Source organism: Mauremys reevesii, linkage group 5 (assembly GCF_016161935.1).
Source record: "Mauremys reevesii isolate NIE-2019 linkage group 5, ASM1616193v1, whole genome shotgun sequence".
Lineage (NCBI taxonomy): Eukaryota > Metazoa > Chordata > Testudines > Geoemydidae > Mauremys > Mauremys reevesii.
This window is the reverse complement of record NC_052627.1, coordinates 100,756,642-100,900,820: the sequence shown is the minus strand read 5'-3', so window position 1 is coordinate 100,900,820 and position 144,179 is coordinate 100,756,642. Positions and strand designations below refer to the sequence as shown.

At 40.2% G+C, this 144,179-nt stretch overlaps 2 long non-coding RNA genes across 4 annotated transcripts; one reads left to right on the top strand and one right to left on the bottom strand.

The window, feature by feature from the left end:
• Positions 1–94,205: 94,205 nt before the first annotated feature.
• LOC120406551 lies at positions 94,206–101,002 on the bottom strand. Its single transcript, XR_005599347.1, has 2 exons — positions 100,947–101,002; positions 94,206–94,630 (listed from the first exon to the last, which is right to left on the bottom strand). It is a non-coding gene; the product is annotated as an uncharacterized LOC120406551 (long non-coding RNA).
• Positions 95,698–142,843, top strand: LOC120406548. 3 transcript variants are annotated; one of them, XR_005599343.1, is made up of 8 exons: positions 95,698–95,841; positions 99,178–99,234; positions 102,628–102,701; positions 109,075–109,238; positions 111,817–111,914; positions 139,448–139,487; positions 141,527–141,656; positions 142,559–142,843. It is a non-coding gene; the product is annotated as an uncharacterized LOC120406548 (long non-coding RNA). The 3 variants fall into 3 exon arrangements; XR_005599345.1 differs by lacking the exon at positions 109,075–109,238; XR_005599344.1 differs by lacking the exons at positions 139,448–139,487; positions 141,527–141,656; positions 142,559–142,843 and adding an exon at positions 112,539–112,804.
• The last annotated feature ends 1,336 nt before the right edge of the window (positions 142,844–144,179 follow it).

Genomic DNA, 144,179 nt, shown 5'->3' with positions numbered 1-144,179 from the left:
AATGTCGGATTATATTTTGCTCAGCCTTTCAAAAACACACAAACAAACAAAACATCAAATCTAGGCTGAGACCAAGAAGATGTTAGAATTAGTATAAGTTGTTTCTGAACTTTATGAACAGCTTAAAAAGATGTATTTTCATGAAAACTGGATCTCAAACCTTGGCCGACCCTGCATAACACTGACATAAATACAATATTTGTTACAAACCACTTTAATAGTAAACCAAACTTGAGAATAACAGATTTCAAATGTGCTCAGCACTCAGAAGCTCCCATTGGTCCATAGTTTCCAATTATAATGATACCTAACAATAAAAATGAAATGTAAAAACCCTTTTTTATCTTCTACAATAACTGATCCTTTCCATATTTCTCCCTTGTACTTGTCAAGACAGAATAATGCTGAAACCCTGTAACTCTGTATGACACATAAAAGTCTTTCAGAAATAAGATAAAATCACTCATGGCCAGCCCAGACCCCATGGAATTTTTCTAAAGCTGAAGGATGGAAATTGTGACCTTATATAAGTCCATGGGAGTTTTGGAATTGATATAAATGGAACCAGGATTTCACCCTACATATGCTAACCCTGATGTCCTGTCCAAATTCCAACTTAGCTCAGGTAATTATCTAATACTTATCTAGTTTCCTCCTGTAGATTGCAATTCATAGATTCTAGAACTGGAAGAGACCTTGAGAGGTCATTGAGTCCAGTCCCCTGCCCTCATGGCAGGACCAAATATTGTCTAGACCATCCCAGATAGACATTTATCTAACCTACTCTTAAATATCTCCAGAGATGTAGATACCACAACCTCCCTAGGCAATTTATTTCAGTGTTTAACCACCCTGACAGTTAGGAACTTTTTCCTAATGTCCAACCTAAATCTTCCTTGCTGCAGTTTAAGCCCATTGCTTCTTGTTCTATCCTGAGAGGCTAAGGTGAACAAGTTTTCTCCCTCCTCCTTATGACACCCTTTTAGATACCTGAAAACTGCTATCATGTCCCCTCTCAGTCTTCTCTTTTCCAAACTAAACCAAGCCAATTCTTTCAGCCTTCCTTCATAGGTCATGTTCTCTTCTTGTTGCTCTTCTCTGGACCCTCTCCAATTTCTCCACATCTTTCTTGAAATGCGGTGCCCGGAACTGGACACAATACTCCAGTTGAGGCATAACCAGCGCAGAGTAGAGCAGAAGAATGACTTCTCGTGTCTTGCTCACAACACACCTGTTAATGCATCCCAGAATCATGTTTGCTTTTTTTGCAACAGCATTACACTGTTGACTCATATTTAGCTTGTGGTCCACTATAACCCCTAGATCCCTTTCTGCCGTACTCCTTCCTAGAAAGTCTCTTCCCATTCTGTATGTGTGAAACTGATTGTTCCTTCCTAAGTGGAGCACTTTGCATTTGTCTTTGTTAAACTTCATCCTGTTTACCACAGACCATTTCTCCAATTTGTCCAGATCATTTTGATAAGCGCACTTTCTATGCCAATATCTATGTCGTTGATGAAGATATTGAACAGAACCGGTCCCAAAACAGACCCCTGAGGAACCCCACTTGTTATACCTTTCCAGCAGGATTGGGAACCATTAATAACTACTCTCTGAGTATGGTTATCCAGCCAGTTATGCACCCACCTTATAGTAGCCCCATCTAAGTTGTATTTGCCTACTTTATTGATAAGAATATCCTGTGAGACTGTATCAAATGCCTTACTAAAGTCTAGGTATACCACATCCACCGCTTCTCCCTTATGCACAAGACTCGTTATCCTATCAAAGAAAGCTATCAGATTGGTTTGACACGATTTGTTCTTTACAAATCCATGCTGGCTATTCCCTATCACCTTACCACCTTCCAAGAGTTGCAGATGATTTCCTTAATTACCTGCTCCATTATCTTCCCTGGCACAGAAGTTAAACTAACTGGTCTGTAGTTTCCTGGGTTGTTTTTATTTCCCTTTTTATAGATGGGCACCATATTTGCCCTTTTCCAGTCTTCTGGAATCTCTCCTGTCTCCCATGATTTTCCAAAGATAATAGCTAGATACCTCCTCTATTAGCTCCTTGAGTATTCTAGGATGCATTTCATCAGGCCCTCGTGACTTGCAGGCATCTAACTTTTCTAAGTGATTTTTATTCTTTTTTAATTTTATCTTCTAAACCTACCCCCTTCCCGTTAGCATTCACTATGTTAGGCATTCCTTCAGACTTCTCGGTGAAGACAAACAAAGAAGCCATTAAGCATCTCTGCCATTTCCAAGTTTCCTGTGACTGTTTCTCCCTCCTCACTGAGCAATGGGCCTACCCTGTCCTTGGTCTTCCTCTTGCTTCTAATGTATTGATAAAAAGTCTTCTTGTTTCCCTTTATCCCTGTAGCTAGTTTGAGCTCATTTTGTGCCTTTGCCTTTCTAATCTTGCCCCTGCATTCCTGTGTCGTTTGCCTATATTCATCCTTTGTAATCTGTCCTAGTTTCCATTTTTTATATGACTCCTTTTTATTTTTTAGTTAATGCAAGATCTCGTGGTTAAGCCAAGGTGGTCTTTTGCCACATTTTCTATCTTTTCTATCCAGCAGAATAGCTTGCTTTTGGGCCCTTAATAGTGTCCCTTTGAAAAACTGCCAACTCTCCTCAGTAGTTTTTCCCCTCAGTTTTGATTCCCATGGGACCTTACCTATCAGCTCTCTGAGCTTACCAAAATCCACCTTCCTGAAATCCATTGTCTCTATTTTGCTGTACTCCCTTCTACCCTTCCTTAGAATTGTGCACTCTATGATTTCATGATCACTTTCACCCAGGCTGCCTTCTACTTTCAAATTCTCAACGAGTTTCTCCCTATTTGTTAAAATCAAGTCTAGAACAGCTCTGCTCCAGGAGCTTTTTCAACCTTCTGAAATAAAAAGTTATCTGCAATGCAGTCCAAGAACTTATTTAATGGTCTGTGCCCTGCTGTGTTATTTTTCCAACATATATCTGGATAGTTGAAGTCCCTCATCATCACCAAATCTTGGGCTTTGGATGATGTTATTAGTTGTTTAAAGAAAGCCTCATCCACCTCTTCCTCATGGTTAGGTGGCCTGTAGTAGACACCTAGCATGACATCACCCTTGCTTTTACCCCTTTTAGCCTAACCCAGAGACTCTCATCTCTCCTATGTCCATCTCCACCTCAGTCCAAGTGGGTACATTTTTAATATTTAAGGCAACACCTCCTCCCTAGAATAGAAAAGCTATTCTTCACTACTGGTCTCAACCCACTGTGTAATATTGTAGATTGTGAAACATTTACCAGGTTTCAATACTTAGCTGGCTGCATTTCATTTGTGGATGAAATGGTCCCTGTGCGTAGTGCTGTTTATACAGTAGTTCTCAAAGCCCTCGGGACACTTTAGGATGAAAGTTGCTATGAAAAAAGCAAGATTGTTATTGTTCTCATTGCCTACTTAGGCCAATCAGTGAAACCTGATTGAAAAGAGCTTTGATAAATAGAAAAGGAAGAAAATCCCAGAATATGAGTTTATCAGTTTAGTTAAAGAAAGGGATATATGATAAAGCTAAGCAGATAATAGCTTTCCATTGTAAATCTTATGCCTGTTCTGTGATTCTGAACTAATGTCACATCCTTGTAATACTTGACGTTGACAAGCATACAAAGCCAGGTCTTCGCAGCATTACATTAAGCTCAGTTGCAGCCTTCTAATCTCTAATCAAAAGATGATTACATGGAAAACATATGGGCTGATACATATTTCAAGACCCAGTGTGCTATTTTCCCCTTAATACAAGGCTGAAATGCCTGTACATCAAGGGAAAAGCCGACCCTGACATGTACAATTAATATTTACAGTTTTTTGAATAGGTCCCCTGTGGAGCCTGTTAGGAAGTCTACCCTCCACATGGCAGCAAGTTTTCTTTTGAGAGGACACATGCTCGGGGCACTGATGAGCCTGCTCCCCACCTAGTGGAGGATTGGTTGAGCATGTTCAATTCTTCCTTCTCACAGGGAATGGTTCAAGTGACTGATGATAAGGGCCAGGTCTCTGAGAAGAAGTTGCAAGCTAAGCATCAGAAAGGAGACAGCCAACAATTAATCTATATTATCTGGAAAGTTCTGCCCACTACAGTGGGTTCTGGGTGGTCAAGAGGTGTTTCAGGCCTTGCACAGGGTGTGGTATATTCTACACTGGAAGTTCATGATGGCTGCAAATTTTTCAGGCAGTGAAAGCAGTCCTTGCTGTCTAGCATGTATTTTAGAGTCTCCATGGATGATTTTTCTGTGTTATACCAAGGGAAATCAGAAGTAGATCCACTGAGGTTAATGGAATTACACTGAAATCATTATTTCAGACTAATATGCATCAGCTAGTGTACAAAAAATCAGTGTGAAGTAAGACCACTGTGTAGACCAGCTCTAAGGGATAGTATAACTGGCTGTGACAGAGTACTGAGAACCAGCAACTGAACCAGCACTTTGGTCACTCTACATCCAATTAGTTCCCTAAGAGGGGGCCTGATTGAGGGAAGAAAAGGCTAATTACTAGATCCGCCTGCACTGGGGAGAGCTAAGGAACAAATTCACCTATTAACTGCAAGAAAATAGAAGTAGCTCATGAAGCAAGGGCAAGGGGTAGGACAGGAGTGTGTGTGTGTGTCAGTGAGTCAGTCAAGCAGAGCCAGGGTGCAGGGAGATCTCTGCAAAGAGAGATCTTTTCTGTCTCTTATAATTGTATGATACAGTTAATAGAATTACTGCACCAGACTGTAAGATGGTGGTGGTTGATAAAGACACAAATACAGTACACAGTAGTAGTTGCAAACTGGAGGTATCAGAGCCATTCATAAGAGAAGATGGGAACATTAACCTTTAAATAAACTCATAGTTAAAGCGTGGGCGATAATCCAATTTTTTATTGTTAGCCAATTAATCCAATTATGATTATAATTTATTTATCTTTGATTGTTTTGCCACAGAATTGCTATAATACAAATGAAGCAATTCTTAAATTTCAGTCTGTGAGCAAAATAAATTAGAGATTAGCCAAAGATACAACTATCAAAGATTACTAATCTGAAGTCTGAATTTTTCCCAATGGAGAGAAATGGGAATTTGAGAATCTGTTCTGGAAGAAAATATAATTATCAGTCATTTTATTGCTTGACTAAATAATATAAAAATATAGGAATATGGAAAGTGTCAGACTAGACCACAATGGACAATCTAACACTGTTTTCTCTTACTTAATTGTGCACTATATCCACACAAAAATATATGACACATGCACACACATTTATAGGCAGGGCTGGTAGTGCTGCCTATTAAATTTGTCTGACACTTCTGTTATGCGTAACATTGTGAAACTTTAACCATTTGGGCTGAATGTTTCTAAGTTGGGTATTTGCCTCCAGCTGTTTTATTATTTACTTATTTATTTCAGGCAAAATGGTTCAGCTGTTTCTATGAACAAGGCTAGGGGAAAATATGTTGTTTTAACCATATTGAAAAATAAATTCTGCAGACATTTTCTGTGAGAGGTTTGAGCCTGTTTTGGAGCCTGGACTTGATATTTAGCAGAGAATTCAGTCTTAGAGTTGTGCCTTTTGTCATCCCTGAGCAAAATCCATCAAAATTTGGCCAAGTTATAAGCCTTTAAAAATCAGTCTGCCCATTTTCAGTAGAGATTTCTTCGAGTGTAACACCTAAACTTTTTGAAGATTCTACGTGCACTGAGCATGCTTATGCTTCTTAAAGCTCCTGCCATGTGCCATCGCCATAGAGTGACTGAGCACGCTCCATCTACTCACAGTTTCCATTACTACCTACACTGCACTGGAATCCCCACAGAGTGATTCCAGCTCAAGGCTACAATGGCTCAGAACGACTTTCTCTGTGATGGTCGCACCCAGATGCTCTGAGGTGGGGTAGGGTTAGCAACAGAATTGAGAGCAACGAGCCTGTCTCATCTGTGCTCTCAGAATATGTCTACACAGCAATTAGACACCCACAACAGGCCCATGCCAGTTGACTCAAGCTCGGGGGGCTTGAGCTGTGAGGCACTTTCACTGCTGTGTAGACATCTGGGCTTGAGCTGGAGCGCAGGCTCTAGCACCCTGCAAAGTGGGAGGGTCACAGAACTGAGATGACAGGCTGAGCCCAGGTGACTACACAGCAATGAAACAGGCCTATGAGCCCAAGCCCCATGAGCCTGAGTTGGCTGGCATTGGCCAGTTGCCGGTTTTTCTTTGAGGTGTAGACATACCCTTAGTGATCCCCCTGCTGGCATCCGGGAAGCATGGAATAGGAAGCCATCTGATTCAGATGCAGAGGGACAAAAGCTGGACCATGGGAAGGAAAAGGAGTAGATTGGGAGAACGATTATTGTGATACTAGAACGGAGGCAGCTGGGGATCACAAGTGTAATTTGGGCTTGGCGGGGGAGACCGGGATTGGTTAAATGAGTAGGCTGGGACTTGGAGCCATGGGGAAACACTGTGACTAGCAGCGGGGTAAACACTGATATGAGATGAGGTGCAGGGGGTGATACAGGGACTGGCTAGATAAGAAGTTAGGAACTGGGATCTAGTTTGGGGAATGGGGTCAGAAAAAAGGGAGAGAAGGATCTGACTTGGAGCTGGGGAATGGGGGTTGGTGGGAGGAGAACTTGGACTGGGAAAAGGATCTAAGAAGAGGTGAGTGGGTAAGACTGAAATTGGATGAAGAGGCAGGGGAAGGAAACTGGAACTGGGAGCCAGTGAGTGGGATGGGGGGAGAAAGAGAGATCGGATGAGGAGCTGGGAAGAGAGAACTGAGACTGGCTAGACAAGGAGATGGGTGGGACGGGGAAAATAGGATTGTGATTTGGTGTGGGGAGGACAGAGACTGCAAGTTGATGGGGAAACTGAGATTCAACCAGTGAGTCCAGAAGGGAAAACTAGAATTGGCTGGGCTAAGAGAATGAGACTGGGATACAGAGCCATGGGTAGTGAAGAGACAGGATTGGGACAAGAACAGGATGGATGGCACAGCACAGAAAGGCTCAAGGTTGGAAGAAATGGACAGAAGAATCTGCTCACTAGAGTACTCTCCCCTCCAGATCCAGGAATGGAACCCAAAATTCCTGAGTCTCAACATTCTTCTACTGTCAACAAATAGTTGTGAAACCCACTGGCAAAGTGTGTATCATGCCCCTCCAGTGCTGGTCTACAGAACAGTAGAGTCCCACTGTGGGCTTGTTGGATGACACTGTTTTGAGTTGTGGTTTTCTGTTTCTGATTTATTTTGGACCATAGCAGGAGTGGGACTGAAGTGTGCCTTGGCCAGAAACCTCACAAGAATCAAAGGAAACTTTAGGGTGTGTGAGCTGTCCCCTTATTGGCCAGGTGGAGTTACTGCAGAGGCAACCTGGTCACACTAGGAAATTACACACAAAAATCTCAGTTAAAAGAACATTATTAACAATGCAAATTCAAGCACTCAAATGTTAGGAAATGCCAGAATTAATATTGCCTGTACAACCTTAATTTAGCCCTTTTGTGCATATGCACTATGGGACAGTTGATAAGACTCAGGATGCTCTTCATTCTACTGTGGGATGAACTGCCATCTGGTTAGCCTGAAGACTAGGGGAAGAGTGGAAAGCCACTGCCTGCCCTCAGCTGTGCAAAGTGCTGGTATGGTATAATTGATTTATTCTAATATATCAGTAATATCAAGTAAAGGAAACGGGTGAAGATATGCAGTATTAGCATTCACAGACATTAATTCATTTCAGGAACTGGCAAGCAGTAGGGTTACAATTAGACAGTAAGAGTGTCATGAGACTTGAGGCAATTTGTAGAAGTCATGATGATTCATATGGGGTTGTGGGTGCACTTTACCATCTCTCCAAAACAGCAGAAACTACAGAAAGAAATCCTTCTGTGCACTCAGCAAGCATACTTAAGTATAGTTTATTGTTTCTTTAAATAATAGATAGTCTGATAGAAAGAGGAAATAACATAACAAGTGTGTGCAATTCATCTGTGAACACAATCAGTTTAATAACAGTTGTAAGAATCAAGTACATCATCTGCAGTGCATTCTTTTTTTCAAATGTCTGGGTTAGCTACAATATTTACAACACTCTCTCCAGACAGGCATGGTTGCTAGGTGAGTTCCACTGGGGAACTTAATATTTCCTTTGCTCTTCACCTTTATATTGACATGTGTGAATAATGAAGACTGAAGTCAAATTAAGAGGTTTTTTTTTCCCTATTGGTGACAACAGAAAACCTCTTACCTTGTGTCTAATAAGTTTCATCATGTTTTTTTTTCTTCACATACAAACCACAGTATCCCAAGTTATCAGGCAGTGGAATACAATATCTAGTGGAATACTGCAGTTAAGATTCTGCTATTTTGGGTAGTTTGTTGAGGAGAAGATGACTATTGTAAGACTCCCTAGAGACCTGTGGAAGAGGGAGAAAGGTGCTGCTAATTATAAAAGGCCAAATTATCTAATAATTTAATTGGTGCAGCTTCAATGACTTCAGTGGAGCTTTGCCAGTTTCCCACAGAAGAGAATTTGACCTAAAACCGAAAAGCTGTACATAGGAGTAGAATTTAAATAAGCTATGCATAAGCAGGGCCACTTATGCCCTTTATGCATATATTTTGGTTTTGGAAAACTCGCCATATTCACTTTTCTTCAGTAAATAGAATCAGCAAAATCATAATGCATCCAGCTTGTTTTTTAAAGTAGAGAGTAAGACACTTGTTGGGTGGGATGCATTATCAAGAAGTATACACATATATATGAGATGTTTCATAAGCATTGTAATTTTATTTATATTTCCCTTTATTTTAGATGAAATTCACTCCTTTGCAGAGATCTAGCCAGGTTCCTCAAAACAGGATGCACATGGGACTTTGCTGTTATGTTGGCTTTCTGCTCAGGGATGGTAATATAAAAAACAGTATTTTTCTTTTATATAGCAGAGCACCTTTCACCTAAGGATCTCAGAACATCCATGAATTAACTCTGACACCCCTGGTCTAAGCCAGAGGTCTCAAACACAGCCCACGAAACCCTTCCCTGCGGCTCGCGAAACTTCCTGCACACCCTCCCCCAGTTACTTCCTCCAAACTCCCCTCAATCCCACCCCCCCCTCAAGTTATTTTATATGGCAGCTAAGCTCCCCGCGCGCTGCTCCCCAGTATTTGGGGCTGGGTCTCTCCCCCGGCCCCACCTGCCACCCCCATGTACCTCCCACGAGTGTCCCCTGGCCTCACTTGCTGCCCCCTCACCGCCCCAGAGCCTGCAGCTCACGCTGACTCCGCTCTGCTCTGCCGGCTTCTGGCATCACCTGCCCTTCCCCTGCCCTTCCGCCCTAGTCCTGAACCTCTCCAATGCCCCAAACCCCTCATCCCCAGCCCCACAGCCCTCACCCCTACAACCCCTCCTATCTCCAAACTCCGTCCCAGAGTCTGCATCCCCACCCCCTTCCCCACCCCGGTGCCTGCACCCAGCACCCAAACTTCATCCCAGAGTCTGCACCCCAGACCCCCTCCCCCACCCAAACTCCCTCCCAGAGCCTTAGGCAGGTGGGGGCAGAGTTTGGGGTGGAGGGGCAGGTTCTAGGCACCACCAAAATTTCTACAAACCTGCCACCTCTGGAAGAGGCAGTGCAGGAGTGGAGTGGTGGTGCAGCCCAGTGAAGTGTGTGTGTGGGGCTTTACTGAGGCCTGGTCTACACTGGGGGGGGGGTCGAACTAAGGTACGCAAGTTCAAACTTGAACTACCTTAGTTCGAACTACTCACCCGTCCAGACGCCGTGGGATCGAAGTCCGCAGCTCCCCCGTCAACTCCGCCACCGCTGTTTGCGGTGGTGGAGTTCCGGAGTCGACAGGAGCGCGTTCGGAGTTCGATATATCGCGTCTAGATGAGACGCGATATATCGAACTCTGAGAAGTCGAACGCTACCCGCCGACCCGGGTGGGTAGTATAGACGTAGCCTGAGTGTATATATTTTATTAAAACTGCTTGGAAATGACTTTGTTGAAAAAAGAACACTCATGGAAGAAAAGAGAGTTTTTGAAGATAAATGGGAGAATTTATATTTTTTTCACAGAGGTAAAAGATAAAATTCAATGCCGTATTTGTCAGCAAACAATTGCTATTCCCAAGGAGTATAATGTGCATCGGCACTACGACACGATGCACCATGAAAAATATGATGCATTCACTGGAAAAATCCGAGAGGAAAAAGTTCAGCAACTTAAAGCAGCATTTGCCAAGCAAAGAAATTTCTTTTTGGGGATTAACAAGTCTAGTGAAAATTCAGCAAGAGCAAGTTTTGTGATAAGCGAAATGATAGCTAAATCATCGCAACCTTTTACAGAAGGCTTATTTGTAAAAGAATGTCTTATGAAGGCCAGCAAAATTTTATGTCCAGTTGCCTGCAGGATAACGGATTTAGCTGATAATGTGCAAAAACAATTGATTCAAATGGCAAAAGACTTTGAAGCATTTTCAATTGCTCTTGATGAGAGTACAGATGTATCAGATACCACAGAGTGTGCAGTGTTCATTAGAGGTTTGGATTGTAATTTGAATATAACTGAAGAATTGCTAGACTTAATGCCACTGAAGGGTACCACAACGGGACATGACATATTTCAAGGACTGGAAGAGTGCATTGAAAAAGCTGCGCTGCCATGGAACAAACTCGTAACTTTGGCTACGGATGGTGTGCCATCAGTGTGCTCTGAAAACGTTGGTGTGGTTGGATTATTGAAGACCAAACTGAACAGCCTCAATATACCAGGAATTAGCTTCACCAGTATACATTTTATTTTTCACCAAGAAGCCCTGTGTAGTAAAAGTCTACAAATGAAAGAAGTTATGGATGTAGTTGTTAAAACTGTTAATTTTATACATGCACAAGGGCTGAATCACAGACAGTTCACTTCTTTTCTAGCAAGTATGGACAGCGAATATGGGGAACTTCTGTATCACACTCAAGTTAGATGGCTGAGTCGTGGAAAAGTTTTGAAGTGTTTTTTTGCACTTAGAGAGGAGATTGATTCCTTCATGAAAATGAAAAACAAGGAGGTTCCACAGCTTGCTGATTCCACTTTTATCTGCAACCTTGCTTTTCTAACAGATGTAACTGATCACCTGAATGCACTGAACTTGGAACTTCAGGGTAGAAAACAGGTGATAACACAGATGTATGACAGTGTTAAGTCATTCAAAGTCAAGCTTACTTTGTGGGGGAAACAGCTGGCTGCTGGCAATTTCATTCATTTCTCGACTCTGAATTCCTTAGGAAAAGTTGAACCCAAATCCTTGAAAGAATATGCAGAGATCATTTCTAACTTACACAAACAGTTTGATGTGCGGTTTAAAGATTTCAAGGCACTTGAACCACATTTTCAAATTTTTTCCACACCATTTGCTGTTGAAATTGACTATGTTGCAGAGGAAATGCAGACAGAGTTAGTGGAGCTTCAGTGTGACGCCATTTTGAAGCAGAAGTATATAGATGTTGGAATTCCAGAATTCTACAGGTTTCTTTCACAAGAAAGATTTCCCATGTTATTCTCTGCTTCCGCAAGGATAATGGCAATATTTGTAAGTACATATATATTTTAAAAGTTTTTCTCTTCCATGAAGTTTAACAAATCTGTGTTAAGGTCAAGGCTCTCTGATGAACATTTGAAAGCAACACTGAGATTGCTTTCATCTCAGGATATCAAACCTAATATTGATGCTCTGGTTGATGCAAAAGGCTGCCAGCTAAGTGGCCAAAAATGAAATGACTGTCAAAATTAGCACTGACTTTTCACATTACAGTTAAAGAAGTTAATAAAAAAGTTAATAAATTGACTTTTAATAGTATACTACATTTTAATACTATACTACGATATTACTCTTTTTTTTTCTGCCTACCTCCAGGCACTTCCCACCACCAAGCCGCCAAACAGCTGTTGGTGGTGCTTAGCACTTTCCAGGAGGAAGGGGGGAGGAGCGGGGAGCCGTGCTCTCAGGGGAGGAGGTGGAGAAAAGACAGTGTAGGGGTGGGGCCTCATGGAAGGGGTGGAGTGGGGGCAGGGCCAAGGGCAGTCCTCGGGCCAATGCACTAGTCCTCATGTGGCCCTTGTGGTCATTTTCATTTGAGACCCCTGGTCTAAGCAATAATCCACAATCCCTCTTACATATGTGATTTTTGCAGATTTTCTTCCAAGCCCTCTGAACAAGATTCTGATCTTAGTTACTCAGATTTAATACAAAAAGAGCTCTGTCGACAATTAAACAATTTTGTTAAAAGGTTGTCTTTGGGTTATTGATTTTGGATTGGATAAGAAGAATTGGATAAGAAACTGACATAGACACAATACTGCAGCACATGCTATGCATCTCCAGTACACAAAACTAAGTTAGTCATATTAATTTTTTTGGACAGAGGGGTTTGTTTTTACATCTGACAGTTACATTTCTATGCAGCTTAGATACAGTCACAGTCAAAATAGAAACAGAAAGAAAGCAAAAAAAGACTTCTTGAGCCCAACATGAATTAAGTCGATGTATGAACCCGTTGAAAGTCTCTGGATAAGGATAAAAGGGGTAAAAAACAGGGGTGATGTCATGCTAGGTGGAAAAAAGAGGTGGATGAGGCTTTTTTAAAAAAAAGAAAAACTAACAAAGTCATCCAAAGCGCAGGACATTGGTGGAGATGGGGGACTTCAACTACCCACATATCCATTGGAAAAATTATACAGCATGGCACAGATTATCCAACAAGTTCTTGGAATGCATTGGAGAAAGCAACTAGGGAGAGGCTAATTTAGATTTCATTTGAACAAACAAGGAGGAACTGGTTTAGAATTTGGAGGTGGAGGCAGCTTGAGTGAAATTGATTATGAAATTATAGAGTTCATGATTCAAAGGAAGTGTTGCAGGGAAAACAGCACAATAAAGACAAAGGGCTTCAGAAGGCAAATTTTAGCAAACTCAGAGAAGTGGCAGGTAAGAACTCGTGGGAAGCAAGTCTAAGCGAAAAAAGAGTTGAGGAGAGTTGGCAGTTTTTTAGAGACATTATTAAGGCCACAAGAGCAAACTATTCCAATGTGTAGGAAAGATAGAAATATGATAACAGATCACCCTGGCTTACCCAGGTGATATTCAGTGACCTAAAACTCAAAAAAAAAAATCATACAGAAAGTGGAAACTAGGTCAAATTACAAAGGACGAATATAACCCCCCCGCCCCAACAAAGCAAGTATGTAAGGACAAAATTAGAAAGGCCAAGGGAAAAATGAGATTAAACTAGCTAGAGACATAAAGGGTAACAAGAAATCATTTTACATATATATGAAAGCAAGAGGAAGACCAAATTGGGAATCTGATATATAGGGTACCAGTGTTTTAAGCTTTATGTCATATTACTCTGCAGTTTATAACAGGACTAATCAACATAATGCTTAAAACTACTTCATCAGCTAATGATCTCTTTACACTAGACCTCATGGGGTGAGATTTTGTAGTCTAACCAAGACACATCCTTCACACCCTCAGGCCTTGTCTATGCTACAGGGGAAATTAGATCTAAGCTACACAATTTGAGTTACATGAATAGCGTAACTCAAATTGACGTAGCTTAGATCTACTTACTGCAGGGTCCAAACTACACAATGTCAACAGGAGGCACTCTCCCATTGACTCCCCCTACTCTTCTCTATCCAGCGGAGTACAGTAGTCAATGGGAGAGCAATCTGCATTCAATTTAGCAGGTCTTCACCAGTCTCGCTAAATCAACAGCCGATGCATCAATCGTCGCTCATCAGTCCCCTGTTAAGTGTAGACAAGCCCTCAGTCTTGTTAATGGCATATCCTCCATGTCATGATATGTGAGAGGGGATACTTAGAAGGCAGCCTCACAGTGTCTGAGCTGGGGGTATTCACAACATGGGCTTTCAAGGTCCCTTTACACCAGTGTGTGCAACAGTCAGAAACATATGCAAAATGTCCTTAATGTAGGCAAGGAGTCATAGTTTAAGGCCGGAAGAGACCACCAGATTATCTAGTTCGGGGTCGGCAACCTCTGGCATGCGGCTTACCAGGGTAAGCACCCTGGCGGGCGGGCCAGTTTGTTTACCAGCCATGTTGGCAGGTTTGGCGGACCGCGGCTCCGGTTGTCCCAGGCCAATGGGGGTGGCAGGAAGTGGCACAGCTGAGGGATATGCTGGCCGTGGCTTCCCGCCATCCCATTGGCCTGGGACAGCAAATCACAGCCAGTGGGAGCCGTGATCGGCCGAACCTGCCGACGCAGCAAGTAAACAAACTGGCCCGGCGAGCCACATGCCAGAGGTTGCCGACCCCGATCTAGTTTGACCAACTCTATTTCAGAGGCCGCACCAAACCTCACTCAGTTACCTCTGCACTGAGTCCACTAACCTGGATTAGGTTAAAGTATTATAGGCCACTGGAGACTAAAATCTTGGTGCCACAGGCAGAGAAATGGAGGGGCCAAGCCTCTGGCCCCAGTAATGGCAGAAAAATGATTTGGTGACATATACTCAAATGAACTTTGCAAGCAACTAATGCCTCAAGCTATAGAGGAAGGCAAACATGAAAAACAAAAAAAAAATGGTCCCTGTCAATCTGACCTGGGAAAAAATTCCTTCCTGACTTTGAAAATGATGATCAGAAAACACTGTGAATATACTTGCTTTCTCTACTGTTGCTGTGTCCTTATTTGTTACATAAATCTCAAAGTATCATCATTATATGTGTGTGTCCACAGTAGAAATTTCACATTTATCCTTGCAAATGAAACATGAAATTTAGCAGAATTTTTTGTAAAAGTACTCAAAATGTAATATTCTAGATCAGTGGTATTATCAGTAACTGAATATCAGGACCTCACTCAATTGCTTCACATACTCATACACACATGGATTGTGCAACTCAGCGAATATCCCTGCAGCATGGAAAAACAGAAAGATCATTATTACTGTCACCTTGTTTGTTCTGATAGCACATGTTACTGGATCAATTAAGTTGCTGGCAGGACTCTGCATTACAGAAACTTGCATTGGAACTGCAGTGAATGATCAGAATAATTACTGTAACTGCTTAGGAATGGATGGGGAAAGCATTTTTAAAAGAATGTCTGAAGACAGAGTTATAGTTGCATCTAAAAATGAAAAGGAGAAAAAGGAAAGAAATGAACAAATGTGGGCAGAAAAAATGGATGGAAAAAATAGGGAAATAAAAAGAATGGAGACACCAATCGAGATGGGGAACCAACAGAAGCAAAGAAGAGAGCGCAAAGGCAAGAGAGATGGAAGGTGAGAGAAATGGCAAAAGAATGGGAAATGGAATAGAAAAGCCGAGGGAACCACAACAACAAAATCTAGTGGGATGGAACTTTAGGGCCTGCACAGTATTTTTTTTTTCTTATGTGTGTTATCCCACTTTTGGAACTAGCTTGTACCTGTATGATGTGCAAACAGGAAAGGGGCACCTCACACTCTTTGGACAGTTCTAAAGTTTCCTGATTCTACTGGTAGGTGCCTGGCTCCTCCTTCTGGTGTGCTAAAGAATAAAGATACTTGGAGGTGCCTCCAGTGAGACAAGGGGTAAGCCAAACTCAGGCAGTGGTTACCACGTTTGAGCTCACAAATAATTCAAACTCACACATGCAAACAAATCAAATACAATAACGATAATCATTATGTAATGATTTTATTAAATAAAAATAAACAATCAGGACACATATTAAATGATTAAAATTATTAGAGATATTAACAATGCTTTTTAATTACTAAACAGAGAATACTGCTAGGATATTAATGTACAATTTAGGTCTTGTTCTGTGCATTTTTGTTTGCTCATTTTTGTGAATTAATGAACAGATTTGCACCAAGATGTAATCTACAACTTAATCCAAAAATGAACCCAGGAGAAAACAGGTTGGTGACATTAGAGGAAGTGAGACTTGCAGTAACCAGTTACAAAATGATAAAGTACATGTTCATGACAATATTTCATCATTGTTAATGAGTAGAGGCCCAAATTTAATTCACTGGTTTCACAGAATTGTCTTACAAGTTTGGGAAACTAGCTACATTCCAAAAAGATTGGAAAAGGGACTACTACATCATCTCTTTTAAGAAAAGGAGTAAAATTAAAAGATGAATCTTTAGAGGATCTTCAGTATGTGGGTGATACTGCCTTATTTGGAGATATTACAGATCAGTTACAGCTAATTCTGGAAGAGCTCTGAAAAACTATCAGACTTAAGATCACTGGTGAATAAAACAAATCTATGAATGCTTCTTATACAATGGAAATGAATGACCTGCCAATGCTACATGTAGATGGCAATGACACTGAATGGGTGAATTTCATCTATCTGGGTAGTCAGTTGACTGCAGGAAGTTTTATATCTGAAAAAGTAACATGTCGTATTAGTCTTGCATCCATGGCATTTAGGCATCTTCAAGCCCTCTGTTTGGGAGGCAGGATTTTGACTTTTTATCAATTTTTTAAAATTTTGACTTTTTATCAACAACCCAAAATATCAAATGTTTTTGGCCAAAAGCCCCAAACTGAAAACTTTTCAGTTCTCAAATTTTTAGATTATCATCAAAAAGTTAAAATTTGAAAGAAAAGCAGAAACTTTCTGTGATAAGTTTTATTTGATCAAAAAACAAATTTTCTGTCAAAACTCTTTTGACAAAAAGGAAATTTCTATCACTTCTGGTCAAGGTGTCTGCTGATAGAATCAAATTATATGTGTGCCTAACTAGTTAATGCTGCTATGACCTTCATGAAGGTAACCCCATTTTTAGACAGACTTAATTCTGAGTAGACAAAACTGCTTAGAGCTGTTGTTTCTTCGCTCCTCCCTCATTTCTTGGCCTCTTCTCCTGTGTCAGTGAAGCTGTAGATGCAAGATGCCATATATGGAAGCATGAACACTCCATATTGTTGCCCTTTCTTTATGTTTTGCATTCTTGCCATGCCAGGTTTTCAATAGTATTTCTGTGCACCAAGTCATATAATGTATCCACCCAGACTCAGAAAGGTTACTTTAAGCAGATGTGTAACATTAAGCACATGAGTAGTTTCATATAGGTCATTGGCTCACTGGCTTTCTGAATTGGGACTACGGACCTTAATAATTTCTCTCTCAATCTTGAGGAAAAGGCTGACATGTTTTCTGCTTGTTTGGTTGGGGTTTATTGGTTCCTTATGATCTGTGGCTCTTTTCCTAGTGACATGTGGTGGTGGTTTGTAAAATCACACAACATAGTTCAAATCTGTTTTTCTGAAAATTCTTTCCCTGGAACTTTGTTAGCATTTATTGTTGCTGCGTGGAGCAGAAACACGGCCAAATTTATGTAAATTACAGCACATTAGCTAATAGTCACAGAAATTTGTCATAAATTTCAAACTGAATAATTTTTCTGGCCCTACAAATGATATTCTTGTGCCTTTAGTGTTCTGGTCTATATTAGGCTCCCATAAATCAGTTGTGTAAAAATGACTGAAGAACATAAAGAAGTTAACTGAACACTGAACCATGCCAAACATTCCTGCAAGAGTAAAAAAGTAAACACACCTTATTTAAAAAAAGAGAGAGCTCTCTACCTCTCTTTCATTTTGGTTGCTTTTCTGGGACTGTCTGGTATAATAACCCTGCTCAGCTACAACGTCTAGTGTGTATGCAATGCATAAAGTGCTTCCCAAGTGTCTCTAAGTGTCAGCCAGCCCAATGATTTTGAAATAGACATTCTTAATTTTTTCTGCTGAATGTGGCTATTCTTCCACAAGAACATGGACAAGTACAATTTGAGGTGATACATTTTAAAATATAAACTGTTCTGCTATTTACTTATTTTAGATTTTTAGTACAAGCATTTTTGTAAAGTATATGTTGTAGGTTTTTCTGAGGTCACTGGAAGGAGAGTGACAGCAATGTATAGGGCAATTTGAGCTGGGAAAGTTCTGAAATTCAGTCCCCCTACGAGGGTCAGTCAAAAATTAGAGCTACAGTAACTCCTCGCTTAACGTTGTAGTTATGTTCCTGAAAAATGTGACTTTAAGTGAAACGATGTTACGCGGATTCAATTTCCCCACAAGAATTAATGTAAATGGGGGGGGGTTAGGTTCCAAGATCGCTCTGCCTTTAATAAAGTCTACCTCAAAACACCTCTAGCTCCTCTCTAGGAACTGAAGATTCAAGACTTTGATGATTTTAACTGTTCTCTGCATATTCCTTTCATTAGAACGTTAATCTCTTTTCTCTAAGGATATACATCGTTAAAGAGAAAATTTTGATATTTTTTCCACATGTACTAAATCTTCCTTCCAAAACTATTTGAGTAAATATCTCTTCTTTAAAAAATCAAATATTTATATTCCTTTTACAATAAACGGCCAAATTCACCAGTATACTCAGGAGTAGCAGAGTGTGGCAGGGCCCCCATGACTTCTGCCTATGCTAGGCTCACAAAGACACTCTGAGACCCTGGGTTTTGTAACCACGGGTGCACTTTATTCTCAGCCTTGTTCCCACCACTGTTTCACCTTGTACAGGAAACCCTTCACTGTCTGCAGGCAGGAGGGAGGGAAGAGTTACCTTCCTTCTTCCATTCCCTGCCTTTTCCCTTTCCTCCTGCTCTCCCCTGGCTGCCTTCCCCTGAGGCTTTTACACTAATTAGAGAGCAGCTGTCTCCACCTCCCCAGTTACGGCCAGGTTACCTCCAGCCCACTCTAATTTGTTCCTCTAACGAGGAGCAGGCATGACAGAGGGCTGAATCTGCAACCCTTTGCCCAGCACCCTGTCACATCAGGTTTCAGACTACAGTGCAGCTATTTAAATCTGGCTATTTAAAATGCATCTATATCTGCTTTGCATCACTGGAGCAATGCAAGTGAGCCAAAGAATACTGTAACTTTTAGGCTCCTTGCCACCCAGTCAGATCTGCAGCCCTAACTTAGGTGCTCAGTCTCCTTATACCATGCATGGGGAGGATAAGCCCCTAAGAATAAGATCCACAAAAGCCAGCAAGTGGAGTGGGGAGCCAAATAAACAAGCCAGTAGTGAATGCTGCAGAGAGAGGTGTGGTCTAAGCTCCATCGCTCAAAGGGACCTAGCTGCCTAAGTCCAGCTCAGAGGGACGTGCCTATCTTCACAGCCATGTACCCACTCCTAAATTAGATGCCTAAGCCCTTTCTTACAAAAGTGAGGGGAGAAGATGGTAATGATGCCCCCCTTTATAACTTTCAATCCCATGATTAGGGCACTCAGCTGGAGTGTTGAGGACCTAGGTTCAGTCTCCCTCCCATGCCCAATATAGAGAAGAAATCTGAACTTGAGTCTCCTACATTGAAAGAGAATGCCTTTAACTCTGTATCCTGAGGGATTACTCTCTCAATTTCTCTTCCATATGTATGTTTATAAAAATAATTACAATGAAAGCACAAGAGAAGGAATAAAATGTTAGTGTTTGATATTGACATGTCTCTGTGACCCTCACAGAACAGGTGACAGTTCGTGCCAAGGTTTTCGGCCTCAGCCAAGCACTGACAAACGCATAGCTGGAAACCAGTCTGTTTAATCTCTGTGTTAGTATGATTCAGATGAGTATGGGACTTACAACAGTGTTTAGTATTTAGAACTCATGAAATGCTTGTAAATTGCTGCACCCATTAATCTCGCTTATAATTTCTTTATCACGTGCTATAAGGTAATATTTAAGTTCTTGCTTTGTAATTGTAAAAATGTTCACTCTGAAACTGTGAACCCAGTCAGGAGAGATCATCTGCCCACCAAGAAGGTCTATCAAAATTAAATGGGCCATGGTGGGACATCACAATACAAAGGCTTTAGTTGTCCCCTTACATCCATGAAGAGGATACAAACAAAAGGACTTGGTCCATCAGCTTGAATTCTCGAAAAAGGAAATAAATTTTGTCAGCTATTTTTTTAAATATTTTTTTGCTGTTTGGACTCTCACAAGGCCAGAGCTACAAAAACAGAAGCAGATATCCCCCAGGATCAAACTGCATTAGCCCTAAAAGACATTAAGAGCTGACAGATTGCTACAACTCTGTCACCTTTTGAAACGATAGATTGTAACTCATTTATGTATATTTATGTTTGCTGGCTTTAACCTTGTAATAACTCTCTCATTTCTTTTCTTAGTTAATAAATCGTTAGATAGTTTAATATAGGATTGGCTACCAGTATTGTGTTTGGTGTGAGATCTAAGGTACAAATTGACATGGGATAAGTGACTTGTCTCTTGGGACTGGGAGCAACCAGAATATTTTGTGATCTTTGGGGTATAGCAACCATCTATCACTGAGTCCAGTCTATCTGGGTGGTAATGTAGACTGGAATGCCCAAAGGGACTGTCTATAACTCCATGGTTAGACTGTTATAGTGCTTTAGGAGTTCATACTTCTTACTGGGTTAGTGAAATCTAATTATAAAACATACCACCAGTTTGGAGTTTCTGCCCTGGTCCTTGGCAGTCTGCCCTGAGGCTGGCATTCATGGTCATGAGCCACTCCAGTCCCTGAACAGGCTACCCCATGTGAGACCCTTCTCCAGTCCCCTGAGTGCAGCCCTTTCGAATTACAGGCCTGCTCTTCCATTTCAATTTGGGGTGGGATCCTGCAATCCAATCACTCTTCAACTGTATCTTCAGGCTACACCTCCCTGGCTACCATCCACCATTCTTGATACCTAGCAGATCCAACTGGGCTTTGGACCCTGACAGAATTCTCCTTCGGGGCCTGCGGTTAATAATAGTATGCAGTGACAGAGAAGCAGTTTCTTCAAAACAAAGTACAATTTATTTTGCCCAAATTGTACACAGAGCTCAGAGAAATAAATTTATAAATAACAAAGACCAAATGGGCATATTGTCTTACCTATGCTTGATATTTCCCTCAGGCCCTTAAATAGACACGACTCCAAATTACAGCTCACTTGCTGCAGACCCTGGCTCTCAGGTCACTCTGTATGTCAGCCTTCTACATGCTGACTTTGTGTCTCTGTCAGCTTCCAACTGATCTGCCCATTTCTCCACTCCCTTTCTGCTGGGGCACTTTTTTAACCCTCCAGGGTCTTTTGATATCAACCCTAGGCTTGGGAAAAGAAAAACATCCTATTTGAATGGTGCCAGCCATATAGGTTCATCCCCACAGGTGATGACCCAGCCACTGTTGTCTTAAGTCCCTTCAAGGGGGTAGCTGAGAGTCTGTCTAATCTGTGTCATTGTTTTACCCTTCCTGGTTACTCTAACAATCCCCCATTACAGCATCTTTTTTATTTAATGTTATGCATTCAGTCAGGCAGCAACATAAAATTGAACAGGAAAACCAAGATGCAAATCATGGTCTGAATGATCGAAACCATTAGGCAGATACAAAAAAATGCAGGAAAAACACCAAGATGTTCACAGTGTGAGGTAGCCTTGTAGGCTCCTAAACAATGCATGGGGCAGGGAGATAGGCACCTTACAAAGTGATGCTCAGAAAGAAAACCAGCTGTGGCTTGGTGTCAGATTCTCAAAGGTATATAGGTTTCTACAATTGATGTCAATGGATGTTAAGACTAAATACTCTCATGTGGGGATGGAGAGTGCTTGGCTCCTGCATGTGCAGTAGTGAGATCATTGTGTAGCACCTCACACAGGTACAGCAGTGTGTCTCGGTCCAGGCAATAGTGCTGCATACATGCCCACATGAAAGGCCCATGAAGTTGTGGCAGGGTCTGTAGGTTTCACTGGGACACGTGGCCAGCTGCCCTAGGGCTGGACATCAGGCTGGGGTGCCTCTGCCTTCATTTATTCTCTTGGTGCTGCTGGCAGAGAAGGTACTGCAGCACAAATAAGCTGTTGTTTATTGTTGGTGTATATTCCTGTTCTCCAGCCACCCCATCCCATGCGGTATTAGTTGGAGTATTAAGAACACAAAGAGTACCCTGCCCAGCAGCTGCTCCTTCTCCCCCACCTTCTTCCATCCACAATTGTCCCTCTCCACTGCCTAGCCTGGTCCTGATTCCTTCCCTGCCCTAGCTATCTGTGGTTCCCCTTTCCTGTCTGTGTACCCCAAACCTCTACTCTCTCACCCACTAGATGTCCTGCTAACTAATCCTTTGCTTCACTAAGCTGATCCCTACACTGATGTCTACATTCTGCTACCTAAACCTATGCTCACTTGCTCATGCTGGACACCACTCTCTCACTCTCCCTACACTTCTCTGTGACCCCCACATGGTTTGCATGCATGGACTATAGGGCCATTCACCAATCAGTGCTCTGCATTCTGGCCCCTGTGCTAGGAATGGGGGGGCATCTGATACTAAGCGAGGTCTGATCATACTACCTATAGACATGATAGATTTGTGCATTCCTATCCCCAGGGGCTTTGAGCATCATCCTGTGTCTGAGGCATGAGATAGGCATCTGCACACCTGGAGCGAGACAGCAGTACCCAGGCCCACACATGGAAGTTGAGGCACTGAGGTCACTTTACCACTGAAAACTTAGGCACTTAGGGAAATTTATCCATGAAAATTAGTTGCTCAGTGCCTTTAAGTGTCTACAGGGTTTGGCAGGAGGTATTGGGTGTCACTGTGGAGCCAAAAAGTAGCATTTGGGCACCTAAAATAAGGATTCTTAACAAATAATACAGACAAATTTCCAATTTGTCACAGACATCACAAATTCCCAATCAAGTCAGGTCCTTTTAGAAAGCAATTGTAGTATTCTTTTTAACTTGACCTCTAACCAGAACCAGGATTTTCAGTTTCTGGTGGTCACAGACAATCTGAAAAGTGCCAAGTACTTCTTCTAAGGACGACTTCTACTGAAGTCAAGGGAAGATGAGACGGCTTAATAGTACCTTGGAGAAGATGCACAACACCTCACAATGGTTCCCGTTCAGCCAAACATCCCTATTCAGCAAAACATTTAAGCTTTAAATACATGGCTAAATCCCATTGACTTCAATGGGACTTGTATATGTGCTTAGATACTCTGCTGAATCAGGAATAGTAACAGAATTTCTACCACATATTCAAACTGAATCTTTCCTTCATGTATTATAGACAGATATTTTTTTCATTTGTTCCATTATAATCAGTTAACTCCAAGCCCTTGTATGCATGGTTCTTTGCTATCATCTTCAGCTTTCTTCCTGGTCTCCATGAGAAGATCAAATGTCATGGAGCTAGCCCTCTCTCTGTCTGCTGAAGATTTCTTGCTATTTGATCTTACACACATCTTGTCCATCTCATGTGGTGTAAGTTGGAGTATTAAGTGCACAAAGAGCTATTAATTATGCTTCCCTGAACAACAACAACCCATTAACATTTTTATTTAACATTGATTTGAAGAATTTTTGTATCATGTTAACCCTTACTGGTAGCTGCATAGCATTTGTCCTAGACTATGAATGAAGCTCAAATAATTTTGCTGAACCCTTTTAGAGACTGCAAGGGCAGGAACTGTATCACAAAACATGTTCAGAAAAGTGTTGGGAAAGTGCAAGATAATTGCTGAAATAGTAATTACTCATGAAACATTAGCCTGGGAAATTTAAAATTAAAATGACCTTAATAAGAGGACAAATGTTCAGTCATATTTATAAGCCACAAGTATAATGTATTTGTGGATAACCTTATTTAGTGGTCCCCCCCCCTTACAGTATTCTATCTCAAATCAAAGTGAATAAAATTAAAAGAAAACTCCTGAAAAGAATGAAGCTATTATCAGGCATCGAGCTCATCTGAGTTCATTGGGGACAACAAATAATGCTATCTAATTAATTAGGATGACAGCAAACTGTGTGACACATTTCTTATGGCTGGCTGGTTTAACATTCTAAACCCTCTTGTTGATTAGAACTTGCATGTTTTAAATAGAAAAGGATGTTAGACATCCCATCTGTTGTGTAGCAGAGCTTCAGAAAAAAAAATACATTGAAGTCTTGATAAGTTCACATCACCTGAACAAGACAAATGCAGCATCTTATCTGAGATGCAGTGTAACAGTTCTAATTGTTTCCAAAATTCTATTGTTTTAATCAAGCTATATGCACAGAAACTAATATTAACATGATCCTATCAGAGTCTGGCCCTTGATGTCTGCCTGTAAAATGCCTCACTCACTTTCAAATATTCCTTCTTCATGTGTGTGTGTGTGTCTGTGTGTGCAAAATGTTGAAATAGTATTCACATTGAGATGGCACATCTTCTTTACAGTGTAGTGGTTGGCATATAATGATATAATATAGACTATTATACCGAGCTTTGACTCTAATTATGTGCATATTCTGAAATAAATTTGTTAGAAAGCAATACTCTTAAAAATGTATGATTCTATTTCATGCCTGAGAACACTTATGAAAAAGTGTTATATTTTAGTATACTTCAAGTAGATTTGACAAGTGTATGGAAGGATGTATATCTTTCATATATCATTTCATGTCCGTTAGAGCTAAGCTTTTATAGTTACTGTTTCATACTCTAGAGGTTGTGCGGTTTTGGGTAATTTCTATATAGTTGTATAATGCTTTACAAATATCAGTATGCAGTTATAATTCCCTTCCTTTTGACTGGGTCAAAAAGCAGAAGTGACTTATTTTCACACTCATGTCAGAAGTCAGTATTACTTTAGTTTGTGGTGTACATCTCAGATGTGCAGAAGAACTTTCCATTATAAATGCACTTAAGCAGAGATAAAAAATAAATATTTTCCTATGTTTATGGTCCTTACCAATTTGTCAGTTTTCTCAGTTCTTACTCAGGCAAAATCCCTTTAAAGTTTGAGGTTCAAGTGAATCTAAACATCTCACAGCCATGCTTAGTTGAAGTCAACCGATGCAATCCTGGCCTCATTGAAATTAATGGCAAATCTCCCATTGACTTCAATGGGACAAAATTTCACCCATGATGTGATGTTTGATATAACCCAACCATAATACCAAAATAATTTAGGACAACTAGTGTCAAACTGAGAAAACAAAAATCATTATGCATGCAAAATTTATTTGTTGAATAAAAAGTAAGATAAAAAAAGTACGTGACACACAAAACATATAACATATAAAACAGCAGCATACAATTAAAGACAGATGACACCAAAATTGTTGTATTCAAAGATACAAGATGAAGCATTAAGAGCTTAAAGTCATGTAGGCAAACAAAAAGGTAAACAGAGCATTCAATAGGATAAGTGTGTCTAATCTATTGCGTGAGTAACTGTTACACGTTTTTATACTAAAGCAGCCTTTATGGATTATTCTGCTGCTCTGGTGAAATTTGCCTCTGGACAGAGGACCAGGATAAGTAGGGTGACCATATTCCCTATGCTGAATACAGGACAACAGTTAAAATTACTCATATTCAAGCAAGTTCAATGGCAATCAATGAGAACTATGCAGTACAAACGTTCAAATTAACATCAAGTTGACTCAGCCTCTGTTAAAAAGAAATACTGCGTAGTTGGATTCTTTTTATTTACTTTCTTATCTTTAAGGCTTTAGGGTTTACATGGGGAGGGGTAACACACATACACTCCCGTACACCTATCTCACACAGGGAGGGTCACTGACCGATCTGACCCTCCCTGCTAGGCACTCTCCGCCCTCCATGCCTGACTGGGCCCCAGGGAAGGACCCGCCTCTCCTGGTACCTGGTGCTACGTCTTCCCGAAGCAAAATGGTGGGGGGGCACATAGGATCACATCCTCCCCCCTGCCCCAGCTTTCTGCCAGAGTGCACACTAGAATGTGGCCAGCAGCAGCCTTTCCTCACTGTGCAGGAGGGAAGGGATGGGAGCTGCTTCCAGCTGCAGGGAAGGAGTGGGGAAGGTATCACCTGGCCCATGTCTTTGCAGAGCTCATCTCTCCTCACCCATTTCCCCCGGTGGCCAGAAGCAGCTTGTCTCTTCTTGCCCGCACAGTGTCAAAAGGCAGCTAACACCTCCAGGCTGCTGCTGGACATAACCCAGCTGCCTCCTGTCCCTCAACTACAGCACGGGCAGGAAGGGATTAAGCCCTAAGGATGCATTGTGCACCAGGGCCCAGGGAACCTGACTGCAGATGCTTCAGCAAACCCAGCCAGAGAGGTGGCTCAGCAGTGGAGGGTGTCTAGGAGACGGAGCAGCCCCGCGCTCACTGGGGGCAGGACCCAGGGCATGGGAAGGGGGCAAGTGAAGAGGGTGCTAAGCCCCTACCTGGGGGCTGCTGTGGCGCCTGACAGGCCGGGGTGTGAACAGGCTGGAAATTGCTTCCTTACCACTCCAGAGCTTAGCTGAGGGGCAGAGAGGCTTCCCCGTGGCAGCAGTGTGTATGGCTTTGGCATATGCAGGGCTCAGTTCCTCCTGGCAAGTGCCTTGGGCTGGAGGGTCTTGGGCTTTCCTGGGGTTCCGGCCCAGCCAAAGGCAGTGGGGGAAGGAAAGAGCCTGCTGGCCATGCGATTGGTGAGCTGAGTGCTCTGACCATGGGCTGGTTCTCTGCACAGTGCTAGGAGCAGAACGTGCTTCACCAGGGAGGTATGGAGGAGCAGCGGAGCTGGCGGGGGGGGGAGGGTGAAGGGGCAAAGCAAGGTGAGAACAATGACAGAGGGAGCACATAAAGGGCCAGTGGGTGGGCAGCAGAGGCAACATGTAACTGGCCGCCGCCTGGCACCTGCCCACACTAGCCACCACAGCTCACAGTGTGCAGCCAGCACCTGCCGGAAATGGGACGGGGGGCAGGGATCTGATGGCCAAGAGCCAGTATGCAGTGGGATCTGCACTGATGGACCAGCCAGGGGAGCGGCTACCCCGTGTGCTACATCTTCATCCCATCCCCAGCCTTGCACCCCCCCTCACTTCTGATGGTGGCTGGCAAGCAGCTGGTGGGCGGTCGGCAAGCAGGGATCCAGCCAGCAGCAGGACCTGCCAGTACTGATTACCGGGAGACAGAAAATACGGGAAAATTTGACAGCTTTTAAGAAAAAAGTCAGACACCTGCAGGAGGGCTTAAATACGGACCATCCCATTAAAAACGGGACATCTGATCACCCTAAGGATAAGACTTATAGGACCATTTAAATTCCCCTGTACAATAACTCCTCACTTAAAGTCATCCTGGTTAACTTTGTTTTGTTTTGTTTTTATGTTGTTGATCAATTAGGGAACATGCTTGTTTAAAGTTGTGCAATGCTCCCTTCTAATGTTGTTTGGCATCCGCCTGCTTTGTCCACTGCTTGCAGGAAGAGCAGCCCATTGCAGCTAGCTGGTGGGGGCTTGGAACCAGGGTGGACCGACAGCCCCCTGTCAGCTCCCCCTATCAGCTCCCCACTCCGCTAAGTTCCCTGTGCTGCAGCCACCCAGCAGGCTATCAATTGGCAGTTCAGCTGTCCCTCCCCCCTGCCCTCTGCCTTGGAGCTGCTCCCGGAGACTCCTGCTTGTTATGCAGGAGGGGGGAAGAGGCGGGGCTAATCTCAGGGTGTCTCCCTCCCCCGTGCTCCTGCACTCTGCTTACCCCTTCTCCATATAGAGCAGGGAGGGGGACACTGATGGAGAGACAGAGACGGAGAGCCTGGGGCAGCAGCTGCTGCCCAGGAAGGGAGCAGGCAGTCTGTTCTAGGCATTTGAGAGGGGAAGGTCAGTCCCCAAGGGTGGAGACTAGCACTGCAGACAGCGCAGTGCTGGCCAGGCTTGGGAGCTCTAGCCCATAGCATGCCAGGCTGCAGGCCCTGAAGGGAAGGGCCTAGCGTGTGCAAGGGGCCGTAAGGGAAGCGGCCCAGGGAAACAGACAGAGGAGGGCAGAGAAGGAGGACAGTGAGGCTGCCGCCAGAAGGTGCCTGGGCCGGGACCCAGAGTAGAGGGCAGGCCTGGGTCCCCCCCTTCTCCCCTTGCAGTACACCCAGCCATAGGGAGTGGCCCATTATAGACTACGCCAGATCCCTGACAAGAGGGATTGGACTCAGAGGGTGTGGTTGGACATGGTGGCTGGGGTGTAGGACTGCCGATCACCGACCCCCAGAGGGGAGTGGCCTCAAAGAGGATTCTGCCGAGCAGGAAGCAATGTGGGTCCAGAGATGCCAACCGAAGGTGGAACGATGGATGGGACACCACCAAGAGGGGGCGCTCCACTGGACAGAGCTAATTCCCGGAGTCACCAGCAGGAGGCACCAGGTAGTGAGTCCCAACCTGTCACAATGCTCCTTTCTATTTACCTCACTAGGATTTGACTTCCACTTATTAAAATATGCCTTTTTTATCTCTCACTGCTTCTTTTACATGGTTGTTAAGCCATGGTGGCTCTTTTTTAGCTCTTTTACTGTGTTTTTTAATTTGGGGTATACATTTAAGTTGGATCTCTATTATGGTGTCTTTGAAATGGGTCCATGCAGCTTGCAGGGATTTCACTCTAGTCACTGTACCTTTTAATTTCTGTTGAACTAACCTCCTCATTTTTGCATAGTTCCCCTTTCTGAAATTAAAAGCCACAGTGTTGGGCTGTTGAGGTGTTCTTCCCACCACAGGAATGTTAAATGTTATGTTATGGTCACTATTTCCAAGCGCTCCTGTTATAGTTACCTCTTGGACCATATCCTGCGCTCCACTCAGGACTAAATCGAGAATTGCCTCTCCCCTTGGGGGTTCCTGTACCAGCTGCTCCAAGAAGCAGTCATTTAAAGTATCGAGAAATGTTGTCTTTGCATTTCAACCTGAGGTAACATGTACCCAGTCAATATGGGGATAATTGAAATCCCCCACTATTATTGAGTTCTTTATTTTGATAGCCTCTCTAATCTCCCTTGGCATTTCATCGTCACTATCACTGTCCTGATCAGGTGGTTGATAATAGATCCCTAATGTTATATTCTTATTAGAGCATGGAATTACTATCCATAGAGATTCTGTGGAACATGTGGATTAATTTAAGATTTGATTCTACATTTTCTTTCACATATAGTGCCGCTCTCCCCTCTCTCCCTCCCCCCACGACCTGTTCTTTCCTTCCAATATATTTTGTACCCAGAATGATTGTGTCCCATTGATTGTCTCCACGCCACCAGGTTTCTGTGATACCTATTATATCAATATCCCCCTTTAATTAGGCACTCTAGTTCACCCATCTTATTTAGAATTCTAGCATTTGTGTACAAACACTTCAAAAACTTGTTACTGTTTATTTGTCTGCCCTTTTCTGATGTGCCAGATTCTTTTTTATGTAAATATTTCTCATCTGGTCTGGCCCATAGTTTATCCTCTTCCATCCTCTCCTCCTGACTAAAACCTAGAGAATCTCTATAAATAGGGCAACTCCCACCTTTTCACATTCTCTGTATGTGTATATATATCTCCTTACTATATGTTCCATTCTATGCATCCGATGAAGTGGGCTGTAGCCCACAAAAGCTTATGCTCAAATAAATTTGTTAATCTCTAAGGTGCCACAAGTACTCCTTTTCTTTCTATAAATAGGCTCTCCTCTAAGAGAAGTCTCTGTCCGATCCATGTGCTCCTCTACAGCAATCGGCTTTCCCCCATCTCTTAGTTTAAAAACTGCTCTGCAACCTTTTTAATGTTAAGTGCTAGCAGTCTGGATCCACTTTGGTTTAGGTGGAGCCCATCCTTGTATAGGCTCCCTTATCCCAAAAGTTTTCCCAGTTCGTAATAAATCTAAATCCCTCCTCTCTACACCATCGTCTCATCCACACATTGAGACTCTGCAGCTCCTCCTGCCTACCTGGCCCTGAGCGTGGAACTGGAAGCATTTCTGAGAATGCTACCATAGAGGTCCTGGTTTTCAGTCTCTTTCCTAGCAGCCTAATTTTGCTGATATTCTTTCTTAGATACAGGATATTCTGATATTCTTAGATATTCTGTCATAGCTAATATTCTTTCTTAGATACAGGAATCTAACTCTCCTGCTTTCTTCTGGTGCTTTATGAAATGTACATTAATAAAGTAAGAATGGAAGAATTGGTGAACTACTGAAGTCCTCCATCTGCCCAAAACATATCTCTAGGAAACATAGAAGTGCTGCCTCAAAGAAAAGTGAATTCTTTCTCAAAATAATCGTGGATCAGCAAATAATTAGACAGATAAAATTTTACTTGTCAGTACAATGATTCGGCTGATCCACTGAAGGATGGAAAAAACACTTAACACATTCCTCTGCTTGTCACTTGGGAGCAGGACAGGGTAAAGAGAGAGGGCAAAGCTAGTGGCTTTGCCATGATACTGACCTCACCTGGCAAGAAATGAAGAGCCAGAAGGCTGCTGCTGCTCCATTGCCTAGAGGAAGGATTTCTTCAATTGCACATGCTCGCACACACACACACACACACGCACACACATATATACTTCTTGAAAACAAAAATTTGGACAAAATGTACATCATCAGATTTACAAGTCCCCCTATTTTGTGACTGACTGATTCCTCAAAAGAGGTATTTTGGCCACAAATTGGCAAAAGGAGTTTGAATAACATCTATCCAAAAACTCAAAAGGTAATAACAAAATGTTTAAGTACATCAGAAGCAGGAAGCCTGCTAAACAACCAGTGGGGCCCCTGGACGATCAAGATACAAAAGGAGCACTTAAAGATGAAGTCATTGTGGAGAAACTAAATGAATTCTTTGCTTCAATCTTCAGAGCTGAGGATGTTAGGGAGATTCCCAAACCTGAGCCATCCTTTGTCGGTGACAAATTTGAGGAATTGTCACAGATTGAAGTGTCACTAGAGGAGGTTTGGAATTAATTGATAAACTTAACAGTAACAAGTCACTGGGACCAGATATATTCACCCAAGAGTTCTGAAAGAACTCAAATGTGAAATTGCGGAACTATTAACTATGGTTTGTAACCTATCCTTTAAATCAGCTTCTGTACCCAATGACTGGAAGATAGCTAATGTAACGCCAATATTTATAAAGGGCTCTAGAGGTGATCCCGGCAGTTGCAGACTGGTAAGTCTAACGTCAGTACCGGGCAAATTAGTTGAAACAATAGTAAAGAATAAAATTGTCAGACACATAGAAGAACATAAATTGTTTGGCAAAACTCAAAATGGTTTCTGTAAAGGGAAATCATATCTTACTAATCTATTAGAGTTCTTTGAAGGGGTCAACAAACATGTGGACAAGGGGGATCCAGTGGACATAACGTACTTAGATTTCCAGAAAGCCTTTGACAAGGTCCCTCACCAAAGGCTCTTAGGTAAATTAAGTTGTCATGGAATAGGAGGGAAGATCCTTTCATGGATTAAGAAGTGGTTAAAGGACAGGGAACATAGGGTAGGAATAAATGGTAAATTTTCAGAATGGAGAGGGGTAACTAGTGGTGTTCCCCAAGGGTCAGTCCTAGGACCAATCCTAGTAAACTTCTTCATAAATGATCAGGAGAAAAGGGTAAACAGTGTGGTGGCAAAATTTGCAGATGATACTAAACTGCTCAAGATAGCTAAGACCAAAACAGACTGTGAAGAACTTCAAAAAGATCTCACAAAACTAAGTGATTGGGCAACAAAATGGCAAATGAAATTTAATGTGGATAAATGTAAAGTAATGCACATTGGAAAAAATAACCCCAACTATACATACAATATGATGGGGGCTAATTTAGCTATAACTAATCAGGAAAGAGATCTTGGAGTCATCGTGTATAGTTCTCTCATGACGCAGTGAGCAGCAACAGTCAAAAAAGCAAACAGGATGTTAGGAATCATTCAAAAATGATAGAGAATAAGATGGACAGTATTTTATTGTCTTTATATAAATCCATGGTAGACCCACATCTTGAATACTGCGTACAGATGTTGTCTTCTCATCTCAGAAAAAAGATATACTGGCATCAGAAAAGGTTCAGAAAAGGTTCAGAGAAGGGCAACTAAAATGATTAGGGGTTGGGAACAGGTCCCATATGAGGAGAAATTAAAGAGGCTAGGACTTTTCAGCTTGAAAAAGAGAAGACTAAGGGGGGATATGATAGAGATATATAAAATCATTAATGGTGTGAATAATCAAAGTGAATAAGGAAAAGTTATTTACTTGTTCCCATAACGTAAGAACTAGGGGCCACCAAATGAAATTAATGGGCACCAGGTTTAAAACAAATAAAAAGAAGTTCTTCTTCACACAGCGCACAGTCAACCTGTGGAACTCCTTGCCTGAGGAGGTTGTGAAGGCTAGGACAATAATAGGGTTTAAAAGAGAACTAGATAAATTCATGGAGTTAAGTCCATTAATGACTATTAGCCAGGATGGGTAAGGAATGGTGTTGCTAGCCTCTGTTTGTCATGGATGGATGGATGGCAGGAGAGAGATCACTTGATCATTACCTCTGGGACACCTGGCATTGGTCACTGTCAGTAGACAGGATACTGGGCTGGATGGACCTTTGATCTGACCCAGTATGGCCATTCTTATGTTCTTATGACATCTATAAATAAGAAAATATCCCAAAATAATTAAAACAATAAGGAATTTGTAATCCTTTTCTTTTCTTTCAACTTTTTCTAATTGCTACAGCAGTGAAGAAGAATGATTCTCTGATGGACCAATATTCTTCTGAACAGGGCAAAATGAGGAACATATTATGGGGAGCCACTGCATGAGATCACAGCACCCCCATGGAGCTGTGTTCTGTGAGGGATCTTTTCATCCCTGGATAGATTTGGGGAGGGATATACATACTAAGTACATGAGTATATGGATACAGTAGCAAATAGCTTCTATGCAGGGCAGTGAAGCCACAGCAGAGGGGCACCTTCATTTAAGGGAAAGTTCCTTCCTTCCTAATATCAGGTTTGACATAAAGGCCAGGTTTTAGACTGTAATCTGTCAGGTCTGATTTATCTATATGAGATTTGTATGGCTCTAGTTAGCACCATGCCTATTTCCTGCCTTTTTGTTCACTCTCCACGTACCTCTCCACTACAAGTAACAGGAATGTAGTTCACACTTTAGTCCAATGCTTGCAGCTGAGATGTTGAGAAGCCATGAAGAATCTTATTCCCACTTAATGCTCCTGAGCAGTAACATAGGGCCATGCCATAATCTGGCCCTTAGCTACTGAACAGTTTTTAGACTGCATTTTATGGCAGAGCAGAAGAAATCATTGTCAAATCTATTTACGTACTGAGTCAACTTGAGTATCTGTCTGTACAACTTATGAATTCTGGCTGATATTGTGAAAATGTATTATGAAATTGCTGTACTTCTGAATGCTTCTGAGAATATGAATTCCACCTCAGCTGGCATGGGTTGTATCAGGTCCTCCTAGCACTGATACAGCAGAGGGTGTTTAGGAATGAAGAACCCTATTCAGGAGCAAATACCAGGGAACAATGGGTGAGCTCATACTGTGGAAATCCAGTTTTAGTTTACCCCTCTGAAGTGGGGGTGGGGTGATAGAAGCAGTGGAAATGTACAGGCAAATGAAAGAAGCCAGATGACCAGGAGTGGTTTAAATAAGGAAACACAGGAATAGAGCGCTAAAGAGTAAGAAAAAGTGTGGTGCAGGAGAGAGAGGGGTTACAAAAGCTGTCAAAGGGACTCCGTGAGGGAGAGATCACCCATCATGTAAGACGCTGCATGAGATAAGGGACAACTTGCCAGCCTTCCTTCTTTCCTGGACACCAACAGTCCCCAAGGATTCCCCAGGGAAGGGTGAGGGAAATGTGTCTAGTGTTTATTGTTTTCCATATGATCTGTACTTCCTGTGCTTTATATGATAAAGTATAAAAAGAGCAAATGCCTTCAATGCCAGGCAAAGTGTGTGGGATGCTCTGGGTGCTTCCAGAAGAGATTAAATTCTAAACCAGAACTTTCATATTTTAGGGGGATTGTTCTGGGAGCGGGTATGTTTAAGCATAGAGAGTCTGAAGGGTCAGCCCTGTGCCCAGAGGGGATAGGCAACTAGGCATTGGGATATGGTTCTCAAGAGAGAATGTTAAACTGCAGGTCTATACTAAATGCTTAGGAACCCAAAGACCGGGACAATGGCTAGACTCTGTTCAGGCTCCATTGCTTAAAACAGCTTGGGGTCAAAGGTTTGGATTCCCCACACAGACACCCAGTGGATGACTGGAAAGGAGCTGCTGGATCTGTGACAACTTGTCCCACATCAGGTTGTCCCAATGAGAAGAAAGAAATACACCCTCTATACTGAAGCAATATCTTCAGTGCTCTTTGACCCCAAACAGCTGATCCTTTTGATGTCCCTTGCTGGAGTCAAGCAAATAGGGGTTTACCACAGCAAACATGTACATTTTTATTGAATTTCAGAATTTATAGAGGTTGCATAATGTTATCTGTATGATCAAATCTGTATCAAAGAATTTCCTTAGCACATGTTCTTATTGAGTCAAGTTAGGCAATTTTTGAATTATCGTGCTTTGTAAAAGAGACATGCAAATTTCCCTTTATATCTCTTTGGTGTCTTATCTTAAGTAGGATTTGTTGTAGGCCATAATTTTTCTGGTGAGTCAAGATTTTACTTTTTAGTAAAAGTAAAAATGCCATAACTGAGTCACTTGACTTGAACCCACGTCTCTGGAGGTTAAAGGCTAGTAAAAGTTCTAGCTCAATTTTTCAGATTCAAGAAGTTCTAAATTTTGTGTACATATGTGAACCAACTTCTGAACCTTTTGACATTTATCCATTGATATCATAGATCAGAATAGCTCATTAAGAGCCATTCCAGTCTTAAATAACATTATTTTAAAAAATTGTATAACAATGTATTTAACTGAACTGGGGTATTGGGATTTACAGGGGGATATATGTGAAATTTCAGATCATGCCAATCATGTTTTCCTATATAGTATACACCTGTTATATTATATTCTACTAAATAGGGTTTTTAAAACTAAATTAATTTCAAGCCTTCCCTATTTTATTAATATTAAAGTGTTCCATGTGATAAAAAGAATTGCTAGCTTACATGTTTTTAATATTTATAAGTTTCTGTCAGTGTTGCTTCTCTAGTCTCCCCCGCCATTTTAGTAGAATCAGTTTGTCTTTTGTTTGAATAATTTCATTATATTTGTTATTTGCTTAAACAAAATAAGGATAGAATGCTTAGGTAATTTAAAATGTTCTTGGTAGGTTTCAAAGAAGTGTGAAATATCAAGATCAAGAATTTCTGAAATTCAGTATTGATTATTTATGCTTTTTATGGTACCTTGTTAACTGATGTTTCCCAGGTATATTAAATATATATTTTTAATATTTTGATGGAATTTTGAATGCTGCTGTATAATGTTAAAAACCTGCTGAAACTTCCAGGGCAACCTGGAAAAGTATTGTCTTTAGAGACAATTCTGATTCTGCTTATAACAATATGGTGTATAATTTCTGAATTTCTCCCTCACCAGTGATATTTGCATGGGAAAAAGGAGCTTAATTTTTTTTCAAGAGTTTAGTCCTGGTTCCACAAGCTCATTGTACATCTGAAAATTTAAAACAATATATGCATTAGTGGAGCTGCCAGAAGCCCATGTGCTAAAATGTTGATCCACTTGTATTCTTATATCCCCCCAAAAGGAGTTTCTAACGGTCCCTGGCCCCAATGGCTGTTGGCCTACAGAAATTATATGCCTAATCTTACTCCATAGATTTCAACTCTTCTGGGATGAAGTGGTAATGCTGTAAGAAAAGATTATTGGAGTGGAAAGACTAGTACATATAATACAGAGCATCAGAGAGGCTGAGGAGTTCTTAGACAGCCAGATTCAAGATGCACCACCACCCAGTTTCAGGGGAGAAAGTAACAGGTCACAACAGAAACAGAGACAAAAGAAATCAGAGAGTAGATCTGGCAGTTCATAACTAGTAAAAGCAAAAGCATGAGGTGGCATTCTACACAGCTACAGCATGTGATTACCAGACAGAAGAGGATCATAAGGAATTCCACACAACTAGAAGTCTACAGTCGTTACCCACAGCTCCTCATGGAAACTACAGAAGAGCCAGAGGTGTATGAGACACACATATGGATGACTGTTCAGCCCAACCCACAAGAAAAATCAAAAGTGTCCAAAAAGAAATCAACAATTGCTGAAGGAAGACAGACAATCCTTGTTGGGGTTTTTATAGTAAAAATACTGGAAAGAACATTCTGAAAGGGAGAGGTAGGGAACAGGCTGGTATGCTGTCCTCTCAGACCCAAGACATAAGATGTGACTGACTCTAATATTGGGTAGACTTTTGAAGTCAGAGGGCAATAATACTGCATGTCAGCACTAACAAAACTGCCTTGTAGGATACCTCATACATTATAGATGACTTCAGAGAATTTGTAAGGGTGCTGAAGGAGAAGATTGTTCAAGTGATCTTCTTGGAGATACTTCCTGTCCTATGAGTGAAGGAACAGAGAAGATTTTGAAAGGAAACACTAACTAAGAAATTAATGAAAGGTAGATTGGTCCACCATTTATGGGTGAGAGGCAGCTGCATAGTTTGGATGGCCTCCGTCTCAGTAGAATCCGTTTTCTAGGGGACAGGCCAGCTAGAAAGTCAGGAGGGCATTAAAAAGGGAAGTGTGAGAAGAGGGAACAAATAAGCACTCTTTTAGCATAAAAACAAGATGCTGGAAACAAAATGAATCAAGACATCAAAGGATGTGAAGAGAGGAATTTCTTTAATTTCCTATACCTATGCTCCCAGCATTAGTGCAAGAAGCAAGAAGAATTGAAATTGCTCATATACAAGTATATGTTGTTGGTGTCACCGAAGAGAAGATTCAAATGACTGAAATGTTAAAGTCAATCATTATAATCTGTTGTGGAAAGAGCAAGTGGGCAAAAGGGAAGTAGTAGTGGCACTTTAGGTTATCTATGGCATTACCTGTTTGAGTCAGACAACTCAGAAGCAAGTGATCTTGAATGCTTGTGGATTAATATTCTACCAGATAAAGCAGAAGATGGTATATTAGTTAAGGTCTGCTACAAGCCACCACACTAGAGAACAGGATGACTAACATCTTTCTATAATGCGTAGAGGGAAAGAGCTGTGCTATAATGGGGCACCTCAGTCTCAGTGACATTTACTGAGTCTCATGCTGCCACTACTAAAACACCTTTGGAATTTCAAAAAATTATAGTTGGCAATTTTTTTAACTCAAAAAGTGTTGCATTCAGCTAGCAGGAATTCTACATAATATGATCTTGACTGAAAGAGATGTTGAAATGAGAATTAAAAGTCAGGGGTAGTTTAGGTACAATTGATCATGATGATTGGATTATATTTATGATGTGCAAACAGAAGAGTCTAAAGCAGTAATGTATACACTTTGCTTTAAAAGTGCCAGAGGCACATAGCTGAACACAGGTATGAAAAATTAATTTCGAGAAATAATTTAAACAGAAAAATGTGACTGATAATTAGGAGTTGTTTAAGAATATTTTACCAGATTCCCCCACAACTGAGAAAAGAGACCATACTGGTTAAACAACCAACCTGGTTTAGAAGAGTAGTAAAAGTAGCTATAGAAATAAATTAAAAAAATATATATATATAACAAGTGGAAGAAAGGGGAAGCTGATAGTCAATATAAATCAGAAGCTAGGAATTGTAGACTATTAATTGGAGAAGCAAAAGGACATGTGGAGAAACCTATGATCACCAGAATTCAGGACAATCCAACGGAGTTTTTCAAGGGTATTAGGAATAAAACAAATCCTAACAATGGAATTGTTGCATTACTAGAAGAAAATGGTTGAAATGTTGACAACGGAAAGGACAGCTATACAGTATCTGCAATTCAGACACCAGAGAGTGATCAAGTCAACAGACAAAGGGGGTGCATTGTAGTTTCCAATTGTGGTGTCTACATCCTCTATTTTTAGGTGATTATACCTTTGGTTAATAAAGGTAGTAGTGTTGATGTAATATACTTAGTCTTCTGTAAGGCACTTGAAATGGTACTGCACCATCTTTTTATTAAGAAACTAGAATACAAAATCTACACGGCACATATTAATGGATTAAAAATGGGCTGTTAGGTCTCAAAATGTAGTTGTAATTGGGGAATCAGCATGCTGGTATATTTCTAGAAGGGTCCCAGAGGGATTTGTCAATGACCTGCGAGAAAACAGAATAATTACTGATAAAGTTTGCAGATGACCCCTGCTTGTGATTCACAGCCAAGAACCCTGTCCTGGTGTCATGCACCTAAGCTGTTTCATGCAAAAAAATAAAAACAAAAATAACAACACCACATACCTGACTCAACACAACTCAACTAGTGAGGTGGGAGGAGAATGAGGATGCCTCCCTTGAAAACCATAAAATCATCACTGATAAACTTTTCAGACAACACAAAAATTAAGGAGGTGGTAGATAACAAAGAAGACAGAACACTGATGCAGAAAGATCTAGATCATTGGTAAACTAGGTGCAAGAGAACAATATGCATTTTAATACAGTTAAACATAAATATATGCATATAGGAACAAAGAATATAGAGCATACTTACTAGTTGAGTGACACAATCCTGGGGAGCAGTAACTCTGAAAAAGTTTTAGAAGTCATGTTTAGCTAATTATCCACCATGACCTCACAATGGGGTTCTGTGACTACAATGGATAGTGTGAACCTTGGATGTATAAACTGGGAATATTGAGTAGGAGTAAGGAGGTTATATGACCTCTGTACTTGGCACTGGTGCAACTGCTTCTGGAATCCTGTGTCTAGTTCTGATATCCAGTATTCAAGAAGGATGTTGATAAATTGGAGGGAGTTCTGAAAAGAGTCACAAAATGATTAAATGATTGGGAAACAGGCATTATAGTAATAGACTCAAATACCTCAATTTGTTTACCATAACATAGCTAAGGGGTGACTTGATTACACTCTATAAGTACATAAGTGGGCAATAAAAATTGGCTAGCAGAGGGCTCTTCAATCTAACAAATGTATTATAAGATCCAATGGCTGGAATTTGAAGCTAGACACATTCAGACTAGAAAAAAAGCATTTTTTAAAAAAAACACTGAGGGTAATTAACTATTTGATATCAAGTGTTGTAGTGGATCCTCCATCATTAGAAAAGTTAAAATTGAGATTGGATGATTTCTTTTTTTAAATTGACAAGGCCAGATTGTAGACAGCCAGACCTAGTGGTCAGAGTGAGAGTACACAGTCAGGAGTCGAGAGTCAGCTGAGTCAGGATATCAGAACCACAAGCTGGGAACCAGAATCAGGGTGGGTCAGGAAACCAAAGGGTTTAAGGCAGGAAACCAACCAGAGATCAGAACTACAAGTCAGAGGACAGGACACCAGAAAACCAATCTGCAGAAAAAGGTGGTGGATCCCAGTTATTCAGAGAGCTTCCTGTTGCTGTAGGCTGCTCTGGGACTCCACCAATGGAATGTCAGGGGAGGAGCCTCAAGCTGGGGCTGGGCTTCATGAGTCCTGGATCAGCCGCTGTCAGCAGTCTACCAAGTGGAGGCTCAAAGTGTGGCTGCTCCTTTAAACCTGGGTTTGAGGCCCATAGGTTGTGAAAATTATATATATATTCTAGTTCAAACAGAAATTAATTCAGGGAAGCCTAAGCTTTATAATTTAGGAATCTCTGTGTGCAAACTGAGCTACTCAGGTAATTATTACTTAATAATTATTATTATGATGGTAGCACCTAGAAACTTAAGTCAAGGATCAGGATCCCATTAAGATAGGCACTGCACAGAAAAGAAAGAAAGAAGACAGTCCCTGCTCAAGAAAGTTTGCCATCTAGGGTCACAATTTAGTGTCAATTGAAGTCAATGCAAGGGTGTTCATTAGAGTCATAGAAAGGTGCTCACTGATTTCAGATGGTATTGGATCAGGGGCTTCATGTTAGACAGGAAACAGCAGGTGGAGAAAACATACAAGTGAAAGTGGAAGAATGGGTAACAGTAAGACAAAGAAAATTTTGCACAAAAACAGAAGTTTCATCTTGCTCAGGTGGGAAAACTGCTTCTTAAGTAGTAGCTGAGGAATGCTGGAACACACATTCCCAGTCTGCAACCACTCCTTTAATCCAGTCACATACGTCAGACAGCCTGCTGGCTATATGGTAAAGTACCTTATGAAAATAATGTTAGGTCACTCGCAATAATATTAATAAGCATGTGGTGAGGAGTGACTCTTCCTTTTGGATTGGAACTTTTCTAGTTTTTTTGCCTTGCTTTACGTGATGTTACAAAAAATGGGTAGTCTGCATCAGAAGAGTATAGTATGTTTTTTTTTAAATGGCAACTTTTATTATTGATACTATTTTATTATAGGCATTATTGTATTATTTATATTATCATTAATGTTAACATTTAGAGATCCCTAGCATCCCCTGAGGCTGTAGCAGAATTGAATGGTATAGGATAGATTAGAATGTAAAAGGTGTTGCCATTATTCAGCTGTTGCTATTTTTCCTTCCTAAATGGGATGATATATCCATAGTTTACTTTGGAACTCGAACTCTCTAGTGTCATCCTCCGTTGAAGCTGTAACAGTGTTTGGACGGTTGCCTGGAATTTCAGAAATGGAACTGATGTTGCTCGCTCAGTTTCTTTGCACTACTATTGTATCCAAATCTGAGAGCTTGGACCTCTACTGAGACACTAACCAGATGCTAGATAGCAGGAAACAATGTTATGAGCAAAATCTCATACTGTGAATGCCAGGATCAAGTAGAAATATTTTAAGTGATTTGTTCATTGTTTCAGCTGTTGGGCATTAGCTACATAGTGTTTTCAGATCACTGTGACCTGTAACTTTACTTATGGTGGTAGGACATCATGCTTTAACATATTTAGTTTGATTAAAACATTGTTTTTTTCCCCTCTCTTTACATTAACAGCAAAATATATTTTGTGTAGGTTGTGTGCTGGAGAATATACATTTGCTACAGTGTTTTATTACGGTAAATTGCAGCAATTATAACAGATTGCTTCTGGTAGGCAAAAGTACCTTAGTTGACCAGACTGCATGATTCTGAACATGCAGTAGAATTCTGTTAGTAAATTAATAGATTTATATAAATTATTGCAGTCAGCTTTGATTAGGGTACAAAGAATATAACAAAGAATGAAAATGATTATTAGTGTTACTTTTTATTACTATTAATTTCATTCTGATACTGCCCACAATGTGCTAGATTCTGCACAAACATAGAGGAAGACAGGGTCTTTGCCCCAAATAGTCAAAACATACAGAGAAGCAGACAAAGGAAGGAGATATAAAGTTGTCAAGACAATGACTAGTTACCTATTAATCATACAATATTTTGATATATTATACATAATGCATACATACTAAATGTGGTTTATTTAATTAGAGATATTGACTATTCCAAATCATTCCTTAATCTCATCATTATTAGTCACTGTGTGTGTGTAGAAATAACAAATCACCTGCACTGTGTGACCACTAAGCTCTTTTGACCCACCAACCTGGGGTATCCCTCTGTGATGCTGTGACAAGCTAGAAACCTCCAGCAGGTACTGCACTTACACAGACATCCACAAGCAGGTACACACCCAACCGAGTTACATGAATGCTTCTCCCAGCCACTCATGAGCCAACAATAGAGAGACTCCAGCCAATTTCTCCCAGCTCCCCAGCCTTCTACCCCAGAGCCCTACCATATTGCACTGCTCAGAAGCCTGACACGTATAAGTTCATTACCCAGTCCACCCTTCCTTTGATGTGGAGAGGACATACACTAGCCTTTTTAAACTGAACTGAGATTTCCCAAGTACTTCAACCAAAACACACTGTTTTAGGTAAAATATAAAACAAATTTATTAACTACAGAAAGATAGATTTTAAGTGATTATAAGTAAGGCTATGTTTTAGTCACGGGTATTTTTTGTAAATGTAATGGGCAGGTCATGGACAATAAACAAAAAATCATGGCCTGTGAATGGTCCATGACTTGTACCCTTGACTAAATCTTGGAGGGGGTGGACCAGCGGCATTGTGGGTGCTGGGGAGCAGTGACTTCAGGCAGAGGCAGCACACAGAGCTGCCAGGCCATGCCTCTGCCCAGGAGCTAAGGGTTGTCACCACTTAAGGGGAGCACCCCCAGGGTAAGTGCCACCCACAGCCCTCACCCCCTCCTGCACCCCAACCTCCAGCCCTGAGTCCCCTCTCACACCCAAACTCCTGCTGCTGCCCAAGCTGTTCAGGCACCCCCCAGGCCAGTCATACTGACCACTACAGAAGTCACGGTGATCCTGGAAAGTCATGGAATCCATGACTTCCATGACCTCTGTGACAAACTCGCAGCCTTAATTATAAGTAGTTAGCATAGAGATCAAAGCTGGCTATTAAGGAAATTCACAGTCTGAATTCTATAAACTAAACAGGATTTGACTCAAGTAGTATCTCACCATGTTCACAAATCTCAAAATACAGAATGGAACTCTCCTCCAGCTCAGGTCTCTCTCCCCAGTTCAAAGTCTTTGTCCTCAAGACATGTTTCCAGGTGTTCAGTTGTGGGGGAGTGATGCCAAGTCATGATGTCACTTCCCTGTCTTTTAAAATTTCTTCCAGCTTGCTGGAAAGATCTATGCTTGTGACGTGGGGGGTTCACCCACATTGGTCAAGCATTCTCCACTATCTCGGTGCACTCTCTGAGAAGCCTTCGGGGATGGTCTTTAGGTTTGTGGATTCCCTTTAATTGCCATCAGTGCATCTAACTACTCCAATGTTGTACCTGAAAAGCTGGTTTGGAGTTTTCCCAACCTCACAACGTATTTCAGTAACACATATATAGCAAAACTTCATAACTTCACATATAATTATAGCACATACAACCCAACAGGATATGAATGTTCAACAGATGAAGACCTTCAAAATGACACTTCACAAGGCATACTTTGTACAAAACATATGATAATTATGTGATAGTGGTGAATATGGGGTTCCAGGATGTTGCTTTGAAGTACCAAGTGCCACAGTGTATTACTCAGGAGATCAGACTAGATGATCTCAATGGTCTCTTCTAGCCTTAAAATATATATATATGAAAGGTAGAAGTGAATCTTCGGGAAGGTGGAGGGGCCTGGGACAGTGTTCTTGTGGATCATCTCATAAAAGGGTGCTCCCTGTGTAAGGAAAGGAAGCACATTGAAATCTGTGGATGAAGTGACAAGCAATGCATTTTTGGTGGAATGTAAGTCATTGGTGGGGAGAGGCAACCCAAAACCAAACAAATGAAGATCAGAGCAAAGCAGGGCCTCAAAGGCAAGGACAAGGAGCTCCACCATTGTTAGGCAGAGGAGGAGGAACAGCCAGGTAAACAATGTCAACTTCAATGGGTCCAGAATTTCCCCCACGATATTTGCACTTGACCATAACACTACAAACAATAAACTCTGATACTGTCAGACCCAAACAAATTCCAGAGGTTAGGGTCTTATTCATATAAAGGTTTGCAAACAGCTGCGGTAAGCAAACTGGCCCGGCGCGCCAGGGTGCTTACCCTGGCGAGCCGCGTGCCAGAGGTTGTCGACCCCTGGTCTAGGGTTTCACAGCTCTCCTTCTAGGGACTGTCCTAGCTGAGTTTCAGCTTTCTTGATCCTCTTCAGGTGGGTCTACTAACCCCAAATATCTGTTTGTGCTGGCTGAAAGAAAGGGGAGTCATGTCCTACCCACTTTAAAAGCCTCTTGGGACCAGTGCCTTAAAGGAATAATAGTCTGGAATGACCCTCTTCCTTCCATCTCAGAGATGCTACCTGCTGCATTCTCCCACTGTACTTTATACACTTCCCTGGACTCCTGGGATGGGGTAACTGACCTTTTCTGACTTGCAATAACCATAGAGAAAGAGGAGGTACTTCCTGTGTCATGTTCTAAGGGCTAAATAGGTTTCTCCTTTTAAAAACACCTCAACACTGTCACACAGAGATGTGCGGTTCTGTCATGTGCTCATTGTTTTTGTAAAAGGGTAGCAGATCCTGGAAATGAATTCTGGCTATCTGAAAACAGTTATGTTTGCTAAGTTCTCTTAGTTTATATTAATACTAAAAATTACCCATACTATAAGCTGTATATAGTTTGGTTTGCAGATTTTTAATTAGCACATTTTGTATACGGTGAATAGTATTGTAACATCACACTTTCATTTCATGCCCATAGTTTCAGTAGTGAGTTTATTTAAGTATATGATCATACCTCCTCTTATTTTCAACTCAAATCACTGTCTTTGTGGCAACAGGAAAACAGTGATATGTTTATTTAATGTAGAGATAATTTTCTTTCAATGTGTGGCCACTCTAATGTGTGGCACATTAAAAAAAATGCATGTGTTTATTTAACTAGATCACATACATCTACAAGAACATCAGAATGTGTGATTTAGCGATCACACATTCAGATAAACACAACTCTGATTTTGTTCGTTCTCTTGTCTCTCTCCTTTCTTGTACTTTATAAAAGACCCCAAGGAAATATTTGTGTTCTTCAGTTGCTCTGTGTATGTTTTTTCAATCATTATGGTAACACTTGAAATATTGTTTTGCTATTGAAGCCATTATTTTATATTGTTAAGCACCCTGAGGTGTTCTGCCAGGGGCTGTATATGAAGAAACAAAGGAAAGCAAAATGGAAAAAAGAAGAAACAAAATGCAGTGCTGCCTTGGAAAATATCAGGTCAAAATTTATCTTACATCTTGATTTACTTGAAGATAGACATGCAAGATCAATAGTGTGCCATTAAAAATACAGCGGTGCTACGCTGAGTCATCTGAAAATAGCTTGGATTTCTTTGTTTTTTATCAAACGTACTTAATTGTAGACTATGGGTACATTCAGTGATCCGTGAAGGGTAATATCTATCCATAAAAGTGATCTGCTGGGTCTAACCTGTAGAGACATTCACAAGTTACCAGGAATGTTCCAAATTGGACTAAATTGTCTAATTCATTCCAAAAGTAATACTGTCAGCTTTTCTCTGCAGGTCAATGGATGGGTATTTAAGTGTGCTTAGAGGCTATTTTAGTTTTCTACTGAAGTCTTCCAGACAGAATCTTAACATTTGAAAATCTTTTAGGGCCAAATTCTTCCAAGCCATTTAGACATTTAAAGATGCAAATAAGCACCTGGTGGAATTTTCAAAAGAACATAGGTGCCCAACTCCTAAATGCCTTTGAAAATCTTTACCTTAATGTTTCAGTGATATTTTATTTCAAAAATAAGTAATTATTTTTCACATAATTATCAAGACAAGTAATCAAATGTCCATGGTCTGTGGATATACCTGCCCTAAAATTATTCAAATGTCCATGTTTGATTACATATCTGATTTGTGTCCTCATTGTCACCTGTAAAACACCATGCTTCTATGTAGCAACGAATCAGCAGGATTCGAGGTATCCAAAACATCCGTGCCACACATCCTATAATGTGATACAACCAGCTGATAAAGCTGATGTAATCTCCATTATGAACTCATTCAGGAGTATGATACTTTTTATAAGCCAACCTATGTCATTTAGGTACTCTGCCTTATAGGACACATTGTCTGAAATCTGGACCCCATTGAAGTTAATGATAAAACTCCAGTTGACTTCAGTGGATTTTGGATTTTACCACCCAGTATGCAAAGGGACTGTGTGGGTTGACTCATGCTTCAAGTTTTATGTCCCCATCTTCTCCCATCCCCATGTGGTGCAGTGTGTCACTATGGAGGAACACTGAGGGAACAGGCCTTGAGCTCTCTCTAGCACAGGACTTCAAATGCTCCTAGTCATTGAATGGAACAAGTAGGGAGGAGGATGAAATTAGCCCATAGTGCCGTCCTACACACCTGTATAAGTATGATTGACAATCTGGTCCTATGCTATGAGAAAAAAATTAAATGCATGGAAGTTCATCTGTTTAATTCTCTGCTGAGCTCCTGAATCCAGTAACCTGGGCACTGGACAAATGTTCAATGTGGGTGGAAAAATCCTTCACTAGGCTTCAGAGCCACTCCATGAGAACTACTCCAGCCTATGAGTGCAATAAACTCCACAGTCTCATGCAACCTCCTTTCTTCTGAAGGAGGAAAAGATGGTTGAGAGGAGAAAGAAAGGATCTACTCAATGAAGGATCCCTAATTCCACTGCCACCCTTCTCTTGGACTCCTCTGGCACATCCACATCCTTGGTGTAACTCCAGTGAAGTCAACTTGAGCTGAATTAGAATTCTGTATGCTCAATTAAATATAAGAGAACAAATAGTATCTAGAATTTTTCACTCATTTTGTTTTCATGTTGTTCCCATGTGCTATTTCTGGGATATATAAATAGGAATATCATTAGTGCCTCCCTCAGAAATCAAAGACATTTTTAGACATTTGTTTTACTCCTCATCTCTCAAGCTCCAACAAATGTGCATTCTACAATACACATTTTTTTTGTAAGTTAAAATCCTCATGGGAAAAGGACACTTTCTTTCATTGTCTGAATATTTACATTTTTATTTCTCTTCTAAGTACCTAGATATATTATTAAACTAAAAAAATAATGAAAAACCACATTCATCTAGGGATACTGTGCAATCTAAATATGCACTGAGAAATTAAAATAAATTGTGATGGATGGCAGTAGTCTTGGTCTAAATCACTCTGAAAACTAATTTAATTATACAAATGTTTATTTTATTACACCGTTGCATTGTACATTTTGGAACAGATGCAATAATCTGCCAATTACTTCAGTGAACAGTGAACACGGAGGAGAAAGTAGGACCAAATCTGGACTGCACTTTGAAAAACAGACCTCTGCCTTCAAGCTGAAAGCAAAATAGACAGTTTTGCCCCCATTCACCATTTTTTCAACTAATCACATGCTAATTGTATCAGTAAGGAATGTGCTGGCTGTCTAACTCATTTAGAGCAATCTCTCCAGAACTGTCTGTAAGACAATGGTCTTTCCAAGACAAACAAATGGTTGCTAAGTCAATAAGTCTGTTAAATATGGCCTTGTGGATGACATAAATGTGTCATTTTTTTTTCATTTTGCTCTTTACAGACACTTTTAAATGGCCATGAAATTGATTTTAAAAGTCTGAAGAATGGTGAATTAGTTTTCAGGAAGCAATTCTTATTTTTGGCACTGATTGTATTTGACTTTACAAAGAGCTGAAAACATTCAGTGAATTGATAATGAGGAAATGTTTTCTTATTCCAAACATGAGGTACAGAGTCAGTCTATGTTTTATTTGCAGCATACAACCCTTTCACTTTTCAGTTCCCCTATTAACTCCTCAGCTCCAAGTCACACAGAACTTTTCAGATGATAGAACTGATGGTGGCATAATTAGAAAACCCCTCTGATGTCTTTAATATCATATGAACACTCAGGAGCCAGGAAAAAAGAAATGGTGCTTTTATTAAAGGGATACCGTGTGCTGGAAATACTGGCAGCTTTTTAAAAAAAATAGTTAAATGCAGTTTCAGGTAATAAAACGCCCCTCAAGTCCCATCATTTTTTGTGGCTTTCCATGCACCTGTCCCAATTTTTGTCTCCTTCTGTGGATATGGAAAAGCTACACACAAACAGCAGGGGAAACTAAGTGTTTATGCATAGCGACAGGAAAGCTGACTACGCACAATGTTTTGTCAAATGCACAAAGTATGTGACAGATTCCCAACAGGGTGCCACCTGGAACTCTGGCCCACCAGCCTCAGCTCCCTCTCACACTGTGCTGCTGTGACAAGCTGTAGATTGCTCCCAGTCATACACTTCCACCAGCATTCACACTGGCAGGGACACACTCATCTGCGGTTACATGTAGGCTGACCAACCACTGCATGAACCAACAGTACAGAGGCTATAGCCAAGATATCCTCAGCTTCCCAGTCTAGGATCCCAGAGCAGTACTGCCCTGCCCTGGTTGAAATTCCGATCAGTATGAATTTATTACCCAGTTAGCCCCTCCCTCAACGTGGAGAGGAATATGCAACCAACTTGTGTTAACCAAGCTGAGATTTTTCCCCAGATGCTTCACTCAAAGGTACACTGGGTTAGATAAAGCAAAAACACGTTTATTAGCTATAAAAAGATAGATTTTAATTGAGTATAAGTGATAGCAAACAGATCAAAACAGATTACCTAGTAAATAAACAAAGCCACAAACTAAGCCTAAAATATTAGAAAGCTTGGATATGAATTAGCAATTTCTCACCCTGACTGAAGATACAAGTGGGCTTGCAGATTCTCAAGGGACAAGCTGCACTTGTTTTGCAGCTTGGATTCCCCACCCCCATTCCAAGTCTTTTTCTTTCAGAGCTTGTGGTGTTATTGACATGTAACTGTATAGATCATTGTTGTGCAACCAGTGTTAAATATTTGCAGTAAATATTGTACAAAGGTTGTCGAGTGAGGCGTCTATAAAAAGGTTATGATTTGCTGGTTATGATTATGCTATCTGTATGCACATATCATTTTTGTATTTGAAATTATAAATATTGGCTATGTACTTGTATCTCAGTGTGTTTGATTCTAAATGGCACCAGTGAAGCATTTGGTTATCTTATTGAGAAGGGACTCTTCAGATTAAGTGCCCAATCAAGAAACACTTAACTGACAATGGACTTTGAGAGACTCTAGTCCACATGAGAAGTCTTCCTGGGAATGTTCAAGGTAGCATGTGAACAATGGCTGCTCTCCCTGTAAAAAATAGAGTCATGCATGGACATGTGACTCCAAACTTCATCTTGCTGCTGTGATTTTCCACAGTAAGAACAAAGGAGTGCCCTCCAACATGGCAGAGGCTACAAAACCCCTCCATTTTGTCTTCAATCCTGCTTCTTACCTCTGGAGGAACCTTGCTACAAACTGAAGCTCTGAACAAAGGACTGAATGACCCATCCAAACTGTGGATGTACTCCAAAGACTTGATTTGAACCTGCAGTTTATTAGATCAGTGCTACAAGCCTGAACCAAGAACATTGCCATTACTGTATGTAATTGATTCCATTAAACCAATTCTAGCTCTCATCTATATTTCTTTCTTTATGAATAAACTTTTAGATTATAAAGGATTGGCAACAGCATGATTTATGAGTAAGATCTAACTTTTATCTTGACCTGGGTCCTTTGGGATCAGGAGAATCTTTTTTCTTGTACTGGGGTATTGGTTTTCATAACCATTCATAGAATATCAGTGTTGGAAGGGACCTCAGGAGATTATCTAGTCCAACCTCCTGCTCAAAGCAGGACAAATCCCCAGACAGTTTTTTTTTTGGGTTGGTTTTTTTTTATACCCCAGATTCCTAAATGGCCCCCTTAAGGATTGAACTCACAAGCCTGGGTTTAGCAAGCCAATGCTTGAACCACTGAGCTATCCCTCCCTGCATAAAAAGTGGCCCTGGTGGTGATACTGGGAAACTGGAGTGTCTGATGATGACTTCTGGTTAGCCAGGGGGGTAAAACCAAAGTCCTCTCTGGCTGGTTTGGCATGTCATAATAGTGAAGGAACTCCAGCTTTGGGCTGTAGCTGCCCTTCTCTAAGCATTTTTTCCTGAATTGATACTCTCAGTTCTGTCCCGCCAGAGGCAGCATTGTTACAGAGCTTCTCCCAGGTGTTGAGTTGTGGGGGAGTGAAGAGCAACTGATGATGTCATGTCACTCCCTGCCTTATATAGCTTTGGCATATGTCAGGATCCCTTTGTTTCAAACTTGGTTCTCAAAACAGTTTGTGGAAAAATATAGGTACCCAAAATGGAGTCCAGGGTTATGTGGTCTGGTCATCTGCCCTTGCAGAGTCGTGGCCACCATTACTTAAAGGCTGGCTGAAACATTTACAGGAAGGCTAAACTATTTCACAGCCCATTGTCCTTGTGATGAGTCACTAGCACAGTCTGGCTTCTTCATTGTTGTACCTGAAAGACTGGCTGTCGGTGTTTTCCAGAGTAAGCCCATTTGAAATAAAGATCCTTAGTCAATATTCATAACTTCAGATACAAAAAATGATACATGCATACAAATAGGAAAATCATATTCAGCAAATCATAACTTTTCCAATGACACCTTACTTGACCAATGTTACACAAATGAATAATAATTATGCCATAATCATACCATAATAATATTATCATGACAAATATGGGGTGTAGTGTCACAATATATATTGGAAAAAATGGGTGTTTTAATTTTCAGTGGTGCTGAGTATCTTCCTCTCCCATTGATTTCAGTAGGTTTTGTGATACAATAGTTAAAAATAAATTAATTAAAAATGTGATTTTGGAAGTTACTGGCATCCATTTAACTGCATGACCACTCATCCCACTCTGAATTTGCTCCTGTCTGGAAATAGCTAACAATGTACATACACAGAGGTTTAACATAGGTGTTAGCATGGTTGTAGATATACTGGTATTATATAATCTAATTTGTATAGTGATTCCCATACTATTAATTTGATATCCATCTTTAAAATTCCAGTGCTTAGCCCTGGACTCATTGAGTGATTAACCTTGAAGGATCATTTCATTTGATGCCCTGAGACCCAGACTTAATTAGGCTATAATTCCCAACCCATCTTATGATGCCAGGAATCTGTCAATCATATCAACAGCAGATGGACTTCTACTGTAACTTGCAGATTTTTTGGAAGAAGTTATTATAAGTAGAACCACCTTGTAAGTAAGTTAGGAGAAAGCATAATTTAAACAAAAACCAAAACTTTTATCTGGGAAACAGTGGTTAAAGCACTCACCTGGGCTGTGAGATACTCAGATCCAGTTCCATTCTGCCTGAGGGGAAAAAGGAATTGAACTAGCATCTTCCACTTTTCAGGAGTGTGTGCTAACCACTGACCTATAGAATATTCTGAGGAGGTGCTATCTGAGGACTTGTCTTCACTACAGGGAGATCGACGCTGCTGCAATCAATGCAGCAGGGGTTGATTTAGCGGGTCTAGTGAAGACACATTAAATTGATGGCAGAGCATTCTCCAGTCAACCCCAGTACTCCACCTCTCCGAGAAGAGTAAGGAAAGTCAACCAGAGAGCATCTCCCATTGACACAGTGCAGTGAAGACACTAGGATAAGACTACCTAAACTACGTTGACTCCAGCTATGTTATTCATGTAGCTGGAGTAGCATAACTTAGGTCGACTTACCCCCTTAGTGTAGACAAGACCTCAGTCTCTCCTGTTGAAGGTTGTGGCTAAATACTTAAATGTCAATGGGTCAACAAGAGGGAAAGTGAATATCCCAGTGGATAATTTCTACAACATAATTTGGCTACTCTATAATCCACATACATTATCTTCATCATTATGCATAAACAAAACAAATTAAATCTAACCAGGTCAGTCCCCACAGAAACACAGTGAGAAGTAACTCAAGTTCCCAAAAGCTTAGGTTACGTTTTACCTGAGTTACAGTCTTTGATCACCAAAATCTGTACAGTCTGCTGAGTCAAAAACACTGCAACAATATCTTCTCTACTTTTGCTTGTGGAAACCTCCACCTGGAATCCATGCAGACTCTTCCCACTCCTCTCCTGAAATCACTCAGTTAGCTAGTCAGCTAACTCAATAACTAACCATTCTGTTTAAGTACATACATTTAAAAAAAATCCACCCTGTTGCAAAATGCTTCAGAGTTAGGGAAAACAGCCTGTGCTGATCCTGTGGCTCAACTTCTCCCTTCCTACACAGGGCACCTGGGCTTGGTTAGGTGGCTACTCTGACTACTTGCCCTCATGAAGTGTGAGTCCAGCCACAGGGAGCCTATTGAGCATACCTAAAACTACCAGGCCCAATTTCAGAAACATTTGGGTGTGGAGTGCTAACTTCATCAGCCTAGCAATAATGAACCAGACACTACTAATTTCTACTCCCTGACTTCTTTGTAGATCTCTTAAAGTCATATCTCCCTATTTGGCACATGGGTTATACAATATCTAAGTGACATGGTCTGGTGGTATCAAATAACCTCCCTCCCCTTCATAATTTAATAATAATATTTTGTTATAGCATAACTTTGTTAGCTTAGTAGAAGGTATTCTACTAGAAGTATGTAAACAGTAGCACAATGACAGAGGGGCAGGGGGGCCATCTTCCCTCACCCACCTAAGTTTTTGACCAGACTATGGAGGGGCAGCTAGGCCAAATTTAAGTGAGTGGCATTGTGACCCTATGTGCCAGGTTGCAACACCACTTTCTCAAATTTGCTCACCCCGCATTCCAGTCATGATGGGCGACAAGTAATTCTTCCCCTCTATTCCGCATGGATAAGGCCTCAACTAGAGTATTATCTCCAGGTCTGGGTGCCACATTTCAGGAAAGATGTGAACAAATTGGGGAAAGTCCAGAGAAAAGCAACAAAAGTTATTTAAGATCTAGAAAACATGACCTATGAGGAAAGGCTGAAAAAAATGGGGTTGTTTAGTCTGGAGAAGAGTATACTGGGGAGGGGGAAGGACATGATAATAGTTTTCAAGTACATAAGAGGTTCTTACAAGGACAAAGGTGAAAAATTGTTCTCCTCTATCTCTGAGTATACAACAAGAAGCAATGGGCTGAAATTGCAGCAAGGGAGGTTTATGTTGGACATTAGGAAAAACTTCCTGATGTCAGGGTGTTTTAGCACTGGAACAAATTTCCTGAGGGAGGTTGTGCATTTTAAGTCATTGGAGGTTTTTAAGAACAGGTTGAACAAACATCAGGAATAGTCTAGTTATTGAGTAGTCCTGCCTTAAGTGCAGGGGACTGGATTAGATGACCTACTGAGGTCCCTTCCAGTCTTACACATCTGTGATTCCAGGCAAGCCAAACATGAGTGACACTGTGACCCCATGAGCCAGGTTGCAATGCTACTTACTTAAGTTTGGCCCCCTAGGACGGAGGGGCAGCCAGACTGAAGTTGAATGAGTGGTGTTGTGACCTGGTCAAAATACCACCCAATTCTGGGGCAGCCAGGCAGGTAACCTGTGCCCCTTCCTGAGCAAAATTCTGATTGTACCCCTGAATAAAAGTGCAGAAAGGATAGTGGCCTTATGGACCACGTGTAGAAGGAAGAATGAAAGACCACACAGATGCTTATTGGAGAAGGTAATACACAGATAGAGTTGGTTGATAACCAAAAACCATTTAACATTTTCAACTGGTTTTTGTTTTTGTTTTTTGTTTTTTTCATTTTGAAGCTTTCAGAATGGATGCATAGTTTTTGAAAATATTATCAAAATGGAATTGGTTGTTTACTAAAATCCAAGTTGTAGGTAAATACAATATTTCAGTAACCACATTAGCAATGTTTCCAATGCATTTAAAAAAACTTGAAAAAAGAATGTTTTTATGTGAAAAACCAAAAGATTTTGACAATGTCAACAATTTCAGAAAAAAATCATTTTGTAAAAAAACCAGTTTTCAATTAAATGTGCAAAAAAATATTGAACATCTCTACAGATGGGAAACTGAGACAGGAACCATTGGCACAGAACATGGGACTGGGGAAAAAATTGTAACAAATGATTCAATCCCCTCTATAAAGTATCTTTGCACAGTTTCAGTTTGCATTTGTTTATGGCACTGTATCAAAATTAACTTCTGGCCACAATCGACACCAGATTCCTTTGCATTCTTTTTAGAATGGGATTCCAAGTTTCACCCACCATATCTGGATTGATACTTCTGTAACTTTTACCTGCCTCTCAAACCCATCTAGCTTACCTATTACTTGGTATTAATTTAAAATTCCTTTTGTGTTATGCTTATTTTGCATTTCATATTAAACGTTTCCTCAAATTATTATCCTATTGTGTAATGATTAGTCATGATTTATAAATGGGTGGAGGGAGCAAGTAGAGTGCACAACAAAAGAGCTCAGGAAGTATTGGCATGGCCAAGAGAATCACATAATATGTCTCTTCAGCAATCTGAACTTCATGTTCTACAGCAATAACAATATTTCTGCTATGAAGTATACTGTCCTTTGGAGCATTCTTCTATATGATTTTTTGCCATACCACAATCAGCAAAAAAAAATAAATCTTTTTAAAATGGGAAGATGTGCAGAGTTGGGAGCATTCCTTTGTTTTCACTTGGTGAATGACAATGGTCAACTCCAAAATCTTGATAATTACTGTTTTATAAATAGCTTTCCTTCATTATTTACAGCATTCCTACATTTTGAATGTCCTTGGAATGTGGAATAATGTAGAATGCTGCAAATACCATGGTAATGATGTCCCAAACATTACAGTGATTGTCAGTTTTTAAATTGTGATCACCTGCATGCATGCTTAAATCAGAGATTGTCAAAGGAAAATGTTATACCAGTTGAAAAGGCAGCTCAGACGCCCCATCAGCAGAAATGTAATGACAAGACAAAGTCAGAGGTAACTTTTCAAGTCTCCAGTCCTCTGTTCTGTGACAATGGTTTTGATTTTTGAGTTGCTTATTTTAAAATGAGAATAATATAATTATTTCCTTTGGTCATCGTGATGAATTATATTATTATTGGTAAAAGTTGCAAAGAGTCCTGTGGCACCTTATAGACTAACAGACATATTGGAGCATGAGCTTTCGTGGGTGAATACCCACTTCGTCGGATGCATGAGTCGGATGCATTATTATTAGTTGCGCTTTCATAATAAGATCCACCAAATGATCTCAACTAGAGCTGGGTGACTAACTGAATTTTTTGGTTCCCTGGTAGTCTCAGGTATTAAAAAAAATGGTTCTGATCATTCTCATTGGAGCAGGGACATGAACGTCTCATATCCTAGGTGAGAGCCCTAATCATTGGTCATAGAGTGACTCTCACACCCACCCACTGTTTCAGTCACTATTCAAGTATTTTACACCCAGTGGAACAGCTTCAACAAGCAAGACTGAGACAGCCCCATAGCAGAAGAGCCCAAAGTCCAGTAATTAGGATATTTGTTGAGGAGCTGGGAGATCTGTGTTTAAGCCTTGCTGGAAGCTGGAGGGTATAAGAAGCCCTACTTATCACCTGCAAGTGTTATTGACATTGCCATTGGCTTTCTATTCCCTTTCCTGCTTAGATAATCAGGGAGTGGCCAGAAACTTGGGTCTGCCCATCAGGGCCGGCTCTACATATTCCGCCGCCCCGGGAGCAGCGGACCACCCGCGGGCTTGACTGGTGAGGGTCCGCTAGTCGCGCGGCTCAGCTGGACCTCCCGCAGCTGCGGGCGGTTCGCTGGTCCGGCGGCTGTGGTTGAGCTGCCGCAAGCATGCCTGCGGGAGGTCCAGCCGACCCGTGCGACCAGCGAACCGTCCGCAGTCACGCCTGTGGCAGGTCCGGTCGTCCCGGGGCTCCGGTGGACCTCCCGCAGGCGTGACTGCGGCAGGTCCGCCGGCCCAATCTGCCGCCCCTGCCGGCAAGTGCCGCCCCACGCGCGTGCTTGTCGCGCTGGGGTCTGGAGCCAGCCCTGCTGCCCATTGTGCCCCTCCCCCCTCCCTCAAGCACCCTGAGCAAGACATCTGAGCTGGCACAGAAAGGGATGTAGACTGTGTCAGCAAAGGGGGCAGTATTGATTGCCCCTTCCCTGAGAAAGGGGACAGCATGGATCAGATAGTAACAGACTGTAAAGTTATGTCAGCCCTTCATGAATAGGAATGAGAAATTGAATATGTAATTTTTTTCTCTTTTGCTTGTGTATGTGTGTTTTAAGCGTTGTGCTAAGTTTTGAATATCTGTTTTTTGTTTGGTTGGTTTTTGTTTGTTTGTTTGTTTGCTGTTGCCCCTAGCACATGGAAGATACTTTCAAGAAAATACATATTTCAGATTTTTCTTTAAATAGAATCCACAGTTTGTGGATTTTATTGTACTTATTTTTTTCCCCTAGAACCAGAGGCCTAAAGTCAGCACGGGAGACACCCTACTTCCTAGGCTAGCAGGAACAGGGATCAGTTCAGAACACACCATCCCTGGAGGAGTGATGCATTTTACTCTCCATGGCCCCTTCTATAGTGGAGCTAACATGTTCTGGGTCAGCTGTGTCCACTTCTCCCCTTTTGATGGAAAATTTGCTGTAATTTACTTCAGGATTTATGAAGGAGGAGAGAATACAATGGTATTGGTTGGCAGAATCCTCAGAATTTGAAATCCAATTTTTGACACTCTTCTAGGTACATGAGTTTTCATAATAAGTACGTAGCAAATATAAAGCTTCCAAACTAGAAGCAATTTAAGCAACCTGTGGAAGTAGAGAAATAACTGACAGGGATTTGTAGGGGATCTTAATGCATGACAGTCTTTGTTAGCTAGAGTTAGGCTAGCTGTAACCCTAATAACGCGAGATTTGTAGAAGCGAGGATTGTGTGAGGCGAGTGGAAAAGAACTGTGCGAGAAGTTGTTGCGACCTTGCACTGATAAAATATGTAGACTGGCGTCTTTTTAGAAGTGAGAAAAACAAGATATCAGGATGACCTATGTATAAACAAAATGCAGCTGTTGCTTATTATTGTCTGTAACAAAAGTATAAATGCTGGCTGTAATTGTTTACCTGTTGAGAGACCTGTCTAGGAAGGAGAGACCCTATGTCCTAGTGCACTCTCTCCCTGTTGTAGCTGCTAAACAGAATAAAGTATCTGACTCTGCTGCACCCAAACAAAAAAGCGAGAACTGAGTTTTTCTCTGACAAACCTAATATATGAAGGGGGAAAAAACGTACTGATCTCATTTACACATGCGCTATTCCAAACTGACCTATGTATATATTACACTGACAGCTACAGGGGACAATGTATATCAGCCACATACCTACTGGAATCTATGCAACTATTGTTTGTGATAAGGAAAATAATATAATTTTAAAATACCCTTAAAATAGAATTGGAAACTGCTATTAAACGTCATTCTACTTATGGGAACTGAATTCTGTTCATTAAATCGTTTATTTGTTCATGTAAAAAAAATAATCCTCTGCTGGTCACAGAGTACTTTGTTGTGCTGCATTTTACACCCCTGAGAAAAAAACTGTTTGGTTTTTTTTTCTCTTGCTTTTTCTCTTTCCTTAAACACACTGCATACTGCTCACATGGCTCTTAGAATTTAAACGTGAATTCCGCCGACTATGGAGTGTTGTGAAGTGTTAACACTTAAACCCACTGCTAATCCCTGAATAGTACAGTTTATTTATTCCTCTATATCTGTATACTATATTAGACACAAAGAACTGTAAAACTGAGCAAGTGGCTTGGAGGATATAAATATGAAGCATGCTAAGTCATTATAGGGATGCTACTCATGTCAATATAGTTAAGGTTGTTTCAGCTGTGGCACTTCTATTACAACCAGCATTTTCCTATAGCTGATGGTTTGACTGTAAACATTTTGCTTAGAGATGAAAATTGGCACATAAGGTCTGAGCCAGGAAGCTATTAATATTTATTAAAAAATACAACAAAAACAAATTGTCAAAACAGTTCATTTGTCCATTTTTGAAGGAAAGGGAATGAAAAGAGAGATTTACACTGGGGCACTTTCCCTCCAATCTCGCATCTTCCCATAACTCAAAAGCAGCTTCATTTTCAAAGAAATGCAATGAACAACAAATGGAAATTTGAAAGCTTTTACTGCATATTGTACATTAGGACTTCCTGTTATGATCTTCGTTTTTTTAAAGAACAAGTTCAAGTATCTACATTATTAAAATCTAAAATAGGTTATGACTAATGTCATTCAAATATAAACTTATTTGCAATTAATGGAGAATTTCTTTATAGAAACTGTAATTCACATTTTAATTCCTCTCCCCATTTTTGTTTTCTGCTACTGATATGCCTTGAGATTTGACAAAAGAACAAGACGCACTACACAGATTTTTTAATCTCATTTGTTTCAGTGTCACCATTTTTATATGCTATTGACAAGGAATAACGATACTATGCAAAAATATGCAACTCCATGCAATAGCAATGGAGTGGGAACCAAATAACTTGCAGTGATTTTCCTGAAATTGTTCCATTCAGAGTTCACAATATAATGCTGATAACATTCAAATCTAATGCTATAAGCAATACTGAGAAACTTTACAATGCATCCTGAAATAAATGTTGAGAATGTTGATTTATACATTATACACTACCCGTGTGTAAATTAACATATGGGTAGCATATGTAAATCAGTGCTCCTGACATTTATTTCATAATGCATTTTAAAGCCTTTCAACTCTGCTTATTGTCTTTTTTGTACCTTACTCAAATGAGCAAATCTCTAAATAGAATTGATTTTGCCTCGTGCAAAACAAATGCCAATCTAATTATAAAAGAAAGCCTATGTTAACCTTCAACACACAATATACACATACCATACACACCAGCTCTCTTATGGCCCTGAATTTATACTCACCCTGTTTCTGCATTGCTGAAAATAATGAATCAACCTTTAAAAGACATCTGTCTGGCTTTCACAAAGTACACAGATGTGCAGTGTATGAAAGGAGTACACTTGCTATAATAAACTTAAATTCTATGAAAATATAATTTGCAACGTATCTAGTTAATAATGGGGTTTTTTTTATATGTATGAAGTTACCTTTCTCATCACCCTGGCACAAGCCAAATACAAGATACAAATGTATCATTTGGCAAGAACTTTACATTTTGTAACTTTTTCAATGAAAGTACTGTAGGAGGAATTAATTCTATTGAACAGATTGATCTAAAAATTTAGAAGAACTGTCCTTACTTTTGGAAGGGAGCTGTAGAGATGCTTTTGTGGATCTATTGTTTGGATCTTGCTGCAGGAGTATGTATTTGTTAAATAGAAGGAATGGTTTTAAAATGGGCTGCTGTGTTCATGTGCAGAGATCTAGTTAATCTACAGAAATCTTCCTGACAGTGGAAAATCAGTACATAGAATTCAGCAAATAGTCCAGTGATCAACATAAAATATTGTTTCATGACAAGACCTCTCTTTCAAGTACATGTTACAGATGAGTGGAAAAAGGAACTCCATATAAGTTGCAATAGTAAATCATAATTTTTGAATAATTTATGTTAAGTGTTATGAAGTACAAGGAGAAAGGGACTTAAACTAAAGCTAAACAAGGAGAAGGGCACAGAGGCTTTGGGGCAGAAATTAGTTAAGAGCATAAGTGACAAGTCTTGTGGTGACAGCAACGAAAGCAACTATACGTATTTTTTAAAAGAAGTTAAGTCCAGAGTATTAAGAAATAATTATTTTTAAAGTGTTGAGCTGGACCAAAAAATGTCCGTTTTTCATCAAACAGTTTTGTTGTTTTCCAGATAGCTCTCGTTCCCATTCTAGATAGTGCTTTAAGTTCCTTTCCTTTCAAGGTCACACAAACTAAAAAAAAAAAAGAAAAGGAACTGTGGGGAATAAAACTACTGGGGCAAGTTAGCAAGACGAGCTGCATCTTGAAGAATTATTGCCACAGGTTTGGCAATGCAGTGGCTACTTGCACAGAGAAAAGAAGCCAGCTGAGGACTTGGAGAGCAACCCACATCACAGAAATATATGGCTGGTTCAAGTGCCAAAGTAAAGCAGACTACTCTGTGTTAAATATTGAGTCCAGGCTACAATACTCTAAAGGCTAGATTAACAGGGTGTTGAAACATTGAATGTTGGAATGACTAACTTTAGGTGTGAGAACACATCATCTGTGAAGCTCATTGAATTTTAAATGTGAGTTAGGTGCCAAGCAGCTCTGTGGGGCCAAGACATAGGAGACTGTGTGAAGGCACCAAGGTGACTTAACTGATGGAAACAAAGGTGCCTAGGGACTTTAGGAACTACAGGATTAGGTGGCAGCTAAGCGGGGGACAGAGGGAGGTTATGAATGCCATTGTGCCTAAATGTTGGACTTGGGTGCCTAAGTCCCCCATGTAAATCTAGCCCTAAGAGATAGTTGAGGTGTGGCTAAACCCAAAGAGGTTTAATACAACAACCTAATTAAGCTACCTACATTTTGGGCCTTCCAAGAAGCTGATGTATATCCTCCACTCTCTGAGAACCAGACATTTGTTACCAATTAACATACAGTCATTAACACCCCATGACTGAACCCCTTATGCTTAATTGGACTAGCTGTTGGACTGCAAGCAACTCAAGCCTCAAGTGACTGCTACTTTCTAGAATTCTGGCAGCACTTGTAAGGGTATCTGGCTGCACTGACTAGGAATGTAAATGGGCAACCTAGCAGGGTCTGTGCAGGGTGCATCCACCCAATCACAGTTATCTGATTTAGTGTAATTGTAATTTCTTTTGATCATAAATGATTGTAAAAGACATCAATATAAATTTACAATGTAGTGTGCCTGAAAAAGTGGTCTATCTTGTGAGGCAAACTTTGAGGGCCAGATTCTGAACTCAGAAGTTATTAAACATTTTTAAAAGGTCACCTGAAATGAAGAAAATAAATTGGGTTTGTGCCCCTAATTGGGCTTCTTTATGATGCATAAAGATGGCCTGATATTTTTAAATGCATTTTTCTCCTTATTTTTATCTTTTAAAAACATCAGGATTATGAAATCTGATTTTGCTGAAGGATGCATAGGGTATGAGACATTTGTATTGGGAGCTTTCTCTGATTTTTATTGAAGAGGAAGGTGAACTGAATCCTTGCCAGAGAGCTTTTTGTCCACAGGTATTTGAGAACAGGTTTCAGGAAACATCAAAGAAAACCCAAAAATTTAAGCAGTCACAGTAAAAACCACTTTGCTGCTTAATTAATCAGGTAGCACTTCTGTGATACATCTAATGTCACAATTGTTCTACCTTTCCAGCCAACCACAGTATTCCAAGAAGTTCTGAATTTCTAATGAACAAATAATACATGAATGAATCTAAACTTTCCGCTACTTCTTTATATAGCCAGAAGAAGTAAGTAAGGGTTTATACTTTTGTTTGCATATGACCTTTAAAACTCTGATTCTGCAAATTCTTATACTTTTAGGCAGGTGAATAGGTCCATTGATTTCAATAGGACTAACTCACGTGCTTAAAGTTCCACATATTCTACAATGGTTTGCTGTGTCAGGGTCCGAGGGAACATCCTTACCTGATTTATGTTTACTCCATCTGACATGTATCTCAATTAAGGACTTGTACTTCCTTATCTTTCATTGTTTTATGCAATCCAACTGATCATACAGTAATCACAGAAATCAGTTGGAAAATCTATTTAAGATTCTGCTTCACTTGCACCACTGCAGAGTTGTTTCCTATGGCATACATAGTCCTCAGGACAGATTCTACATTATTGGAGACTAAAAACAAAAATCTAGTACAATTGCTTAGTATCAGTCTTTTAAAGCTCCAGTTATCCAAAAATCAATTTTTTAAATTCTTAAAAAAAAATAAGTCAGGGGAGGCAGATTGCACTCCAATAATTTATGGAATAACCAATCCAGATGTTTGTAGCTAGTGGGCACTTTATTTAGCATAAACTATCCACTGCTACTACATCTTCATAATGACTTCAAGACATTAGCATATTATTTTGTACATTTTTAATTTCCAACGATTGTGCTTAAACCTGTTTGCATTTGTGAGTTCTCAATGCAGCACGGCACAGGACCTAGTGGTAGTTGAGCAACAATAACACTATTTGTTGTCATAGGCAACAGGAATGTTTTCCAAACATTGTTAGCCTGATGAGATCATCTGAATTTTGATAGCTTGATGAAATGTTGTCCTTCTGATTGTTGTCATGGAGAGAGCAAAAATATTTTGATTGGTTGGCACATTATGGAACTGTTTCCGGTGTTACTTATTAAAATGGAAGTGATAAATAGAGGGGTAATCTCTTCAGAAATGATCTCCAGGGGAAGGGGTAATCCTTGAGCTTGTCCTTGAAAATCCTTGAAAGCAAGTCTCTGTTCTGAATATTTTCATGAGTTCTACACTTTCCATATAAAATCTTTGAGCATTACCAGTCACATGGTACCACATAATACCAATGCTTATACACAATAGTACGTATTAAGTTCTAAATGAAGTTCAGAGTACAAACACAGGGCCTCATTCTTCAAGTCATTACTTATATAAGTAGTCACCATGATTTATTTGAGTTTATTTTCTGAATGGAGACAACTTACATGATTAAAAATTTGAAGAATTAGCTGCATAGAGTCCAATCAAATTCAAAGGAATTTTATCTAACTGAAATTTAACCCCTTTCTACCTGAAAGATTTTTGGGACATGATTGCGGATTTTCCACTATTTTCATTCCCCTTCCTAGCAAATAATGAAAAGGGTTATCTGGGTCTCATTGTTCAACCAGTGGCTTTGACAGGTTTGCAACTAAACTTAAATATTAATATTTTAAGGTTCCGCACACTGGCTTCTGAATTCAGAATGACCTTCTTACTCATTTCATTATATGAAGAAATTATAACTATCAGCTTCATAATTTAACTTACTGAATTTCTTAGAGCCCATAGACATAAGGGTCTGGAAAAGACCACTTAAGTCAGTAGTGGGCAACCTGCAGCCTGCGGGCCGCACGCAGCCCATCAGGGTAATCCACTGGCGGACTGTGAGATTGTATTTACATTGACCGCCTGCAGGCATGGCTGCCCACAGCTCCCAGTAACCATGTTTTGGCATTCCCGACCAATGGGAGCTGCGGGAAGCAGCAGCCAGCAAATCCCAGCAGCCTATGCCACTTCCCGCAGTTCCCATTGGCCGGGAATGGTGAACTGCGTCACTGAGAGATGTGGGCAGCTGTGCCTGGGGACAGTTAATGTAAATGAACTGTCTTGCAGCCGACCAGTGGATTGCTGCAGGTTGCCCACCACTGACTTAACTCATCCATTCTGAAACCATGAGAATGAGCGTTCCTGCCTCAAATACCCAAGAGTCTGGTAGTTGGGGAACTCAGCTGGATTGTGGGTGACCCAGATTCAAATTGCTGTGCTGAACCAGAGAGAGTAAAATTTGAACCTGAGTCTTTCACATCCTACCTGAATGCCCTAACCACTGGGACACCCTCACTCTCATTTTTCATGAAAAAAATTAAAAGGTCTTGTTTTTTTCACCATGCAGAACAAGACAAAAATTGAAGCCCACTGTTTCCTCAGCTAGCCTGTTTTGGAATATTTGCAGTGATAGGAGTTTGACCTGTGGGCCTCCACTTATCAGTCTTTCCTATTAAATTATTATCAGGTCAGAATAGTCTTCTCTTGGTTAAGGTTAATCCTGACTTGCCATTATAAATCTGACTTTGACCTTCTCTTTAAAACCCATCAACAAAAATATCTCAGGTTTAAAATTGATAGCATGACTCTGGTTCCAAGGTAGGGGGAATTGATGGGATTAGGCCAAGGGTCTCCTAAAATATGACATGCTTAAAATAGAGGCGTTCAATAAAATCTAAAAAAGTTTTCTAGATTGTCTTGCTGTTTTATAGCTAAAAAGTGAAACAAAGGTGAGAACATTCAGTTTATTGGACACATCTAGTTAGAATCTAGTGTACCAAGCCTAACTTTAGTTGATATAAATCTCATTTTAAAATATACTACTATTTTAATTGGTAATGTCAGAATGGTTTGTTGTCTCCATTGAGTTTAAAATATGCCACCAAATGCCTGCTAGAAATCTAAGCTTTCATTTAAAACAAAAAAAATCTCTAGCGCTTTTCCTTGCAGATATAAATAAAATGTAAACTGATCACTAGGGAGGCATGTAAAAGCAAAAAGGAGAGTTTTTCAAAACTGAAGTTAATGAGACAAGCCTTTCGTAAATTAGAACATATTAAAATAGAAGGGGAAAGGAAGATAGGAGTTCCTCACAGTTAGAATACCCTCATATGCTAGCTTATCAGATATTAACCTGAGAACACAAAGTAGGAAACAATTAGGAACTAGAAAGTTCCACCATTGGGGCTGGTGGCAGGGGAAGGGGAAGTGGAGGAGGAGGAGGAGTAGACTGGAGAAAGCATGGAGCTTGTGAAATAGGGCAAGAGTGGGAATGGTGACAGTGGAAGGGGGTGATTCTGTCCCTCCTGTTAAATTTAAGAGGCTTATTTGGGACCTCCACTTGGAAAAACTGATGAGTCCAATAAGGTTTGTCATGGGATCAGGCACTTACCGAGATGAAGCCCTAATTTTGTGTTTCTCCTGTGATCTGTGTGAAAGGCAAACCCTCCCTGTGTTTCTTAGAAAACCCTAAAGAAATAGGGAGTTTTCTCCAGCCACATGATTTTCTCTCCAGTTGCATGTTAGGATTATTTAAAAATCTAATGAAATTCCCAGAAAAAAGCTTTGTTAAATTGAAGTTCATGTTGAGAGTATATCTCAATAACTTAACTATTTACAAGATCATTGTAGCTAGCAAACAAATAGGGAAAAGCTAAGAAATTTGAAGTGAACTTTAATTCTACAAGAAACTCAGCAATGAGAGGCTGGCTTACCTTATTCTAGGAATGCATTTTATTTTTTTTTAATTTTCATTTACTGTTGCTAAGAAATACAATTTCAAGAGTTCCACCTCTCCAAAGTTCTTAACTTTGACTAAGAATGCAGGGTGACGGTGTGGTTGGTATCTAATGTGTGACAAAAGATCAACAAATATTAGAGAATAAAGAAGGGGTACTACGTGAATAAAATGATGGCTTATACATTCTCCGTTCACGGAGGAATGGACTATACTTCTGAAACCCTGTCCAAAAGTTACACTTCTGACTTGACTTCTTTTCACCTGTTGCAGTGTTTCTCAGACCTTCCACTGAAACTTCTGGTTCTAGCTACCGTTAATCACAGAATATTAGACTTGATGAACCTCTGACCAATATGGCAATACCAACATGTCAATTTTATGACCATGTTTGGATAATAAGGGGTTAATTGTATCTTGGGGAACAACTCAGGAGGCTCTATTTTGACAGAATGCAATGTAAATTTTTTTCATAACAAGCGTCAAGCTCTGCTGGAATGTGCTTTGGTATAAGGAAGTGGACTTATCCCTCTGTCACCATTTCCCACCTCCTGTGGGAAGTCTATTGATGGTAACAGTGACTATTCCCTGAGTGTAGGTGAGAAGCTTTGCATTGTCCATGATGTACAATCAAGATCCTCTTTAGTAATCGTACACATACTTGTGACAGATCAGTGCAACCTATCTCATGCCACTGCCGTATGGACTTCCCATGCCCACTTGTGAATGCCATGTGTCATTCCGTAGCTCTGTACATTCATGGCTCAGCATTTGTCTGGAGCTGAATGTTTTCACTAGCCACAATGAATAGGAACTCTCTGTATTATGAGCATATAAATTGTGGGAAAAGAAGTGTCACATATTCCAGAATGGAGGATGTAACAGATGTTGACCTGAAATGAGCAAGATAACATAAATCCACAAAATGTCTGCTTCCTCCACACTCTGCATTTTCCCTGGACTCAGATGTCACAAGAAAATAATTATAGATACAAAAATTCATGATACAAAACAACAAGAAAAGCCCATTGTGAAAATGTCTATGAGTTACAGTACATTTTAAAGTCTGATTCTGAAGTCAGACTTTTCTAATTCTGAATGCCTTTCTCATGCTAATTACAATATATATGGTAAATAATCTGTCCAGACTCTGACATGGCATGTAGCTGTACTACCTTAGGAGCAATCCAGGCAAGTAACTTTGACTCAAAGGCATGATTCCCACCCTACTCTCTTGTTATTGCAGGGAGGTAGTGATCTGCTAAGGCCCCATACCAGTAGCCATTTACTACCCTTCTGAGCTGGTGCATTAATGGTAATGGAGCCAATCCTCTGCACACTCTCTCCCCATCCAAATACCTGAAGAGGAGGCTTACGGGATGATCAACAGGCAGACCACAAGGAGCTTAAGGGAAAATATTTCTTCCTTTTATAGATCTGCATGGTCTCACGGCCAAGGCCACAATCTGGCGCATAATTACCACAGATAACATAAGTTGCTTTGTTTGTCACTTAGGCTTAGGAAGCAACAGAGATGAATAATACACATGCTAAATTTAGAAATAAAAATACAATGCTAATGCATTATAATTGTCCATTATTTATCATTATTTGTATAGTTCACATACCATTATAGGTGCTTTACAAGCCAATAAGGACACAAGATCTTTACATAAAGGAATGCATAATCTTTCCAAGACTGGCAATTTTCAACAGAGATGCCATGAGACTTCAGTGGGAGTTCTAGGAGGCATTCTCCTCTATTTATCTATCTACATTCTCATGAGGCTCTCTAATACTATAGCATCTAAACAGTCCACAGGTATTTAAAATGACAGACATCTTTTTCTCTCTCTTCCTTTCCAGCTTGTAGGATAAATAGCTTGATTATTTGAGAAGAGGGTGGGGTATGTGAAGGGGAAGGGAAGGAAAGGAGCATGAGTGTTGACGTTTCTGTGGGAGAGCTAAGTTTAAAGAAATGAGTTTTGAAATTATTTTCTTTCACATGCACTGCTTAGTGGAAATTATTTTGATGTTCATAATTTGGAGAAGGTTCACAGAAGAGCTATGAGAATGATTAAAGGATTAGAAAACATGCCTTATATTGACATACTCAGGGAGCTCAATCTATTTAGCTTAACAAAGAGAAGGTTGAGGGGTTGATTACTGTCTATAAATATATACATGGGGAACAAATAATTAATAATGAATTCTTCAATGAAACAAATCTAACATGATCCAATATTGGAAACTGAAGATAGACAAATTCAGACTGGAAATAAGGTATACATTTTAAAAGATGACAGTAATTGGTACAATTTACCAAGGATTGTGGTAGATTCTCCATCATTGACAATTTTTAAATCAAGGTTGGATAATTTTTCTAAAAGATCTGTTCTAGGAGTTATTTTGGGGAAATTCTATGGCAGGGGTTGGCAACGTCTGGCACCCGGCTCGCCAGGGTAAGCACCCTGGCGGGCCGGGCCAGTTGTTTATCTGTTGCATCAGCAGGTTCGGTGGACTGTGGCTCCCACTGGCCACGGTTCGCTATCCCAGGCCAAAGGGGGGTGGTGGGAAGCGGTGTGGGCCGAGGGATGTGCTGGCCGCGGCTTCCCACCACCCCCATTGACCTGGGACGGCGAACCGCAGCCAGTGGGAGCTGCGATCGGCCAAACCAGCCGATGCGGCAGGTGACCAAACTGGCCCAGCCCGCCAGGGTGCTTACCCTGGCGAGCCGCATGCCAGAGGTTGCCAACCTCTGTTCTATGGCCTGTGTTATACAAGATGTAACACTAGATTATCACAATGATCCCATCATGCTTTGGAATCTGTGAATCACTGTTTGCTGGTTCAAAAGTGTCTATGTGGGGGTGTAAGGCCTTGTCCCCACCTTGTCTCTACTCTCCCCCTTTTAGGGAAGGTAGATCTGCTAACAGCACTATCCAGTGACAATCCTTGCAATAGAGGAAGGGCAAGCAGTGAAACTGTGGCTAGGCTGTGCATGGAAGTGTAATGTTTGGGAGTACTTCCTTCTGACATTCTTGTCCTTGCACACCTGTTCTGTGAGATACCTGCTACCATCTGGCCCTGGATAGAAAATAGGCACGCAAGGAATCAGAGGGGAAATGCAGTGAAATACTGTGACTGCACAAGCAGCCATAGCTGTGGTCAGCTTAATCAGGGCCCAGCTGGCCCTTATAAGAGGTCTGTGGTCCAGAAGAAAGAGAGACACACTCTCTCTGGCTGCTGAGAGAGTAGGACCTGGCTATCTCGGAGCTGGGAAGGGTACCTGAGGTGGAGCAGTGCTGGGGAAGGGCAGAGCAAACTGGGGAGCTCCAGCCTGATAAAGCCCCAGACTGCAGGCCTGGAAAAGGGCCTACAAAAAGGTACTGGCGTGCAGAGGGGCAGCCCAGAGATAGGCAAAGGCAGCAGGTCCTAACCCCCTTTGCTGATGATGAGTGGTTTATGGACTGCAGTCTGCCCCAGTGAACAGGGGCTAGATGATGACTGGCAGTAGCCACTGAGGCAAGGTGGTATAAAGGGTTGGGGGTTCCCTGGAAGTGGGGACCCAGAGACTGCATGGGTTGCTGCAGAGGGCAGAAGCCCGAGGGAAGGAGCACTGGGGTCTGGGAGGGACACGAGGGCCTAAGGCAGATGGGACATCAGCCAGCAGAGGGCACTCCGGAGCTGGAGAGCTAATTCCCAGGATGACCAGCAGGATGTGCTGCACTGGTTAGTTGTCCCCCTGCCACACAATATTTGTAACCCAACACCAGCCAAAGCTGATCACTTGGAGGCACACAGCTCCTGTCTGCTGCATACCTACACAGAATAGGTGTGTTCATGTAAATACAGTTTGTTCCTGAAGTCTTTAGTTAGTTAGTTAGTCTCCCCAACTAACTGTCAGAGGAGGATTCATTCAGACCCTGCTTACATTGCACAGAATGATTCTGGTGAATTCACTGTTAATGAAATTCACAGAGCTGTAAAGACGCTTAAGGGAAATAAGGCAGGAGGAATATGTGAAATTTCTGTTTCATAATATATATTCTAGAAAATAATTTCATTATAGAATGGGGCAGAATGTATCAGAGGTTCTACAATGTGCTCCACGTGGATGGATAGTCTCTAGTTTTGGTGAAGGATTAACTCAGGATCTCAGGGATTTGAACTGGGAGCTTTCTCAGATTTTATTGGAAAGGTTGGAAAGAGATAGTGAATCCTTAACCAAGAAACTTAACATTTGACTATGGGGGCTCTGTTGCTGGTTTCAAAGTGGCCCTATGGTTTGATCTTGTGAGATAGTGCTGAGTTCCTCCTGAGAGGTCATGAAAGTGCTCAACTTCCATTTATTTCACCATCCTCCAGGAAACACACAGCACATCACAAGACTAGGCCCTGGGAGGACAGTGTGATTAACATCTCAGCTCCCTTTTTTTGATGCATCACATTTTGTTTCCTGAGGAAAGCCCAAGAGGTCTTCATAGCTGTACCCATTTACATACTGTGTTTCTGGAGAGAACAACTCTCTAGAAATGGAAGCAGACAAAGGAGCCCAAAAATTCTGTAAGGAAAATGAATAGTAGTGTTTGGTGACTAACATGGAATCATATTTCATTCTTCAAAATGACAGAAAATTTCCTTCATTGATTGATGCTTTTTTGTATCTTGGTGTATACAATAAGTACAGTAAGTGCTGGCTTGAAATTTCATTGTATTAACCTACAATCTCACTGCCCAAATTCAAAGCAGATTTCTGTAAGTCTGGTACAATAATGTTCATTTTACAGATGCTATATGTGATACAGAGACTAATTGGTTTTGCAGCTTTTTTAGCCAATTAAGAGAAGTATATTGCCCAGTAAAATGCATGGGAAAATACATTTATTAACTTTTATAAAGAAACAAAGAAGATTTTTAGCATTTAAAATATTTTTAAATCAAAGCTGAAGTATTTTGAATAAAGATGCTTCAGGGTTTTCAGTTTAACCGTATAGTTAAATATAAGTAAAAACTTAAAATGTTGCTTCTTGCACTTTTGCTAACACTCTTTCCTTCTGCTCCTCCCTGTCCCATGCCCATGGACCACATCCTATCCCAAAGTTTTCTTGTAGTAGTCTGGGAAAGTGATTCTCCCATATGTAGTCCAGCTTGTGACAATGAGAATCAAAGTTCATCAGCCACATTAATTTGGCAGGTTGCTGCACAGCTGGTATAAGGGCACTGATTAGGTGAATGGTTCAATATAGTCAGCATACTTAGGCATAGGTAGGAGCTTCCTCATCTACAGCACTTCATTATCCTTGTGGGAAAAGGCAGGATGAAATCTTGATGTTGGAAGAAATGGGATATATTTTCTGTTTCTTTAAATCTGTATCAGAAAACCAGATATGAGGAGGGCTGGGGTAGAGTCACTGCAGAAGATATACAATGAAGAAAAGACAGAGAAGCTTTAGGAATAATACTACTTTCCTTATTCTAATAGACTTCCTCTTCAGTGTTAGATGAAAGCGGGAAGAGGGAACAAATAGTAGGTTAATTAAATTCACAGAAGATATGAAACTAAACTGAGAAAATTTACAAACACCACAGAAGATACAAATACAAAGGAATACACAGAGATTATAAACATTTGCAGAAAAAAAAGTGAGTTTAATTTTGGAAAATTGCAAGCTAAAACATCTGGGGACAAATAATCCACACCATAGACGCACATTGGGATGGAGAAGCCTGGAGAACAGTATTACTGAAAAGACACTTTAGAACACAAATTACAAGAGTTTGAAATGCATTTTTGCAGAAAAAAAGGCCAGTGAAATGCCAAAATGCACATACGGAGGCATCATATTAAAGAATACGGTTGTGATAGTTCCTCACTATACATTTCTAATAAGATAGCACAAAGTGCATTATATGCAGTTCTGGGCAATTCCTGACCAGAAATGTACTCATAAAATGGAAAGAATTAAGTGACAAGTAACAAAAATGGTTTGTGATTGTGATGAGAAACTAAATAGTTAGGGAAGTTATACATTTAACTTGATCCCTTGCATGTTTAATATAACTTTTGTTGGTCTTTATGCTTGAATGTGAGGGTTTATCATGGTATGAACAGCAGCCCAGATGCTAAACAACTAGTAACAAGATTTTATTGAAATCTATATTAGATATTTGCTGTTACGCTGGAGTAAGGATTTTGATCTGTTCAATGATTAGAGATCATCCACAGAGGTTTTGTGTCAACAGGCCAGTATGCAGTTAACAGTGGTAGTCAAACCATGAAACACAGCAGTAAATGGAGATGTATTGATGGTTACCTAGAAGAGTGATTCTCAACATTTCCTACTATGATCCCATGTTACAAATGAAAAAAAAAACGTTTTGACTGCTCCCTCCAACCACCATGTATCCATAAAGAAAGGGAAGTGGTCATGACTCCCTTGCATCTGTTCATACCCTCGGGGTCCACCCCCAGATTGAAAACCAAGGACCTAGAATGATAAAGATGCCCCAGGGCCTGATCCAATGCCACTGATGTCAATGGAAAACTTGTCATTGACTTCAATAGGCATCGGTTGTGCACCAGAAAAATACAAAGGAATTACCTTTTGAATGCGTGTTTGACAAGCATTTTATAGAGCTATGTAAATATGTATATTTTTAATGCAATAACTCTTTTTTTATACATACAATCCTAAAGTGTTATGATCAAAAATCAAACTGTTTTTTGACCAAATCTTCCCATAAAAACTAATTCTTTATATGGATGCTTAATTACTTTAGTTAGTTACAACAAACTCCATTTTATGCTAAGGCACAATAACTATAAATAAATTACAGCATGTTTGTTGATAGCACAGTTTTTGTATTAAAATAGTAACATGAGTAAGCTGCCCCTACCCCACATCTAGTGTTGTGATGTAGCAAATACACAGCCTGAAATCTTGGATGTGAATCAGCACAAGTATGCAAAAAAAATACTTCCTCTACATATAAAATAGGGAACACATCTGCCTCCCAGCCAAATCAAATTACGTGAGAGAAAGCACTTCTAAAAAAACTAATAGACACACTGTGCCTGTTAATACTTATATTTAGTGACACCTGCAATTGTTCTGCTTGGAATATTCTACAACCTCAATTCTCTGCAGGCACAACTCCTTTGAAGCCAGTAAAGGTACAATGGTAGTGAATTTGGGCCTATCAGTATAATTAACCTACAATTAAGTTTATAACAGATTTTTTTTTTTAAAAAGAAGACCCAGAAATGTGGATCTCCATAAAATAAGCCTTCTTCTTTTATGCTCATAGAATTTGTGATGACCTTTATTGAAATAATAACCAGTTGGTACCTTTAAACCTTTTTCATTAATACATAAATAAATAAATAAATAAAACCACTTTTTTGTTGCTGTTTTAAAGTCTGGCAGCAGGTGGTTGGGTAGGTTATTTGGTTGTATTCCAACTAAAAATGACAGAAACATTGCAATGCTGGAATTATTATAAGGCATCTTCTTTCGTACTAGCTTCTCCAATAACACAGACAATGCGATGATTTCAATGCATTACAACTCCTCCTGTCATTGAACAAATCAAAGTAGACTGGAATACTAGACTTACAGTGCGTGAGTCATGGACTTTAAATACCCAATTACCAAATGCTATTTTGAGGGGATTTTTTATTCTGGAAAGTCAGAAATTTAGGGATTATGTTCGAAGGGTGGTGGCGGGGAAGACAGCATAAGAAGTCAACATTAGAATTCAATGTAAATTAAAAAATGGGACTTTTCATATCACTACCAGAGTCTGCATTCATATCGTACAGTACTTAAATTCCTATTTCATAAAATGTTCCTTACCAAACTGCAACTATAGTCGCTTGAAAAAGAACAAAATAATGAACAGAATTGAAGGTTGTGCCCATAAACTGAAGTGGCACACATCTAAAATGGGCAGTATTACCAGCTGGTAATTTAGATCTCATACCATTAAATATTAGAGTATCTGACTAGAGACTGGAGGCATGGATATTGTAGAAGACTTCTATGGATTTTCCTCATATGAAAAAGACATGTATGTATCTATTTTTGAATTGTCATACATAAGCGGTCATAGTTACCACATATCATAAGATATATAGTATCACCTGATTTTACTGAACATGGAGGATTATTTTTTAATATCTGTGTTGCTGAATATATGTGTCTGTAATTATTTCAACACCCAAAGAAAGCTTTTTGGCTCAAATGTATGTATCTATTGCAATAAATAGCTGTTGGTTCACAATATGCTCTCAGTAACATGTATTCTTCTCCCTGAATCCATGCTGAACCTTTGTGTCAGTTTTGTGCTAATAACCACTGTGCTGCTGGAAGTGCCATATTTCACATTAGACACAATAACACTGCTATGATCTTTAGAGCACCCATGACGTTTAGTAAGAATAGTAATGTAACCTTGATTTAGTGCCAAATTCCCATTCAGGAAATCAAATGGTTACTATGCAAATTCCCAAGCATTTTCTTCCATTCTTTACTTGAACACCCTATGGATGGTAGGTAATGCCCTTTATCTCTTTACTGCTGTGGGGTTGGACAGCCAAACCTCTTGAGGACTGAGTCCACTACTCTTGAAGACAACAAAGATAAGGTTACAACGTACTGGGGGCTTGGGTTGAGGTGAGGCAACTGGAGTTTTATGAAGTATCCTGGGGAATGAGAGGGAGGTTTTCCAGGACATGGGGTTCTGTAGAACCCCAAATTCCAAAGAAATATGCGGGGATTTGTTTGGTATCAACACCTGTGAATACAGCCTGTAGTTTCTAGTTTGAGTAGCCCCAAAGAACCAAACCCTATGGACTTTATTGCTTATACCTTTATATTATGAGATTAAATGCTGTAAAGGGGGAAAAAAACCTCTTAAATTACTATGACAAAGATCATTGCTCTTTATTGATTCTATTTTGTCAAGATGTGCTCAAAGCTAATACATCTGTTAAAGATTTTATATGTTCAGGTCTTACGTTAGCTTTCTCCCCTGAAAAAAACAGCAACAACTATGTTTTCTACCACTTACAATAATACCTTTTTTCTGCTGCACAAAAGTGGATAATTCTCAGTTATACTGATATAGAGGTGTACCGGTTCAGAATAAGTGTAGCCAATTGGGATTAGAGCAATCCCAGATCAAACACTGGAACTTGGCATATGCAAGCATTATTGTGTGAATAATATCACAATAATTGTGAAAAACAGATGTGCAAAGCAAAAATAACACCCTGTTGTGTCACCTCCAAATGTAATAGAATTATTCTTTTACTCAATTGAAAGGAAGGAGTTACCAAAGGAATTCTATATCATATTAACAAAGCATTTAGCAGTGAGTGGCTAAATATTCCAAAAGCCCATAATTATGGGAAGCAATACAACAGGCTGAACACTCTGTAGTGATGGGTGAATTGCTTAGGATGAAATGCAGTGATCTGAAATGTTATTGAAAGGTTGAAATGAACCCAACCCAAAACTGTGACATTCAAATGTATATAGTGGACTTTGTTGTTGTTTTTTCTTAAACTTTTTTCCCCCCATGCCTTTAATTTTCATTGTGTTGTCTGGAACCAAAGTACAGTGAGAAAAGTTCACCTATCACTATTGCATCCAAACTTTCAGAAATGCCACAAATGTTGATTGCTTTACTTTTTGTGTGAATTGGGGCACTCTAATTTTGTGGGAACTTTTGAAGTAGGAGCTAATGTAAAAATATGCATCTTGTATTGCAGATGCACTCTAATGCCTTAATTCAATTATTCTGTTTTTCAAATTTAACATATACTGGGCCTGATCAGCCCTTTAAAAATATCTGCCCACAAAAGGCTATTAACGGGGAGGAGATTTCCATGAGCTTCCTTGCCTCTAAGTGATTTCCTCCATTATTATTGCAATTAGGGCAAATGGCTTTGCTGCCTTTGCAGAACAGGCCACAGGTTTGTCTCACCAGCTTCACAAATAGAAAGGGATCTGCAAGAAAGAAGGCTAACCATGTGAATGTCCTGTAAAGCCTCTGGTAGGATTCTCACCCACACCATTCTCCAGCAATGTGGCTACCTGCTGTACAGAGGGTGTCCTGGAAAGTACTATAGCTTCTTGTTGCTTTATATTTCCACACCATTCTCCTTGTGTCTATTGAGCTATGGCCCATGAACCACTTAATCTCATTTAAGTCCTCCCAATAAGATTTATATGGAAATCAGTACATAGGCCTTGTGTTGTCATTCAACAACATTCAACACATTCGCCTTCTGGCTCCTCCCTTCCCTAGCCACAACTCACCTGTCCCAACCATTGCTAGTTGCATCCCACTATGATGCTGTCTCTACTTCAGACGCATGTGAGAGTTGGGAAAATTCATGTACGGAGAGGTCCTCACCACATATATATCTAAAATGCTACTTAAGCCCATGACTATTACTTATTGATTTAGATAATTCCTCCTCGCACATACAGCATTAAGGCTTGTCCTTCTTCTTAGCGAGTGAGATTGTTACCTCGAGCCCCAACAGTTATTTTGATTTGGTCCTGTGTATATGTTAGTTCAGTGGTTCTCAAATTTTTGTATGGTGGCCCCTTTCACACAGCAAGCCTGTGAGTGTGACTGCCCCATATAAATTAAAAACACATTTTAAAAAAAAATATTTAACACTATTATAAGTGCTGGAGGCAAAGAGGGGCTTGGGGATGGAGGCTGACAGCTTGAAACCCCCTACATAATAACCTCGCTACCCTCTGAGGAGTCACAATACCCAGTTTGAGAACCTCTTTGTTAGTCATATCATTTCATGTATCAACATCACCTGTCAATAGTGGTAATGTCCATTTTTGGTCATATAATCAAAAGACAACAGACAGACCACAAAAACATTTCACATAGGCTACTGGATACTTATGGTAATAATGTTGCTTGTTTCTCACTTAAATATTGTCACTAACTATGAACAGTCAGGAAAATGTATGTCGTTTCCGATACTTATGTAAAGTGAAATTAATGGACAAGGACATGACATTAATGGATTATATTACCTTTATTTACAGACCATATATTTTCTTCACTTCGAGCAGAGATGGATACCTATTATAGACTGAAAACAGCACAGCTTGAGTCTACATATCCAAATCTGAGCAAAGTCTTTCTTAGGACAAATTGGCTGCTCAGCCAACATATTGACACTGACACATTCAGAAATTCTGTTTCTTCCCTATTCCAACAACCTTTACATTTAAGTAAGTGCCCTTGTCATGCTTGTGGAGTAACTGGAATTTAACTTTCTTTTCCTATTTATATTTACTTGTTAACATAACTGCATATGTGTTATTCCCCATCATCTTGCCTGCTGTTTGTCATCTTATATGTCTTTAGATTGTGAGATCTGCTGGGCCGGGATCATGTTCATTCATGTTTGGAAAGTACTTAGCATACTGTGGGCTCTACAGGACTATACTAATAAATACAATGACAATGCTCCCAACACAGTTAATAAGCATGTAGGTTCAGAAGCAAAATCATCTCCCTGAGCTCCTGTTGGTCCAGAATCCTCTCTTATACATTAGAGGTTTATTTTATCATTGATAAAGTATTCCTCCTCTTAAAGAACAACTCATTTACTACAGCTTCCATAATTTTGCAAGAAAAGACATCTTCTTAAATGACTAAGGTAAAATTACATTGTCCGTATGGTACTTTGTGTTAAAAAAAATTGTGGCCCTTTTTTTTGAGGAACTGTAGGGCTTCCATGCTTTGGAGAAGGGCCTTGAAATTTGGCAGAGAGGAGAGGGGTGGCCTTTGTGTCAGTAATGTGCCTTTTACTATCTCCATGAATCTATGTCACAGTTTGGCCAAGTTATATGCCTTTGAAAAATGTCCTGTGACAGTTTACACACGATGAGCAGAGATTTGCCAGAGATTCGGTTAAATTTTCTGAAGAGTCTGTCTGCAATGGGCATGTCCCAGCCTGATGTTGAGCAGGAGATTCCCTGCAATTGCAGCTCTGGGCTCCTGTGGGTTGGTTTGGGGTTGGACACTTGAGTTGAGTGCAAGAAGGCTGTCTCTCCTATGTTCTCAATGATCTCCCTGCTGGACCCAGGAAGCATGGAAGATTAAGTTAACTGATTTCAATGCAGAAGTGGACAAGAGCCAACACTGGGGGCATGGGAAAGTAGATTGATTGGGACATGGTGCCTGGCTGGGAGAGTAGTACTAGAGGCTGGGAAGAGAAGAGAGGGACAGGAAAACTTGGACTATTTGTTAGTGCAGGATGGGATGGAAGATTGAGATTGGCTGGACAAGGGAACTGAAACTGGTTTTGGGAGACAAGTGGGGAAACTGGGACTGGTTGAGCTTGGAGAGTGGGACTGGAAACTTGGGGAGACCAGGGCTGTCTGGGTAAGGGAAGTGGGATTGGGAGCCAGGAGAGCAGAAACTGAGATGGGACAAGATGATTAGGGAATTAGACTGGTACTGGCAGCCAGCAGGGACAGGAAATGTGGGCAGGGGCGACAATAGAAGGTGAAGGGGTCAGAGACAGATCTGATGACAAAACAGATAGGAGAAACTGGCAGAGAGTAGGACTAGGCATTCAGAAGTGTGTACCTAGGACTTGTTGGGCATGGAGCCTGAGATAAGAAGCCTAAGGATAATGGGGACTGTGGCTGGCTAAATTAGGCTATAATGGGACTGTCACAAAGTTCCAGAAGTGAGAAAGAGACAGAACTGGGATGGGAACAGGATGGAGGTGATGCAATGTAAAGGCTCAAGGTTAGTGGTAATGAACAGAAGAATCTGTGCCCACTTCAGAACACTGCCCTCCAGAGCTTGGAATGGAACCCAAAATTCCTGACTCTCACCATTCCTCTGCTGTTAGCAAATATCGATGAAAACCACTGCAAAAGTGTGTGCATTATTCCCCTCTAGTATTGGGCCACATCAAAGATAACAACTTACCACTGCTATCAGTTACTCCCATTACTTGAGGTGGGAGAGGTCTATACCCTGTTGATGACCCATGAAGGAATTTCTGGTTTTTTTTTTTCTATTTGCTTTTTTAGTAACATAGGAAATTATATGTCCAAAAAATAAAGTTAAAATAACATTATTAAGGTTGCAAAGTCAAGCACTCAACAATTAGGAAATGACAGAATTTAGGTTCCTTGTGCAACCTTAATTTGGCTTCCTTGTGTGACAAATTTTCGTTACCAATCTGCCTGGGGCACAGTTGATCAGGCTGGGCCACAGGATCTTTTTAGGGAGGAAATGACGAAGCACACTAAGGGTCTAAGTTTTAAAGCTTTATTAATAAAATACAGCAGAGAGTGCTGGCAATGCTCCCACGTCACTTAGGGGAAGAAAGAAAGCATTAGAGGCCCAAGCCCTAACCCACTTTCATACTCACACATGCACTACCCAAAACTGGCCCTGGGTGTAACTCAGGGGTTGGCAACCTCTGGCATGCAGGTCACCAGGGTAAGCACCCTGGCAGGCCAGGCCGGTTTGTTTAACTGCTGCATCCACAAGTTCGGCCGATCACGGCTCCCACTGGTTGCGGTTCGCTACCCCGGGCCAATGGGGGTTGTGGGAAGTGGCAGCCAGCACATCCCTCAGCCTGCACTGCTTCCCACCACCCCCATTGGGCTAGAGCGGGGTGGACGAGAGTTTCTGCCCTGGGCCCAGGTCATCTGGGGAATCTGCTGTAATCTCCGAATTGCTCCAGCTCTCGGGAGGGCTTTTAAGTCTTAGGTTCCTTTGGGTGTGTCATCATCCAGGGCCCTCTGTGCCTGATGCTCTTTGTACCAGTCCCAGTCACCTTGCTGTGGCCTTCTTGGATGCCCAAAACACATCGGCTCCTGAGAATTTGTTTTCCTTTCTGTTGACCTTCACTTTTGCTGCCTCATTAGCTCTGTTTTCACTGCTATCTTTGCATCTCTGCTCCACTTAATTCTCCTCTTCTTACGACTGGGCAGCTATAGATGTCTCATCTGTAGATTTCTCATCAAGCCCATGACCTTGGGCCGGGTCCAGCGTCTTATCTTCACATGCAGCTAGCTAAAGTGCTGAGTTAACCCGTTCTCTGCTTTTTTCTTTCTCCCCCCTCACCCCCAGCCTCTTGTACTCCTGCAAAGGAATCTTCCATTCCCCACTTGCAAACCTTTGACTCTCCCCAAAATGCGTTGTGATGCTTGCAACAGCGTTAGCCACATACAATGCTGATCTGCCTTCCCCAGGGACTCCCTGAGGAAGGAGGCCATTGGGGTGTGACACTTGTATGTATTTATTATACAATCTTTAATTACATAATCATATACTATTTCTTCCACAGGATCCCTGCTTCATTAAATGCATGGAACGGGCCTGATCTTGGGATGAATCAAGGTGGTGTAATGAAGAAGAATGCTGTCTGTAATACACCAGTTTTACTAACTGCAGAAGTTGGAAGGTGTATGGGATGGTCTAATGGTTAGGGCAGTTGAATGTAGCCTCAGAGAATTACATCCCTACATCTGCCACAGAGTCCCAATATGATGCTTGGCAAGACACTTAAATCAAACTTTTCACAGGTTGTCACTAACTGTGTGTTCCTCATTTTTTCTATGTTTGACTTAAGGCCATGGGGATCTGATTTTTAGAAGTGCTCACTGCTGCAATGGCAGTCAATGGGAACTGTGCTTTGAACATAAAAAAGTCCAATATAATTCTATGTTCTTTGAAAAATCAGATCCTAGGCATCACATATTGGACTCCTAAAATTAGTGGTTACTTTTTATCTTAATATCTCTGGCCCAGATCCTCAACAGGTATTAGGCACCTTGCTTCCATTGAAATCAGTGGGGGATAGGCATCTAAATACCTTTTGAGGAGTCAGGCCTTTGTAACTTGGTTTTGTATCTGTAATGGTAATGCCTCCCTCACCTCACAGGGATGTTGTGAAAATAAATAAATTAATATTTGTGAAGTCTTCAAACACTGTAGTGCTTAGCACCCTAACACCATTTGAATAGTGTACAGTAAATAAGTCTTAGGGGCACTCATTGAGGAGAAAACAAAACAAAGTAAAATATTCAATCATTCATTAAATAAGCAGCATTCATTCTGTCTCCTGGATGAGCTCCTGTAGAGAAAATAGTATGTGATCATGTGACTAAAGACAGTCTCATGATCCATACACGCAAGAGGGCTGATGCATATATAACTTTTATTTTTGCTCCCCTTACCACAAATTTGGCCTCAGAGTAGCAATAGCTGATATGTCAGACATTTCAATATGCTTTAAATTTCTGCAGGGACTTTAAGACAGTAGGGCTGAAATTTAGGCATAGCTCTGAAAGAGGTGTGGTGCAGAGTTCCAAAGGCACACATAATACTGGAACTCCAGGGAGTACAAGGACAGCACACATGCTGTGGTAAATCTGGGATGGTGCAGCAAGTTCCTCATTCAGTTGTCAGAAAGCAATAATGGCCAGTGCAAAGGAGTGGGGTACAGCCATTACTCACCTCCTCCTTTGGTTTGATATTTGATCTTAGTGGACAAATGAAGGGAGTTCATCGAAGATCAAGGGCTGAAAGTATCCTTGGCCTCTTTCCAAGGGTGAACAACGGGGAAAACCGGTACCCACTCCTTTATGAGGAAGGCATGAGATCAGTGTTCGTCTTTATTCTTATTACAATGTATTGTTAATATCACTCAAAATGTTGCTAATCACTCTAGACACTAAATAAGGTTCTCAAAAGGGGGAGAGGTGGCAGGGAATAGTTGGGAGCTCAGCATGTTGGAAAATCAGGCCATTTATTTAAATGTCTAACCATTAATTTAGAAGCTTAACATTAGCAATGTTTTTTAAAAATGGGAACCTATGTTCTGTTTCTCTTTTTTGAACATTTTGGGTTCCTTTGTTAACATTTCTAGAAAGGCAGGACAAAGCTTTAGATTTCCTTAGAACTGGACACATTTTAACTTGAGATTTTATCTAACAGGACAGTGGGAAGAAATAATCATTAGCTGTTAGTGCTATTCACATAACTCATTATCTACTAGATTAATTATTACACATCAGAAGAGAGCTGTGTGAAACTCTGGCAGCAAAACGGGAAACCATGAAAAACCTGCCCAATTTTTGTATTTAATTACAAACTTGATATTCAGACCATCTTTGCTAAATGTTTAACTAAGGTTTACAAATCTGCTTGTTGGCCCAAATTTCAAGCATGGTTAGCCCAGTTTTGAAGATGATTGCACACACAGAGCTCTGGAAATTGTGGCCAGCGGTGTAGACCATACAGCAGTCACAAGGGACTGACATAACTTAGACAGGCTCTCTCTTGAACCTGGGCTGCTCTGGGGCTGGAGAGGCCTCTGGAATAAATTAGGTCCCCAGGGGCAGGGACTTGTCCAGTTCCAGAGCTGCCCAGGTTCAAGAAGAAGCAAAGGTGGCTTGAAGCCATTTTAGCTCCCTTTCTCTTGGGGTGCAAATTCTATCCTGTGTCCTTGGGAGGCACAACATAGAATCCCCCCCAATATATAAATCACAGAACAAGAGTGCATAAACTGATACTTATCAGTAAACATAGGGATTACACATAAAATACAGACAGATAGAGGTGTGTATTGCCAACTCTCAATGTTTCATAAATTGATTCAGACCCCATGAGATTTATAACAAGAAAACATTTTTCATTCTTTGTATTGGTCTTCTGATTTTTGAGACTTTAGGTTGCTTTTGGGTCATGTTTTCAAGCTTTTCTTATGCAGTCATGAGGACTAGATACATATATTGAGAGATTCATAACAAATTCACAAGAGACGGTGACACAGCAGATGCCTAAAATGTTTTGTGTTGATATATTGGTAAAACTCATCATGAAGTCTAATGCTAGTCAAGTTGCATCATGCCAATAGTGAGCAACCTGCTGTTTTATATTCCAGTATCTGAATTCTGAAAAGCTGTGTTCAACTTTTAAGAAACATTTTCTAAAAAGAATGCCTTATCAACAAGGTTTACGCCAAAACATTTGTGTATAGGGGTATCCACATATGCATGGTTGCCAGACATTTTTTTGTGACTATACATACTTTAACTGTAATAACAGAGTGTGTGGGATTAATTTATAGTGTGATTGTTAAAATGCTAATGAAATATAAAAAGCAAATAACAATCTATAAAAAAATTCATACAGAAAGTGAGCTATGTAGGTGAAATATACATTATGCTTAATTTAGTAACCAAAATGTCCATTTGTTGTCATACATGAAGTTAAATAAGCCCTTTTCATGAGTTTAACACTTCTCAGGATTGTTGCCTTAAATAATTATTTATTCATTGTTGAAATATACTATGCATTAATCTAGCACATAACAATTGCAATATAAGTTACAATGGGCCAGGTCTCCAGCTAGTGTAAAACAACATTGCTCCACTGGTTTTAATGGGTGAAAATTAGTCCTATATAGAAAGCATAAAGCTTATGTGTAAGTCCCATTTAAGCTCAGAAAATAGCATTACACAGATCCTGTACTGGCTTTCACCCAATTTAAATAATTATATGTCCACACTGAATGTGAATATTATCCATCTACAGGTTAAACCATCATTTTATTTTAAATACCCAAAGGAAAGGAATCACTTCATGTAGCATTGAATTTATTGTGCAGAGTATTAATTTCAAGTGTGAATTTCACTATAAAACAGCTAGTATGCTTTACATCATAAGAAATGACTGATTAGCATCAAATCAACTAACTTTAATCAAGTACACTTTAATATTAACCAAGGTATGCACTATGTATAATAGTCTTATGTTTTGTCATATTGGACAGTTAGTAGCGTTAGCCTGTTCTCAGTATTGTAAGCATGCTCTTTGGGCAGAATATTTAAATGATTCTAGTCCATTTTCTTAAATTATACATCCCTGAGTTTGCACACACAATGGCTCATGCTCTTGTTTTGCATGATCAAAAACTTCAGATCTGAGTGCACAAGCTAAACCTTCCCATGCAAAGTAGTAAGACCTCTATCTGCCTTGCAAATGAAAATGCAGTGTGTGCAGTCAGCTATTGTGTTGTGTGTGAAAAACTAGCAGTGCCATATGAGAGGCTATTTTTGAAAATTTGGCCCTTTCTTCCTTTCATTTAAAATCTGGTCTTGCTTACCATGCCTTGTTTGATTTATTATGCCCTCATCCTTCAAATTAATCTAGCTTTCAAAACAAGTAAACAGGTGTCTTTGGGTTTCTCCTACTGATTTATGTTTACAATGTCACTGTTATTGCCAGAGACAAAAGATGTTCACCTCAAGGCTCTGGTGATCTTCCAGCTTCTTAAATTACTGGCATACTGGTAATGCTATTAATTGTGTTTTAAAGCTTTGGAACAATAGATGATCAGTTACAGAAATGTGTGCCTGCTTATACTAAACCTGATGAGTTTCCTGGAAAGTTCCCAGTCTCATTAAGCTGTTGTGCTATTAAAAGAGCTACCTGGAAAAAAATATTTAGAACATCATGAAAAAACAGAGGCTGAGTAGGTATATTTGTTTAAAAATCCAAAATGTTGCTATTGGTAACAGAGGTTTTCTTAGAAGTACACTTAGTCTAGTCATTCAGATCCAATACTTATAAAATGCATTATATGGCTTGTAGAAGTAGTCACTTAATTTTTTTAAATAGGTTTCCTTTTACCAGATTCAATTACCATAAACTTGCAAAAGTTTTTAACATTTTTTATTAACTCATCTTAGTGCAATAACATAACAATCAAATGCTGATGAGTTGGTGCAGGAAAATCTCTTTCAAGTGAGGCAATCTAACTTTATCCATCATTGCTTGCATTTTCATTACTAATTACTTTAAACTTTAGGTGAAAATAACACTATACAATATGCAAATAATTTCCTTATCTGTTTATTTCTAAGAAAATGTGCAGCTTTCATCAAATCAGGCCAATATTTCAGAACCAAATTGTCCTGGCAATTTACTTAATATTTGGCCATTCATCACTGCATTTAAAAAAAACAGCATGTCTTTGTCTGGCTATGCCAAAAGAAGGATGAGACATTTGATATGGGTTTAATCAGGCTGCACCATTATTATTAGATGTTAGGGATTATCCAGAAGATAACAGTGTACAGCGCAGGTAACCCCATGTTTATTCAGTAATTACCCAGGGTGCTTTTACCAGCTCCCCCTCTTTTTCCATCCAAGTCCCTCCAACAAATCTATTGCCAGTGCTTTACCATCCCCCCACCCCGTAGGAGTGTTAAGATGGGATATAAGAATGGGGGGGCTCCCTGCCGTACCAATCATAGGGGTCCCCAACCACCCCCCATTCATTCTTTTGATGAACACTTCTTTTTAAGTCCTTTTCCAAGCCATTTATCCTGTCACTGTATACCTTTCCTATGGGATATCTGCACTGGACATCCATGACAAGGAGGTGCCAGCAATTACCTTGACTGCCTCCTCCCCTCACCCAGTTGGATACCCAGACATCTCCTAATGCCATCTTGCCCTTGGTGAATCCATGCTGACTGTTCCTGATCACTTTCCCCTCCTTTAAGTGGTTCAGAATTATGTGCCAGATGCACTAAAGATTCATATGTCCCTTCATGCTTCAACCACCATTCCAGGGGACATGCGTCCATGCTGATGATGGTTTCTGCTCGATAACAATCCAAAGCAGTGTGGACTGACATATGCTCATTTTCATTATCTGAGTCAGATGCCACCAGCAGAAGGTTGATTTTCTTTTTCTGTGGTTCGAGTTCTGTAGTTTCCGCATCAGAAACTATGGCTACACTACTATTTACACTCATCCTAGTTGGATGAGAGCTAGTAAGAGTATGTGCACATGAGCTGAGAATCTCACACCTAGTTCTAATATAAACTTAGCCTTAATGACCTTGGTTCATTATGTTCCATCTCTGAATTCATTTTCTTTGCTGGAGTTTAAGGCTAGCCAGGTCACATTGTCCACATTCTTTCAACAAGATGGTAATGTCTGTCATTAAGTATTATTTAGGATTATTAATACTAAAAAAAGCTACGTATTAAGCCTGACACTGAGTAGTTTATGAGAATTAAAAGAGTGATAGGAGTAAAGAAAACAAAACACGAAATGTCATTTTAAGGAAATATGCCTTGGCTACCTTCTTAGATACATAGGTCCTGATCATAGTCTGAGTCCCTGCTACTGAGTCCCTCATGAGTGAGCCTCTTTCAATTTAAATGAGAGTTTCAGGCACTAAGCACCTTGCAGGATTGGATACATAGAACCAAATGCTGACATCAGTTTCAGCTGTGTAAATTTTAAGTAACCCATCAAAAATTAATTGGATTATGCTAGATTTAAAACCAGATTTTGACCCATACTTTATACTTATTCTTTCAGGGTTCAGTATGGCAAACCTTTCACTGAGTGAATCTAACTTCATAAACAGTCCCATTGACTTCAGGATGGCTACTGATCTGAATAAGATTTTGCAGGATCCAGTCCTTTATGTTAGACTGGATGAGGTGCTATGGAATATGCTACAAGGAATAATCCTGAACGGTTGGGATGATGAACTCCCCTATCTCTAACATCTAAGGTTGAATTTTGAGATTTTATAATATATTTGCACATTTGTCATTTTCAGTGGGAAATAGTTTGAGCACTTTCTATGCCCCAGCATATTTGGACTAAAGAAAGGGTTGACTAAACTGATACTGATGTTTTATATCTAGATTACTTAAAACAGGAATGCCTTTAATTACATATTTTATCTGCTAAAATGCTTCTGTGGTTTGAATTAGAAAAAGGATCTTTAGAAGAATCAGAACTCACTCTCCCACATGGGGCAAATTAGCACACAGAAATATTCTTTTTGCAAACCTCACACAGAAACAAGATTTTACATGTAGATACAACAAACAGGACATTTTGGATCTCACAGGGGATTCAAAAAGTCAGACGCTCAGGAAATATATATTAGTTTCAATGGTAAAAATTGCACAGTCTATAGACTTTTTAGCAACAGATTTATTTCAACCAAATTAATTTACAAAATTTTTCTGAGGAAAATGTCTACTACAAATACATCACATCTCAAGTAGCTATACTGTCTGACTGTAATAGCAAGACATCTGTTTTATTAAATATTAAACATTTTCTATTTATTCTTAGACATGAGACCAACTGGAAATCTGACTCAGTCTCAAAATTAAAAGAAATCATTAAAAGAAACAAAAATGATATGTTATGATATTGATATTATTGCATTGCAGCTACTCCTAGAAAACCCAGTCATGGACCACAATACCATTGTGATAGATATGGTTCAAAATAAAGAACAAAGAGATGGTCCCATATACTTCCCTATCATCCCACTTTGAGCTGACGCACTGATGAACGGACCCAGAATTCCAGTGGAGTGACTGCAGTTGAGACTTCCCCACTCTGAATACAGTGTGGCCTTTACAGGTGATCATTGCTTACCCAATAGCTCAGATTATGCTCAAGTTTCCCCATTCAAATCAACCTTCCCTTACTTCCCACCTCCTGCTGTTAGGTGGTGAATACTGGTGTTCCTTCACTGCAACAGCTTTTTAATAGCCACAACTCTCTTGTTTCCAACTTTTTAGTGGTGCCACCACACTAATGCATTAGAGCTGACTGTTCTGCTCTTGTTCATACTCTGGTTGCCTGAATTTTGCTAACACCAAGACCTTTTTAGTTTGCTAATTTCCTGGGGATAAAGGTAATAGTGATGTGTCAGTTGGTTGTACAAAATAAAGCTTGCTGGAGGGATAAGTCCTCTAAGAACATTGCATCTCTGTTTAAGGGATCTGAGTTGCTCTTTTATTAACTATACCATTGTTTTACCTCTAATTCAAATGCTCTATCACTTATACCCAAATAAACATGCCATTTTGTGGGATGAGATTTGGGAAATGTTAAGACCCAATAAGATTGTCTACAAAGTTTTGCTTGTTCTACAGCTGACTCACAGTAAATATTTTTTTTTAATTGTTTGCTGAAGGTCAGCTGTGTTCCTTGCTATAGAAAAACGATTTTGAGTAGGCACCAGCTCCTACTATACACTGAATGCAGGAGTTATTTACATCAACTCTATAAGATTTTACAATGGATCTAAGGGTCACTGTATAGAAATAACTGTAACTAAAAGAGATGCCAATGCCATACCACTGCACTTCTGGAGGACTGGCCTTTCTTTAATTGTGTGGCTAAATCCTTTTGCACTGTGCTGAATATTTACTCTTTTTGCACTTTTGTGATGATCTGTAGCCCATTTACAAGCTTCCTTTATTTGAATAAGTATTTCATAATCTATCATGTAATGCTCTAGGACTTGCATTTCCCATGACAGTTTCAATTTGCATGTTTATCTTTCACTTCTTTTTTGGCTGTCCCTTCTTCTCAATCCAGTCTGGAGATGTAATTTCTTCTTTTAGACATACTTTTTCTCTCTTCTATAGATTCCCCTCTCCTGCATGGCTGAATTTATCCCGTTTATATAAAACTTAATGCTAGCTGGTTAAATCCTTGAATGAACTCAAAGGGTTCTGCACATTTTCTATTCATATATGTTTTTATGTGGTATGTGCAGTGGGGTGCTGTTTTCTTTTGTTGTTTTTTTCTTGAAAGGTATCTCACTCATGCACACACCATTAGAAGAATCACTATACTTGTCAGTTTGAGGAACAAAGTAAATACTTGTCTGACAGCTCTTTTTTTCTTTTTAGATGCAGTCAATCTGCTTCTCTGCCACATTGGTGCTATACTTCCACTTCATTCTATTGTACACAGATTTTACAGCATGTGCTTTGTATAAATAACCAGACAGTACCACATTTACACTGCACTGCCCCAAACTACGCAGTCAAAAATGTCATTGTTTTAATCTCCTTTTCATTAGGCTCCAGGCTCAGCTTTGTTTTCCAAACCTGAGATCAACTCATGTCTTTTATAGACTCTTTCAAAAACAATAGCAATTCCTTCCCTTCTTTCTGAATTAACCTACAATATGTAGAACATAATCACTTTATGCTGTCTTGTTTTTTTTCTGGAAGACAAACCACTGCCCTTTTGGATTACTGAAATCTCAAACTCTTATTATTTCCCTTGGGTGTCAATGGCTTGTGGGGCAGACAGCTGTCACGGTGTCTTCCACGTGCCTTGAATCCCTGTTTGAGCTGCAATGGAAGCTATGGGGACACCAGGTATGCAGTAAAAGGGGTCTCCTCATTGGCTTTGTAAGGACCTGAGAAAGGTCAGTGAAAGGGCCATGGGACTTTAATATCACAGACATGTGATGTAGTGGGGCTGCACCTGCAGCCTTATGACTTGCCAATATGCTGTTGCTTCTTTTCACCTTGTCCCATCAATCAGAGTCAGTGGTTCTTGTTGTTCATATCTCCAAGTAAGTGTTCTTGTCAAGTACATCTTTCAAGACACCAACTGTCTTCATGTCCTCCTTCTGCATCTGGAATCACCTTTTTCTAGGTCATCCTCATGTTCTTTGTCCCGTGACTACTAGCTCTTGTGCTTTCTGACCAAAATTTCCCACATCTTGCCATAACAGACGACCTTCCCATCTCAGTTGATACTCACTCAGCTTTTCTATATGATGGTTGTCTGCATAATGACTCATAACATTTCACTTCATAGCCTATCAGCTCTCATCTTACCCAATGTCCACTTGAGCATCCTAATTTCAGATGTGTGAAGTAGATGTTATCTCTCTTCCTGATTGGTCAGAATTCTGATCTTTAGTTTACTTGGCATATTCTTATCACAGAGAATTCACACCAACTCCCTTCATTTACTCCCTTCTTTTCCCATGTGTTGCTTGAGGTAAATTTCACTTCACCAGTCCACTTTTCTCACATAAAAACTGATTAGTCTGGTTTTACTTATGGGTTGGAGCTTGTGATGGGGTGGGGAGGGACCTGTCCAGTGCAGGGTGAGTTCATCCCATCCTTTGAGCTGCCCTCTGTCTCTAGACAGGGACACATGATCTGCCAGGCTGTAAGGCCTAGTAGCCAAAGTCTATGCAATCCCCCTGATCCACAGAGCAGGCGGGCCTAATGGCCAGAGTCCATAGAATTACCCTGGTTCAGAGGGCAGCAAGGCCTAGTGACCAGTATCAGTAGAGTTCCTCTGGGCTCGCAGGGCAGTGAGATCTAGTGGCCAGAGTAAATAGAGATACCCCAAATTCACAGGGCAGTGAGGATTAGCAGCCAGAATCAATAGAGTTGCCCTAGGGGGTTGGGTTGTATGGCCTACTGGACCATTGGGGTGTGTGAGCCACCACCCAGGGGGTAGGGGGTGGTCAGGGTAGGAGACCTTGGCCCTTCCTGCTCTACCAGGTCCCAGCCCAGGGCGCTGTTAATGGCAAGTATGTCTGCCACTGAGTCAGCAGGGATCTGTCTGCAACACGCTGACTATCATCAGGACAATGGCTAGTCTCCCCTCCAGCTACTTCCTACTGTGATACTTGTGGTGGTGATCTGTGCATCTTTAGGGTCTCCGGGTTCCTTGTCAGGTGCAACTCAGACCTGTAGCTCAGACCTCCCTGGGGTGTCCACAAGTAGCTGGATGTCTGCTTGGGTCTCAACGCCTCTGGCTTTCGCAGTCCAGGGCTCCAGCTGCTCCCAGCTGGGAGCCGGCAATGAGTGTCCTTCCTCTTCCGTGGTCAGTTCAGACTGAGCTGGGCTGCTCTCGCTTATACTTATACATCCAGAGAATGAACAGTAGGGACATGGGGGTATGACTTCCTCCACGCACAGTGAGGCGTTAACCCTTCCCCATCCAGTGCGGGATGAGTTCCACCTGTCACACAGAGCTGTTTTAACTTTACTTTTAGCCTGCCTCTTCCATTCACTACAACTCTTTCTTTCTTCTAGCACAGACATCATGGTACTGTTCATGTTCATTCCACTCCCCCTGCCCCCCTGTACAGTATTTGATTCTTAAAGTCTCTCTCTTGCAATTGCACTGTTGATTTTCATGTTGCATTCTCCTTTTGTCCCCTTTTCTGAGGACTGAGCCTGGTCACAATGTATCTGGGGATGATCAAGAACTACATCTTCCCTTTTCTGCTGCCTCACCTTTGTGGGATGAAATAAGGCATGAAATACTCCTCTGATAAATCTCTTCTATTCTCCTGAGTACCTCTACTCCTTTTCCTACATCTCTCATCCGTCACATGATTTTTTTCACTGTTGAACATTTAGCAATTCTAAATTTGCTCCTGGATGGGCAGATGTTATTAATTAGATCTAGATAAAATAATGCAAAACCTTATCCATGCATGTTTGTTAGAATTTAAATATGAATGAGGCACCTCACTTGACCTTTCTGTGGGGAAGTATGGAGGGGCTGCTTACCAAGATGGTAGAATGACCATGTAAGTACCTTGGTAACTCAGAGTCCCCCATAATCCTTTTAATTACAGCTGGTTGAAAAAATGTGAGTTTGTTCAAAAAAATTAAAACTCAGAGAAAAAACAAAACCCAAAACTTTAAACTGAAAACTAAAACTTTTAAAATAGGTACTAATACCACTAGGTTCCTCTCAGGAGCCATAGTTGAGTCTCCCATAAAGCCATTCTCATTATAGATCAGGGTTTGAATCAAAATGTTTGGTTTTCTCTGAAAACCTAGAAACATTTGTGGTTTTGGTGGGATTTTTTTGGACAAAATTATATCTTTTTTGTGAAAACAAAGCAAAAACAATTTGTGAATAATTGAATTTGAAAATCCAATTTTTCATAAAAAAATCAGTTTTGACTGAAAATTGTTACTAGTTGCTCCAAATCTACCTGGATCCAAGTTTCTAACACATATAGCAGTGCATGGGTATATTGGATCCTGAACTTTGTCTCAGAACAAAGATGTTTATGTATCCATAAGCAAGACATGGACTTCATGCAGGAGATTGTGTGACCTATTTGATGAAAATGTCCAGTTTGCTGTGACCATTTGAACTCTGCTGGCAGCCCAGGTAGATGAACTAATCAATGCTCTCCATGGTACTTGACCACTCCTGCGTTGCAGGTTCTGGACCTTGGTTAATGTTGATTGTCAATAATTATTGACTACTAGGAAATTTCCAGAAGACTGAAAGAAACATAATATTGTGCCAATATTTAAAGTGGGTACTTGGGATGACACAGGTAATTATAGGCCTGTCAGTCTAACATCAATCCCAGGCAAAATAATAGAGTGGGTGTTACAGGACTCAATTAATAAAGAATAAAAAGAAGGTAAAAGAATTAATGCTAATCAACATGGGTTTATGGAATAAAGAGCTTGTCAAACTGTGTTGATATCTTATTATTGATGAGATTATTCAGTGACTGACAAAGTTAATAGTGTTTGTGTAATATACTTAGACTTATGAAAGGCTTTTGAGTTGGTACCACATAAATTTTTGATTAAAAAAACAGAAGGATATAAAATTAATATGGCACACATTAAATGGTTTAAAATGGCTAACTGATAGGGCTCAAAACAACTGTAAACAGGGAATCATTATTGAGTGGGTGTCTTTCTAATGAGGTCCCACAGGGATCAGTTCTTGACCCTACACTATTAACATTTTATCAGTGACCTGGATGAAAACATAAAACCATCACTGATAAGGTTTGCAGATTACACAAAAATTGGAGAGTAATAAATACTGAAGAGGACAGGGCACTGATACAAAGCGATCTGGATTATTTGGAAAACTGGGCACAAGCAAACAATATATATTTTAATATGGTTAAATGTAATCTCATAATCTAGGAACAAAGAATGTAGGCCATACTTACAGGTGGGGTAACTCTATTTGGGAAACAATGACTCTGAAAAGGACTTGGGGATTATGGTGAATAATCAGCTGAACATGAGCTCCCAGTGTGATGCTGTCCAAAAGGGCTAATGCAATCTTGGATGCATAAACAGGGGGAGCTCAAGCAATAATAGGGAGATTATATTTTCTCTGTATTTGATATAGGTATGGCCACTACTAGAATACTGTGTCCTGTTCTGGTGTCCACAATTCTAAAAGAATGTTGGGAGATTGGAGAGGGTTCATAGAAGAGACTTGAGAATGATTAAATGATTGGAAAACATACCTTATAGTGATACGCTCAAGGAGGAAAATCAGTTTAGCCTCAAAGGAAAGGTTAAGTCATTTCTTGATCACAGTATATAACAGGGGTAGGTAACCTATGGCACGAGTGCTGAAGGCGGCACATGAGCTGATTTTCAGTGGCACTCACACTGCCTGGGTCCTCCCACCGGTCCAGGGGGCTCTGCTTTTTAATTTAATTTTAAATGAAGCTTCTTAAACATTTTTAAAACCTTAGTTACTTTACATACACAATAGTTTAGTTATATATTATAGACTTATAGAAAGAGACCTTCTAAAAACATTAAAATGTATTACTGTCATGCAAAACCTTAAATTAGAGTGAATAAATGAAGCCTCGGCACACCACTTCTGAAAGGTTGCCAACCCCTGGTATATAAGTACCTACATGGGGAACAATTATTTGGTAATGGGCTCTTTGATCTAGCATACAACGGTATAATAAAAGTTGGTTGGAAGTTGAGACTAGACATATTCAGACTGGAAATAAGGTATACATTTTTAACAGTGAGGATAATTAACTATTCAAACAATTTACGAAGGTTTCTCCATCACTGATCATTTTAAAATCAAGATTGGCTTTTTCTCTAAAATACATGCTGCAATTCAAACAGGAATTATTTCAGGGAAGTTCTGTGACCTTTGCTGTACAGGAGAGAGGACTAGATAATGACAGTGGTCCCTTATGTGCCTAGGACATGAGTTATCACCTTGATTAGGGTGTAGGTGCAGAAATATATAAAGAAGTGTGATCGCTGACTAAAACAGCACTGAAGTCTCTAGGAGCTTTTTACTGGCTTCTGTAGGTGCTGGAACCCTCACAGAAACAGTTAAGATGGATTACAAGTACTACACAGACTTGGAACATGTGGTCAAATTTAGTTGATGCTTGCCCAGTATTGTATCTTTTTGTGGTTATGGCACTTTATGTCCTTAAATCTTGATATTGGTAACAAACAGAGCTAGGTACATAATTATCAATGCATTTGATGAATTCTGACTTTTTCTGTTCAAAAATTGTCCTAAAGCATATTGCATTTTTTTTCATTTTTTTCATTATTGATTACTAAGATGATTACTAAGAACTTTGAATGGTATTTTATTCATGAGCAGTTTGTTGCATGAATTCACTATTTGTAACTTAAATTCAAATTTTGTGATTGGTCACCTGCATTATGTGGTTTGGTTCTGTAACCCATTTGGAGGAACATAATTTTATGGGTGGTAGGGTCTACCTTGGATGGAAAAGACTAGCATCGGGTTTAACTGCATGGCAAGCTACTGTAACCAATCATCAGCATTTTTCTACTTTAAAATGTTTTATCATGGATGAACTTAACTTTTTTTTGTTTGGGTTTATTCTGCTGTGAGGATTCAGAAGAATCCTGGGTGAACCAGAGAAGAAATAGCACTGAAATAGCACTCTAAGATATTCAAGTTGGTTTCTCTGAAAAAGCCCAACCATGCCATTTGGCATGCACAAACTTTTTCACTAGAAATAAAGTACACTGTCGTGATTGATGCATGAAGTTCATGTAAATGAAACTTATGCCCATTTTAAGGACACTTTAAACTGACAGAGCAATGTAAAGTGGCCTTAGTATATAAGAGAATCAGGCCCCTTATTTCATCAACTATGCAAATGCAAAATGTGCAAAAAGGATGTGTAAAATACTACCATTCTGATTTGGCAGCATTTTATATCCACTTTGCAGTCATTTTGCACTGATGTGAGTAGCTACACAAGTTGCAAGGTAACTGTGGATTGGATCTAATATGTCTAAACAACTTTAGCTGAAGCTTTTAAAAAACTTCCATCTGCTGTCCTTAGAAGTCTTTTAAAAAAGTTTAAATCCCTATTCCCCGGTCTTTTATGCACTATACTTGAAAGATGGATTGATTTGTATTATGAAGCCTGTATGAAAGCAATATTGCAATTTTCTTCCTTTTGTATTCTCAAATATATAAAATCTATTTTGTACCAGTCTCCTTTTCCCCATGTGCAGTATGAAGAATAAAGAATAACAAGAAGTGAATCTATTCCCCCACCCGTTTTATATAATCTGTTCCCATATGAGTTCATGGTTAGAGTTATACTAGTCTTCAAAAATAGCCATATTTTTGTGATGCAAATGAGTCATAAATAAAAAAACAAAACGAAGTAAACTAGGTCAGCAGGGTAAGAGTAGTGTTGTATTCTGAATCAGGCTTCCAGGTCACCTGGTCATATTCTCAAAGTCATCTTCTTCATAAGTAAACAAAAGGCATCAGTGGAATTCATAAATAGTATTCTAATCCATGTCATTACAAATGTTTGATGATGTCTTTAACTATTGTTTCATGAAGGAACTTGGGAAAAGAGTCCTGTATTTGTTATTGCTTTTATCAGTTCTGGATATTCCCGCCTTCCTGTTGAGGTGCAGTAGTACTACAGCAAATATCCTACCTATTACATTTTTTTGTAACTTGTAGGCTCCAAATACCAGAATGAGGAATCAATCTTCTGAACTACCTACACTGTGCCTTAAAGCCTCTGTGCCTTCTTGCCATACTTTGCATTTTGGTATTGTTTAAGTATATTCACACATGGTGATTGTAACAGTTACATCATATTTGCATATCTGGTACAGGAGATGTATAATGGCTGTGGGAGATATTTAATTTTGCATTATCTTTAATGGTAATGAATGTTACATGTTGAAAAAGAGGTTCACTGTGAAATCCCAAGAACAGTCAAGTGACAAACACTTGTAGGCAAAAATGAAAGAGAGACAAATATGGAGTTTGAATCCCAAATTTCATGGACCTCATGTTTGTTAATTTTGCCCAAGGACATCAGAGTAATGCTGTATTCCTACGGAAAGATCCATCCCATCTTTAATGTCCATTCAAAGCAAACTGGATCTTCATTTCAGAACCATTTCCTTTCTCTTCATCTCTTACGATGGGGTTGGGGTGGTGGATGAAAAGTGATGTTCGTGGTTCCTGTTCTTCTAGTTCAATTTACTCAGACTGTCCCACTCTGCCTGATGTGCACAGTTCAGAAAAATTTGGTGTGATTTTTTTTCATACCATCTGTAACTAATATTACAAAAAATAGTTTAAGCAGAGGCAGATTCTCTGCTTCCTTAAGCACATCAGTACTGTTATGACATCTAACATCCTGTGATCCAACACTGCCACTGAAAGCACCAACTGATTCTGACTGATGAAAGGTTTAATGGCAAATGAGAGGGGTATTGTTGAAGCTAGCAGAGTGACCACCTTTGACATCACCCTCACCAACACAGCTGTGCCTTCCACAGTGTCTGCTGACAATGACATTAGCAATGGAATACCTTGGCCTCTGTAAAATGGGTTTGTATTTGAATAACAAGAATACCACAAAAGAGGCAGTTAAGATTTCAACTGATATGAGAAAGTCACAATAATTCTCTTGGATGTTTCTCTAGAATTAATGCTCTTGATGGAAACTCATTTGCTATAATAATAAAAGTAGTAATACTATCTATTTCCATAGCCCCTTTCAACCAAGGTTCTCAAAATGCTCTACACACTTTAATCAGGTCCTATAAGATAAATAAAGGACATACAGCAGACTGTGTGTCCTTGGCTGAAGGCCGCTGCAACTACATTAGAATTGGAAAAAGTTCAGAGAAGGACAACAAAAATGCTAGACGTATGGACCAGCTTCCATATGAGGAGAGTTTAAAAAGACTGGGACTGTTTAGTTTAAAAAAGAGATGACTAAGGGGGGCATATGATAGAGGTCTGTAAAATCATAAATGGTGTGGAGAAGATGAATAAGGCGGTGTTATTTACTCATTCATATAACACAAGAACCAATGAAAGTAATAGGCAGAAGATTTAAAAAAAAACATAAGGAAATACATCTTCATACAACCGCAAGTTGGCTGAGTTAAAAGCTTTGATAAATTCCAGTTTGCACATGCTCAGTAGAGTTTGGCAGCTAAATTCTATGAAGAATCCATCTGTACTGACTATGCACCATCCCAGTACTGTGGGGGGTAAGCAGAACGTTCGCTGCAATTGCTGCAGGCAGAGGGCACCAGAACTCTCTCTCCTATGCTGTCATAAACAGACAGTTAAGGGTTAATTCCTCTTTTACCTGTAAAGGGTTAAGAAGTTCACAATACCTAGCTGACACCTGACCAGAAGGACCAAAAAGGGAACAAGATATTTTTAAAGTTGGGAGAGGGGAAAACAGTCCTTGGTCTGTTCTTTGTGTGCTTTTGCCTGACGGAGGAGAGGAACCATCACACTCCTACAGGGTAATGAGTAATTAGAGAAGGAATGTACAAAATTACTTTTATTTCTATTTGTGATTTCTTTTTGCAAAATAGAGGGAGAATCAAATTGGGTTTCTGTGTAACTTTAAAGTTTTGCCCACAGGGAAACCCTCTGTGTTTTGAATCTGTTGTCTGGGAGATTATCTTGTATGTTAATCTCAGAGGTATTCCTTTCACCTTTTTTCTGTAATTAAAATTCTTCTTTTAAGAACCTGATTGATTTTTCATTGTTTTAAGATCCAAGGGTTTTGGATCAGCATTCACCAGGAATTGGTGAGGAAATTCTCTCAAGTCTACTCAGGAAAGGGGTGTAGAGACTTGGGGGAGGGGGAGGAGGAATTAGTCTCAAATCTGACCAGGAAAGGTGTGTGTGTGTGGGGGGGGTAGAGACTTTGGGAGAGATTTGGGGAAGGCAGAGTTCCAAATGACTTCTCCCTAAACATTTGTTTAAATCATTTGGTGGTGGCAGTGAAATTGTTAACCTAAGCTGGTAAATAAGCTTAGAGGGTCTTTCATGCAGGTCCCCACATCTGTACCCTAAAGTTCAGAGTGGGGAGGGAACCTTGACATATGCTCTTAATGCTTCTCCTTCTGGTGCTCAAGCAACATAGATAGGAAGCAACCTAACTCGAATGCAGAAGGAACAAGAAATGAGTTGGAGGGGGGGTGGAATGAGTAGACTGGGAAAAAGATACTAGGAATGAGGAGAAGCATGGGATTTGGGAGTAGGGGTAAAGACTGAGACTGACTGGAAAAAGAAACTTTTTTTTCACAGGACCCCTGGGTTTGTGGAAGTGAAAGAGACTTGGATTAGGGTTGTGTAGTGAAGGAGACTATTATCTGTAGGACTTTTGCTTTACTTAGTGAATGAGGCAAGGGATTTCAGAAAGACAAAGGTTTCATGGTTAAGGAAGATGAGTGCTGCTCTACAGAACTGGATTCTATCCTGGCCTATGTCAGAGATCAATGTGATGCTAGGCAAGTCACTTAAACCAAATGTTTTACAGTGGGTCACTAATTCTGTGATGAACACCATAGGAAATCCCACGAGGAAATGATTTTTTTTCCTCAGAGCAGGGTGTAAGGTTGCATTCTATATGATTTTATGAAAATAGGCTAATGTAACTGGAATATGCTTCATGCAAAAGGTCTCTTATAAGGTATCATTACAAAGCTTATAATCTACTGAATGCGATCATCCTATTTGTATAAATGTATCACTCTTATATCTGAACCTAGAAATATGAAATATAACTGAGGGCCTATTGTAATTATGCAAAGTGCTGACCATTAATGGTGGTTTGGAATCTTGATGACTCCCATTAACCAGGACAACGGACTGCAGGTGGCTCTGTTTTATCTGTAAGTCTTCCTGTATACGTGTGTGCTGGCAATTGGGCAATGAAGTCTTGCAGTGACATGTGATCATGTCACCTGAACTGGAATCCATCTTTAACCTAGTGTCTTTCCATTGAGAAGAAGGGGGTGGGAACCCAGAGAGGGACAAAGGATTCCCGCCTTATGCAAAAGATATATAAATGGGTGGAACAGAACAAAGTGAGAGCCATCATGAGGAATCCCCTAGCTAACACCTGAGCTGGAACAAAGGCTGTACCAGTGGGAAGGATTGTACCCAGACTAGGAAGGCATCCAGTCTGTGAAAGAAATGTATTGAAACATCTCTGAGAGTGAGATCTTACCTGTATTCAGTTTCTTACTGTATTAGACAGATTTGTGTGTTGTTGTTTTTTTGCTTGGTAATTCACTTTGTTCTGTCTGTTACTACTTGGAACTACTTAAATCCTACTTTCTGTATTTAATAAAATCACTTTTTACCTATTAATTAACCCAGAGTATGTATTAATACCAGAGGGGGTGCAAACAGCTGTGCATATCTCTCTATCTGTGTTATAGAGGGCGAACAATTGATGAGTTTACCCTGTGTAAGCTTTATACAGGGTAAAATGGATTTATTTGGGTTTAGACCCCATTGGGAGTTGGACATCTGAGTGCTAAAGACAAGAACACTTCTGTAAGCTGCTTTCAGTTAAGTCTGCAGCTTTGGGGCAAGTAATTTAGAGCCTGGGTCTGTGTTGGAGCAGACGGGCATGTCTGGCTCAACAAGACAGGGTGCTGGGGTTCCGAGCTGGCAGGGAAAGAAGGGGCAGAAGTAGTCTTGGCACATCCGGTGGCAGCTCCCAATGGGGTTTCTGTGATCAAAACCTGTCACACAGGGTTTCAATAGTTCACCTTAGATAAAGTCCGGGGCAACAAATTGAAAACTGAGATAGAAAACAAAAGCAACCTTAATTCTGGTATAGTCTAACTTTTGAGTTCTTGTTTTTTCAACCTTAATAATGTTCTTTTAACATAGTTCTTCGTTCATATAACATATATAACATAGTTCAATTACTTTTGGGTAGAAAACAGTAAAGCAATGCTATACAACACTTTAAAACAGAAAGTAAACATTGTATCCAATTGAAACTGCGGGGTGAATTTATATCCATTTCTTTTTCTTTCATGGAAAATGCTAATCCTCTGGGCAGTCTTTAAATGTGCAGATTTTTGTTCTAACTGGAGTTTATTATCCTTGAATGGGCATACCATGATCTCAGGGGCAGTGTAGGAACCAGAATAGAAAAGAATAGAATAGAACAGAACAGATGCACAATAATGAAAACATAGCATGGTACAATTTACTATAGGGAAGCAGAGAGGAAGAGGGGAAGTTGTGCTTTAAATAATAAACATGCATGCCAACAATCACACTTGGATTATATGGTTATCACTGTTCCTTGGCTTTGTTTGTCTCCTGACATGGTAAAGCAACTCCAAAGCACTATTGAAAATTGAGTGATCAGAAATAATATCACAATCTCAAGATCCAGTTTTTTTAAAAACAGAAAATATTTTAAAGTTATCTTTCCTATGGTGTGTGCAATTAAAAAAGCTCATTCTAGTTTTAAAGATATTACAAGTTTCAGAAATATTCCATGCAGTGAAAATGGGGAATATCACTAGAATTGATAATATCTCTAGATCCAGAATGAACTTTATAAGTTCCTCCACACTACATGAACTTATACATAGATAGATAAAGCACTGTAAATAAAAATATTGCTGCTAATCAAAGTAGTGTGGGCCTGCTTATAATTAACCTGCACCCACACATTTAAAAGTATGGCTGCAGTCAAAAATGTTGACCAACACAGTTTTGAGGACCAATTTGAATGAGCACCCAAAATGTGTATTGCTTAACAGTTTCATTCAAACTAAAACAATTATTGTTTCTTTGCAATTTTCTTTTTTCACAAGATTTCCTGTGGTATTTTGGCATTTCTGCTTCTGGACAGAATCAAGACGAGCATTAAGGTATTCAAATTTATTTCAATGTCCTCAGAAGTTTAAGTTTTGGGAGAAAATTTTGGATTAATTCTTAGTGTTGCCTCAAAAACTGACTCTAATCAGAAACCAGGTGAGAAAGCAAACTTTCCTGCTACACATAGAGCTCCCTCTGCCTAGAACCTTGCATAACTAACCTAGCAATACTACTGCAAGTCTTCCTAAGGCTAAACATTTGTTCAAACTCTAAGGAAAAAGAACATGTGTAACAACACCACCTCGTGACACCTGTAAAATATTATTTTATCTAAACAAATTTATCGTCACTAGCATTATACACCCCATTTGGTGGTGTAGGTAAGGGGATCTCACAGAATAGCAAGAAAGGCATACAAACTAGTCCTAGAATCTAAGAAAATATCCTCTGCTCCCCAAACCATTCACCAGTCTCTCTTACACTTTAAATTCATAAGAACATAGGAACAGCCATATTGGGTCAGACCAATCATCCATCTAGCCCAGTATCCTATCTTCTGACAGTGGCCAATGCCAGGTGCCCCAGAGCGAATGAACAGAACAGGTAATCATCAAGTGATCCATTCCCTTTCACCCATTCCCAGCTTCTGGCAAATAGAGGTTCTATATTCACAGCTTCTGCCAAACAGACTCTTCAGAGCATGGTTTTACATCCCTGCCCATCCTGGCTAATAGCCTTTGGTGGACCTATCCTCCATGAAATTATCTAGTTTTCTTTTGAACCCTGTTTTAGTCTTGGCTTTCATAGCATCCTCTGGCAAAGGGTTCCACAGATTGACTATGCATTGTGTGAAGAAATACTTCCTTTTGTTTGTTTTAATCCTGCTGCTTATTAATTTAATTTGGTGACCCTCCCCCTAGTTCTTGTGTTATGTGAAGGAATAAATAACACCTCCTTATTTACTTTCTGCACACCAATCAGGATTTTATAGCCCTCTATCATATCCCCCCCATGCCCAGTTGTCTCTGAAAAGTCCCATTCTTATTAATCTCTCCTCATATGGAAGCTGTTCAATACCACTAATCATTTTTGTTGTCCTTTTCTGTATCTTTTCCAATTCCAATATATTTTTTGAGATGCAGCAACCAGATCTGCATGTAATATGATGTTTTCTGTCATATTATCTACCCTTTCCTAAGGATTCCTAACATTCTTTTTGCTTTTTTGACTGCCACTGCACATTGAGCGGATATTTTCAGAGAACTATCCACAATGACGCCAAGATCTCTTTCTTGAGTGATAACACCTAATTTAGACCCATTATTATATATGTTGTAGCAGAGTTCTTACCTTGCCCCCCATGTGTCCTGCACTTCTAGGCGGTTTATGCTAGCCTCAGTGTGGCTCACTGTGACCCTCCACGTAGCCCTTCTCTCTCTAGGGCCAGGGTTACAGTCTACTGAGCCCTTTTCATCTTAGGCCAGCAAGGAGGTTGGTGAGAGAACTCCCACAGTCTCTGTTGTCCCTGGGAGCTTATTTCAGAACAGTTTAGTCTCCTGTCCTGATAGGGGCCTGACTTTCCCTCCCAGGAGATGTTCCTGTAGTGGTGGGCTGGGGGAACCCAGGCCCGCCCTCTACTACGGATTCTGGCCCAGGGACCCTAATGGTAGCAGCTGTTGGCAGCTAACCTTTCACTGCCAGAGTTGCTACATTTCCCTGGGCCACTTCCCTACAGTTCTCCTGTTTCTCCCTTCTTCACCCTTACCTTAGGGCTCCCTTACCGATGGTTTGAGGGTGTCTTCATTAACCAACCCTTCAGCCACATTTCCTCTCCTCTGCCTGACTGGAGTGAGCCCTTTTTATAGTATCAGTGGGGCCTTAATTAGAGTCAGGTGGTCATATTAGCCTAATGGCCTCACCTGACTCTTTGCAGGTTAATTAGAATCAGGTGTTCTCATTAGCCTGGAGCAGCCCCTGCTCTGGTCAGTCAGGGAACAGAAAACTGTTAATCCAGTGGCCAGTATATCTCCCTTATGCTATTCTGCTGTACCCAACTGGCCTGGGTCTATCGCAATGTCTAGATGGGATTATGTTTTCCAATATGCATTACTTTACATGTTTCAACATTAAATTTCATCTGCCATTTTGTTAGCTGTTTTGTGAGATCCCTTTGTAACTCTTTGCAATCTGCTTGGGACTTAGCTATCTCGAGTAGTTTTGTATCATCTGCAAATTTTGCCACCTCCCTGTTTGCCCCCTTTTTCCAGATCATTTATGAATATGTGGAACAGTATTGTTCCCAGTACAGACCCCTGCGTGACAGCACTATTTCCCTCTCTTCATTCTGAAACTGACCATTTATTCCTACCAACTTTTTTTCACTGTACAGCTGTGATCTTGATGGATTCCATTTATTTTCACTATTCTTCCCACAGACTGATTGTTCAGCAGAAGGGCTTTTAAAAAATCAAAGCAGATTTGACATGGCTCACCTGTCACACAGACATTTGCAGGCTCAATTTACAGTATAAGACAAAGATTAAATATTCTCAAGAAAGAGAAAGAAGCTTGGGAAAGTGTTCCCGTAAAAATATATTGTGATTTTATATTAAAATTAGGAACCTTGTGAACAACACATGAATAAAACTAGATTTGATTTGATTTTTTAATCTTTGGAATGACATCACTGGATTCTGAAATTGTGCACAGTAGAAAGATCCTGCATCGAGTTCAAAACATATCAGAAAGAGATTTTCCTGCAGCTGACCAGGAACCTCCCGGTTTGCATCTTTGCTCAGTAAACAACTAATTTCCATTGTCCTTTTGGATTTTATTTCAGTTTGTATCTCTTCAAAACTCCCCTTCCCCCAAAAGGAGTGCTTTCACTACATTGGAACTCATTTTCATTCCCAAGAGACTTAGACCCTAACAATACTTGAATGCACCTTCAACACTAGAAGATTTTCTCTTCCTCTTTGTCTACCACTTCTGACTCTCTGGTCCCTGTACAGGGAGATTTTGGCAAACCAGTAAAGTGCCTGAAACCACTATGGCTTATTGCTAAAAGCAGTCTAGTCAGCAGGCTGTAAAGTGGCCCTGCAGCTTGACCAAGGCAGGAGGAGAGAGGGTTTGGGGTGCCACAGAAAGGGGAGCTTAACCCTGCATCCTTCCTGATAAGCATTATGTTGAAGTTGCTGATACATGCATTTTAGAAGAGCAGGATGTGCCCCGGGAATGTCTATTGGGGCCTCAAGGCTGCAAACTCTGGAAAAACCCACACCTGCTTAATCAATAATCAGAAGGAACCTCTTGCTTGACCATTGAAACTGCTTACCTAACAAGTTTTCTTTAAGGGACATGTCATTCTATTACTAATGTATAAATAAGGAGTACAAGTTTGAGGTAGTTGGACTCATTTGGACTCTCCCTCTGGATACATCTTGCAGTCCCCACCAGCAGACGGAAGATTTGGCCACCGGAAGCCTGCCGCTGTGTCACTGAAGCACCACACTCAGCTTTGGTAATTATCAAGGGTTGGAGGTGTTTTACTAACCTGTGGTGGATGTGTGTAAGTGCTTGAGACTAAGTAAAGTTTAGCTTTAAGTGAAAGCACTCTTATGTTGTTCTGTTTGTGCCAGCCATCTATTGGTCAGATGGCTGTGTCTTCCCTGATTTATTTCCTGACACCACCTCGCACAGAGTAAAAGTTACCAAGAGCTTTGGGTTGAAAGAACCCCAGGTAACAGTCCCAAGGAAACTTTTTCAGAATATGCTGTATATATGAGTTAGGAGATGAGAGGTTAGGTGGTTTGGATGGTCCTAAACATATATATTTGAGTATGAAGTACATGTGATATTGTATATTCATTTTCATCTCCAAGATAGCTGAAATACCTGGAACAGTAAATATAATATAAATAAAAGTTGCAGACCAGTAGAGCAACAGATATGTAAATTATTACTGACATATTAAACAACCAAATGGAGAACTTTAGTGGGATTCTTCCTTTTTAATACCAGTTAAATAATTTTATTGAGACAAACACAGAGTTTTGCTCCTTGAATAGTTTCCTGGGCTGAAAAAACGAAGTCATGCCTTCTCAAAAAATGTTCTAAAAGTTGCTCAGTTCACAAACTATCTAAAACTTTTTGAATATCCAAAATGATTCATGAAACTCAAATATCTCTGAGTTGTACATGCCACAGAGACACATACTAACATTCCTACTGCTGACAAAACTGGGAAAAAGGCAAAACACTTTGTTGTTGTTGTTTTTGCCTTAAAATTTTCATAGAAACTAAAGGCAGTTCTCACAGGCAATGAGAGAGAAAAAAGTAAAAGGCCCTGGCATTTGTGTCTCTGTGTAATATTTTTTCCTTGTTTGGGGCAATATGAAAATTCTTTTTTTGTTGTTGCTGGTGGGGGGGGGGGGGTTGGTGCTTGTTGTTCCAAGGATAGAAATGTACCATTTTCATTACACAAAGCTATGTTTGCAGACAGATATTTTGTCCTGGATCAAACTTGCAAATGCACATGAAAAGATGCTTGTCAGGTCCCCTTACCTCATAAAATCATCTCAAAGGGTATAACTGTGAATCCTTTAATTCCACTGATGGGCAGTTACTCTCAGAAGTAGTCCCACTGAGGTCAATAGGACTTGCACTATAAGGTGATGCTAAGCATCCAAATAACAAGGGATCTCTTCTGACAGTTCTATCACCCTGTAATAAAGGCAGAGCTGTTGTTGTCTCTATCATTCTAATGGGCCTTCTCTATAGCGTAACAGATGACTTGGGGTTTTATTACTTAACTGATAACCAGAAAACTCAAATATGGTTTCCACATACTGACATCTGAGGTTCTATTCTTGTATTACAACACAGACAAGTTTTGAGCTTACACAGCTTTTTGAAAGGACTTACTCTAGATTCCACTACAGTATTTCAAAGCTTGCACAGCTCTGATCAATATCTTGTTCCACTCTCTCAGGGGTCCTTAAGTTTTTCTTGCCTTACTGAGACAACAAGAATGATAAATGTCAGTTGGGGATGACTTTGGGACTGCAACATTTTTTATTTGATCCATCTTCCCACTCACAGTAATTCTCAGTTCTTCAAGCTTCAGATACTTCAAACTAGAGTTCTTTAACAGGTTCTCTCTTTCTCTCTCTCACTTTTTTTAAAAAATCTGATCCTTTTTCACTGTTCTTGCCCCATCCCCAGTCTAGTTATGCTAGGAAAGATGTCAAAAAGCTGCTGCAATGGTGTTTAATTAGAACTGAAGGAAGAAACTGGTGTTCTCAATGGAATCAATAGGATAGAAGCAAATATAACAAATTCAGTATCTTTAGCTGCAAAAATTAGAATGGTCTATTAGCTTAAAAAAAACCCAAAACTTCATTATTTTTGGAAAAAAACCTAAACATTATTTTTAGAACAAATGAATGATGTGATCAGAAACATATTCAATTGCTTTCTAAAATAAAGTGGCATCAAAGACTGTCACTTTACTTACTGTACCATGACATATTGCAAAAGATCTGGATTGTCAATCACATAGACTGAAGACAATAACATACATTCTAAGCTTCTATATTTCTACTTTATCTTTACGCTCATTTTTCATATTAGAATAATAAAACAAGAACAGGATTCCAATTCTCAGTCCAGTTTAGAATTAGTGATAGGTGAACATTAAAAGGTTCAGAGTTTCATTTCAGGTAAGTTTAGATGTCTGAACAAACTGTCAACACTTTTGTTAGCTGGCTCCAATATATGGCTCATATGCTGAAGAACTTGGTTATCCGAGTGTTAATCCAGGGCTACACTGGTAATTCAGATGAAATTCTGGTTTTATATATGCATATAGGTAAAGTATGCCAGATATAACATTATGCCATGACAAAAAAGAATTAAATGTACCCACGGTGAAATTTCAGGGCATTAAGATGTTATTGTTTTATTGGATAGAGGGTTAATAGGGCAGGGGAAAAGTCGGGCCTTGAGATAGCATGTGAAAAGAATAAGGTCTGTAATTCTGTACAAAGGAAAAGGGAAGGCATTCAAATGAGTGGAAGAAACACGGAAGATTAAGATTAAGGTTAAAGTGAGAGAAGTGAAGGGGAGAGAAACTCAGTGGAGGATTTTACAGACACAATGCAGAATGGAGAGTTTGTAGTGGATTCAAAAACTGATAGAAAGCCAATTAAGTTTTTTGAACGTGGCAGTGGCAAGGGTGTACTTTCAGTCCAAAAACTGATATCACTGGCCCATCACATATTCTACCTACCCTTCTGCGGGTGCCACCTCATTCCCCCAGAACAAATAAGGCCAAACAGATTCCAGTCCCATTTTTTTCCTGGAGTGGACTGTGGCCCTGTGATACAATTCAGGGTGCTAGCAGGTGAACCTGCACTCTGATCACTCAGATGTTAATTAGTCTCTTTTGAGAAAGCTATTGGGGGTAATTAGACAATGAAGCTGACCAGGTGGATGGTCTAAGGAGCCAATTATCCTATCACTCCAAGACTGATAAAGAGTCAAGAAGGAAGTGCCAAGAGGGGCAGGGGCCAGCGCCAGTTGAGCTCAGTAATAGAGGCATCAAGGAAGGAAGACCTCTGTTCCCCTCAGGTCATGGGGAGAAGGCCAAAGGTGTTGTTGGCACTACAAATATGGGGATTTGTAGAAATGGTGAAGGGATACCATAAATAAAAGAATACGGGGAAGGCACAACCACTGGAGTCCATACTGTTTCTGTGAGGAATAGGCAGGCAAGGAGCCACACCCTGTGACAGGCCCAAAGCAGGAAAAGAGGATGTATAAGAGACTGGGCCATGGCTCCACACTATCTAGTAACATTGGCTCATAGGAAGTAAACTGCACTCTACAAAATGGTGTAGCAGATGAAATTGAGCAGCATTCCATAAAAGTGTGTAGCGGGACACTTGCAGGCTATGGATGCTTTGGAACTCTGGGCAACATTCAACCTCCCTAAGGCAAGAAGCTTCCAGACTCTCCCTTTAAGACACAGCAGCTCTGTGCTATCTGTGCATGGCACAATCGAGGCATTAGAAAGAATGGCACTCTCTTTAATTTTCTAAAGTAGTGTTTAGACTTCTTTCTGCTTCTTATATCCTTACATTTGCACTTCTTTTTCCCTATGCAAAGAGTGATTTCAGATGGGATTTTCAAAAGTACCAAAGGGACTTAGGCGCCAAATTCACACTTGCAATGGGAACTGGGCATCTAACTGATTTAGTGCCTTCTGGGAATCTCACATGAAATGCAGGTCTATGTTGAAGATCAGACTTATTTGTACTGAAGTTCATGTCTTTTAAATCTTAATGTAAGTGTAATGGAAGTGTAATGTAATGGTAATACAGTTAGCTTATGATTTCTTACTCTGAACTCAATTTATCTAGCATTTTATTTCTAATGGAAGACAATGAATTGTTCTTGTATTAACCATAACAAACACACATCTAACAATCTGTGCAAAACTGAGTCTGTAGCATCAATGTTAGAATTACATGCTGGCTAACATGTTTTTTTCTGAGACTGCATTAGGAAGTCTGTTGACATACATGCTGCTAATTTCATCACATTTAGAAGCCTCATATAATCTTTGCCATCTAATAAAGGCTCTAGAAATCAGAGCTGGCAAGAAATTAGAATTGGATTTCTTTGGGTTTCAATCACATATTGTCTATAACCAACAGTGCAAATGTTTAGTATTTGCAGAAGTATCCAGTTTTATTATTTTATGGATAAGAAAATTGTAATTAAATATTAGAAATATTGATAATTTCACCAAGAATGTTTTTTTATTCAAAATGTGTGCCACTTAATTTTGTTGAGTAAATGCATTATGGTATTTACATACAGTATATAAATACATACAGTATATAAACACAGTAAATATTGTAGTGGACTAATTTCTAGTTAGTGTCCCTTCTGCAAAACTCTGCAAAAGAAACAATAAAGCTTCTTTGTGAAAGGTAGAGAGAGAAGGTGTTCTTTGAAGAATGCTTTTGCCTTAGAACACCCACCCATCCCTATCCCAAGACTATAATCACAAGGAGATCTTGGTAAAAGTCAATGGACATACAGCCAAGAAAGAAAATGTAAATAAAGTGTTTCAATATGTGTGCATAACTTTATGGACTATTCTTCTATCATCTTGGTAGAATAGATACTGTACAGTAATGGGAAAGCAAAATAGCTTATTTTTTATGAGGGTAGCAAAGCTAGACTGAGTCTTAAATGTGCAATTTTTTGACTAGGTTCTCAACACTCTTCTCCTTGCATTTCTGGCCTCACTTCCAGACAAAACAACTTGATCATCCTCTCTTCTCTATAGCATACTGTACAATTCAAGTCTTCCTTTTCATCCTGAGTCCAGTAAGTGAATGTCAGATGGTGGATTCTCTAGGAAGCCTTTGGGAGATTTATTTTTTTTAAACTGACATTTGTCCCACAGTAAACAACTAAAACTGACATTTGTCCCACAGTAATCAACTAACTGCAGCTTGATATATATATATGTATGTATATGTATATGTATATTAGACCTGGTTAATTTTGCTTTGCCAGTTGATAACCATATTATGATTGCTGAATTGCTGGGCATAATAAGAAAAAGTAAAGATGGAGAACTAATAAAGTACAAGTATTATTTTTAACCTTGATCATTTTTAAATTTTTTAAACACTAAGTTATTAAAATACCTGTGGCTGTAGCATATGACATTTGATAGAATGTTTAATTTTATTATTTGGAACATATTTAGAAATTCAAATTAAAGAACCTGAAGTCTTACTTTTTGCTGTAAATATATAATTAGTTTAAATCTTTTTGGCACATCTACCCATAAATAGGTAAATATGTTTTTCATCTATTAGTAACATCTTAAAACATATTTTCTTCTTGAAAACAGCAGGCTAATGAAGTGTAAGAGGCAGTGTTCAGATCCTCATGAAAACTAAAATTAAATGCAGTTAATTAAGGCTCCTGTGCTACTAACTCTTCATGTATTAAAGCTGAATATGGAAGATAACTGTAATATAACGTCATTCCCCAGGGAGTAAAACACAATGGCATGCCACTTCAAATGAATAGCTGCAAAGTCAGAAAATAAATAGAAAACAGGGATTTTTAATAACAGGCAGAATTATGTTTGCTTTCACTACTGTTGCAGAATAATGCAGAGAAAGTATTTATAATTTCAAATTCAAGAGCAATTGATTTTTTTTTCCAAAATGTCATTTACAATATTCTCTTAGGGCTCTTCTCAGCCCCAATTAAAATTCTGTAACAAAAATCACTGTGTCTGAGGAGACTGGGTAAACTATGTCGCTCATTCTAGCTGACCATTTTCTTCTTCTGACCTTGAGAGAACAATAAATGCTAATGAGATCTGTTAGTTCCTTGAATTTCTGCAATATATACAAGGAGACAACCATAATAAATTCACCTGTTGAGATCTGTGGTCTGACAGACCTGACTTACATAAGGGACATTCAGAATTCGAACTGTTTGGAAATTAATAACATATATATCAAAATAAATGGAAATCTGCCATTAATACACTTCTCTAACTAAGGATTCTCCCATGCCATTAAAACAAGAAACATGCATTGTGGTGCCAGAATTCCTCCAGTAACTCACTGGGCATGCATACAAAGGACACCTGCAGATTATACCCCTTCATGGGTTGCAGCAAACTTGTTTGCATGCCCAACCAGCTCCACCGCTCAGTGGATTGGGACTGGGCTGTGGTCTTGGGTCTTTCTTGTCCCTCCTTACCATGTCTTGCATCCAGGGAGCACACAGAGGGAGTAGTCCCTTCACTTCAGAGAACAAAAGGAATGTAACTATACCCAATTTCTCTGCAGGGTTGCAAGCGTGACAGCCGCCAACCTGGCCATCATATCAGGGATTGAACCAGGAACCTCCAGAGATAAAAAAAAAATGAGTATCTACTGCTTGAGATAAAGATTTATATTCTCTGTAGATTACGTATGTAATACACACTGACCAGTGGATGATACAGGACTAGGTGGGACATATTATTTATGTAATCATTAAAAATGGGGCACGTCTCTAAGACCTAATTCATCAACCCTCCTCAAAATTGTTACGCTCCTTAGTCTGACCCTCTACACAGGGGTGTGTTCATTGTGTACAGGAATTGGTTACATCAGGTAGGGAGGGAGGCAGTGAATATTGTTTGGTAGGCCCACTCAAAACTGCAAGTCCACTTCTGCTTGTTAAAATGGTCATACTTCAGCTGACTTGAGATTTAAGCCAATGTCTGCACTAGGACTGTACCTGCCATTGTTGCAGCCACAACTGTGCTGCAATGGGATAGCCCCTCCTTTCTTTTCCATCAGCATCACTAGCCATGCAAAAGGGACATGCACACCCTACTGATGACACTCCAGCAGCACGTGAAGAGGAAAGGAAGCAAGGCCAAAGTGCCAATTGACTGAGGGATAGGCCAGCAAATGCTGCAGCCCATCTGTCTCACAACCAGTTCTTGCCTGGGGGTTCAATGGCCATTGCTGGGAGAAAGCCTTTCCAACCTGCACTCCACCACCAAGACGTACCCTCTGCATTTATCCCATTCTCTGTAGTGCTTATAGAGATTAACTGAACTGCTGAGTTGTACATTGAATCATTAAGCAGAAGAATGTACGTGGATTAATCACGTGTGCACAGATTATACTCATTGCCTGCTTCTGGCCACAGCAAACCTGTAATTTTAATTGAAAAATGGGATGAAAAATGTACAATTCTATTCTGGATGCAAAAGCTTCAAAATCAAGTGTATTTGGAGCTAACTCTTAGGTCCCGGCCCATTTCTATTTGAAACAAAAATATTTGGTCATATGACAGATTGCTTTACTCTGTGGCACTACATTGTAATTCATTACTTAATAAAGGAACTCTCGAATAATGTTTTGATCTTAAAAACTTATTTTACCAGTTCCCTTAAACAAGCTAAAACAAAACCAGTAGCAAGTAAGAACACAGTATCTGTGAGTTAGCTGAGTCAGATATTTTTAACTGGCACACCTCTAGCTTCCAGATGAAGTCTCTTAAGATAAAATCTAGGTCTATATATATATTTCATGAACCTGTTGCCCAGTCCGGAATGTAATAAATCATTCATTTACTTTGAACTTCCTGTGAAAATGGTGTTATGTTGTAGTCCTTGTCTACAAAATGGTACTTCTTTACCATTATCAGAGAGCTGAGGTGAACAGCACTATTTACGGGCGAAATTCAGGTTATTATTTGTTTATTTATTTATTTAAGATCTGTGAAGCTTTGAACATATTTCACAAGGAAAAAAAAGCTTGATTCTATTGAATAAAGTAGGCAATGTCTAATTACACCATGACAGCAACAAACATGATTTCCTCTTGCATGCCATATAAAGCAACACAAGTCTCAAGTCTCCATAGTTCAAGTCTAGAGGGTTTGTGATACAATGTACAAGGTTCAATGAACACTGTATTTTTGTAGATTTGAGCTTAGAGAGGAAAAAGGGGTGGTGTTGCACTAAGTCTGGGAAAAATGCAAGGAATGGGTGCCAAGAAGAGGAATTAAGGCCAGTACATAGTCCAAAAAAGTTATGTGGAATATGCATACTGATCAAAGCATACAACAACACACAACCATAACACAGCAGTTCAATTTAACATACAAAAAAAATAAAAAATTGCTTAATCATGAAATGACCATTTGTTATGAAAGCATGCTCATGCTATTATGAATATCTTTCTAGTGAAATATTTTTCAGTGCAAAAAATGTGTCCAGAAGAAGCAAGAAACTGACCCCCCCCAAAAAAAGCAGCCCAAAAAAAAATATTCAGAAAAATACAGAAGTGAAAACAAGCTGTCAAAAACCAAGCACAAAATTATATCATAAGGGTTACAACTCCTCACCCAGAATTCTGTCTGAGTCTGGTAGGGAGCTCATCTTGCTGTGAGAGTTTGCATACCCTTTATTTGGATGCAGTGTGCAATCTCCCTTGCACCTAGGCAGCTGGACTGAGGGAAATGGAAATGGGGGCAATTCATGCCTATTATGGTCCCTTTTGGGTACCTCTGCCAGCATATTTCCCATCCACATGTGGCTGACGTTTAAGGAAGGGCACTACGGCTAAGTAGGCTCCTTGCATGCTTTCCCAGTCCACTGTTAGGCACCCATGCAGGGCCAGACATAATCTGGCCCATAATCGTTTAGAAGGATATCTGAGGCCTGGTCTACAGTAGAAAATTAGGTCAGTTTAACTATGTTGGCCAGGGGTGTGAAAAATCCACACCCCTGAGCGATATATATAGGCTGACCTAAGTCCCCATGTAGGTCAATGGAAGAATTCTTCCATCAGTCTAGCTAGGTGGTTTATCTACGCTGATGAAAGAACACCTCTCAGCATAGATAGTTTCTACAGGGAATCACTCAAGAGCGGCACAGCTGCATCTGTACCACTGTATCATTTTAAGTGTAGTCAGGCCTTGAAACTGGAAAAAGAGGCAGGAGGAAGTGAAACATTACAGATTAGTTAATATGACTTTGCACTTGCTTATTGTTAACTGCTTCATGTTCATTGTAATCTGTATTGTAGAAATGTATAAAAAAACCTATGTGAACAAAGCCCAAATTGGAAAAACAGCAGGTGAAAAATTGAAAGGAAGAAGTATAGTAGGACATCCCAATGCCCTGGTATGTGGTAACTTCAGCTCTTTACCAATTCTGTCTTGTCTGCTTTTGTTGTCTGCCATAAATGTATGTTCAGACGAAATAAGTGACAATAATTTTGTCTGAAATTGTATAAATAAAGGCAAAAATTGAATAAGGCCAAATTGGGTGGATTTGTGATTCAGTTTCCCCATTTAAACCCCAGCAAGTGATAATTGTTACAGCAGAGTGTCAACTGAAGTCCTAGGTGGCTACACATTTGTTAAGATTCTGAAGGGAATCAATCTGGGAAAAAATGGGGAAAAGAGTTTTAGCTTAAATATCTCGATAGGAAAATTTAATTGATCACTAAAATTTTGTGAGGATACTACATACAACTGCACGGTGTTTCTGTTGGCAGTTAACAAATTTCACATCAAAGAATAATCCCTATACTCATAGCCTAAATAGTGCATAGGGGACAAGAAGCAAACAATAGCTATAACCAGAATGTTTTAAAAAAAAAGAACCTACAAAAGAGGAACCATGGGAATCAATGACAAGGTCTTATCTTTTTAATCCTTTTATACAGTAAGTGGTTTGGTTGGGTGACAATACCAAAAGCAAGGCTTTTCTTTTTCTTTTTTCTTTTTCTTTACAATTTTGCAGATGGTGCTAACTTGGTGGGCTCAGTAAATTATGAGGAACAATGCAATTAGACACTGAGAGAGTTAGATCTTTTAAATACTTGGAGTAACAGATGGCAAATGCAGCTCAATGCAAATAAATGCAGAATAATGATTCTCATCGCAAGGAGTGAGAAGATGGAATATTTGCTAAATGGAAAGAAATACTGCATACTGACCAGGAAAGTGGTTTGGGAGTTGTTGTATAAAAATCCCTAAAGCTTCAAGCCTGATGTTCATCTGTAACAAAGAAAGCAATCAGGATGCTGGGTCACAATGCCAGAACGGAATATAACCAATGTATTATTATCGTTACTGTGTAACACCAAGTAGGTATTACACACAGTACTACATCAGAGGTAAGGATTAGCATTTGTGTCCTTGACTCACCCCTTGAGACTAAGTACTGGAGGATCCTTAGAAGTCTGGGGTTATATTACATACCCTATATCAGATGTGTCAGATCTCCCACATCTGACTGCCATGATGTCACAGTTTACTGCTTTGAGGAAATAATCTTCTGAATCTTGATCCTGCAAGGAAATGTTATTCTGCAAGGTGTGAGCTTGCAGATCAATCATTGCAGATTACCTTATTTGTGTACCTTATTTATGCAGTTTCTGTAATCTCATCATGCTGCATTATTATAAAATCAGGAGGTGCTGCATAGACACGCAATTATTAGAATAGCTGGTAGGAGGCTGAGCCACAAGCCTCGTAAGGGACAAAAGCAGCATGTTCATACTTAAAGTGTCCAGTGAGAGAGGAAAACTGTGGCTGCTGGAGGGAATAGTGGAAAGAATAAGAAAGAGGCAGGGCTGGTGCAAGAATGTTTCATGCCCTAGGCGAAACTTCCACCTTGCGCCCTCCCCCATCCCCGAGCACCCCCCTGAGGTGCCCCTCCCCCCCGTGGCAGCTCCCCCCGTCTGCCCTGAGGCGCCTCCCCTGTGGTAGCTCCCCACCCCCCACCCTCCGCAATGAGCCACCTCCCCAGCCCCAGCTCACCCCTACCCCGCCTTCACCCTGAGCACGCCGTTGCTGCTTCACTTCTCCTGCCTCCCAGGCTTGCGGCGCCTATCAGCTTAGGTGCCATAAGCCTGGGAGGTGGGAGAAGTGAAGCAGCGACGGCGGCACCTCCGCCTAAGCTGATTGGCACCGCAAGCCTGGAAGGCGGGAGAAGTGAAGCAGCTCACCCCTGCTCTGCCTCCTCCCAGAGCACGCCGTGGCTGCTTCACTTCTCCCGCCTCCCAGGCTTGCGTCACCAATCAGCTTAGGTTCCGTAAGCCTTGGAGGCGGGAGAAGTGAAGCAGTGACGGCGTGCTCGGGGAGGAGGCGGGGCAGTGGTGAGCTGGGGTGGGGAGTTCCCCAGTGTGCCGCCCCCCCCCTTTCTTGCTGCAGGCGGCCCTCCCCGCACTCCCCTGCCCCAGCTCCCTCCACCTAAATGCCGGCAGCGACTGGGGTGGCCGAAGATCCGGCCGCCGCAGTTGCTGCCGAAGAAAATGCTGCCCCCCAAATCCTAGCACCCTAGGCGAATGCCTAGGTCACCTAAATGGTTGCACCACCCCTGGAAAGAGGAAACCGTGATGAGAACCATAGAAATAAGGCAAATGATAGACAGAGAAAGGAGAAAGAAGTGCAGTGGTGGATACTACAGAATGTTATGGATTGCAAGTAAAAGGGAGCAAAAGCATCATTAAACAGTGTGATGAATCCGCTAAGCAGGAAATTAACAACTATTTCCATCAGCCCCTTCCCTGGTGATTTTTGACCCTAAAAGGCAGAAAAAGCAGAGCCAGTCTCTTTTTCCAGACACTAGCGGAAGGCTGTAGAAACTCTTTGAAAAGATTCAGCTTCAATAAGTGACCTCTTCCTGTATATGGGAAGGCAATGATGTAGCAGAACAGACGGTGAATTGCATGATGAGAAGGGAAGTAGGAGCTGAAGGGCTGCTGGAGGGTCTTCATAGTGTGCTGGGGACAGAGCAAAGCTCCAGGGAATCTGAGAAATCACATGCACAGCAAGAAGCAAACCAAGGGAGCAGAAGCCTCATGTGGTGCAAACTGTGAATGGCAGACATTACAGCTGGATACAGGTCCATGAAGAATTTATGGGAGGCAGCAGAGATGGCAGCTGAGGCTGAGTACAAAGGGGCTTGAAGGGAAATCTCAGGGACACAGAGCTAGCAGTCAGCCCAGGATCCTAAAGGGACAGGAGCCTGAAGATGGCTATTGCAGCCAGGGTACCCTAGACACTGGACATTAGCCTAGAAAGTGGTCAGTGTGCTCTGACTGGGTGTTGGATCCAAGAGAATGGGCTACTGTCCTTGTAACAGAAGACCATCAACAATTAGGGATGGGAAGTGGGGGGTGATTTGTAGCCAAATTACATCCACAATGAAGCAGCCGGAGCAGTGTGAGAAACACTAGCAGGAGGACAACTGAAACACACAATGGACTTGTCCTGGCCAGGAAAGCATGTTACCAAATTGCTTCTAATGTGGTTCATTTGTAAACAGAGTTATAAAAAGAAAATAAAGCAGAATTCCATTTTTATCTAGAGTTTTAAAACTTCGACAATTACCTTGGCCTGATCATGCCTCCCATGCAACAATTGTTGAACACATGTTCTCTTTCTTTAAATTGGTAACAGGATGGCAGGTAGGAACAGGCTTGGGACAGTTCTAAAGATCTGCAGTGAAGCAGAGGGAAAGAGAAAAACAATAGCTTTTACAGTTTGCCTCATTCAGATAAAGTTCTTTATTCAGTGCTAGAAGTAAATGACTTTCTGTGATGCTTTACCATAGCCATATCACATGATTTCAGAAGCTGACTTGTTTTGAACCAGCATAAATAACAGATAAAGAATATGCTACAGTTCAGCCATGCACAAACCTTTTATTTTGATAAGCCATAGAATAGCCTGACTGGATATGCTCTTAACCAGATTCTGAACCACAATGAAATGTAATACAGAAAGCAATGGAGTACAGGTCAGCTCATTAAATTATGCAATAGGGAGTGAAGCTATAAATCCTTATATATCATTTATCTTTGCTGAGGACGGAGATAAGAATAACTCTGACACTAGTCTTAAAAATACTTGATGAACATTTCATTGTAAACAGGAATGTTACACACAAATATTTGTGCATTCATCAAAAATATAAAGGTTGTGATAAAGTGCTGAAGCCTTTATTTGGGTTCAGTCTTAAAAGTCAGAACATTGTAAATTTTGATATGAGTAAGGAAGACTACATAAGAGCTTGTCTAATCAAGAGCAATTTGCATGGGAGTCTGAGCTAGTGAAAAGGTAAGTCACTTAACAAGGAATTAGTGAAAGCACAGTGCGTGCAATATGAAAGAAAAAATTCCCATGCAGAAAAAATAAGTACCATTAAAATGCCTGTGAATGGCACTGATTTCCCTGGCCAGAAACGTGGCATATATGGCAAGAAAGAACACAGGAAAGATAAATTCTGTCCAACTAGCAGAAGCATAAGAAATGGAAGTGGGAAAAAAAGGATAATGTGAGCATATCTTGAAGCATAGGAACAAGGAAGATAGCCTAAGGAAGGGTGAGACATGCCTTGTACCTAGGATCTCTATTCAAAGACATTCATGAACAATTTGGGACTGCATATCTCTGTATTTGAAATACTGTTTATTAAATTTAAAAATTGATTCAGGTCCAGATATGATTAATTGGTAAAGGAGAGGAGAGGAGATCTAGCTGTAAGTTGGAGCAGCCCAGGAAAATAGGAATGGAAAATTTCTCATGGGAATAGAAGAATTGTCTGGGACAATTCAAAGTCCATATGAGCTACTAATGGAAAGGATAGGTGTACAATTTTTTGTCAGTAATGTGGCCACTGCATGCAACCTTCTAGACTGAGCCTTAGCCATTGAGTTGTGTCTTGTGAGAATCAGAGAGGAAGTTGGGACTGTGCTGGTGAAAGGATTCTGCTTAAAGAACATCTAGTGGCGATTTTTGCAACAAGTAATTTACAATTATATACAAATGTTTTATTTCTTCATGGACCTGAGGATAATAAATGGAAGCAAGTCTGCGTCTGCTTTTATTTTGTAACAGAAATTCTTCAAACTCAACAGGTGTAAACTGAAATGCACCCTTTGTGACTAGTTAGGTCCGCTTTCCATCACCTCTGAAAATTAACAGGACCTTCATTGCTGTTGAAGTATCCTGTCAAATAAAGGCTACATTGCTCATTTACTGGGATAATCAATATTAGTATTGCCAACCTCAAATGTTCAAAAAACATGAGTCAGAGACCCCCCCAAACCCATGACATTGTCTTCAAAATTATGAGATTTTTTAAATATAATACATGTTGGGATTTTGTTATATGCCTTCTGGTTTTTGAGCCTTTAAACTTCATCTTTTCAAGATTTTCTCCATAAGCTTGAAGGACAGACACCATTTTCTAAAATGAAAGCCGACATTTTTACATAATCACATGGCTCTGGTAGTTGGGATGTTAGGAGAAACACCAAATATCATGAGACTTGTGATAAAATGACAAGAGTCGGCAACACTAGCATAGCCTGTTTATGCTGTTTCAGAATGTCCTGTTGTACCAATGCAAAATTGTGTAAGGAGGTAAAAAGAGAGTCTTTAGTATTGTGATAGATCCAGGCCAGTTGGGAACAGCAGAGTAGTAGAAGGGAGAGATACTGGCCACTGGATAAGCAATTTTCTGTTCCCTGAGTGACCAGAGCAGGGGCTGCTCCAAGCTAATGAGAACACCTGACTCCAATTAACATGCTAAGAGTCAGGTGAAGCTGTTAAGCATCTGACTCTAATTAAGGCCCCTCTGATGCTATAAAAGGACTCACTCCAGTCAGGCCAAAGAGAGCCAGGGGAGAGGAAGTGTGAGCAAGGAACTGGGAGCAAGAGGCATGCAAGAAGCTGAGAGTGAGTAGGCATACTGCTGGAGGACTGAGAAGTACAAGTGTTATCAGACATCAGGATGAAGGTCCGGTGGTGAGGGCAAATAAGGTGTTGGGAGGAGGCCATGGGGAAGTAGCCCAGGGAGTTGTAGCTGTCGTTCAACTGTACCAGGAGGTACTCTAGACAGCTGCAGTCCATAGGGCCCTGGGCTGGAACCCAGAGTAGAGGGCGGGCCCAGGTTCCCCCCAAACCTCCCAACCCCTGATCAAACACAGGAGGAATTGACCTGGACTGTACCAGACGGGATGGTCCCTGGGCTGTTTCCTGACCCACAGGGTAAATCTGTGAGGCGAGCAAATCTACCAATAAGCGCAGGACCCACCAAGGTAGAAGAGGAACTTTGTCACAAAATATAATAGATAACATTTGCCAATAGTTACTGTAACTGAGAGATAGCTGTTTCATCCCTAGTCAGAGAATAGGAAACAATTGTGCTAAGTTTATAGTAGCTGTGGATATTTTAATGGTGAACATTGTATACGAGTGGCATACAAACTGATGGCATACAGTTACAAACACTGGAAAATAAACTCTGCTATCAACTCTGGGAATTACACTACCTTGTCAAAATGAAAATCAAAACATGATTTCATTATCACAAGGCTTTTATTCTTTGTTGTCCAGTGTAATTGAAGCACTTTGTTTCTATGTATGCTATTAAATATACAAATGCTATTTAGGCTACTCTAAAGCTTGAGTGTTCATAATGAGATTGGCATTAAGGTTATGGAAAGTTTTGTAGAAGAAACCAGAAGATACTGAGAATGCTGTATAGGATTTGTATTCATTGGTGGATTTACTCAAGGATGTAATACTGAAAAAAACCTAGGAAGGATAGTGAACAGCAAATTAGATACAGTATGTGTTTGTAATGTGATATACAGCATTCAGGGACTCAGAGCTAGTGATAGGCATAAGACTAAGCAATTACTTAGGGCTCTGAGCTGCTCAAGGGGCCCCCCTCTTAATTATTAGTATGTGTTGTGGTGTTGGGAGGACAAAAATATTCCTTCTTAGGGCCTCCAGTGGGCTAGCACCTACACTACATGGGCCATAAAAGCCCCTGAATCTGGATGGGAAAGAATTCAACAAGCTTTTTGTAAAAGCGTAGGCAAGCAGGCATATGCTGCCTATCCACAAGTGCAGATGTGAGTAGAGCTGGGGCTAGAAGGGAAATTTCCATTGCACTATGTGATAAGGAGGTGTCAACTGGGTCCCACTTCCTGCTGGCCTTATACATAAAGTAACAGTGACACCTAAGTCCCACCTCCTGCTGGCCACAGGAATACAGTGGTAGTGGCTCCTGGCTCCATCCCACCCACTCTGGCTTCCGAGATACAGTGGAAGTGCAGAACAGCCCATAATCAGGCCTACTTTATGCCAGCAAATGTACATGACATTAAAGCATCTGAGAACCTGAAGAAAACAAGGATAAAAGGGAAAGCCACATTTGACCTTTGTTCCCCTGGGCTGTGTATTCTGTGGCCATAACCTCTCAGTTTATATGATAAGGGAGGGAAGTTAAAGTTCCACTTTCTACAACATTAGTTAGGCTACTGTATTCAGAATTGAATAGACTGGAATAATTTAGAGCTGAGCAACCAAAATGATTGATTAAGGAACTGGGGGCATTAAAAGATGAGAAAAAAAATTAGAAGTACTATATATGCATACTTTGTCCAAACTACAAATATAAGAGAAGTTCTGTGAATCATGCATAAATATCCAAAGCAGGTAAATACCAAAAAAGAAAGTAAAAGAGATAGCTAGAGCCAAAAAGGCATCCTTCAAAAATCGGAAGTCAAATCTTACTAAGGAAAATAGAAAGGAGCATAAACCCTGGCAAGTCAAGTGTAAAAATATAATTAGGCAGGCCAAAAAAGAATATGAAGAGCAACTAACAAAAGACACAAAAACTAACAGTAATTTTTTTAAGTATCTCAGAAGCAGGAAACTTACCAAACAGTGAGGCCCCTGGACTATCAAGGTGCTAAGGGAAGACAAGGCTATTGTGAAGCTAAATGAACTCTTTGTGACAGTCTTCATTACAGAGGATTTGAGGGAGATTCCCACACCTGATCCATTCTTTTTAGGTGACAATCTGAGGAACTGTCCCAGACTCAGTTACCAATAGAGAAGGTTTTGGAAAAAATTGATAAATTAAACAGCAATAATTCACCAGGACCAGATGTTATTTACCCAAAAGTTCTGAAGGAACTCATATATAAAAATGCAGGACTACTAACTGTGATATATAACATATTGCCTAACTCAGCCTCTCTACTAGATAAATGGAGGATAGCTAATATAACACAGATTTTTTTAAAAGGGCCCAGAAGCGATCCTGGCAATTACTGGCTGGTAAGCTTAACTTCAGAACCACGCAAATTGGTTGAAACTATAGTAAAGAACAGAATTATCAGACACAGATGCATATGATTTGTTTGGGAAGAGTCAACAGGGCTTCTGTAAAAGAAAATCATGTCTCACCAGTCAGTTAGGTTTCAGCAAGCATTTGGACAAGGGTATCCAGTGAATACAGGGCAGAGGTTGGCAACCTCTGGCATGGGGCTCGCCAGGGTAAGCACCCTGGTGGGCCAGGCCAGTTTGTTTACCTGCAGTTTGTTTACATCGGCAGGTTTAGCGGACCGCGGCTCCCACTGGCCGTGGTTCACTCTTCCAGGCCAATGGGGGTGGCGGGAAGCCACGGCCAGCACATCCCTCACCGCTTCCCGACACTCCCATTGGCCTGGGATGGCGAACCGTGGCCAGTGGGATCTGCAGTCTGCCGCCGAACCTGCTGACACGGCAGGTAAACAAATTGGCCCAGCCCTCCAGGGTGCTTACCGTGGTGAGCCGTGTGCCAGAGGTTGCCGACCCCTCATATAGGGTGCTTGGACTTTCAGAAAACTTTGACAAGGTCCAACACTAAAGGCCCTTAAGCAAAGACAACAGCAATGGGATAAGAGGGAAGGTCCCTTCATGGATCAGTAACTGGTTAAAAGTTAGGAAGCAAAGACTAGAAATAAATGTTCAGTTTTCACAATGTTAAGGGTAAATAGCAGGATCTCCCAAGAATCTTTATAGGGACCTATGCTGTTCAATATATTTATAAATTATCTGGAAAAGGGATAGAGCATTGAAGTGGCAAAGTTTTCAGACAATACTTAATTACTCAAGATAGTTAAGTCCAAAACTAACTGTGAAGAGTTAGAAAAGGATTTCACTAAACTGGATGACTGGGCAACAAAATGACACCATGAAGTTCAACATTGCTGAGTCCAAAGTAATACACATTGGAAAAAAATCCCAACTATATATATAAAATAATGGGTTCTAAATTAGTTGTTACCACTGAACAAAGTAATTTTGGAGTCATTCTGGATAGTTATTTGAAAACATATATTCAGTGTGCACCGCAGTCAAAAAACCTATCTGAATGTTAGGAACCATTCGGAAAGGAGTAGAAAATAAAACAGAAAATATCATAATGCCTCTCTATATATCCATTGTACTCCCACACCTTGAATATTATGTGCCGTTCTGGTTGCCCCCATCTCCAAAAAAATATATTAGAGTTGGAAAAAATAGAGAAGGGAAACAAAAATGATTAGGGATATGGAACAGCTTCCATAAGAGGAGAGATTAAAATTCCTGGAACTGTTCAGTTTAGAAAATAGATGAATAAAAGGTGAGATGATAGGTCTATAAAATTGTGACTGATGTGTAAAAAATGAATAGGAAAGTGTTATTTACCACTTTGCATATCAGATAAAGGTAAATAAGGGTCCCCCAACAAAATTAGTAGGCAGCAGATTTAAAACAAACATAAGGAAGTACTTCTTCGCACAATCACAGTCAACCTGTGGAACTCATTGCCAGGGGATATTGTGAAGCCCAAAAGTATAACTGGGTTAAAAAAATTAGATAAGTTCATGAAGGGTCCATCAATGGCAATTAGCCAGATGGTCAGGGAGAAAACTCCATGCTCTAGCTGTCCCTAACTATCTGAAGCTGGGAGTGGATAACAGGGGATGGATCACTTGGTAATTGCCCTGTTCTGTTCATTTCCTCTGAAGCATCTGTCACTGGCCACTGTTGGAAGATAGGATACTGAGCTAGATGGACAATTGGACTGACCCAGTATAGCCATTCTGATGTTCTCAAAGATGCATGAATATTTAGAGTAATTCAAGGAGGAATAACTAGCAGTAATGTGATGAACCTGAGTAAAAGAAAATTTAGACTCAGTAGCAGGAAAAACAATACAGAGAGTGAGATCTATTTGATTGTAATATAACCCCCTTGGGTTGTTTAAAAGTGGAGGGGACAAAGCACTTGAGAATTTACAGACAAAACAATAAGGTGATAGACTTTATATTTGTATAGGTCTTTTCATATTCATATGGTTCTCTGATGAAAGAGGTACGTGGATTCCTTACTTTTTATTAAAGATTTATTGATGAAATATGTGAGACTAGAAGTGCTCATTTTGGGGATTGCCCTAAGGTGGTGTTTGGTAAGAATTTGTTTTCTTCACCGACCTCTAGCTGAGTGATGGATTGTGTAAGAATATATTTTCTGATTATCATCCAAGATAGAATTTGCTATAGTTTTCAGCCATGGCAAGGGTATTTCATTTTGATTTCTTATCATGAAAAAATAAACATTTTCTGATTACCTCTGCTTTTCTGTATGTTCCTCTGATGTAAATTAAAATCTGCATAACAAAAGAATCATAACTGGAAAACATGATTTTAATTAAAATGTTAAAAGTTTAGCCTTGGAACTGTAAAGAAAACCTGTTTTCCTGTTAGACTTCAAATGTCACACACAAACAAACCCAATCACACATGCATTAAGAGATCCTTTTTTTAGGATCCTTTTAGGTTCACATCTTTTCCAGTTATGATTCCTTTGTTATGTAGATTTTAATTTGCTTCAGAGGAACACACAGAACAGTTAATCAGGAAATGTATATTTTTTTCTTGTTAATAAATCCAAATGAAATACCCTTGTCATGTCTGGAAACTGTAGAAATAAATTCAATCTTGGGTAGTTATCTGAAAAGGTATCTTACAAATGAAATATCTTGATGATTATAGATTGAAATTTCTTAGTGGATTTTAGAAAAAAATAGAAATAATTTGGCAAAAGCTAAAATGGAAAGTTTAGGGATTGTCATTGTGCCTGATGTTTGCATTTTGGAATACTTAGTATAGAGGGAAATCATTTTGTAACATGCATTCTATGTTTTACCGGAGTGCTTGTGTCTATCCAAGTTAGAGTAACCAGGTATGAATGATTTTCAGTGATGGATTGTATCAGCTTCTACATCAAACTTTTCAGGAAAAGGACTATCCCTGCATTTTCTAATCATATTATCTGTCCACTGCAGTGTAATTGAGATGGATGGCAGAACCATTGTCCAATAGCTTTATGTTATTAGCAAAAGAAAGCTATGCTTGATTTCTTTTATTTCTGAACCCTGAACTCCCTCATCAAAACATCTATATCTTAGGAACTCTGTAAATAGTTGTCACCTGTTTTACTGAAAATTTCCAGTTTTAGTACTTTGCAGATGCAGAACATATGATTCAATTTATTAACATTTTGTTTGGGACATGGATTGCCAAAGCCATAATCTGATTGGCTGGCTAGGAAATACTCTTCCTCGGGCTCTAACAGGTAGTAGTTTAAAGTGAAACCTCTGATTTCTCTCCATTCAATGGCCTTTGCATCAACTCCCCCTTGCCACCGCACTCCATCAGCAAGATGCACCCCCTGTGAATGTAACCAGCCCCAAGCAGACTGGAGCAGTTAAGAACTCCCAGTTCAGCTTTTAATTTTGTTCAGTCCTTATCTTCAGAGCATTTAATGGCCTGAGCCCATGCTATCATGATCAACCAAAAGATCAACTAAAGCTCCGGGATAAGGACAATTGTTGACAACTTCACTCCCTTGGCACTATGGAAATTTCAATAATGAGGGTAAAGCTTGTCTGTGCAGAAGATAGAATTTTTCTGGGGGCTGGCCCAACACTGTGGAATGAACTCTCACAGAAACTTAGGATGACTGCAAACTTCACCACTGTAAATACAAAAGGCAGTTTTTGACCTTGCCTACCCTAACATAAACATACAGCAGCAAAGAATCCTGTGGCACCTTATAGATTAACAGATGTATTGGAACATGAGCTTTCATGGGTGAATGCCCACTTCGTCGGGTGACATGCATCCGTGACATGCATCTGACGAAGTGGGTATTCACCCACGAAAGCTCATGCTCCAATACGTCTGTTAGTCTATACGGTGCCACAGGACTCTTTGCTGCTTTTACAGATCCAGACTAACACGGCTACCCCTCTGATACATAAACATACAGCAGTGTGTACATGGGTGGTGTGCATGTGTGTGCATAATTAGAACATAAAATTCCAAACAAAACACTCTATTGTGCACACCTCTCCCCTTTGATCAAGGATGAGATAACAAAAAACACATGAGAGACGTATAGTCCTATCGCTTGATATACTTCAGGATGGCACTTAGATATTATGGTGATGAGTGCAGTATAAAAATCTATATAGAATAGAATAGAAACAGCTGTGCAGGTAAAGTAGGGCAGGGAAGGTTGAGATGAATGAGAGATGGCTATGGAAGAAAGTAAAAAAAAAAGGGACAAGTGACAGTTTTTAACTGAACCTCTTCTTTCCCTCATAAGCATCACTATTTTTAGGCAGGCATTGATGCCCCTCCAATCATACTTAGCTCATTTTCTATAATAAACAACACATGATTTGACCTTAGACCTTAGTCCAGCTGTGCTGCACATTACCCACATTTACCATCCTTGCTTGTCAACTTCCCTTCTCTCCAAATCTTCCCATTTCATGTTGAGGTTTTTGAAGTCATTCAGAATTGTTCATTTCCATGTTATTCACAGTCTTTATTTCTTTCTTCTTGCATTTTCTGGCTTCCATTCAAGGGCGGTATTTGGTTAACGTTCTTTTTCCATTCTTAGCACACGTCCCAGACACTTATGTCTTCTTTTGTAGATTATTTGTGAGATGGTATCTTGTCCAGTAATTTTTTTGACTTCTTCATTCGTCTTCCTATCTCTATATGTTATTCCCAATATTCTTCTCAGACATTTGTGATGAACTGCATCCAGCATTTGCATATGTTTCTTGGTAAGATGTTTCTTGATGTGATGTCGATAACAATTGCTTTGTACACCTTCAGTTTTGTCTTGGGGGAGATGTTTTTAAGTTGCCAAATGTTTTGGAGTCTTCCAAATGCAGTGTTTGCCTTCCCAATTCTTCTTATTATTTCCTCAGAACTAGTATCTTGGCTGATGGTACTTCCAATATACTTAAAATTGTCCACCTTCTCCAGTTTCTCTTCTTCAATTTTGATTTATGTCCCTATAGTCCCCATGAACATGACTTTACATTGCTTTGCATTGTATCTCAAACCTATCTTCTCCATTACTTCTTTTACTTGGTTTGTGCATTTTTGTAGTTCGTTGGCATCTTCACTGATAAGAGCAATGTCGTCAGCAAAGTCTAGATCATATAGCCTGGAATTGTTCCATTTTAGGCCATATTTATCACTGTTGCATTGTTTAATCCATAGTCGATGACTAGCATAAACAACAAAGGAGACAGGATGCATCTGTGCCTTACTGCTGTCTTGATGCTGAATGGCTTACTCAATCCATTTTCTATTTTAATGCAGCATTTTGAGTTGGCATAGAATGTCTTTATAATGTTAATTAATTTTGTTAGAATTCCATATTGTTCCACCATTTTCCACATTGTTTCTCTGTTTACACTATCAAATGCCTTTGGAAAGTCCACAAAATTGATGGCAAGCCTGCCTTGGAATTCAGTTGTATTCTCAATAATCCATCTCAGAGTGAATATAGCATCTGTGCACGATCTCCCTTGTCTAAATCCAGATTGTTGTTCACGTAGGATGGTATCCATCTTCCTTTTCATTCTGTTGAGAAGGACTGATATTAATTCTTTTCCTGTGAAAGATAGAAGTGCTACTCCCCTCCAATTTGAACAACTGTTTAGATCACCTTTCTTTGGTAACTTGATTATGATACCAAGGGTCCATTATTCCAGCACTTTCTCCTCTGTCCATATTCTGTTGCACAGCGAATAGATGACTGATTCCATGTCTTCACCTCCATATTTAAGCATCTCAGGATGAATACCGTCCAAACCAGGTACCTTGTTGTTTTTCAGCTTCTGCAATGTTTTTTTTTTACTTCTTTGATTTTTACTTCAGATACATCTATATCTAAGTCTAATGGTTTATCATTGTTAAATTCCAGTCTTGTAATTGGTTCTGGTTGGTTTAGCACTTCTTTGATGTGTTCCACCCATCTATTTCCTTGTTCCTCCTGTGTTTTCAAAATTTCTCCTTGTTTCCCTTTCACTGGGACACGTCTGAATTTAGATCCATATCCTATTAACTGTTTCATGGTTGTTTAGGCTGTTCTTGTATCGTTTCTTTCCCCTGCTTCTTCAGCTTCACTAGCCTTACTTTCTATCCAATTTTGCTTATCTTTTTTGCATTGTTTCTTTACTGCTTTCTCAAGGTTACTGTAGGTTTGTTTTGTTTCTTCAGTTGCATGTTGTAGTACTAGAGTCTTTTGATTTCTTCTTTTGTCTATTATTTTCCATGTTTCTTCTGAGCTCCACTGTTCTTTATTGCTTCCTCTCTTTCTACTAATAATCTTTTCAGTTGCTTCTAGCATAGCTGTTTTGAAAAGACCCCAGTATTTTTCCACTTCCAATTCAAGATCTTTAAGGGCCTGAAACCTATTCTTGACCTCTATCTGGTACTCTTTTTGTATCCTGCAATCTTGTAGTTTCTGTGTATTGAATAATCTGAGTCTGTCTTTTTAAGTGCTTTAAACTTCAATTTGATGTTTGCTTTCAGCAAATAGTGATCTATCCCTATATCTGCTCCTCTGAATACTTTTGTGTCTAACACGGATGCTTTCCACCTCTGACTAACACAGATATAGTCTAGCTCATTTTTTGTATGGCCATCTGGTGAAATCCATGTCTTTTTGTGTATGTTTTTATGTTGGAATAAAGAATTGCAGATGCTAAAATAGTTTTCGGCACAAAATTCAAGAAGTCTTGTGCCATTGTCTGTCATTGTTCCAGTTGTATGTGTTCCAGTTAACTGTTTCCCTACCTCTTCTTTTGTTTCTGATTTGGGCATTAAAATCTCCCATAACCAGGACAAGATCATGTTTTGATATTTCTTTCATTACATCATTCAATTCTGTATAGAATCTCTCTTTGTCCTCTTCATCTGCATTGTCTGTTGGACCATATGCCTGGACTATGGTGCACTTAATGTGCTGAAAGTGGAATCTAGCTGCCAGTAGCTTATCTGATATTGGCTACCAATTCATAAGTGATTTCTTTTCAGTGCTATTCATGATGATTCCTTCATCTCTTTCATGGCTGGATCCCCCTGAATATAACATTGTTTCTTCTCCAGATGTTATCATACCTTGGTCTTTCCAACTAACTTCCCAAAGTCCTAGGACGTCAATTTTATATCTATCCAGTTCTTTGATTGCCTGTGCTAATTTTCCTGCACTATTTAGAGTTTGTACATTCCAGGTCACTATGGATGTACTCTTTTTGGCCGTCAGAATTTGGACCATTGAGTGGGTGACCTCCCGATGGATTTGATCATCCACTGTCATATGCACATCTGAATGCTTTCCATCCTCCTCAGGCCTTGATTTTTGGTTTATATGAGTAGTTTCCATAGCTAGAACTTTTTTTTTGTGGTGACGGGAAGCCACCCCATCGACTAACCCTCCTTGGGACCAGCACTGGCCAATCAATATTTTCATTGTAGTTTTCACAATAGAAAATGAGTTCCAAAAGGCCAAATTGAAGTTGGGCTGCTGAAAGCAAACTACTGCTTTCTTCTTATCTCTCTGTGATGTACTGTTTTTCCTAATGTGCTGCTTATCTCATATTTCTTTGTCACTAAAATATTGATTTTAATTGAAATGTAAAATGAAGGTACATAGTCTAGTTATTCAGCTATTATTCTAGTGATGATGGAAGGCACTCAGGATTTGAACTTGCAACACACACTTTCTCACATCCTGCTGGGGGCTAGAAATGACAATGGAAACCACATAAGAGCTGTTTCTGTTGCAGTGTTCATATACTATGCTTAGTTAACAGTAGGTAAGAGTTTAGTGATCAGTCAAGACCAGCTGCCTGTGTACTGGAATAGATTGTATTGTTCCTTGTTTTCTAATTATCCAAATATCTGTGGCAGGAAGGGAATTGCCAATCTATATTCATTTTTTTAGGACATCCAAAAATCAGCTGTTAGCTATTATACTGTCTTCCAAAATAAAATTCTAATTTTGTCAAGGGTAAACTCTCCTTAACTTAGGATACTAATGGATTTCTTGGAAAGACAATGTCTTTTACGAGAAATCAATGACCTGGGCCAACAAAAATATGTAGTAATTTCACAGAAAAATTGCATCACTTGATGAATTTTTTTCCTCTTAATTTAACAGAAGACTCAAAAATGCTCCTTATAAACTGTCAGGCTAGAGGCTGAATTGCAGATGGAATCAAGATCAAATGTATTATAAACAACAATATTGTTGTTCTGGGAGAAATTGCTGAGGTACACAAGATTTGAATGTACCTCAACATAGTTTATATTGATTCTTTGTCAGGCAGATTTAATTGGCCTGGCTTGAGGTCCATTCACTGCCTCAGTTTCTTCCTCTTGGGCTCCCCAACAACTTCACATAGATGTTGATGTCACATAACACCCCCTCTTTGTGTCTCTATTATTAAAATAAAGTTAAAAAATAAATCCCAAAACTTCCACCCAGACTTCCTAGCTGAGTCATAACCCTTGGTGCAGGGTTCTCAGTCCTATCCTTGCTAAGGCTTTTGTCCAGCAGACTTCCTCAGGTTTTTGGAAAATTTCAGCCAAAACAGCAACTTCAGAGAATGAAACTAGGGAAAAATACATTTCTCTAATGTTATAAAATTCCAGCAACCAATTATTTTAGAAGCTCTATTGCCCACATGCTTTGGAGGATGGAAATGAAATTTGGCAAGAGAGGTACCTTTGTGTCAGGGGTGTGCCTTTTTTTTCCTGTGAACCTGCACAAAATTGGCTAAATTGTAAGTCTTTGAAAAACCACAGTTCATACATGCTCAGCAGAAATTTTCTAGAGCTTCATTCCCCAAAGATTCCATCTGCACTGAGTACACTTTACCCTGGGGCTGCAGGAGACTGAGCAGGACTTTTCCTGAAATTGCATTTCACAGCTATCCTGGACTGTGCCAGGTCTGGGTTCAGGCACCAGGACAGATAGCACAGAAAGGAGATAGTGTCTCTTGTGCTCTACATGCCACCCCCTGCTGTGCTGAGGCAGAGTGGAGGAGTAATCAAATGCAGAGGAGACCTGTGGATGGAATATATTGGGACAAGGATTCTGAGAGAGGAAGTCTAGGTCTGGAGGCTGCAGGACGGATTGAGTAGGGAGAGGGAAATGGAAACTGGGAGTTGGAGAAGAAACTGGGACTGGATGGGTAAGAAAACTGGAGTTGGGAACCAGTAGGGCAGCAGTAAGGAAGTGAGATCTGATGAGGAGCCAGAGTATGGGGGAGAACCAGCTTGGCAAAGAGACTGAGAAAAGAAGGTGAAGAGGAGGACATGGAGATTGGATGGGGAGCTCAAGGAGGGAAACTACGACTGGGAATCAGTAGGTAGAGGGAATATGAGTGTGGGGGGTGAAGGCACACATAATATGAGGAGTCAGGAGGGGGCAATTGGAATTGGATGAACAAGGAGCCTGAGACTGACATGGTAAGACTAGAACAACATAAGCAAGGAAATTGCCACGAGAAGCCTGAGGAATAGGAACTGTGACTGGCTAAGTGAGGAGAAGTAAATTGGAATGGGGAATGGGGGAAGGGAGGAGAGACAAGACTGGTACAGAATCAGGCTGGAGGGGAAGGTGCAGAAGGGCCCAAGTTTGGGGTAAATGGACAGAAAAGTCTATACCCATTCAAGAACACTCCCAATGGAACCCAAGATTCTTGACTTTCACCATTCCTCTTCTGACAGCAAATATCTGTGAAATCCTTTGACAACATGTCCCATTCCACTCTAGTCCTGATCCACAAAGAGGATTACCACCTCCTATTGCTAATATTTGCTTCATAAGTTCAAATGGCATAGGTCTGCATGGTGGATCTAAAGGATGCCACCCTGATAATCAACCATATGAATGTCAATATGATACCTCATTATTGAATGCATTTTTCTGTTTGTTTTCAGTTTGCTTTTTTATAAACCTAGTAAATTACATGACAAACTATGCTAAAAGAACATTTTCATGTTGGAAAGCCAAGCACTCAAAAATTAGGAAATGCCAAAGTGAAGGTTGCCTGTGCAATCTTAATTTGACTTCCTTCGTATGGGGAGGTTTTGGTGGACCAGCAAAATACCTGAACCACTACCAGTAACTGGAATGTTGATTATCATGCTTATGGCCAAAAGAAGCTTAATCAGTAGATCTTAACAGGCCTCTGCAACAGCCTTAGCATATATAAGCAAGAAGCCAGGAGGAAGAGAATTAAGACGGGAGCCAACCCTATGGTCTTCTTGATAAGATCTCTATTGAGATTGTTGAGATATGTGTTTTAGAAAAACACGAAGCATATCTATATCTGCCCTTTGGGATGTGTTTGTCAGGATCCTGAAACATATGGGCCCTGCAAAAAACCACAGCTGTCTAATAATGGTTTGAAGAAACCTCTTGCTTAACCTTGGAAATTGTTTGCTTAACAATTTTCTTTGTATTTACATGTTATTGTTACACTAACCTAAATAAATAAGGGGATGAAGTATGAAATAGGTGGACTCTTCAGGGACACTTCATGGACACAGTTTAGGGTCCCCAAAGGCAGCTGAAAGGCGGGCCAATTGGATGGCTGTCATTGTACCACTCAAAGGCTGCTCCAGACTCCAGTAATTATTGATTTTTGGGTTGTTTTATTAACCTGTTGCAGACATGTGTAAGTGCTTGAGATTAAAATAAAATGGATCCCTAAGAGAAAGCATTCTTGTTTTGTACTGTTTATGCCAGCCACCTATTGGTTGTATGGTTATGTCTCCATTGATTTATTTCCTGCCACAGCCTCACTGATAGTAATAGCTACCAAGAGCTTGGAGTTTTAAGACTATGGTAACGCTTATGCATATGCATTATGGTATAGTTAAATTATCACATACTTTTCTTCCATAGTACCACAGCCACATTCAGTGGACTGAATGGATGGTACTAATTTAATGAGAAGCTATTCAATATTTTGTTTTCTTCGCATTGTTCAATGTGTTAATTATTAATTTCCTCCCGTGCTTTTCTACAGCACTCATAATTATAGTACATGAGCATTTAAAAAACATTAATTAATTTATTTTTACAACAGATTTGAGAATATAATATAATACCCATATTTTAAAAAGGGAAGAAAGAGAACCCAGGGAACTACAGACCGGTCAGCCTCACTTCAGTCCCCAGAAAAATCATGGAGCAGGTACCCAAGGAATCCATTTTGAAGCACTTGAAGGAGAGGAAGGTGATCAGGAACAGTCAGCATGGATTCACTAAGGGCAAGTCATGCCTGACCAACCTGATTGCCTTCTATGATGAGATAACTGGCTTTGTGGATATGGGGAAAGCGGTGGATGTGATATATCTTGATTTTCACAAAGCTTTTGTTACAGTCTCCCACACTATTCTTGCCAGCAAGGTAAAGATGTATGAACTGGATGAATGGACTATAAGGTGGATAAAAAGCTTGCTGGATTGTCAGGCTCAACGGGTAGTGATCAACGGTTCGATGTCTAGTTGGCAGCCAGTAAGCAGAGTGCCCCAGGGGTCAGTCCTGGGGCTGGTTTTGTTCAACATCTTAATTAATGATCTGGATGATGGGATGAATTGCACCCTCATCAAGTTCGCAGATGACACTAAGCTGGAGGGAGAGGTAGATATGCTGGAGGGTAGGGATAGGGTCCAGAGTGACCTAGACAAATTGGGGGATTGGGCCAAAATAAATCTGATGAGGTTCAACAAGGACAAGTGTAGAGTCCTGCACTTAGGATGGAAGAATCCCATGCACTGCTACAGACTAAGGACCGACTGGCTAAGCAGCAGTTCTGCAGAAAAGGACCTGGGGGTTACAGTGGACGAGAAGCTGGATATGAGTCAGCAGTGTGCCCTTGTTGCCAAGAAGGACAATGGCATATTGGGCTGCATTAGTAGGAGCATTGCCAGCAGATCGAGGAAAGTGATTTCTCTATTCAGCACTGGTGAGGCCACACCTGGAGTACTGTGTCCAATTTTGGTCCCCCCACTACAAGAAGGATGTAGACAAATTGGAGACAGTCCAGCGGAGGGCAACAAAAATTATTAGGTGGCTAAGGCACATGACTTATCATAGAATATCAGGGTTGGAAGAGACCTCAGGAGCTCATCTAGTCCATCCCCCTGCTCAAAGTAGGACCAATTCCCAACTAAATCATCCCAGCCAGGGCTTTGTCAAGCCTGACCTTAAAAACCTCTAAGGAAGGAGATTCTACTATCTCCATAGGTAGCACATTCCAGTGCTTCACCACCCTCCTAGTGAAAAAGTTTTTCCTAATATAGAACCTAAAACTCCCCCACTGCAACTTGACCATTACTCCTTGTTCTGTCATCTGGTACCACTGAGAACAGTCTAGATCCATCCTCTTTGCAACCTCCTTTCAGGTAGTTGAAAGCAGCTATCCAATTCCCCCTCATTCTTTTCTTCTGCAGACTAAATAATCCCAAGAAAAAAATCTAAAGTAACCATTAATTTTGGGTACCAAATTACAAAAAAACTAAGAACCTGATTTTCTAGAGACTGTAGTGTTATATAGCACTTTATATGTTCAAGCACAGGTCCCATTGACTTCAGTGCTGTGAATGCTCAGCATTTCTGCAAATCAGATTGCCAGGTCTCAAGTCAAGAAAACAGAAAATGAGGAACACATAATCAGTAAACAGATGTGAAAATTTTGATTTAAGTGACTTGTCCAGCATCACATAGGCACTCTGTGGCAGAGGCAATGATAGAATCAAATTCCCCAGGGCAGCATTCTGATACTAGAGAAATTCCTAAGACTCCATTTTGGATTCCTAGCTTTTATTTCAAATGAGTAAGAGTCTTTCCACAATTGGATTGAAGCTGCAGGTCACATAGCACTAAAATTAGAATTGGTGGGAAAACCAAAGTAGGGAAAAGGTTAGCAGATCCAGGAGTGGCTCTATGTTTTTTGCCTCCCCAAGCACGGCAGTCAGGCCACCTTCGGCAGCTTGCTGGTCCGGTCAGCGGCATTTCTGTGAGTGATCTGCCGATACCACGCATTCGGCATACTCTCCGTCGAATTGCTGACGAAGCCATGGGACCGGCAGATCACCCGCAGAAGGCTGCCTGATTGCCGCCCTCACAGTGACCAGCAGGCCACCCCCCGCGGCTTGCAGCCCCAGACACGCACTTGCTGCACTGGTGCCTGGAGCCGCCCCTGAGCAGATCATAATTCTGAGGTAAACAACAATGATTGACAGATAATGGAAATAATGGTCAAATGGAATGACTGACATATAACTGCCAGTGAAGTAGGGTATAAAAAAGCAGCAGCAGCTGAAAGCAGAGAGGTTGAGAATGCCGCTGAGCAGAGCTGAGAAGGCTGAGGGTGAGAAGAAGAAGCAAGCAGAAGAAGAAAAGGATGCAGCAGAGGAGTGAGAAAGGAAACAAGGGAAGATACTGTGATGTGACGTAAATAACTCTATCAGGCAAAGGAATAGTTATAGTTACAGCATAGCGTAGCTAGTATATATATATATATATATATATATATATATATATATATATATATATATATATATATATATATATATATATATATATATATATATATATATATATGGGAGTTAATACAGATATATGTATGTGCATTGATTGTGAGAGGTTTTTATATACATAAAACTTAATGAACATCTAAAAATTGCTGTCAGTTACTTGTGAATGACTGGATTCAGAGTAGCAGCCGTGTTAGTCTGTATCCTCCAAAAGAACAGGAGTACATGTGGCACCTTAGAGACTAACACATTTATTTGAGCATAAGCTTTTGTGGGCTACAGCCCACTTCATCAGATGCATAGAATGGAACATATAGTAAGAAACATGTATATACATACAGAGAACATGAAAAGGTGGAAGTAACCATACCAACTGTAAGAGGCTAATTAATTAAGATGAGGTATTATCAGCAGGAGAAAAAAAACTTTTGTAGTGATAATCAAGATGGAAGCAGGGAGCAGCCACTTAGTATCATCGAAAACTATTAGGCAATGTTGTTTGAGGTGCTCTTTAACTTGTTATAAGGGATTTGTGTTTAGATTGTTATTGTGTCATAAGAACATAACATAAGAACATAAGAAAGGCCGTACCGGGTCAGACCAAAGGTCCATCTAGCCCAGTATCTGTCTACCGACAGTGGCCAATGCCAGGTGCCCCCGAGGGAGTGAACCTAACAGGCAATGATCAAGTGATCTCTCTCCTGCCATCCATCTCCATCCTCTGACGAACAGAGGCTAGGGACACCATTCTTACCCATCCTGGCTAATAGCCATTTATGGACTTAGCCACCATGAATTTATCCAGTCCCCTTTTAAACATTGTTATAGTCCTAGCCTTCACAACCTCCTCAGGTAAGGTAACCTCCTCCACAAGTTGACTGTGCGCTGCGTGAAGAAGAACTTCCTTTTATTTGTTTTAAACTTGCTGCCTATTAATTTCATTTGGTGACCCCTAGTTCTTGTATTATGGGAATAAGTAAATAACTTTTCCTTATCCACTTTCTCAACATCACTCATGATTTTATATACCTCTATCATGTCCCCCCTTAGTCTCCTCTTTTCCAAACTGAAGAGTCCTAGCCTCTTTAATCTTTCCTCATATGGGACCCTCTCTAAACCCCTAATCATTTTAGTTGCTCTTTTCTGAACCTTTTCTAGTGCTAGAATATCTTTTTTTGAGGTGAGGAGACCACATCTGTACACAGTATTCGAGATGTGGGCGTACCATGGATTTATATAAGGGCAATAATATATTCTCAGTCTTATTCTCTATCCCCTTTTTAATTATTCCTAACATCCTGTTTGCTTTTTTGACCGCCTCTGCACACTGCATGGACAGCTTCAGAGAACTATCCACGATAACTCCAAGATCTTTTTCCTGACTCGTTGTAGCTAAATTAGCCCCCATCATGTTGTATGTATAGTTGGGGTTATTTTTTCCAATGTGCATTACTTTACATTTATCCACATTAAATTTCATTTGCCATTTTGTTGCCCAGTCACTTAGTTTTGTGAGATCTTTTTGAAGTTCTTCACAATCTGCTTTGGTCTTAACTATCTTGAGTAGTTTAGTGTCATCTGCAAACTTTGCCAACTCACTGTTTACCCCTTTCTCCAGATCATTTATGAATAAATTGAATAGGATTGGTCCTAGGACTGACCCTTGGGGAACACCACTAGTTACCCCTCTCCATTCTGAGAATTTACCATTAATTCCTACCCTTTGTTCCCTGTCCTTTAACCAGTTCTCAGTCCATGAAAGGACCTTCCCTTTTATCCCATGACAGCTTAATTTACGTAAGAGCCTTTGGTGAGGGACCTTGTCAAAGGCTTTCTGGAAATCTAAGTACACTATGTCTACCGGATCCCCCTTGTCCACATGTTTGTTGACCTCTTCAAAGAACTCTAATAGATTAGTAAGACACGATTTCCCTTTACAGAAACCATGTTGACTATTGCTCAAGAGTTTATGTTTTTCTATGTGTCTGACAATTTTATTCTTTACTATTGTTTCAACTAATTTGCCCGGTACCGACGTTAGACTTACCGGTCTGTAATTGCCAGGATCACCCCTAGAGCCCTTTTTAAATATTGGCGTTACATTAGCTAACTTCCAGTCATTGGGTTCCAAAGCCGATTTAAAGGACAGGTTACAAACCTTGGTTAATAGTTCCACAACTTCACATTTGAGTTCTTTCAGAACTCTTGGGTGAATGCCATCTGGTCCTGGTGACTTGTTAATGTTGAGTTTATCAATTAATTCCAAAACCTCCTCTAGTGACACTTCAATCTGTGACAGTTCCTCAGATTTGTCACCTACAAAAGCCAGCTCAGGTTTGGGAATCTCCCTAACATCCTCAGCCGTGAAGACTGAAGCAAAGAATCCATTTAGTTTCTCCGCAATGACTTTATCATCTTTAAGCACTCCTTTTGTATTTTCATCGTCAAGGGGCCCCACTGGTTGTTTAGCAGGCTTCCTGCTTCTGATGTACTTAAAAAACATTTTGTTATTACCTTTGGAGTTTTTGGCTAGCCGTTCTTCAAACTCCTCTTTGGCTTTTCTTATTACACTCTTGCACTTAAGTTGGCAGTGTTTGTGCTCCTTTCTATTTGCCTCACTGGGATTTGACTTCCACTTTTTAAAGGAAGTCTTTTTATCTCTCACTGCTTCTTTTACATGGTTGTTAAGCCACGGTGGCTCTTTTTTAGTTCTTTTACTGTTTTTCTTAATTTGGGGTATACATTGAAGTTGGGCCTCTATTATGGTGTCTTTAAAAAGGGCCCATGCAACTTGCAGGTATTTCACTTTAGTCACTGTACCTTTTAACTTTTGTCTAACTAACCCCCTCATTTTTGTATAGTTCCCCCTTTTGAAATTAAAGGCCACAGTGTTGGGCAGTTGAGATGTTCTTCCCACCACAGGGATGTTGAATGCTATTGTATTATGGTCACTATTTCCAAGCGGTCCTGCTATAGTTACCTCTTGGACCAGCTCCTGCGCTCCACTCAGGATTAAATCTAGAGTCGCCTCTCCCCTTGTGGGTTCCCGTACCAGCTGCTCCATGAAGCAGTCATTTAAAGTATCGAGAAATTTTATCTCTGCATTTTGTCCTGAAGTGAAATGTTCCCAGTCAATATGGGGATAATTGAAATCCCCCACTATTATTGGGTTCTTAATTTTGATAGCCTCTCTAATTTCCCTTAGCATTTCATCATCACTATTACTGTCCTGGTCAGGTGGTCGATAATAGATCCCTACTGTTATATTTTTACTAGAGCATGAAATTTCTATCCATAGAGACTCTGTCAAGGAATTGTTATTAGTATCAATAAAGGGTGCCTTGTTTTGGAACACAGCTTGTGTCAACCATTTATCAGAAGGCTGTATCCATGTCCTCCAGGTATTTCCTTAGCCACCCTGGAGACCCCAACCTTAAGAGAAGAAATTGGTTAATAAATGGTCTGTTTTAAAGGAACTCTTAATAAGCCTGAGAGGGAGCAATAGATGAGCAAATCTGTGGGTACCCTAAGTCTGTAAAAATTCAATTGCCTTAATATTCAGACCATCCTTTCTCTTCTTGCAATCCCGTGTTTCATTCTCTACTACTTGTGGGAGTGTGTCAGGGCTGCCCGCTGTCTGGCCAGCTGTATATCATCGTCATTGAGCCCGCTGTAAGGGGATGACAGAGTTGATGCTTTGAGAGACAGAATGCGGGTAGTCCTATCAATGTATGCAGACAATGTTTTCCTCATGATCCAGGACCAAAGAGATCTGGCACTAGTGGTATCTTGCCAAGCTATCAGTTCAGCAGCTTTCTCTACCCAGGTCAACTAGGTCAAAAGCTCTGGCCTGATTGTCAGGGATGAGTGGCAGGTGGGCTCCCTCCCACCCATTCTCTGTGCCATCTGGTGGGGTGTGGGTCCTCTGCTCTAGCTTGGTGTATACTTTTTTGCCACTCAGGGCAGTCCCTAGCTATGCTGGGGCCCTACACACACACACCCCTCCGTGGAGGTAGGGGCAGGCCTCCGCAGAGGGTGGGGCTGGCTTGGGGGTAGGGGAGAACCGCCCCCCAGCACTCAGCAGTGGGGAGTGCAGGCTCGGCACTGCTGCAGGCCCCAGGGGAGTGGGGAAGGGGCTGGAGTGAAGCAGAGACGGGAAGGGGTGAGGCGGAGCAGGGCAGGGGCTTTGGGGAAGGGATGGAGTAGACCAGGGCTGGGGCAGAGCAGGGGCAGGGGCCATGGGGAAGAGGATGGGCAGGGGATAGAGCAGCATGCAGCTGCGCAGGGCACCAAGAAATTTGATACTTTGCGTATGGGTAGGGACAGCCCTGCTGCCACCAGGGCCGGCTCCAGACCCCAGCGCAACAAGCACGTGCTTGGGGCGGCATGCCGCAGGGGGTGCTCTGCCTGTCGCCGGGAGGGTGGCAGGCGGCTCCGGTAGACCTCCTGCAGGCGTGCCTGGGGAGGGTCCGCTGGTCCTGCGGCTCCGGTGGAGCATACACAGGCATGCCTGCAGGCGGTCCACCAGAGTCACGGGACCAGCAGACCCTCCACAGGCACGTCTGCAGGAGGTCCACCGGAGCCGCGGGACCAGTGGACCCTCCGCAGGCACGTCTGCAGAAGGTCCACCGGAGCCGTGGGACCAGCGACCGCCAGAGTGCCCCCCGCGGCGTGCTGCCGTGCTTGGGGCGGCGAAATTCCTAGAGCCGCCCCTGACTGCCACTGATCCCTCCCCACTGTAGAACTGGATTGATCTAGAGGCCAGGGTTGTAGAGATAAACAGGGCCACTCTGGCGCCTTTCCTTTTGGGGGAGGGTGCCAGTGCTTAACCATCTAGTCCTGTCCATTCTCTGGCAGCAGTTCAACACCTTGTGCCTGTCCCCAGGAACTGTGGCCAGCCTCCAGAAGAAGATTCTTGACTTTATTGGCTGGGGATGTACTGAGACTCTGGGAATTTCCTGTACCCCAGGGAGGGTTGACAAAGCCTGATCTTCATCCACAGCCAGGTCCAGGTGTTCCACTTTAAAGCCCTGCAGGGACTTCTTTATAGTACAGTTAGTCCAGCATGGAGCTTGCTGGCGTACTCCTTCCTCTGCCACCTCCAAGGGCTCGAATACAACAGACAGCATTTTTATTTCCAGCAAAGAAGTTTGTCCTTGGACCTATCTGAACTTTGCAGAGAACTCGAACTCTGTCATTTCCTGAATTTTAAGTGTTTGACATTGCAACCATAATAATGTTTTCTTAATGTAGGGTGTGTGTGTGTGTGTGTGTGTGTGTGTGTGTGTATGTGTGTGTGTGTGTGTGTGTGTGTGTGTAAAAGAGAGAGAATTGTCTTATTGCTATATATATGATCATGGAAATTCAAGTGCAGAGATTGGTCACTACAGTACACAGGGTACAGAACACTAGATATAATCCTTAATGCATATATTTAAAATTATATTCAATGCTTTTTTGTATGGTTGACATAGGTATATTTTATTGCATACCATAATTATTATTGTGTGTAATGAAATAGATATGCTTTTGGAATTGTATTGTTTAGCTGTTATTTCTATGACAATTCCCCTCACAAGACAATTATTTTTAAGTTTCACTGAAACCTCTAAGGCAAATCAACATTGAGTAGGTAATTCATATTACAACAAAATTACATTAGAAATTTATTTTCCTAAATTTATTTGCCATTATCACAGCATCAGTTCAATCAGTTACTTAATTAAATTCATACTTAGCCTCAATTACTAACAAAGAATTGTCAATTTCATGTATGATAATGAATTAAATTGTATTGTCATTGTGGAGTAATCTGATGGTATTCATGTCATTCAGCTGCAAAAATTAATATTAGTGTCCATGTTTGACAGAGGTGACTGGCTGGTTGCTTATTTTCCTGCTATAATAAAAATAAAGTAAGGGCATGTTTTCCTACTGTAGGTTTTAAGTAGTGGCATTTGAGCTGAAAGTGAATGGTGAGGTAAGAAGAGAAAGATACTCACAAAAAGTAAGACGTGTATATTTTCCACATCAGTGCAAAGGGAGTAGAGCTGGGCATATGTTTCAACCTAAACTTGTTTCACCAAAAATACTGATTTGGATCAACCCAAATATTCTGAGAATTTCTGACAAATTCATCAAATGTTTATGATTGGAAAAAAAAACCTTTAAAAAATCTGGAAAATGGTAACAAGAATTATTTTCATCAGAGGGGGGGAAATATTAAATATACATCTATATAATATACAACATATTCATTTAATAGGCCTCATATACTTTCGTAAGCATGAGTATTTCACTTAGCAGAAGTTTGTTGAAAGGACATTGCCTGATTCTTTCAAAGACTAAAAAAGTCTTGAAGAATTAGCAGCAACACCCTGTTGTGTGCTTCCAAGTATAGCAGTCAGTGGCAAACTAATGAACAGTATGTCTTACTGATATGAGCCTTAGTGGCAGTGTACTATATGTCATACTTCTCTAAAATGTTTATTAGGAGGAAATATTCTATTTGCTCACAGAGTAGGGAAAAACAAGGAAAGTGATTTTCCCTGTGATATTTTACTGTCTCTATTGACTATGCACATAGGGCCATAATAGCATTTAACTAAAGATCCCCTGATGAAATAAAGAGCCCCATAAATTCTAAAGCAGAGATATGCCAGCAGCAGAACACCTGCTACAGACTTCTTCCAGTGGATAACTCTAAAAAACTCACTGCTTGTAGGTAATCCACAAATGCTCAAAAATAGCTTTTGAATTTGATAACTTTGTACAAGACCTGATGCAATGTGATGTGTGCACCACATTGTATCACCAATTTAAAGAATTTCTGTGAGATTTTTTGTTTTTTATATAAGCAATGATATATTTCCCATAATAACAAAGCACATTTACCCAGCTACTTGCATTTTAAACAAACATTAGGCACATCAGGTGATAACTGACTGTGGCTTTGAAGACCACATAATAATTTACAGATGCCCCAACTCAATGACATTATGAGAGTGGATTGGTAGAGATAATGTGCACATGAGAATACTTTTTTGTATTATATTATGGAATTATTTTAGTTCGCAGATGACCACAATATATTTCCTGATTTATTGAATCATATGGTATGGACAATGAGAGGTTTCCTCAGGAAAGATGACTTATGATGCCAGCTCTGAATCTTTCCATTTCACAGAAACTATTTTCAAATGCAGCTCACCCTTGTACCTAAAGTGTGAAAGACATTCTCCGCAATGTAATATATATATATATTTTTCTTCACTGTGTCAGCATATTTAGTGAGGCTTTTCAATTTTTGCCTTGCAAAGTATGTCATGTGCTTAAGATATTCCTGTTCCTACTTAACCTGTCCATATCAATCATCTCCAATATATTTATACACACATAAACATGCACACACTTCTTTTAAGAAAAATTAGGAAAGGACTGATGAACAGAAAGGCCAAAGCAATGTGCCAGAGAAGGTATGGGATTTCTTTCTCCCTACAACACACTTTTGAAGATTGATAGGTCCTACACATGCCTATCACAACATGTGTACATCATCCAATGTCCCAAATGCTCCAATAGCAACTAAGTGGGTGAAACCAAGCAATCCCTACTTTTTCAAATGAACTCATACAGGAAAATGATAAAAACAAAAACACCGTATTACCTGTAGGCAAATACTTTTCACAGAACCATAACTTTATATCTGACCTATCAATCCTCATTTTCAAAGGAAACCTGCACAACACTTTCAAAACATGAGCCTGGGAGCTTAAATTCATGACTTTGCAAGACTCTAAAAACCATTGACCAAATAGAGGCACTGGATTTATTGCTTATTACAACAACCTATAACAATACTAACAACGATGCCCCTCCCCCACCCCAAGCCCTCATTCTTCCCCTCCTATCCTTTTTCCCCCAATGATAGGAGTAGTATTAACAGGCCACCTCACCTTGAATGTCTCTTGAAATATATGTTAACTACTTACCCTAAACAATCTGTTCCACCTTGTTTAGCTGTGGCACTCTCCGTGCATTTCCAAGACCTGAAGAAGAGCTCTTTGTGAACTCAAGTTTGTCTCTCTCACCAACAGAAGTAATAAAAGATATTACCTCACCCACCAATTGTAAATCATGTCAGTCACAGGTATGATAGCACTCAAGAATTTTCTTTCATGGACTGAGGCATGCCCACTTCTTCAATCAATGGAATAGACATTGATTTCACACAGTAAAATACTAGGTTTTCATGTAAGGGTAGCACTTCTATTCTGCACATTAAGGCTTATTTCTTCCTTCTGAATAAAAAGTAGTGACTGAGAAGGTATGCTAAAGAGGCATAACATTCTTGAAAATATTTTTTTTCCGTAGTGGGATTTTAAAAATCACCTAAGTGTTTTAGTGCACAAGTCCCATTGAAAATTAATTGGCCTCTGGTTCCAAGCCACTTAGGTTCTTATGAAAATCCCACCCTTGAGCCTATTGTGGATACTGTAGAGACTCCTAGATTCCATAATGTGTACATTGTAAGCTAATTAATTAGCCAGTTAGATCTGTGAATGATACTATAGAGCTCGCTAAAGGCTACACTTTTTCTGAGATGGGAGCATTGAGAAAGATCCATAGCTGCATAAACTGGCAGACTGTAAATATGTCAATTTACTCTAACTGAGCATCTGGCCTGATATCTCCCAGACCATACTCTTATCGAACATAGACCACCAATAGAAATATTATTTAAAATCTGAGCCTGCCCTCCCACTCAAGGAAGAATACCAAAAGACTTTTCAGGCACAAAGACATGTTGCTGAAGACTATAATGTAAATGACTGACAGTATTAAGATATTAAAGCCTGTGTTATTGGTATTCAGGGTTACTGATGACTTGATGAATTTGGGTCAGTGGGGGAATATTGCAAGTGTGACCCGATTAAACTTGCAGAATTTGATGTTCAGAGTCACAGGAACTAAGGGACAAAGCATCTTAGAGGATGAAGCAATCTAATAACTTGTCTTTTCCCTTTTTCTTCTTTTCATGTGTCGGAGAAGCAGAAGGAATATTAGAAGAACTGGGAACTGACTGTTAGTGACATAGTAAAGATTAGCATAATACAATTTAATTAGTGTAAGTTTAAAGCACAGCATTGAAAATCATTGTTTACAAAAAGATGTATTATGTGTCATTCTGTCTGCATAGTTAATAATCTGTACAAAAAAAAATCTTAAATGCCAATTTCATTTTGCTGGTTGGTTCTAATTTGTTAGTTCTGTAAGCTTTGTGTAGTGACAATTATTTTACCAGATATGTGTTTTGGCTGTTAATGTGAATTTTAATATTTGGGGATGTGGCATTATTCCTGTGTGTTTCCTGGTTAAATCCTAATATTGCTGTGATTTATTCTGCACATTGTCCAAAGCTTCCTCCTGCTGCTTGATGGACTTTGGAGAAAACATGCTTACAACTGGTTGTACAATTGAACGAGTAGGAGTTTTCATTCAGGTGGAGGTCTAGGAATTCAAAACTGGGACACTTTCCACAGAAACTTCAACACAGCAATCTCTTTCCATATGGTTCATTTCAATCATGTCCATTTATGGAACCCTGCCAAATTAGCTACTTTCAGGAACCTCATATACACTGTCTGTTTAGCTTTCCAGTGTGATGCCCCTCTGCTGAACAGTTGTTGTACACAGTAATCTTCCCCAACAGCTCTACTTTTCCCATGTTGCAAGAATTACTGTTTCCTATTCTTGGCTAGCGAGGATCCAGATTTCTAGTCTGTTCAGCAGCAACAAAGGCAATTAATATCGCCAAAAAATTCAACAAGGTAGACTTAGCTTTGACATTTTCTTGCAGATTGTGTATTTTAGTAGTTACAGTACATAGCAAAATACCTCTTCCAATATCTTGTACATATTGCAAAAGGAAGAGGGTGTAAATTACTCTGATATAAATCATCCATTACTCAGTATAGGGAAAAATGATTAATTAAAAGGCACAAATGGGAATTAAATTCTCCACTGACATTGATTTCCAAAGGTAGTAGGGTGACAAACTCCTCTTTGTGTCTTTGAAAATCTCCCAGCCCTCTGAAGAGTCACAGATGTACAGCATGTTTAAGAACTGAAAACTCCAAGCATTCTCCCTATACACTCTATTTATGTACATATTTTGAGAATGAAATCTAAAGTGAAAGAATCAAACATAGAAATAAAAACAGCAGTTTACTTCTGTAAGGTGATCAAGTGGATATTACTGAGGACAGGTCCCTGAAAGTTAGACAAAGAATAGCTGTAGGGAGGACACGGTCAAATTAACTACACAGATTTAATGACAAACACTTCCAGTGTCAGCAGAATCAAAGGCCTTTTTTTTTTTTTTTGTGAGAGTGAACACAGTCAAAATGTCAAAATCTTTGTTCCTGGAAATCAAGAGCAATTGCTTTGCAAATTGTCCAGCAATGTTGGGCTACAATTTTGAATGCTTTCTAAGCCAGGGGTTGTTAATGTAATCACAAATGAGAATGCCTCATGCAAATACAGGCAAGCACACGGAATTAGACAGGGTTGGCATATTTAAATAGAGTTCAACTTTTGGCACATATAAATATTGTGGAACTGCAGAGAAATAGATGGTGAGCACAAGAAATGCTCACACTTTTACCATTTT